Below are 144,179 nucleotides of genomic sequence, written 5' to 3' on the forward strand. Positions count from 1 at the left end.
GTCACTTAGGAGAGTGTCCAAGGTGACCAATGGGAGGTCAATAAAAGGAAGGAAACAAGGATTACCAAGATACGGCATTCCAACAAGGGTAGAGCTAGATGATAGAGGGAGGCACCTGGAGGCGTATCAAATTCAACTGCAGCCTCAGTTACTTACCAGCTCTATGACCCTGGATGAGACACAACTGTCTGCCTTGGTTTCCTTATCTGTAAAATGAGGATAATGTTAGCAGCTGCCTCCCAGCGCTGTGGTGAGGATCAAATAAGATAATGCATGTAAAGCACTTTGCAAACCTTAAAGTGCTGTGTAAATGCTAGCTGTTATTATTATTATTGTTAGTCAGGAAAATGTTCATACCCTTTCATTCTGCTTCCCCATTATTAACTTTTTTTGCAGGATGAAAAGACCTATTTTTACAAAAAATATTTATAGCAACACCATTTGTAAAGCAGAAAGCTAGAAACAAAATGTGCCCAACAATTGGGGGATGGATGAACAAACTGTGCCACTCGAATAAGAATGAGCCCTAAGAATCTGCAATCACAAAGAATTCTAAAATACATGGGAAGACCTGTACGAAGTGATTGAGCTGAGAGAGCAGCACCAGAAGAACAGTATATACACACCCATGACAACAATGTTGGTGAAGACAACATCAAACAGCAGCAAGCCTCGGAGGGACTCTAATGGCAACATAATGTTACATTGTAAAAGAAAAAGCCCAGCCTTCCTGTTTATAACCCGAGTGTGTGGTTAACCCAAGTGCAGATAGAACTGTCGGGATCACTTTTTTTTTTGTCTTCCTTAACTCTTTTCCAGGAATACATTTTTCTTTTTTGTTTCTTTTTTCCTCTTTGATAATGTTTTGTTGAAACAAAATTTATCAAAAAAGAAACTGGTCATAATGTTGCCCGGAAATAGCTTTAGCTTTTATAGAATAAAGCCTTATGCTCCTTTAACTTTAAAAAGCAGCTGAATGTAACATTTTATATGTTCCTTTAAGAAATAAATTAATTAAATTCCCCCTTTACTGAAGGACTTAATTTTTCTCTAGTCCTTTTCTGTCTCTGTCTTGATAATAACTGCTCCTATTATAATGAGACTTTAAAATTTGCAAAAGCTTTATGTTTGATTACCATCCCTACTTAGATCATGGAGATCTAAACATGGCTATTTGGAGTACAAATGGGCCGAAATTTTAAGTATGAGGAAAGCAGAGAGATACCTAACTGTTGTACACAACAACTGCAGAACTTCCCTTTCCCAAGCAATTTAGCAATTAATTAACCAAGCTTCCCCTTTATTCCTGGTAATCTGTGCAAATAGGGTGGTCTGTTGATTCTTCATGTCCAAATTACAAAGGGATAAAACAATGGGGAAGGAATTAAAGGCCTGAGGATAGCTAAAAGTGAACTGAATCGATAACTAAATAGCTGTTACCTGATCCAGATTAGGTTCTGTGCTGGAAGTAATGATTGAGCTTTGAACTTTATTATCCCACTCCTAGCTGTAAGTCATTGGCTCCTCTCAGTTGCACACTCAGCTGCCTACTTTTTCTACGCCTTTGGGCAAATCACTTTATTCCTCTAGACCTTAGTCTTCTCATCGGTAAAAAGAGAGTTGGACTACATGGGCTCTGAGGTCCCGTGCAGCTCCAGGTTTACAATTAATATGAGCTGATAACTGACACATGGCCTTCTAAAAATGCCACATAGCCTCTTCCGTTCCTTATAGTCACAATGTTTTATCATATTTAGAGTCATTAACGATAGGGCGCTTGTGCTTGTGCTTGGACCCCACTTCCAAAATCACATTTCTCCCTAGCTTCAAAACACTATCCTTGACAGTTTTCTCCCCAGCCCAAGGACATTATGCCTAGCAAGAACGCATGATTGGGCCCAGGAAGACAAACTACCTTTCCCCATCATAAGAACAGGCCGACCTCTGAACCAGGACTATCTTGCAACCACAGGATTATCATGTATTGTTTCAACAATCTTGCTAGCAGCTACTGTGGCCGTGTAAAACGACACCAACCCTCTCACAGAACTCTGCAAGCTCAGGCTCTGTGATCTGCTTTACTAAGGGGTTAACAATCTTACTTTAATCCAGCATACAAATATCATTCACTCAGTTCAGGGGAAAAAGCCAGCACCCTGAACTTCAGAGCAAATACAAATTACAAATATTAACAAATTACAATCAAACCTTGTCTGATTCAAATCCCAGTGCATAGTTACCAGAGTTTAACAAAGTCTGAACATCTGGGTTTACAAGCTGGAGGGCTCTTAACTACAGCTGCCCAGAGTCTCCACACCAGTGTACCACCAAGAGTGAGAGCCCTAAGCAGACAGCTCTGTCTTCCCTTTTTATGCACTCTTTAGACATCAACCAACATCATCTGACCGACCAGAACTTTAGCTCTTACTATTGGTCCTGGCTTAGCACCTCCCCCTAGGGCCCCAAGGGCTTCATGCCCACATAGGCTTAGCACCTAATAGCTAGGGGTTTGGGGCCTACTTGGGAGCGAAGATATAATAATCAGACCTCCCTTCATGGGCCCCACCTGGAGCCCCACCTTAGTTACCTAATTTAATCAAGGAGATAAAGGCCAAACTCTTCAAGGGCACTTGGTTGAATAAGTGCTAAGAGCCCATCCTGATCGCCAATACATGTATTGATTTCCAAAGTTTATCATATACAATCCAGAGGTCAAGCTATAGTTATCAATTCTCAAGAAACCTCTTCCCCTGGTTTCTAGTAGCGAATGAGGCCTGTGACCAAGGTTGCAAGTTATCACCTAATTAGCGTATCTGGCAGATAATGCATTACTTTTCCTATATCAGCTTTAGCATCATTCCTGTTAAGCTGCAAGTTCCTTAGGGAATGCAAGTTCCCTAACAAGCTCTGCACGCTATATTGGCTTTATAATAAACCTTTGCCACCTTGATTTAAAGAATGCTTGAGACCGTGAATTCATTACAGACAACCCTTTCCAGTACTTCAGTCCTTGGGGAGTTCCTGAATTCCCCCCCAAACCTCATCAATCAACACACTGGCAGTTTACTTAGATCCCCCCTAACTAGGTATTGTTACATCTATCACTGTGATGAAGGCTGACCACATCGCTCATTCACTCAGTTTGCATTGACCTTACAATGCAGTATATTAGGGAGAATATAAAGAGAAATAAGATGAAGCCTCTGCCTTCAGAAAGCTTATCACTTAACAGGCCTGATAAAACAGGTACATAAATATCTATGATATAAATATATGAGCATTTGAGAAATTAAAAGCATTTTTAAAACCTTAACATCCAACATCAACAAAATAATCGGCAGCATTTCTATAATGCCTTAAGGTTTGGAAAATGCTTTACAGATGTTATTCAACCCTCACTACAACCCTGAGAGGTGGGTGCTATTTTTAGCTTCATTTTATAAATGAGGAATCTTGAGGCAGACAGAGGTTAGGTGGCCTGCCCAGAATTTACTGTTAAATGCAGCTCCTTAGGTGGTGCTGTGAAAAGCTGGAGCTATCATTAAGACTTGAGTTCATATTCTGTCTCTAACTCTTATAACCTGCTTGCCTCAGTTTCCTCATCTGTAAAAATGAGGATAATATGGGCGCCTTATTATGTGTTATAAAGGGGGGGGCATTAGAGGACTGCGGCCTCCTTGGGCTGTAGTGAGGATCAAATTAATTAGATAACATTTGCCAAGTTCTTTGCAAAGCTAGTGCACTAGAGAAACGCCTGCTAGTATGACCACTAAATAAGGATGATGGGTTGGTTGGTTTAGCAGAACTGCCTTTTTTCTTTTTTTCCTTTCTTTTTTCTTCCTGCCTTGGGTTTTAGAACCCCTATTTCCTTTGAAGACATGGCTCAAGGGCCACTTTCCTTAAAAGTCCTTCCTGGCTCTATGAGTTATTATTGCTTCTTCCAAATCATTTTGATCTCATATTTACTTGTCTGTGAAATGTATCCCCTTGGTACAGAAGCCCTTAACTTCTTTTTGTATAGTGGATTTCTCTGGCATTCTGGTGAAGCCAATGGATTCCTTCTCAGAATCATGTTTCGTTACCTGAATTTAACATGGAAGAAAATGCTAAATTTCAGTTAGTGAAAAAATTTTTCCCCATCCAAGTTCACAGACCTCCTGAAATCTATCCATGGATCCCTTAGTCATCCTTGGACCTCAGGTTAAGAATCCCAGTCTTAGCTGAATATAAGCTCCTCTGTATCCTCAGTGCTTGGCACATAGTAGGTACTTAATAAATGCTTGTTGAGAAATACCTGAAAAGACTTACATGAAGTGATGCTGAGTGAAGTAAGCAGAACCAGGAGAACATTGTACACAGTAACAGAAATACTGTGCAATGACCAACTTTGAGAAACTTTGTTCTTCTCAGCAATACAACAAGCAAAGACAATTCCAAAAGACTCATAATGGAAAATGCGATCCACATCAGGGAAAGAACTATGGAGTCTGAATGCAGATTGAAGAATTCTATTTCCACTTTTTTGTGTTTTTTTTTCTTTCTTGTGGGTTTTCCCTTTTGTTCTGATTCTTGTGGAAATATGATCAATATGACTGAACATGTATAACCTATCAAATCTATATAACCCATATCTAACCTAAAACTTTATCAAATTTCTTCCTATCTGGGGGAGGGCGGGGAGGGAGAGAAATTTGAAACTCAACATCTTGTAAAAGTGAATGTTGAAAACTACCCTTACATGTAATTTGGAAAAAAAAATACTATTAAGTGGAATGAAAATAAATGCTTGTTGATTGACAGCTGACCTTGATGTAGTGTTTTATAGTTTATATACATTACTTTATTTTATCTAGCTTTCCTGGGAAACATGTATGTAGGATGTTTTAAGCACTTAAATGCTTATTAATTGATTTCAGAGGAAGAAGAGGCTGGATGCAAGAACACTGGTTAGATTATTCTGGTAGCTCATATTCCTGCAAGATAGGACCCCCTCCTCCGTTATTTTCATGTTGGCTCCTCCATTAGATTGGAGTCCCAGAGAGCAGGGACTGTCTCAGCTTTCTCTGCATCCACCTACAGCACTTAGCCTGTTGTCCAGCACAAAGTGGGAACTTAATAAATATCTGTTGACTGGTGGTAGTGAGAATGATAAGGAAGAGACAGATTCATGAAACATCCCAGAAAATGAATTGCCAGGAGTTAAACACTGATTCAAAGTCTGCAAGGAGGGATGAGGGTTCAGAGACAACTCCTTGGCTTCTAAGCACTTGCACATGACCAGGGAAATGACAATGCTACCAGTAGAACCAGGAACAGTAGGAAAAGGAGCAGTTTTTGGAGGCAAGATGATAAATTCAGTTTAAAATGAACTGAACTTCAAGTTTTACGGATGGCCACAGCCAGACCTCACCACTTAGTGGTCAGCCTATGGGGAAAGAAGCTCTCCATCCTTAGCTAGGATGGTCATAGGAAAGCAGTCTATCATCAAGCTTTTAAGATGGAGCCTGCCATATTTCTGTAAAGGATCTAGTTGCAGAGCTTCCCAGACTCTGGGGTTCTTTTTGCATTAAAGTAGGGCATTTAAGGATTTACCGGCAGTGGAAATGTCCAGCTGGACAGCTCAAGTATTGTACTTTTGAGTCAGTTGATAAGTATTTATCAAATGCCTACTTGGCCTCAACCTCTATGCTGATACAGAAAGACAAGACACCCTGCCCTCCAGGAGCTTACAATCTAATGGGGGAGACAATATGTGAACGAGTAACTGAGGGAGGACCCCAGCATTAAGAGGAGCTGGGAAAGGCTTCCTGGAGAAGGTGGGATTTTAGTTGGGACTTGAAGGAAGCCAGGAAAGCTAGGGGATGGAGAAGAGAAGAGAGAGCATTCCAGGAATGGGGAACAGGTAGAGAAAATGCCAGAAGCCAAGAGAAAGGAGCCTCTCACAGTCAGTGGGAAACTCTTTTTCTAACCTAAGACTCACAGAGGATCAAGCAAAGTCATTCCCAGGCCCTTTCCTCAGGGATCCCACTTAGCAAGAGATGGAAGGCTCTGGGTCAGGTGGAGTAGGAATGTCCTTTAGGTAGCTAGTTGAAAAAATGTGGTTCTGCAACAGAGGAGAAAGATTTAAGGCCTGGAAGCTAGATAATGCTGCCAACTCCTTCCTTTCTTTTTTAAACTAATGTACTCCACCGCTGCCCCCCCCCCCCAACCTCTCAATTAACTGTTCATGTACCACAATTTGTGGAGCCTTTCCCCAGTGACTGGGCATAGACACAGCCATTTTTTCAATTCTTTACTATCACAGAAAGGGTTACTATAAAGAGTCTGGTGTATATGGGGCTTTTCTTCTTATCAAGCCACTTCTTAGGGTACAAGCCAAAGTCAAAGGGTAGGGACATTTTATTAATTTTATTTGCAAAATTCTAAATTGCTTTCTAAAATAGTTACACTGATTCACAGCCCCACCAACAATGCCCTAGCATACCAATCTTTCTACAACCCAACCAAAATTGGACTCTTCCTTTCGTTATCTTTGCCAATTTGCCAGGTATGAGGTAAAAACTCAGGGTTATTTTGATGTGCATTTCTGTTATTACCATAATAAATGCTCATTGATTGATTGATTAACCACAGGATGTGGAACAGAAGAGCATTAGATTATTTAGTCCCAACTCCTCCTTTCTGGGTTGAGGCAGCAGAGTTTTGGATAGCGGACCTTGACTTGAAACCATGTTCATCTTTCGTCCAACACATGTTGGCTTATGTTACGTCAACAAAGTCAACAAGCACTGTAGAAAGTGCTTAGTATGTGTCAGGCACTGGGTTTAAGTGCTGGGAATACAGACACAAGCCGAATGACAATTCCTGCACTGAAAGAGCTTACTTCTAATGGCAAAAGTTTTTTTAAAACTAATAATAATAAAAGGTCAGATATCCTCTGACTGGAGGTCTGGTTCTTCATTCCATGGTGCTCTTTTAAAAGGTAGGGAAATAACAAAAGTGAGGACTGAAGAGGAGGAGGAAGAGAGGAGGGGAAGAGGGAGTTTAGGAGTAGTATGATCCAGGAGGGTATTTATTTTCTTTCTATATGGAAGACTTGACGGTATTTGTAGGCAGAGAGGAAAGAACCAGTGTAGACAAGGGGAGACTGAAGATTGTAACAAAGGAAGTTCAATTGAGACAGAGCCTGAGGAAGATGGTTGGCAATGGGATTAAGGGTACAGGCACAGTGAAGGAAAGGAAATATGTTCCCTCCCTTCCCCCTTCATGGCCAAGAAGAAGAAGACACAAAGAAGTTCTGAGATGAGGGTTCTAGAGTTAGATCAGGAAGAGCCCTGCAGTCACCTAGTGCTACTGTCTCATTGTACTGGTCAGGAAGCTGAGATGCTTAAGCAGTTTGTACAGGGAGAGTCAGCATTTGAACCGAGATCCTTCGCTCCCAGTCTGCTGCTGTGTGTCACTGCTCAGCCCTCTTAATAAATTAATAAACAAAGAAATAAAATTTATACATAATGCTTTGAAAGTATGCTATACTCACAGCAACTCTGGGAGGCAGGTGCTCTTGTTATGGATGTGGAAGTTGTGGCAGATAGAGGTCAAGTGCCTTGCGAGAATCACACAGCTAGGAAGTCTGAGACAGGATTTGAACTCTGGTCTTCCATCCTCCAGGTCCATTAGTCTACCACCTAACTGCCGATAAATGCTTGTGGGTTTTTTAAAAGTGTTTTATCAATGCCTTTAAAAAAATCACCGTAGTTTTCCGCAGTATTCCTCCTTCTCCCCCTCCCAGAGAGCCATCCTATATAACAGATAGTATTTTTTTACAGACCAAAAAAGAGGGAGACAAAAGAGAAAAAATCAGCCTAATTGACCAATACATGGAAAAAAGTCTGAAGTTAGGCATGCAATGCCTAAGGTTTGAGGTGGGAGTGTCTTTTCACCTCTATTTTCCAAGACATGCTCATTCTTTATATTACAACACTGATTTTTTTTTTTTAGTGGCTGGGATTTCCCTTTACATTGTTATGGTCCTTGTGTATAACACTTTCTTGATTCTGCTTCCCTTCATCTGCATTAGGTCATGTAGACCTTTCCCTGTTTCTCCATATTCATCAAATTCATCATTTCTTACAACACAGTTATGTTTCATTACTTTAACATCATGATTTGTTTAGCTATTCTCCTATCAATGGACATGCACTTTGTTTCCAAGTCTCTGCTGTCACAAAAAGTGTTGCTAAAAAAGATCAATAGTCTCCTTGGGTTATAAGCGTAAGGTCAAGGGGTATGGACATTTTATTCACTTTATTTGCAAAACTACAAACTGTTTTCCAAAATGGTTGTACCGATTCACAGCTCCACCGACAATGCAGTTCAAGTCTTTCCTCTGATACTTGTGCGTTGTGGCAAGTCCAGAAGTCAACAAATACTGTAGCAAGTACAGCGTTCTAAGTGTTAAGAATACAAATACAAACAGAATGGCAATCCCGGCCCTTGAGTAGCTTACATTTATTGGGGAAAGATGATAAAGGGAAATTCAAAGCTGACATAGAGGGTGGGGGTGACTGTACCTGCCTGGGGCCATGGCAGAGAAAGTCTGGTGAGTTAGCAGTGCAGCCTGGAAAGAAAAAGAGTCTGGATGACCTGGGCCTCCCCCTTAAAATGGAGATTCCAGTAGGACCCAGCCACCTGGAAGGAGAGGCTGCAGAGGGCAAGGGTGCTTCCAACAGGGCTAGAGGACACTTCCAGGTACAGGGATAGGGATATCACTTCTATGTACCTCTCTGGGATAACACCTTCCAAAGAATGGGCTGCTGACTAGCACTGGGAAAGGGAAGTAGCTGACTATCAGTGAAATCTCAGGTCTGGTCCCTGGCCTTCAATTCTCAGATGAAGAAACTAAAGCCCGGACAAGAGCAAGACTAGCCCGATGGTCACACAATTTGTAGATGGCCATTTTCTAGAAGAGCGAATCACGATAATGTCTGGATAGATCAATTCCTAAAAACACTGCCATCAGCAGCCGTGGGGGCTGCACCTGAGATGATCAGCATAAATTTATAATAGGCAAAATTATATCCCTTAGGTTGGAACTTCTCTTCAAGTTTCTTTAGATCCTTCCATTTGAATGAATAGAAAGAATGAATGAAAAGTATATTATCTATCTGCTGAGTAATGAGAATTATAAACTAAAAAATAGAGATAGTCTCTGCTCTCAAGGAACTTACACACTAATGTGTGGAAGTGATTCAGAGTGGGGGCGGGTGCCCAAGGAAGGGAGTTTTGGTCTGGAGTGTCACAAGGACGGTGAGCTGATCCGTAGGACATTCAATTGACATGTCTTTTCCAGATGTGATGACAGTGCTGGTTGGATTGTTCAAGCAAACCATAGAAAGGAGGCCAGTATTTCACAGTAGGCATCTGGCAGAATGGTATGTGTGGATGTCTAGATGAAACGTGATAGGAAAGTGAGGCCCTTTTTGTCCTTTTGGTTTATCTGAGTTGTATTTTATTCAGGTTACGATTGCATCTGTATCTATCCGAAAGCTATGGGGCAACTTCATCCCCACACCCACTACCACTGTCAAGTCAAATATCTCCCCCCTTAGGGTTCTGGGGTAATTTTCTAATGCCAAGATTTTGATCTTCCACCTGTGGACCTCCTTCTAAGAATATCAGTTGAGAATCAATCTAGTAAGGCAGCCTTACTATGGTGGTATAAAGGGCCAAACATCTGCCGCACACTCTCCCATAGGTACAGAGGAGTCTAGGGGAGAGTGGGTTCAAGCTTAGAGAGCCAGGAGGTAACTCACAGCTGGAAGTCCCTTCATGTTATTTACGGAGTGCTCTTTAAGCACGGTGAGTCTGTGGGATCTTTGTCCTTCACTCCCAGGCACACACTACCACCAGGTGACCCTGAAGTGACATTTAAGATGCTGATGGGAAGTGTCTAACATTCTTGGGACTCTTGGGTGCTGTAAGCACCTCCTCTGCTCAAAGTTCACGGAGGAGAAGGAAGGAACTTGGCTGAAACCAATGCCTCTTCTCCTCACATCCCCACTCCCGATGGCAGTTCCTCCTCAGTGGTATGCTGGGAAGCCACACATATTCCAATTTAGGATAGCCTCCCATTCCATGTATCTTGATCCATTCTTTTATACAGGATCCAGAGGGTGCAATTAAATCCCATAGCCAATTGCAACACAAGTTTTTCTGGTGTCATTCTACTTGAAGTGACTTTTAAAGACTTTTCAAACTTAGTCTAAGGACTCCTCACTGATGTAGTGAAGGCATTAAGCTAAAATGTGGTGGTGGTTTCAATCCCAACCTTACACGTCTACCCATGTATTTTAGGTTTTTTTCCAGTCTTAGTCTTGACTATTGTAGCTAATTTGGGGGTATTTTAGTACTTAAGCTGGAGGACTCTATCTTGTTAAGCTAGGTTTCCTTAGAGGGAAAAACATTCCTTACTCCTGAGGTATAAGGTATAAGACATCTTAACAAGAAAAGTCAAGACTGAACAAAGATTTTTTTTTTGTTGTTGTTATCTGTTCATGAGTCTATTTTTATAATATTTTTAGAATAATGAAAGTGAGACAACTTTCAATCTGCTGACTTAATACTTAAGACAAAGAGATGATGGAATTTAACATCTAAGTGGGAGATTAAAAGTCAAATACATTTTCTGTTTTCTATACATTTTCTACATTTCAAATTAATCAGTCTTCCTTTCTGAATGTCCCAGATCCTATCCACTATGGCCTGTAGATTTACCTTATCAGTAGACCTTCCCCTCCTCTGAAAACCTATAGCAAATGGTATATTGGCAAGAATTGTGGACGGAGAGTCAGGAAATTAGGTGGAGATCTAATTCTATCTGTTATTCACTAGTTATGCGACAAATCACCTCTTAAAGCCACTAATTCTACTTTTCTACTTTCTTTCTATCTTTAGTCATCTTTGCCAATTTTCTGGGTGTTTGGTAAAACTCTGGTGATGTTCTAATTTGCATGATCCTTATTAGTAATTTGGAAGTTTTTTTTCACATAAGCATTAATAATTTGCAATTCTTTTGAAAACTGTTTATATTCTTTAACAATTATTTATCTATTGTAAAATGCCTGTTTTGTTTTGGTTTGGTTTTCTTTGTATCATGGGTACCTGGACCCTTTGCAGAGGTATGTTTCCAAAATTATTTTTCCTGAATGAACAGCTTTCCACTGTATGTTCAAAAAGTTTGTAATTATGTATTACTGAAATTATCTATTTTCCCTCTTTATGATCAGCTTTATCCCTTGTTTGTGGCCAAGAACTCTTGCACCTAGCTATAGATCTAAAAGGAAATTTATCAAGTTCTCTTTTAATTTTAATGGCATGACTGTGGTATTCAGTAATATTCATTTTGAGCTTATCATGGTATATGGTATCAAATGCAGGTCTACACTTAAGTTTCTGCCAGATTCTTAACAGTTTGCCCAGGAGTTTGTCAAATAGGGAGTTCTTCCCCAAGGAATTTGCGCTCTTGGGTTTATCAAACACTCCGTTCTTTCTGATTCTTCTCTTGGTCTGTTGCACCAATCTGCTCTTTAATTCTTTTCAAGCCAATACCCGATACTTTAGCTGTGGTACTTTCTAATTACACCCAAAGTCTCCTGACACTTATGTGGTCAGCCGTCGGGTAAACCGTGCCCACCACAGAGGCCTTGGGGGGAGGGCCAGGCCTCTTTATTTGTCCTTCAAAGTCAACCCCTTCCCACCTTGGCCACCATCACATCATCCACCTGCGGCCATCCTTTCACCTCTTCTGCCCAATGCAAGTATCCCGAGGGTCTCGCCTTTCTGCGTCCGCCAACGAGCCCACTGAACGAATCAGACTCGAGTCTGCAGGACTCTGCCCTTCAAACAACGCAGGCCCCTCCGGGGCTTGGCCATTCTTCATTTTGCTCAAGATGGCGGGCCGTACACGTTCCAAGACCAGAAGGCTCTGTCTGCGCCTGCGTTCCCGGACGCCACCTGGCTCAGCCGCCTCCGCTCGCGTCCCAGCCCCGCCCCCACGAGCCGGGTGCCCTTGCGCTGGGCCCGCCCCTCCGGAGCCGACTCACTCCGCCCTCTCTCTGAGTACGCCTGGAACCGCACGTAGAACTCTTTCCCCCGGCGGCTTTCCCTCCCCCTCAAATCCTTCCGCCCTCGGTGAGCCGCGTCCTTGATCCTAACGAGCAAAAGGGATTAGCTCCTAAAACTTTACAGGTGATTCTTCCCTGGGGGTAACTACGACTTCCTTTCCTGCTTTCCACAAAGTTGAGCGCTTCTGTGGGGGGGAACTTCTTTACATAGTCCACGGTCCCCCGTTGGGAAAGAATAGGCCGCTGGCGGAAGGATCTTCTTGACTCCTCGCAGTCAGTCTGACGGGGGAGGGGGGGGTCGTACTGGAGTTGGGAAGGGAGGGGGCGGGAGGGACGCGAAAGGGGGGGTGGGGGAGCCAAGGAATTGTTTTCCCCTTCGCCACGCCTCTGAGTTCGCGACCAGTAGCAGGAGCCGACTCTCCCCGAGGCCCCGCCCATCCCCCTCGCGCAGGCCAATCAGCTGCGGCAGCGGCTGGAGGGGGCGGGCACGGGCTCTGTGCGTGTCTGGCTAGAGCGTTTGGACCGAGCCGAGGGGAGCTCACGGTCGGAGGCGCCGCCGTCCGCGGAGCAGGAGCGCCGACTTGAACGGCCCAACCTCGGGCGCTGGGAGTAGCCGGGAGTAACACGGCCCGCAGAGGCCGCCCAGGAGAGCGGGAGTGCGGGACGCCGGCCGGTAAATCCCCGGCGGGGCCCAGGCTTGGCCGGGACCGGGTGGGGCGGGAGGGGATTGCCTGGAAAGGGCGGGGTGCGAGGGCGGGGCGGTTGGGCCGCCTCCCCCGGGGCCGAAGGGCCGTCGCTACGGCCTGGCCGGAGCAGTTTTAAAGCCCGGCGCGGCCAGAGGGGGCCGCGTGCGTCGGGCGGCGCCCGGGGCGGGGGCGGTGGCGGCGCCGCCTCCCCTCCCCCCCGCCCCCCGTCCTCGCCCGCCCCTCCCAGCCCCGGCTCGGGCCCTCCCCTCCCCCGGGCGCCCGCCGCCCCCGCGCCCGCCGCCCGCTCCTCTAGTTTTTCTTTAAAGGGCGGCGGCGGCTGAGCCCGCGCCGAGCCCGCCCCCCGCACGCGCCCGCCAGCCGCCGACATGGTGCTCACGCTCGGAGAAAGTTGGCCGGTGCTGGTCGGGAAGCGGTTCCTGAGCGTGTCGGCCTCCAAGGAGTGCGGGGGCAGCGGCCACAGCTTCGAGGTAGAGCGCGTGGACGAGTGGCCCTGGGTATCGGGCACCATCCGGGCCGTGTCCCACATCGACGTGACCAAGAAGGACCTGAAGGTGAGCGGGGGCGCGGCCCGCCCGTCCGTCCAGAGCCGCGCCGCGGGAGTCTCCGCTGCGGACTCCCCGCCCCTTTAGGGGCGCTTAAGGACGGCTCTCGCCAGTATTTTGTGGGGTGGGGGGGTGAAGTGGTAAACTTCCGAGGCGTGTTCGCGATTAAGCGTGACTTTGGGGGGCGGAGTCTGCTCCGCTCCGGTGTTGGGGTGGGCGTTTGTCCATATATGGTGGGTCAGGGGTGGGGGCCTGACTGCATAGGTTGAGTCTATAGGTGGGTGTGGAATTTGCCCACACATGGTGGAGAAGGGGTGGAGCTGCCCGGTGGACAGAGCTGGGAATGGGCTTTGTAGTGCCCTACTTTGAGATCTACTGGCTAGGGCCCCGGGGAAAGGGGACCGGGAGGCCCAGGGGGTGGGCCAGAACCGAGCTGACCCTTTATCGGTTAGAACTCAACCAAGATGAGCGAATTCTGGCCTTCTGCAATGGAATTACTGGTGTGAAAGCATTCTCTGGAACACAGCGGAGTCGAAGCCATTGTACCAACAAAGAATCCTTTGTGCAAAAATAGCTTGCCATAAGTGCCCATTACCAGCTTTCCGAAGTGACAACTTGGGAAGAAGCTTCTTTCAAAAGGGGGGAGGATATTTTAACTTTCTCCTCACTTGGACATCTAAACCTAGTTTTAAAAATTGTTTTGAAGGTTGATTTGAAGCCGTACGAATGAAGTTTAAGCAGTGACAATGGAGATTTCAATTTGCTTTACGTGGTAGACTTAACTTTCTGTCATATGTTCGAGCCAGTATTATGCAAAGAAAAAGTCTTTGTATTTCTAGTGTCCATAGATTCCTAGGTGCAATATTAAGCATTTATTAAGTACCTACTTTGGGTAAGGCACTGTGCTATGCATTGGAAATAGGAAGCCAAAAATTAAAAGTTTATCTTGAAGAAGCCTATATTCTATGGGGGAAAACAGTCAACATATACTAAGTGCCTACTATTATAAACAAGGCACTGTGATAAATACTGAAGATACAAAGAGGGAAACATCCTTACAAGGAATTTATATTCAAATGAAATAGTTGTAAAATGTTTTGCAAACCTTAAAAGTATTCTATAAATGCTAGCCATTATTTCATGGGGTAGACCACAATTACATATATATGTATTTACAGCATAAATGTTAAGTTAGTAAATACAAAGTAGTTAAATATAAGGTTGTTCATTTGGGAGGGAAAAGACATTAGTGCTTGTGGGATCATAGGTTTCCCTAGGAAGATGCTGCTTGAGCTGCTTGTCTTGAAGAGGAGCCTATGAACTGGAGCGGGGTGGAATGTCCTTATGAATGACAAAGAAGTGGATTTGATTGAGTCCCCAAGTGCCAGAAGGAGGGTTCTGACCAGTGAGGTTGGGAAGGTAGGTTGGGGCTAGGTGAAAGGCTTTAAAAGGTAAATAGAGGACTCGATGCCTTATCCTAGAGGCCATAGGGAGCTAGTAGGGAAGTAACCTAGATGTGGCTGCAGTGGGAAGGGAGCTATGCTAGTTACACCAGTAGGAGGCTGTTGGCTAGAGGTGATGGGAGTTTGGTAGCTGAATTTCAGAAGGGGTCAGATAGATGGAAGAGATATTGTGAGTTTGGCTGACTGTATTATGTATGCTGATAGTCTAAATGTTGAAGTTAGAAGCGTAGGAAATTGGAAATATGCTGGTACCATTGACAGAAATAGTGAAGTTTAGAAGGGAGGGTTTTTGAGAAAAGATAATGAGTTTGGTTTTGAACACAATGAGTTTTAGGTTTCTCCAGGACCATCCAATTTGAGATGTCCTATAGGCAAGGACTAAACTTAGGGGGAACCAAGGAAAAAGAGTCTACAGTTAGGGGGTGTGATGTGGGATGAGTTACCAAAGAAGACACGGAAGCAGCAGCCAGACCGGGAGGATGGAGGAGAACCAGGAGAGAAAGGTGTCAGGAAACCCTAGTGAAGAAGAGCCGGTAGGAGGAGAGGGTTAACTGTCATTTGTGGTAAGGAGACTGGGGATTGAAGTTGACAGTTAAGAGGCTGTTGATTACTTTGGAGAGAGCAGCTTTGTTTGAGGTTTGAAGACATTACAAAGGATTGAGAAGTATGATAGAGGAATCAAAGGCAGCAAGTATAGACATCTTTTCCAAGGAGTTTAGTTGAGAGGAGAAGTAAAAAATAATAATACAGATTAATATTGTATTAAGTGACAGTTTGAGGGAATGGTAGTATCTAGAAGAGGTTTTATAAGAATGGGGAAGACTTGGGCCATATTTGGGGTTAGTAAGGAAGGATCCAGATTAGAAGAGGTACAAGATTTGAGAGGATGGATAGATGACTGAGGATGCATTTTATTGGAGAAATGGAATGGAATGGGATCTAGGGCACAAAGTGATTGAAGGGAGATCCCTTTGTTGGAGACTTGAGGAAAGGAGTAAGTGGGGAGATATGTGTAGGGCTTTTGAACTGAAGAGAATGGGAGAAGAGTTAGTTGTGATCAAATGTCCTCAGTAAAGTTTTCTCAGTAAAGTTAGAAGGTCCTCCATCTATGGGATCGGGGTGAGGAGGGGTGTTGGAGGCTTAAGGGGAAAAGAAAAGGTTTGTAATAATAGCCTTCATGGGGAGTGAGATAGGGAATCTATTTGAGTGGAATAAAAGGTTTACCTTGCTGCATATGTGTATATAATATGTAAAGCACTTGGTGGTGGAACCAGATATAGCCAGGAAGGGCTTCATGTGTGTAGGAGGTGGCATTTGAGCTGAACCTTGAAAAGAAGCTAGTGATTTCCAGAGGTAGCCGGGACAGCCAACAGAGAACAGCCTTTAGTGCCAAACTGAGGCGTTTGTATTGGCCCCTAAAGGTAATAGGGAGCCACTGGGAACCTTCTGATCTGGGTCCAAAAAGTCACCTGGGCTTTAGGAATGCCCTTTGGGCAGTTGGTTGGAGGATGGATTTTAGAGGCAAAGCCTGGAAGCAAGAGACCACATAGCTCTTGTCTTCAAAAGGGTTAGATTGTATCAATCACGTCTTGGACTGTACCTCATTTTATTTTCTTCTCTCTTTTTTTTTTTTATACCTATGCATCTGCCCCCTCCTAAAACCATCTTCTTTTTATTCTGGCACGGAAGGTAAGTTAGTTTAAGATCTCTTCCCGATGTTATAGTATTGAATGTAAACTGAGGTTAATAGTCCAACATATTTGCTATGTCCCATCTGCCTCTTGGGACAGACTTTGTTTAGAACATGGGCTCCGCACTGTCTTGATATTTAGCTGTGGGGTGGTTGTCTTTGAAATTAAGCAGTGGCCAATGTAAACCTTAGAGGGTTGCATCTGTTTGGATCAAATCCATTTGATCAGTTGATTAAACATTGGGAATATACTAAGTGTTGGGATCCTTTGAATGCCAGTTTAGCTGGAGAAGAGCAGTGGCTGATCTCTGGGCTTTAGGTCTTGTGTTTGGGTGAGTTCGGTTTACTGGAGGGGCCCTTCATTGGTTAAATGTAGTGACCAGAAGTGGGAGGAACATATAAGAAATAGAGTTAGAGTTGACTAGGTTAGTTTACCAGACTAATTTATTGGGTTGCATATGGTAACCACTTTTGATCTGTGTGTTTGGGCTAATTTTACACAATAAAAGTGTTTCAAAGTAACAGATACTCAGCAACCTTGTCAAGACCCACCTGTTACTCTGGGGGCTAGATGAGGATGGGGTTGGATTAGCATCAGCATCACAACTGAAAAAAATAACTGAATAGCTAGCATTTATCTAGAGCCTCAGGGCTTGCAAAAGGGCCTTACAGATTGATTCATTTGACTCTCAGAAGAACCCTGGCAGGTAGGTGCTATTGTTATCCTCATGTTACAAGTGAGGACACTGAGGCAGGTCGGTTATGCCCATGATCACCAAGCCGGTGCTAAGGTGAGATTTGACTCCAAACCCGTTCTTTGTTCACCACACCACCTAATGTTAAAGTACATTTTGAATCTTACCTCTCCAACCTCGTTTCCCATCCTAACAGAGGGCAAAGAACACTAGGTTTGGAGACAGGACCTTGCTTCAATTACTATTCTTGCTGCTTGCTAATATGACTGTGGGTAAGTCACTTGGATTTTTAAGCCCCAATTTACTCATTTGTGAATCGGGATAATTTGCAGGATTGCAGATACCCGAGGGATTAAAAGAAATTAGGCCGTTTAGCAATATTCCTGTATAAAGTTAGCTGTCAGGAACTAACTACATGGTGTACACGTGCCTCTGAAGAACTGGAAACGAATTATATTGCACTGAGGGCAGTGAAGAAGCGCATGATGGGTGTGACTGGGAAGTTAACCTAGCCATCAAGAAATATCTGTGTTAGTAGAACATTGACTGTGTTGGAAGAATGAGAGGTGAAGGGCTCAGGAGAAATTGAAGGCCCAAACCTGATGGTCGATGCCCTGAGGGGTGACTTTTGGGAGGACTTGGACCAGGGTCTCACAAAATGGGTTTTGTGTGATCTGTATGATCACACAAGGCAACTTCTCATTGATGAGATCATAGACTCAAGAGTTGGGAGGGATCTCAGAATCCATCTAGTCCAACTTTCTCATTTAACAGATGAAGAATTTGGTGCTGAAGAGTGATGTGACCTAACGGGGTCACAGGGCTAGTGTCAGTGGTGACATTGCACCAAGTTTAAAAACCTCAGCTCTCTCAGCCATATGTTGCTTTTGGAAAAACCATAGCTTTGACTATATGCATCTTTGTTAGCAAGGTGTTGTCTTTGCTTTTTAATATGCCATCCAGATTTTCCATAGCTTTTCTTCCAAGGAGCAAGTGTCTTTTAATTTTATTGCTTCAGGTGCTGTCCGCAGTGATTGTTGAACCCAAGAATATCAAATCTGACCTTGCTTCCATTTCTTCTCTGTTTGCCAGGAAGTGATGAGGCCAGTTGCCAAAAATCTGGTTTTTTTGGTTTTAAGCTTCAAGCCAACTTTTACTTCTCCTCTTTCACCTTCATCAGGAGGTTTTTAATTCTTCATTTTCTGCCATAAATGTATTGTCTGCCTCCTTGAGATTGTTGATATTTCTCCTGGCAACCTTAATTGTGGCTTTTGATTTGTCCAGCCTGGCATTTTGATTGGTGTACTGTGCACGTAAGTCCAACAAATAAGGGTACGGTGTACAGCCTTGTCCTCCTTTCCCAATCTTAATCCAATCAGTTGTTCCATGTTCAGTGCTAACTGTTGTTGTTTCTTGGCCGGCATATAGGTTTCTCAGGAGACAAGTAAGATGATCTGATAATTTCATCTCTTTGGGGACTTGCCACATTTTGTTGTGATCTACCCAGTCAGAGGCTTTAGTGTGATTAATCAACGAAGCAGAAGGTAATGTTTGCTTTCTCCATAGTCCAGGAAATGTTGGCAATTTGGTCTTTAGTTCCTCTGCCTCTTCAAAAACCAGCCTGCTCTTCTGGTAATTCTTGGTTCACATATTACCAATACCTAGCTTGTAGAATCTTAAGCATAACTTTGTTGGCATGTGAAATGAGTGCAGTGATTGTTCTTTGGGTTTGCCCTTGTGTAGGATGTTATAAAAATCAGTGAGAAATTGAGGCACAAACTCCAAGCATGATCATTTATTAGCAAGGCTAGCAATTGCCAATCAGTGAGATCCTGAGCCCATCAGTGGCCAGGTATGCATTAGAGCAGACAGAGTACTCTTTTATACAGTTGGTAAATTTGTAGAGTTGGGCTTACATTCAGCCTGATGACTCATGACAATGGAGAAAACAGTTAATTATCCTTCTCTGGAAGATACGGTGTTAAGCATCCAGTGACTTTCATGTTGGCCAGACGGACCCATCTTAAAACTCCAGGGATTCATCCCTCTCTTCCTCTTGCCCTAGCAAGAGTCCCCAATGGGGGATTTACTCTCATTAAGAAGTCAGACCTTCTAATGTTAAGTAGTCAAACTGTCCTTTAAACAAAACTAATTCCTCAGTCTCAATAATTAACACAGAATAAAGTGAGGTATCAGTTTTTCGTTTCACGAGGATTGGGACATAAACAGATCTTTTTTAATCCAGTGTTCACTGTGGAGTTTTCCAAATTTGCTGGCATATTGAGCGCAGCACTTTAACAGCATCATCTTTTAGGATTTTAAATAGCTCAGCTGGAATTCTGTCACCTCCACTAGGCTTATTGTTGGCAATACTTCCTAAGGCCCACTTCATTCTTTAGGATGTCTGGCTGTATATCAGTAACCACACCGTTATGGATATCAGTGATGTTAAGAACCAACTTGTATAATTCTTCTGCACATTCTGACTACCTCTTCTTAATCTCTTCTATTTCAGTTAAGTCCCTGCTATTTTTATCTTTTATCATGCCCATTTTTACATGAAACTTCCCTTTGGTATCTCAAGAGATCTCTTGTCTTTCACATTCTATTGTTTCCTTACTTCTTTGCATTGCTCCTTTAAGAACCTTGTCTCTCCTTGTGGGTCTCTGGATTCTGCATTCCCTTGGGTATCTTTCCCTTTCTCCTTTATCTTTTGCTTTTCTTTTTTTCCTTTATTTGTAAAGCCTCATCAGACAGCCAATTTACTTTCTTGATTTTTTTCCTTTGGAATGGTTTCTGTTGCTGCCTTCTGTACAATATTGCTAATCTTTATCCATAATTTTTCGGGCACTTAAATCTATTCATCACTTCCTTCGTATTCATGAGATGTTAAGGCATATCTATATGATCTGATGGTTTTCTCTACTTTCTTCAATTTAAGTCTGAATTTTGCAATAAGAAGTTCATGATCTGAGCCACAGTGAGTTCCAGGTCTTGTTTTAACTGAATGTATGGAGCTTTTGTCTACAAAGTATATAATGATTGTGATTTCAATATTGACCATCTGGTGATATCCATGTATAGAGTAACCTTTTGGGTTGCTGAAAAAGAATGTTTGCTATGACTAGTGAGTTATCTTGACAAAACTTTGTTAGTCTTTGCCATGCTTCATTTTTGTACTCCAAGGCCAAACTTGCCTGTTATTCCAATTATCTCTTGACTTCCTACTTTAGCATTCCGATCCCCTATGATGAATGTGATATCTTTTTTGGATGTTAGATATAGAAATTGTAGGTTTTCATAGAACTGATCAATTCTGGCCTCTTCAGCATCAGTGTTTGTAGCATAGACTTGTATTGCTGTGATGTGGAATGGTTTGCCTTGCATTTGAACTATTGTTTTTGAGATTATACCCCAGTACTGCTTTTCACACCCTTTTATTGACTTGAGGGCTACTCCATTTCTTCTAAGGGCTTTTTGCACACAGTAGTATCTGTAATGGCCATTACTCATTCCCTGTCCATTGCGGACACTCAAGATGTTGATATCTTTCCATCTCCTTTTTGACCACATCCAGCTTCCCTTGGTTCATAGATCTTACATTCCAGGTTCCAATGCAATATTGATCCTTGCAGCATCGTACTTTACTTTTTGTCACCAGGCACATCCACAGCCGAGCTTCTTTTGGGCTTCGGCCCAGTCACTTTTTCTGGAGCTACTTGTAGTTGTCCTCTGCTCTTGCCCAGTAGCATTTTGGACACTTTCCCGTCCTGAGGGACTCATCTTCTGGTGTCATGTCTTTAATCATTTTAATACCGTGCATGGGGTTTTCCTGGCAAAGACTTCCTGCGTGGTTTGCCATTTCCTTCTCCAGTGGATCACCTTTTGTCAGAACTCTTTACTATGACCTGTCCATCTTGGGTAACCTTATATAGTGCAGAGTTTCTTTGAGCTTCTCAAGCCCCTCCAGCATGACAAGGCATTGATCCAGGAGGGGCTGGGTACCATTGTTAGAGCCTGTGAAATTGCGTATCAGTTATGCTTGCTTCCTAAGTAACCTGCCATCTTTTAGTTCCCATTATGAGCTATTCTCATATGCCTTACACTGCTTTTCTTGAACAGTACTTTGGCAAGTTGCTCACAGCTACCGCTGCTGGAAGAATATTGATGTTAAATTTGGGGCTTTGCTTGAGGGAGAGGCTTGGGACCATTTAAAGCATCGTGATGTTTTCCAAAGGCCAGCCTAGACCTCCTCCTGTTTAGTTTTAGGCTCAACCCATTTTCCATCTTTATTGGGGGGGGGGGAAGGAAAGGGAGAGAGGTGTGTGTGTGTGTGTAGACATAGTTCTCTGTCTCTATATGCTGCTGGGGCAATGCTTATCATAATTTATGTAATAAACATTCTTTATCCATTTTTCTCCTTCATGAGCAACTAAGTCAAAGAGTTGTAAATGACTGTAGATCTTTAGGAAGCCATTTAATGTTCTTGGGCTTGATGCACCTACTAGCCAAAAGTCATCTACAAACAGGCTGGGCTGGTGGTGGGAGTCAGGAGGAAACTTGCTTTGACTTTGTGGCTCTGTGTGTCTGATAGACAAATGTATGTGTCTGAGTCTGGTTCATGAGCAGTTTCATCTTATTTTGCCTGTAACTAGGTCTCCATGCAGCTTCCTGGCTGTCCCCCACCCCCACCCCTTTCTAGTTCCTGTTTGTGTTATCTTCCCTCATTAGAATAGAAGTTCTTTGAGGGCTAAGACTATCTTGCTTATATTTATGTCCCCAGAGCTGGCACATAGGGAGCAATTTAATATATGAATTATCTAGTCATATATCTCCATATCTTGTTTTACCTCTTGATATTAATAATCAGAGGGTTGTCTGAACAATGCATTTTCAGCTACAGCTTTGCAGGCCTTTTGTATGATTTTGACATGTTCATGGGAGACAGCTTATTTGAGGAGAGCCTTTTGCTCTACCAAATCAAACGCTTATTTGTAGGAAGCAAGCACAGTGGGATCAGGTGTTCTCTAAGCCAGGCAAGCAAGTATTGTTGAATCAGATGTGGTTTGCTGTAGAATATTGTTGGAAAAAGCCTGCCTGTTCTTTTCTCTAAACATGATCAAAGATACCTCCTCCACGCTTGTATCAATTTCCTACAGTCTTTTCTAGGGACAGGCATGTCATCAATTTGCATATTTCCCCTCATCTTTGCATGGATGCATTCTGTGCAGCTTTTGTCCCTATCCTCCCATAACTTTAGTGGAAGCTTTCTTCCCTTTCTTGAATTTGTCGTGTGATCAGACCATCTTTTAATTTTTTTTAACCATCCATTGCCCTAACTTTATTTTAGACGCCTACTTTTTGAAGTCGTTTGTTCAATGCTGCTGCCTGTTCCCATCCACTACATGCCTCTTTATTGCTCTTTGAGTAACAATTGACATTTCTCCCTAGTTGGAGGTTGGTGGGTTCCATGTCCATTTCCTAACATTTGCCTGGCCATCCTTTATTTGGTGGGAAGTCTTTAATAAGATAATGTAATAGTAATATTTTAGATGCTGTATGTAATTTCTAGTCCAGTTCCTTCATTTTACAGGTGAAGCTACAGTCCAGAGAAATGTGACCTTGGGCAAATAATTTACAGTTAGAGGTAGAACCAAGTCTGGAATCCACATCTCCTGACTCCTGTTACAGTGTTCTTTCTATACCCCATTCTGGTAAATCTAAATTTGGCTAGATCCAAAGATAAATCCAAAGGCTTTTTTCACCTCTATCCTGACTCTGCTGAAGAGTGTTTAATTGTAGCTTTGTAATACTATTGTCATTTTGTGGTTTTTTCTTAGTAACTTAAAAAATTCTTCCTCTGAATTCTACAGGTATCCTAAAATTGTGTTGTGTATCTGTATCTATCACTTTAAGACAGAATTATTCTCACACTTCAAGGATAGGGACTGGACCTAGAATTTCATTGGTATAGGAAGCTTCTGCTGGTGGGCTGCCACTACTCTCTAGGGAGTTGCCTGGGCACAAAAAGGTTAACTGATTTGCCCCCAGGTCACATGGCCAGTGTGTCAGGGTCTGGACCAAGCTCCCAGGCCCCCTCTTCAGCCACTGTACCCAGCTGATTCTCTAGTTAGAAAAAGTATTATTCCCTCCTTTTACAGAGAATGAAACTGGTCCAGAAGGACTGAGTGCTCAAGCTCTTACATCTGGTTTCAAAGCCTAGGATTCTGCATCGTAAGCTTTTTTCCTTTGTATTTCTGAAGTCTTTGTCATAATGCTTATTTGTGACTTGATTTTTATCTACAGACATAGAAACTTCATTCCTTTCCCACCTGCCTGCAGGATACTTCTGCTGGGCAATCTTGGGATCAGATCTCTTTACTCCTAATTTAGACTGTCCTTGTCCACTTCCCCTTTTCTTTTAGTGGCACTTCTCAGGCTTGAGCTTTTGGCACGATTGTGTTGAGTCTCACATTTCCAACTTAGCTTACGTTTAATCAGTCTGAAGTCTGGTGTTTTTCCTTTTAGATGGGCCTTTTTTTTTTTTTTACCTTGATGCATTGCTCCAACCATATTTTGGCTCCAGATCATTAGTAGACTATCAGGGTTGGAAATTTCTTAGAGGCCATATTGTCCATCCCATTAATTAGCAAGCATTTATTTATGATGTACTTCTTGTATATAGTGCTAGGGGTACTGAGATGAAACTAGATAAGTCCTGCCCTGAAGAAGCTTACATTTTAACTAGGAAAAACAACATTCACACAAATAAGTCATTGAAGAATATGTACAATATAAAAACACTCTGATTTGGAGGCTCCTGGAAGGTGGGGGTGGAGATGGAATCAGGAAAAGTATTTAGGAGGAAAACATATTTTGCTGTCTTCTGCCTTACTTGAAAAACTTAGTGACAGGGAACATGACTTCCAAAGGCTAACTACTTTTGGGTATTTGGGATTGTGAGGAAGCTTTTATGACAAGCCCAAGCGTGTGTGCCTGGACACTCCGTACCCTTTGTTCAGCGTTTTGGGGGGCTGTGCAAGGCAATTGTAATTCATCTTCCTGCTGACAGCCCTTGGATGAATTTGAACTAGATGGTCACTAAGGTTCCTTCCAACTCTCAAATTCCCTGTTACCTGTGCTTGGCAAGTTTTCACACCCTCTCCTAAGTTTTTCTCCTAGATAAATGTCAGTCACTTTAACAAATCTGTGCTTAAGGCTTCTCATCATCCTTATCTTACTTATATCTTACTTACCATACTTATCTTGAATGATTAAAAAACTTTTTTTTAGTAAGATTTATGAAGCACCTCTGTGTACCAGGAGCTACTAAACACTGGGAATACAAAGGCAGAAGACCGTCCCTGCCTCAAGGTGCTCATGATCTCATGAGAGGGAGGAGGAAGGGTGAAATGAAGGTGTCCAACAAGGGAGCATGATAAGTCCTGTAGCCAGGTGGGAAAAGGCACCCTCCTTAAATGGAGCCTCTTGGAGGAGCTCTCTCTAATGTCTCCCCTGTCAGAGGGAGGAAGGGAGCCCAGGGTTAAGGGGTGCTGCTTATTGAATGGTTAATATGTGCCAATGCACTGGGTTAAACACTAAACAATACAAATACAAAGAAGCAAGCACCTCCCACCAAGATGCTCACATTTGAATAGGGGAAGACAATAATGTGTATGGAGGAGCTAGACTAGAAAAGTGTGCGTTTGGCTAGTTAGCAAGGTTCAGAGTGGGCCAAGAAGTGGTGTGGTGGCCTGCTTCTGGACAGCGTAAAGTGAAAGCTCTCATCCATCAAAACTTGGGGTCCCCAAAATGTAGTGCTTCCTCTGCTCCAGCTAGGGCAGACTATGGCAGGTCACCTTCCTGGACTCTGTGTCTGAGACAGCTCAAGATGGCATTAGCTTTTTTTGGCTGCCTCAACACATTGTGGTGACTAAATTGCCAAGTGCGCACAGATGACAGCCAAAGGCAATACAGATTTAGACTACAGACTTGCTTTTAAATTCTTGTGAAGGATGATGGATAATGTACAGTATTGTCTCATAAAACAGAGATGCATTAGAGGGTAAAAGCAGCTTTTTAAAAGTTTGGCAACATCTGACTAAGTAGAAGCAGCATCTCCAAGGTGACTAAGGATGAAAATGGAAGACCAGTAAGCAAAGAAAAATAGAAAAGATCTGTAAAGTATTATAACAAACTGTTTAACCATCAAGCACCAAACAGTGAAACTGTCACACTGGACACTAACATCACAGTCCTGGGTGGAAGAAACCATAGCAGCCAGATTGGACAGTTCTATGTAGAGGAAGGAGGGGACACAACTGTGAAACATGAAAAGCATTGAGGGATTGATATGCAAGATATCTTAAGGAGGGGAAGCTAGCAGAGGCTAGAAAATATCTTGGACTTTACTAATACTGAAAAAAAAACCAATGTAAGAAAACATCAGTAAGTAGTGATGTGTGCCAATTCTCCTCCACATATGAAAATATCAGAATAATCTATATATGGATTGAGCACATGCTTGATTCATATATCCAGGAAGGGCTTTGGTAATAAAGATTGAAAAGTGGACCACATCTTTAGTTTCACAGTTGACTGAAAGATACAGAGACTATAAGGTGTCATTTGTGTTTACTGTTGATTGTGGGGGAAAAAACATCTAATTTGTTATGATGAAATATACTGCCTTAAAGGCTTTTTTCTAAGGTATCTTCCCCAAATCATTCAAATTCCCTGAAATATGCAGCAGAAATAACCCTGTTAATGCCTGTTCATAAACATCAAGCAAGGCATCAAACACTGAGGGGTGTGCTCACATCAAACGCTTGAGGTGTGCGAAGGAGGGGGGCCAGTCAAGAGTTCAAGCAGAAAAATGACAAGGTCTGTCCACCCAATTCCTGTTTGTGGATAATAGTGGTACTTGTTGCATTAAGCTCCCCATCTACATAGAAAAGCACTAAGTTGTTGAAGAATGTCTGTTGACAAATTGTGATGTTCATTTGGGTGGTCAGCCTGTTAAGGTTGTCCATTTGTGCAAGTGGAGGTGAGGTGCGTGTATTGGGGGGCAAACAGAACAGATGGACAATGCTTACTTAGGTCCAAAATTGACTGAGAAAATAGGAAGAGGAGTCTGGATTGCCCTCAGGAAATTACAAATTTGGCTCTTTTAGTGATTAAGAAACAAAATATTAACATTTGTTGGTGTGTTACTGCATGGCAATGAAAACATAGAATAATGCAGTATTCTTTGGAGAATTAAAATTAAATGTCACATGGTGGGATATTGGGGAGATACGTGGTGGGTGTGAGCAGGGGGTGATTGTACACCAAGGGGGAGAGCATATATATTCTGCCCCTTTACTGTGGAGAATTCCCCAAAGCATTGTCTTGGACCATCTTCTCTTTCTGTTCTCTATCTTGGTGATCTCATCAGCTCTTACAGATTTATTTTTAATATCTGTGAAGATGATTCATCTATATATCCAGCCTTATTTCCTGAGTTTCAGGCCCATGTCACCAGCAGCCTACTGAACATTTCAAACTGGATGTGCCATAGGGACAACTACCAAACAATTCATTATTTCATCCTACCCCCAAACTTTACTCTTTGATGTTGAAGACATGAACCGTCCTTCGTTCCCAAAGGTTCGCCACCTCTGAGGCATCCTTGACTCATTTCTCCTACCCCACATAACCAGTTTGCTGAGTCTTATTGATTCTACCCCTACAATAAGTCTGAGATCTATTCCCTCTCTACTCACATTACCAACATTGAAGTTGAGGTCAGTTTTTGCCTTGTAAGCTTCCTAAGCTGCTCTGCTCAAGACTCTCCCCTTTTCAATCCATCTTCCATCAGCTGACAAAGTGAGTTTTTAAAAGCACAGACCTGGTCCTGTTGTTGAATTTTTTTTTAATTAAAATTTTTTCTCAATCACATGTAAATAAAAATTTTTAATATTTTAACATTCTTTTTAAAAATTTTGACTTCCAAATTCTCTCCCTCCCTGCCTTACCCCACCTTGAGAAGGCAAGTAATTTGATATAAATTATAAATGTGCAGTCATGCAGAACGTTTCCATATTAGCCATGTTTGCAAAAGAAAATGCATACCAAAAAAAATCCTCAAGAATGATAAAGTAAAAAAAAAAGTATGCTTCAATCTTCATTGAGAGGCCATCACTTCTTTCTCTGGAAGTGCATAGCATTTTTTCATCAGAAGTCCTTCAGAATTGTCTTGGATCATCAAATACTGAGAATAGCTGAGTCATTCACAGTTGATCATTGCACAGGAGTGCTGTTATTGTGTGCAATGTTCTCTTGGTTCTGCTCCTTTCACTTTGCTTCATTTCATGCAAGTTGTCCCAGGTTTTCCTGCTTGTCTTCTAACATAGTAATCTCTCACAGTCATCTACCACAACTTGTTCAACCATTCCCCAGTTGTTGGGCATCCCCTCAATTTCCAGTTCTTTGCCACCAGAAAACAGCTGCTATAAATATTTTTGTACATAGAGGTTCTTTTCCTTTTATTTCATTGGTGTATAGATCTAGTCGTGGTATCATTGGGTCAAAGGGTATGTATGCCCAGTTTTATAGCTCTGTGGGTATAGTTCCAAATCGCTCTCCAGAATGGTTGGATCAGTTTACAACTTTACCAACCATGTGTTAGTGTCCTCATTTTTCCACATCTCCTGCAACATTTGTCATTTTCCTTTTCTGTCATATTAGCTACTCTGATAGGAATTAGGTAGTACCTCAGTTGCTTAATTTGCATTTTTAATGAATAGTGATTTAGACTCAGCATTTTTTTAATATGACTATAGATAGCTTTGATTTCTTTGTCTGAAAACTGCCTCTTCGTATTCTTTGACCATTTATTAATTGGGGAATGAATTCTTTCTTGTAAAATTGACTCATTTGTCTAAACATTTGAGAAATGAGGCCTTTATTTGAGAAACTTGGTATGAAATTTTTTTCCAGTTTCCTGGTTTTCTTCTAATCTTGACCGCATTGGTTTTGTTTGTGCAAAAACAAAGTTTGACGTAATTAAAATTATCTACTTTGTATCCCATAATGCTCTCTATCTCTTTTTTGGTCATAAATTCTTCCCTTATCCATCCATCTGATCAGTAAAAAATGTCCATGCTTCCCTAATTTGCCTGTTATATCACCCTTTATGTAAAAATCAGGCACCCATTTTGACCATATCTCAAGTATACAGTATGAGATGTTTCTGCTAAACTGTCTTCCAGTTTTTTCAGCATTTTTTATCAAATAGTGATTTGTTGTTCCAAAATCTTGGATCTTTGGGTTACTATGATCAATGAATTTCAATGAGTTTTATCTTTGCGTCATATATACATATACATATACATATACATATATATGTATATGTATATATATATATGTGTATATATATATCTGTTGGGCAGTTCAAACCCTTCCAATCTGCTTTCCAACCTACCTTTCCAGGTTTATTGTACATTGTTCCCCTCATACATCCATTCCAGCCATCCTGACCTATTCAGGATCCGTCCATCTCCCATTTCAGTGCTTTCAAGTCCCTATATTTATTAAGCACCAGATATACTTGATGTTCTGCTCGGTGCTGGGGATATAAGGACAGATACGCAATCATCTCTGAAATTTAAGGTTACAGTCTAGCTGCAGGATGGGGGATGTGTATATAGAGAAGTACAAATAGAGAAGCTGTGGAATAGTTCAAAGACATGTAGACTAGGTATGGAGTGTCCTGTGTGAGGAGCAGTAAGCAGGCCTTTTAAAGTGGAACATAGGGTGTTGGGGGGGAATAAGACTCAAAAGCTAGGTTGGGATCCACTTCTGAAAGGCTCCAAATGCCAGAGTCGTTCACATTTCATCCTGGGGGTAATTGGAGTGTCTGGATTTTGGGGGGGTGGCATTGGAAAGCCTGTGTTTTAGGAAAATCACTGGCACCCGGGTGGAAGATAGACTGGAGTGGGGAGAGAATGGTGGCAGGAGGACCAGTTAGGAGGCTGCTGAGTAGTTTTGGTGAGAGAAGATGGGAGCCTAAAGAAGGGTGGGGCTGTACTAGTGAGTGGTCAGAAAGGATGATTGACGGGACATACTTTATGTATATGTGTTGTTTCTTTCAAAAGAATGTAAGCTCTGAAGGATCTGGTTAATTTTTGTCAGCATGTCTCATGTGCCTAACATAGTGCCTGGCACCTAGTAGATGTTTAAATTAGTGCTTGTTTGATTTGATTGGGGTATGTGCTCAGTAGTGGAATGCCTAGGTTCAGGTGTGTGGACAGTTTAGTCTTAGTGGCTTTCCTTCCAAATCTGGAATGGCTGAACCATTTCAGTTTCACCAGTAGTATTAATGTGCTTGTCTTCCCACAGCCCCTTTTTAATCATCATTTCTGTTTGTTGTTTTTTTTTATTATGATTTGCTTTTCTCCTTAGCATTTTCCCCATACCATTGTTGAGAACACAGCCTGTTTAACAGCTAGCTTAAGTCTTCCTTTCTTGTAGAATTGAAAGGTGACAATATCCCATTCCTTGCTGATGACTGTTCTAACTTTCTCCCTTGTCCCTTGGTAAAGAGGTCAGTTTTTGTACTATCCCACACACTACTGGGTTGACTTGGGTGGCCAAATAGTATCTACAGTGCTTAGGATTGTTTTTTAACTTTGAAATAAGGGGATCTGGTTAGGTGATTTTTTTAGGTCTTTCCCAGCTCTAAAATTCTCTATTTTTTGTCATTCTCCTAAACTAATGAGCAGAAGCCCATTAGAGACAATCCGTGGCGTCATAAAGAGCTGGAGCTGGAGTCAAGAAGACTTGGAATCATCCCCACCTCAGTTACTTACCGACCATGTGCTCCCAGCAACCCTTTAACCTTCCTGAGCCTCAGTTACTCGTCCAGAAAATGAGAGAATTGTCCTCTAATGTGCTTTCCAACTCTCCATCTGTAATCCTGTGATTTGTAGTCTCTCTGAGGTCCATAAATAAGTGCTTGGGAAATGTTTGATTTAGAAGTACCATGGTACATTTGGAGTTGGAAGGACTTGGCAGGTCGTTTCATCCAGTGCCTTCCTTCTTACCGAGGAGGAGCTTGTGGTACCGAGGCACAGTGACTTCCCCAAGTTACATGATAAATAGCTGCTATTTTGGAAATAATAACTGACATTTACATAGGGCTTTAGTTTTTATGAGGCTTTTTATTACCTGCATTTGGTTTGATCCTCACAGTAACCTCCTGTAAGGTAATAATAAATAGCTCACATGTTTTTCATCACTTTACTCATAACAAAACAACCCTCTTAGGTACAAGTATTTTGTTTAAAATTTTTTTTTAATCAATACCAATCTATTCCTTCCCCCTATATCCTCCCAGAGAGCCATCTCTTAAACAAAAAGTGAGAAAGCCAGTTTGGCAAAAGTAACCAATCGGTGGAGACAGAGGCAGCTTTCTATACCTCCCTTTATGCACGCAAGTCTTTAATTAGGCCCCTTACAGGAAGGTCAAGCCCCTATAGTTGATCTGCTTCAAACACTTGGGCCCTCCTGACTGTTTTCTTGCACTGTGGCTCACACTGAGGTTGGTGGTCCAAATACTATTGCACTTTTTCTAGATGAGGGAACTGAGACCCAAGGCAATTACCAAGGAGGCTCCTCACTCAGGGTAGGGCTTAGGCAGGGATTGTCCACAGTCACAGCTAGAAACTGGCAAAGAGAGGTCCAGAGCCAGTGCTTTCTGCATTCTCAGCTCACTGAAATTAAACAGGAGAAGATTCTGAAAACCATCAGCTGTTAAGAGTGTTAAGATTTGCAGGTTTGCTTCAGTGTTTGCCAAAACCTGCTGCTGCATGCCATGTGATTGTGCTATGCCTAAGGGAGGAAGAAAGGTGATTTTGGCCAGTAGCCTCAAGGAGTGTAGAAAGTCCTAGGAAATTCTTATGGCACACCTCACTTGGAGCCCTAAAGACCATACTTTTTTCATATGATTAACTGTGAAGTAAGCTGGAGTTATTTTTCCTGGTTTGAAGGTTTTGAAGACCAGAAATCCTGGTTTACTTTCCTTATTCTTACCGATCAGAGAGACATTCTGTGGTAGTAGGTAGTGGGGAAAGAACAGGGAAAAAGCGAGAAATACATATTTGAGGGTGTGGCATAGGGCCAGTAACTGTGGAGTCTTTCTCTCTGCTGTTGACTGGTTTGTGTTTTACTGTTTCAATTGAGTTTTCTCTTCCCCCTCTTTCCCTCTTTCCTAGGTATGTGTGGAATTTGATGGAGAATCATGGAAGAAGAGAAGATGGATCGAAGTATATAGTCTTCAAAGGAAGGCATTTTTAGTGGAACATAACCTGGTTTTGGCTGAGCGGAAGTCTGCTGAGATTGTGCAGTGGCCTGCAATAGTGAGTAAAAAGCCTTAGGAACCTTCCCGGTTGACATTTAACAAAAGATGTCATCATCGTGCTGGTTTTGGAGGGAAAAATAGATATTTGAAAACAGCTTAGCCTGCTGCCCTACTTGATTGCTGAGCGTGCCTTTATCTTGAGGAAGAAGTGAAAATAACTCAAGGTACATTTGATAATAAGTGAAATTCAGGGATCAGGTTCAAAATCAGGAAATATTTTGATTAGAATTTTCACTAACTTCTCTTCCTTTTCTGAAATAACTTATTTTAACTTTTATAGCTTCTTTAAAATCTAGGATTTAAGTCTGATAGTTCTTGAAATCTGGCAGATCTTCTTCATAGTATTCTATACCCTAAAACAGGGCTGTCCAAAATGCGACCCGGCTTACAAGCATAGAAATTTACATAAATGCTTTCGTAAAGGAAGCCGAGCTACCACAGAGCTCTCACTAAAATGGCAAATCAAAATAGATTGTCTATTGTTGGACAGCCCTGCTCTGAAATATGAAACTTATGCTGATTTATGGAGCCTGAAAATTTGGGTGGGCTTCTATGGCCCATCCTCGGGGGTATCATTGCTCTGTTTAGGTATTTGCCCAAGTGTGTGCTCTTGGACACCCCAGCTATACAAGTGTGTGGAGGAGGCATATAGAATACAGGGCCCCCTCTGAGCTTTGGAATGATGGCCTTTCTGGGGAGTTCTGTGACTCTGCCACAGTTGAAGTAAATGAAGGAAGTTCATGTGTGATTTCAGAGGGAGGAGGGAGAAGGTCGTAATAGATCATAAGTGTCAGAATTTGAAGGAATTTCAGAGGTCATCTTGTCCATAGCTGTCTTGTCTGTACTGTCTAGCTAGTAATCTCTGTATGATCTCTGAGTGGTTCAGAGATAACTTTGTAAAAAAGGTGAAATTTGTGCTAGGCCTTGAGGGATAAGTAGAATTTATAATTCTATTTATCTAATATTATTAGTGTGTGTAGGGGTTGCTCTGGAGAATAGTGAGCCAATACAATATACTACACAAGAAATTGTGTGCGTGTGCATGTGTGTGTAGTGTGAGAATTACTGCAGTCTTAGGAATTGGGTTCATATTAGAGGAAGTATTAGTGTTGAAAAGGGTAGGTTGAGGCCAGATTGTGGAGGACTGTGAAGGTGAGGTAAAGATTAGAAAGGCAGACTCAGCCGGAGCCAATGAAGGACTGGAGGGGAAGGGAAGGGCTACCAGAACAAGGAGAATGGACTGTTAGGCCAGCTCTCTGGGAGACAGAGGGAGCTCCATTTTGTTTGGGCCTTTTCCTCACCTACAGAATGAGGACTCACTAAATCTTGATAAAGGCTCCTCTCCTCCTAAGTCCTGCACATTTGATAGGAAGGTAGAATTAAAAAAGGACAAAAAAGTAAAAGGGGGAAGCAGCAAGTGGTTCTGTTTTAGAGGGTGGGAATTGGGTCTAGTAGGATGGGAGCTCCATGAGGATGGTGCTGGACTTGTTCATTGAGCTTTGCATTTCCTCCGGGGCCTCTCACAGTGTTGCGTCCAACTGTTTGACCTGAATAAAAAGAAACCAGGGATGAATGTTCAGTTAGTGTAACTTTGCTGGTGGGAGATAGTCAATAACTGCATATGGCACCATAGGAGGTTGGGGAAGCAGCCAGGCACCTGCCGTCTGTTGGAGAGACTGAAGTCAGTGGAAGGAATGAAATGAGATAGGAAGTGCTTCATTAGACTAGGGTGAGCTCTGCCTGATAAGGCAGAGAAAGGAGAAAGGGAGAGATCGTATTGGGGCAGCTTGTGTAGAGGCCCTGTGGGCCTGGGCATGATTGATCGTGGGGCCCTCCTAACTCCTTTCTGTGCCCCTTCTTGCTTTTCTGTTTTTGAAACTCCAGGCTCATTTCCAGTACAAATACATGTGGAAGCTTTAACCTGCCGTGGTTTTCTGACCTGGGCCAGTGAGTCCCTTTTGCTTTATTAACCTTTTGCCTCCTGCTCCTGGGGACTCACCACATTTGTGCCAGGCTTGGTGCTGGCATACTTACCAGCCTTAGCTGCACTGCAGCTTGGGACTCTCCAACTCCAGATCTGTGCCCCCAGCTTGCATCCTTGCTAACCCCCTCCTGGGTACTTGTCAGGTTGGGTTCTGCCTGTTTGAAGCTTTATGCTATCACGTAGGTCTGCCAATCCTTGTTAGTACCCAGATTCTAAAGCTATGTCTCCAGGGTAACTATCAGCTGGTTGTTAGTTGGTCACTGAATGAAGTAAGTGTCATAATTGAATCTGAGATATGAACAGTAGATTCAACTGTTCCTCAATATATTTTTAAATGATACTGACCTAAGTGAGTCTTGAAGAATATTTGGGAAATATTTTTAACTGGTGGCATGGGAAGCCCTTGGTAGAGAGAGGCTCTTGAATATTCATCCGTCCCACCCCTAGATCGCCATATATTTGCAGACCCCTTCCTTACCCAGAGCAGGCAAAAGGGAATTTGGAAAGCTGGTAAAAGGTAGAGGTGCCCCTACTTTTTTTTTTAAACGAATTAAGAGGTGAGATGATCCTCCAGACATACAAGGTGAGGGGTTGGAATAGGGTGCTCAGTGACAATTTGAAGTAATATCTAGGCAATCCACAGGAGGGAAATCGAAGAATTTATACGCTGTGTTCACTTGATATTTGGTTTAATTAATTGGAAGGACTTCTAAGTAGCAGTTTTTGGACCCAGCAAAGTTAGAAAGCCTCATTCCCCCCCCCCCCCCTTTAGTGACTGTGCCTCAATAATTTTGTTATTGAGTTCTCCTGGGCTCTCCAGGAATTGAAACAAAGATGGGCACCAGGGTTGGTGATCTAGTTTGCAACGTATGAAGTAGACATGGCAGAAAGGTATAGTATGTCAGCTAAAAGGGGCCTTGAGAAGCTTGTCTCTCCACATCCCCCCCAAAAAATCCTTTTGTTTCACACACAAGGAAGCTGAGGCATAGAGACGTTAGATGAGCGCCCAGGGCCATGTGATACAAGGAAGACACATCAGAGCTGGTATTTGAACCCAGGCTCTCTGGTGCCACATCTTCTTTGTCTTTTCATGAGTGAATGAGGACAGGATTGAAGTGGGTGCCCAAGAAAGAGACGGGGTGGGGAGTTTGGGGGGAGAGAAGTGAAGGTGATTAACCAGCTTCAGAAGATGGGAGGTAGGTAAGGAGGAAAAAGTAAGAGGTGTTTTAAAGGTGGTCAAAGAAAGGAGCAGTCACATCAGAGACCACCTGTTGGTGGGATGGCTGCTGCTGGTGGATGCGCAGAATAGCAGTAGAACCCAAAGATTGAATGGATGGCCAAGGGAGGTGGCTGATGCTTTCTATATCCACGGGCCTGTGGGTTTCATGATATCAGGCAGTGGAGGTGGAGGAGGAGGAGGAGCCAGATGCCACCCAGAAAGATGGCAGAACACTTACATTGGGGAGCTGGAAAGCTTGCCAAAAAAATGATTGTCATGTAAGTTGAAAATTTGAAGCACTTAGTTCATAGGTTTGTTTTAAATATACTGACTGGCATGGCACAGCCAAATGAAAATCTGATTGTTAGTGACCACTTACTTCATAGGTATTTGAATTTAATAAATTTTCTTACAAGAAGGAAAATATATTGTGCATTAGTTTTGCTTTAAAAAAAATTCTTCCTGTTTTCTGTGATTACGGGCACAGTAAAATATCATTCATTTTCTTATATGATTCTTTATATTATAAAGCTATACTTACGCTTCGAGCCTCCCCACATCTCTCCTAAGTAGATAGTTTAAGTGTTGTCACCCTCATTTTGCAAATGGGGAAACTAATTCAGAGAAATGGAGCCATTTGTCTAAGTTCACATGATTATAGAATGGTAGATCGAACTTGGGTCGTCTGTACTTTTTACCATCTTGTTATTGCTCATTAGTAAGTAGTGGCATCTTAAGGCACCTTTATATGATAATTTTGCTTAGCTCCCTTGAACCCCACCTTGGGTAATTAGTTTTATTTTCACTTCTCTAGACATGTCTATCGTTGATGTATATGTGAACATGAGGGCAAAAGAAATGGGATGAAAAGGAGGAAAACACGTTTTTAAAATCTGCATTTAACTTTATGAAACATTTCTTTATCATGTGATTTCCATTTCTTTATCATGTGATTGATTCTTTGCTCTTTCCTACATTTGCATAACTACTCAACGGATTTTCCATTAATTAGGGTCATAGATTCAGAGCTCTAAGAGATCTTGGCCCTGGTCTAGTCCAACTCCCCATTTTGCACTTGTGAAATTGAAGCCTAGAAAGAAGGCCTAACATTATACAGGTGGTCCAGAGCAGAGCCAGAATTCCAGCCCAGAGACCTGGAATGAGAAATCAGTTCACTCCATCAGGCCTTTCATTAGAACCTGTCCTGGGTCCTTTTTTGTCCTTTGGGAGAGAACTACACTCATGCGCTGGTTCCCTCTCCTTTAAAGAAATATTGTTGACTTTTAGGGTAGTCTTTTTCAGATGGATTTTCTTGGTTTTCTAGATACAATTGAAGGAAGTGGATAGGATATTTTTAGATTTTAGAAAAGAAGACTTTAGGAGAACATGATTGCAGTCTTCAAATATTTCAAGGGCTTTTCTGTACACCTGCTAGAAGGCAAGTTTTTTACTCTATGTAAGAATTTCTCTAACATTATGCCTAATTAAAAATAGAATGGACTGTCTTTTGATATGGGGTTTCTCAGTTGCTGGGAAATACACATTAGTATTGTCTGCATTGAGAATGGTCATTGTTTTAGAACCAGAAGGAGAGATTTTAGTCTTTCGTATTTTAAAGATACGAGGCCTAAGGAAATGAAGTGACTTGGTTATATGGTTGCACAACTTGTTAATGGTGAGAGAATGAACTCCTCCTGATCTCCCTCCCTCTCCTTTTGATTCCATTATAATATTAACAAATCAACACCATTCAATTCTAGCTTATTCTTGATTTTCTTTAGAATTTGACTTCATTGATTCTAGGTTCTTTTAACTAACCAGGTGTATCTCAAGACAATATCTTTCAATTTCATCTAGTATTGACTAGATTAAACTAGATTGACTAAATTAATAAACGTTGGTTAAGCCCCTAACATATTTCAGGCTCTATGGGGATACAAGAAGAGGTGAGAAAGTCTCTGCTCTCCAAGCTTACAGTCTTATACCCTTACAACATCTCTCAAACATAGGCCCTTCTTTCCTCTAATGCTGCCACCGCACCTCCTGCCTGGACTTCCTGCTTGCCTGAAGTCTCTGTCTATCCAAATCTGTCCTGTATTCAGCCACTAACTGATTTTGCTAAAATGCAGGAGTGTTTATTCCACCCTCTCCCACTCAGTAAACTCCAGTGGCTCCCTGTGGCCTCCAGGATCGAATACAAATTGCTCTGTTTGGAGCTCAGAGCCTTTCATAATCCAGCCCCTTCCTGTCTTACTAGTTTTTTTTATACCTTACTCTTGTACTCTTCAGTCCAGTGTCGCTGGCGTTCTAGCCGTTTGATGAACAAGACCCTTCTCTCTCCTTTGGGCATTTTCTCTAGTTGTTGCTCATGCCTGGAGAGCTGTCACTTCATTTTGTGCCTCCTTGGCTTAGTCTTGGCTAAAATCCCATTTTCTACAGGAAGTGTTTCCCAACCTCCCTTGACTCTGGTGCCTTTCCTCTTTCAAATATTCCCATTTTCTTGTCTGTAGCTCATTTGTGTACATATTTGTTTGTTGTCGCCCCCATTAGATTGTGAGCTCCTTGAGGGTAGGAACTACTTTTTATTGTTGTGGGTTTTATTTTTTTGTTTGTTGCCTCTTTTTGTATCCCCAGTGCTTAGCAGAATGCCTGGCACACTGTGGATGCGTAGTGTTTATTGACTGACTCTATCCTGAACTCTTCTCTCTGTCCCTTCCCAGTGACCTTCATCCCAGGTCTGTTCAGCTGGCCCTAGTCTTTTCTTAACTTCATTTCTAAATCATGAGCTGCCTGCCTATGAAACGTTTCAAACTGGATGTCCTGTAGCATCTCAGACTCAATGTGTATAAAGCAAAACTCACGCTTTTCCCTCTTCAACCACTTGTTTTCTGAACTTTCCTCTTAAGGCTGAGGGCTCTGCCATCCTTCTCGTCACCTGGGTCCTTCCACTTGGTATAATCCTCTACTCCCTACTCATACTCACCCATTGCTGGTGTATTGCCAGCTCTTGTTGGTGCTTTCTCCATCTCTCTCTCCTGTGTTCCTTTCTGTCCACTCATACAGTCACCACCCAACTTCATTCCCTCTTTGATTTGTTGCCTAGACTATTAAAAGAGGCTCCTAACTGTTCTCCCTTCTTTGAAACTCCACTCCATTTTCCACACCACTGACAAAGTAATTTTTCTAAAGTGCAGGTCTGATCAATTCTCTGCCCCTACTGAGTAAATTTGAGTGGTTTGTTTTTGCGTTAAGGATGAAATAAAAATAAACTCTTCTGTTTGCCATGTAAAAGTCTTCCCATCTTGCTCATCTCTGACTGTGAGTCCCAGTCACATTGGTCTATTGGCTCTTCTGTACACATAACACTTTACTTTTCTCTGTTCTTCTTTTCTGGCTCTTTCCCACACCTGGAATACCTTACCTCCTCATCTAGGAATCCCTGACTTCTCTCCAAGAGGCAGTTTAAAGTGCTACCACCTTTATGAAATCTTTCTAGGACCCCCTAGGTCCCCTCCCCAAGTACCTTGAATTTATTTTACATATTTTCCTCATATACTGCTGTGAGGTCCACATCCTCGTTATAATGGAAGCTTCTTAAAACTCTTTCACTTGAGTTTTTGTAGCCAGAGTACTTGAAACATTTGATTGATTGACTTACCAATAAAATTATCCAGAAGCAACTTGGTATAGTGGCGTTAGGAAACAACGAGTTCTGATTCAGGCTCTTCTAAGTAGTTGTGATACTTTTATAAAGATCAGTTTCTGTAATTATAAAATGGGAGGATAAAATTTTTTAATACAGTGGTTTAAAGTTTGCAGAGTGCCTTTTGTAGTAAGATTGAATAAGAACTGAAGGTTTATTAAAAAAAAACCACAACAAACTTTTCATACATTTTCTAAATTGAACTTCACAGCCACACTGTGGTGGTGTTATGCCCATTTTAGAGACTAAGAAAGCAGCATGGTGTAGTGGACAGAGAATCTGGTCTCGAGACAGAAAGCTAGGGGCAAGTCACTTAACCTCTCAGTGCGCTAGAGCAGTGGGGTCAAACTGTCAAACAGAAACAGATCCCTGCAGGCCGCATACTGACTTAGAAACACAAATTAACATTAGGTGGTGATGCCTTATTATTTTGTTAAACATTTCCCTATTACATTTTAATCTGGTCAAAGCAGGTGAGTTGGACATCTTTAAGACTGTTAAGTTGCAGAGAAAGTGCTGACCTGCATTGATAGAGGGAGAACCCTCATTTTAAAGCAAAGAAATCACAGGTCTGTTCCCCATCCCTTATTTTACAGAAGTGGAAATCAAGGATCAGCCTAAATAGCTTGTCCATTATCACAAAGCTAGGTGAGGTGGAATTTGGACCCCCTTTTCCTTTAACACTCTTTCCATCATACCTCACTGCTTTTTGGTTCCAAAAGTATGCCTTTTACTTACTGATCTTTAAACAGTTTTGTTCTGGTTTGGAATCCATGTGCACATAGGCACATTCGTTGTTTGTTATGTTTGGTTTCAAAGACATTTATTGCTTTCGCAGTAAATAAATTTGCAATAAATAAAGCTATATTCTGATTTTTTCTTAGTGGAGAAATTCCAGTTCTGCTTTTCAGAGTGCTGATATTATTTATACCGATGCCCAGATCAAGAAGTCCGTGTAAATTTTGCTTTGTATTTGTGTGGTTTCAGCTATACAAATCCCTATTGGACAAGGCTGGTTTGGGATCCATTACTTCTATTCGTTTTCTTGGAGAAGACAGCAGAGTATTCGTTTCTAAAGAACTTCTGAAACCTATACAGGTAAACTTCAAAATAGATCTGCTGTAAATGTATAACAGTTCTTAAAAAGTTGATCTTACAACACGGTTCTAGCAGTGGTTTATCATAATTAGCTTATGTAAGTCAGAGCCATCCGTAAGCTTTAAGGCTTGACAAGTCGAGCCTCTGCTTATGGGTTGTTCCCCTCTGCTGCTGCTGTTATTTTGGGAGAGAGCAGATGGCAGTTATGGGAGCTAGTTTCCCCCAGCTAGTAAAGACCACAGGCTCATTTACATAGAACCTCCCTTTCTCCTGATAAAATGGAGTATAAGGATGATTTTTTTGTCTTTTATTTCATGCTGCCATTTTGCATTTTTCCTATAAGATGGTCATTTTCATTTTTATTTGACTTTACCTACATGATATTACTGTGATTTGTCAGCCATTTACAAAGTTAAAGAGTTTATTCTCTGGTTTCTGGCAGTTCAGTCAATCTGAACGTCAGACTGCATTAACTATTTACTTTTGGAGTTTAAAGAACACCAACATAAATATCAAACATATGAAACCCACTCAAACTCATGAGCCTTTAACATGGCAGAAGCAGAGGAATCACAAAGGAACAGACACGATGCTTGTCTTTGGGCTTTGTCTATTTCCATGATAGTTGAAAAGGGGTTTGGGAGAGAGCTCGAGCAGGTCCCTGCTTTTACTCCACCATATTGACTCCACTATAGTGTATTCCACCTAGTCTTTCTCATATTACTTTGGCTTCCGGGCCAGTTGGGATGTTCACCCTCCCTGGTAGTACCCACCCCCACCTTTATTCCTGTTGTTTCCTTGAATAGAATTTTTCTTTCCCTCTTCTCAGCTTATTAGACAGCTTTCTGTCATCCTTCTAAGTTTCTAATGACCTTTTCTATTGAGACCTCCAAAAATACTTTTTTATTTGAAACTTAGTAATTATCAGTACTAGCATTCAAATAAAATAGATGGTCATTCATGATACCCTAAGTCCCAGATTACAGTTTTTAAAAAACAAATATATATTTAACAAAATCAGTCCATTTGCACCCCTACTCCCTCTTATTCTTTGGCGAACCTTTCTTCTTTTGGCTTTTCACATTTTGCTTGTACACCTCTTAGGTGCAGTTGTATTACTCATGTTATCCTCCTTCTAGATTAGAAGCTCCACAAATGGAGCAAGTATGTCTTATGCCTTCCTTTCACAATAGCACCTGTCCAATACTCAGTTGCTTAATTTAAAAAAACAATTTTTTTTGTAAGTTCAGGAAAAGATTGGTGAACATACAGTGTGCCACACATTGGTGTGGTTGATGGTACAAATATCTGAGCAGTCTTGTCCTATGCTTTGATATTGGTACCAAACCCGTCACCAGTTTAACACTGCCTTAGATTTGAATTGAACTTGACTAGGGGTGGGGAACTTGTGGCATTCAGGCCACGCTAGTTCTGTAAAATTTGGATTCAGGCAGAAGGCCTCACTCAAGGATCTAGAAGGCCACATGTGGCCTGAAGGCTGCAGCTTCCCCAACCCTGAACTAGACTTTGGGTATCATTTTCCATCATACTTGGTTTAATTATCTGTTGCTACCATGTTTTCCAGTCTCGGCCATTCTATGTTGTCAATAACTGTAGTCTGTCCTAGAACTGTTTCTCATCTTTTTGGCTTTTGGCAGTCCTAATTTAGCTTACTGTGGTGCGGCTAACTAAGGAATTTGATGTCATCTCTTCTGTTTGCTACTAATTTCTTTAGAATTTGTTTGCTTCATCATCTTGGTGCCAGCAAATACTGTTTCTATTAGTCTGCCCAAGAAACATGGAAATATCCATTGGACTCATTGCTTAGTTTGAAAATAGTTTTAGCTGTAGGAAGTAGGTATTAAAACTGTTTACTTCAGAGATCTCTATTTTGTCAGGATGTAAATGGTCTTCGACTTTCTCTGATGGATCATCAGAATATCAGTAAAGAATTTCAAGCCTTGATTGTGAAACATTTAGATGAAAGCCATTTATTACAAGGTATGTATATGTGTGATTTGGATGTTAGGAGGTATTAAGTCCAAGCTAATCTTTTGTGGTTTTGTGGTTGACCTCTCTCACCATGATAGACTTCACAAAAATTACATTGTAGACCACATCTTCTTTCTTCTTATGCTTCATTTGTCTAACATTATTTAGAAATTCCTTGCCTGCCCTTTTTTTTTCTTTTTGATTTAGTTTTAAAACCTCATTGCTAGGAAGGAAATTGAGAGCATCTGGAACTGTCACATTTATGTAGTTAGAAGATGAACACATAGCTAGTCTTGGCTGTATAGAAGCTAAATGACCCTCAAAATGCCAGTCTTGTGAAATTGATATGATGGTAAGAAGTTCGCTGTGCACAGTCACATATACCTCATTACAAAACATGACACTCTTGTTCTAGCAGTTTCATAATAAAAATAAGTTGACTGAGCCCAGTAAGATCCCTAGACTTGGTTTCCTCAGCAACTCAACCAGTCTGATTTGCTAATTTGAACAGTATAGCAGATGCATCAAAACAGTCAAATCAGATATGGCAAGGCTTTAGGATGTCTGTGGGAAAAGGGGATACAATAAAAATTCTATGCGATAATGACCACCTTCACCAGAACATACCTATTCATTCTATAGATCCTATATCTAGGGGGATTTGTGTTATATTTCATTCCATTTTCCTGTGCTTAAGGCCAGTCTATAATCTGGTAAACTAAAAATAATTTCTCGTATAATCTAGCTATTGCTAGATTAAGAATTATACTGGTTTTTGATTGTTTTTAAAAAAAGAATGAATGGGCTTTTAGCTTTTAGCTCATTCTCTCAGCCTGGCTGACCATGTGTTGTGATATTCTGAAGTACTGTAGTTTAAGAAATTATAAACTTCCAAGTTTTGTCTGTATTTAAAAGGAAGTTCACTGAAAAATATTTGGCTATTACTTAGGAAAATTATGAGATTGTTAACCAAGTTATTTGGAGTTACCTATAAGTATTTTTAGAACCAGCTAGTCATAAAAATTTTTATCAGCCGTGGAGGAAGCCAAGGAAAAGATTATGGTGAGAAATTGTATTTAATGGAATAAATAGGCAAACTTTAAGGTTCGGTTTTTCTTTTTCTCTTTTTAAGGTGACAAAAACTTAGTTGGTTCAGAAGTAAAAATTTATAGTTTGGATCCATCTACCCAGTGGTTTTCAGCAACTATTGTAAATGGCAATCCAACCTCAAAAACACTCGAAGTGCGCTGTGAAGAGGTAACTTTAAACTCCTAGAATTTATGAGGCAAAACTTTATTTGGGGCCTCCTTCCCATGCACTGAAAAAAGTGCAGAACCATCATGGTGGGAGGCAGGCTTCTATCCCAGGGCTTAGTATTCCTTTTCTCAGTCATTAAATATTTGAGGTCTCCTAGTGTGCTAGGGCCTGCTAGTGGCTTTAGGAATTCTCCTGGATCCACATTCTCAGCCCCTAGATCCATTCATTTGCCAGATCTTGTTTCTGCCTTGCCAGCACTTCTCTCTGCTCTGAGTCACCAGCCTCTTTTAGTCCCTCCTCACCTCTCTCTTGAACCTATTTTTAAAAAGAACCTCTGACTCGTGCCCAGCCACCAAAGTGGTTTCCCTAAAGCAAAGATGGGAGTGCAGTGCTCCTCTCCTTCGGGGGCTGTGGACAAATCCTGATCTAAGATTGAGCTGTGATTTAAAGTCCTTTGCAGCCTGACCTTTCCTTGCTTGTCCAGTCTCACGGCACTCCTCAGAATGAGTGAGTCTCTTGGTGTCCCTGCCTACCCGGCTCCCTGTCTGCATGTCCTCTCTCTGTTTTCTTGGAGACCCAGCCCAAATGTCACTTTCCACATAAAGCCTTTCCTGGCCCACTCCTCTTCTTATATGTGGCCTTCCTTCCCCCTGAGAGAGGGGGTTTCTTGGGTATGGCCTACTTCCTTTTTGTCTCTGTATCACTTGTGCTTAGCCAGCACCTGCCACCTTATTAATGCTCCTTGGTTCATGATTTGGGAGGCTAAGACTCCAGCTTGAGGATTTCAGTAATAGAGTTCCCTAACAATTGAGGGGTGCTGTCTTTGTGAGCCACAAGCTTTAGAATGGTTACTGACTGGTAGAGTTCCAATTTGTATTATGGCCTTTAAATTCCTCCACAATTGGCTTTTGCCCTAGTAGAGGTAAAAAATGTTAATAAAATTTCCCCCAAATAAAAGAACTTATTTAAACTTTCTGCTTATGTACTCTTATTATTCTTTGTTTAAAGATTCCAGCTCTAAAAATTGTTGATCCGGCACTGATTCATGTTGAAGTTGTACATGACAGTCTTGGGAATTGTGGTAAGAGTTAATTGCTTGGTTCTTCCCATGCGTGCCTTGCCTTTATTTGGATATTAGAAAAGAAAAAGAAGACTGACAGAAAAATTTTTAAATAATATTTCATTTTTCCCCCAATTACATTTTAAAAATTTGACATTTTTTTTTTAATTTTGCATTCCAAATTCTCTTCCCTCCCCTCTCCCTGAGATAGTAAGCAATCTGACAGAAAGTCTTGACTTTTTCAGGAAAAGCTAAAAGAGTAAGCGCAGTAAAACGAAAGTCCTCTGAGAACAAAGGCGGTCTTGTGTCAAAGCAGCCAAGATCTTGCTCTGAGGTAAGCCAGAATGTCTTTTTACTAAGATTTTAAAAATGGCAAGTGACTAGGCTAATTACCAGTGAGTACTTGAGGCCTTCCCTTTTGCCCTCTTCTTTTCTATACCATATTCCCTATCAGCAGGTGGTGATAAAACAAATTTCTATTTCTTTTTATGAAAAGGTATTTTTTGCTGGCAGCCCTCAATAGGCTTGATCTTCAGTATTTGGAGGTGTTTTCTACAAAGATTGATTGAGAGATATGTATTTGGGGTCCGATAGGAGCAAAGGTCCTTAGCTGGAAGGGACTAGTAAAAAGGAGATCTATTATTATATAACATCCCTATCTTCAAAAGTCTGCTACATTCAAGCTTTAATAGCTTAAAAGTACACTATGACTTTAGGGATACCCTGTATATTAAATCAGGGCTATCCAGAATATGGCCCGCGGGCTGCATGTGGCCCACAGTACAATTTTATGCAGCCCACCTGTGGGTTTTAATTTTCGCGAGTGAAAAAATAAAATCATTATTTGCATGGAATGCATATTAGATTTTTTTAATTCCATCACTAATAAATAATCTTGTTGATGTTAATTTTCTTTGTTTTTAAGCAGTATTATGGACGGAACATATCGCACGTAATTTTCAATCGATCTGTGGGATGCGTTCCGTCTGTACGATGCAGACTAGTCAGTATGCACCTACCTTTATACTGCTGTGTCCTTGCTTTGTTGTTTTGTGTTTGCTTTCGCTCTTCTCGCCTTCGCCTGTCGTTTTGATGACGCGCCTTGCCCCGCTTTCTGTTAGTGTACTGTATTTTTTATTCTGGAATCAGCCCTTGAATAATTATTTTATTTTAATGCAGCCCTATGATAACCTAAGGTTGGACAGCCCTGTATTAAATGGTTGGCCCTATGACAGTGTAAGGTCTGTATCTGAAGGCTCCCTCATTGAGTGTATTCTAAATAACTGTGGTGATCTTGAGCCATGAAATGTAATGAGAACAGTGGTCAAATCCAAGTGGAGCATCACTTTCACAAAATTACATTACAAATTGAGCCCTTGTACTAGGGCTCAAAAATTCTTTTTTCTGTTCAACTAGCTTTTTGTTTCAATTCTGCTCATTCTTTTTTTAAAACAAGAAATATTCTAATGCCAGGATTTTTAAAAAAAAGCTACCCAAATATATTTGTAGTAACTGTATAATGTGGATAATTGTTTTTAAAGTCATTATCAGAAGCACTTTAGTGCTCATGGTGCTTAGCTAGCTGGGTTTGATACAGAGTCCCACCCTGTAGGAACTTTGACCTACAATTAGCTACACTGATATGGCTCCTTGGGTAACAGCCAGGGTTTGAATGAAGGACAAGGAGCAGTGTCCCAGTCAGAGTCTGAAGGAAGGCCTCAGGAAATGGTTAGGTGTGGAAGCAGGGTGAGAGTCCCAGCTCAGACCTGAACATGAACCTAGGGGCATTTTTGAGGGTGGGGTACACACTGATATCACAAGTTAGAACCAGAAAGTAGAGGGGTATGGATAATCGAGTTAAAACAGTAAGATCAGTTTGGCTGTTCAAAATCAGACAGGACACCAGGAATCCAGGACCCTAGGCAGGAAGAGAGCTGACCGAGGCAGGAATTCTCATTTATTGGGGAAAGTTGGGGGTAAAATGATGGGAAGAACAGGAATTACTGACAACTGATAATGACACAAAAGGAAGATCATCAAGAACTGTCCAACAGTCTAAGCAATGAAGGGAAGGTTGATGCCTCATAATTATGGAATTTTCATATTAATACTTTTGTGTATTCTAATTTAGTGCTTAAAAGAACGCTATAAATGAAGTATATACCATTATTTGATAAGAAAACCAGGATCAGAAGAGGTTGTGACTTGAAAGCATTGACAGCCAGCTTCCTGGGAAGATAAACCAAGCATGTCCCAGGAGCTGAGTTCAGTCTGTTTCAGGCAGTAGACAGACAATTCATTGCATCAAGAGCAAGGACACTGATGTCATTAGGGGTCTTAGTGAGTATGGTTTTTGTGGGAATAAAAGGCATCACTGGTATAATCTGGTTGCATGTGTACGCATAGGGGAAGGAGTTGGTGGAAAGCAGTTTCGTTGAAGGTTAAGCTGAGTGAATATGATAGTGTTCTCAGTGTGGCATTTTTATTTTATTTTGATGTGTTAAGTTGCACAATGAGATTCTTTCCTGAAGGTAAGGTTGATACTGTGAACAGGGTGCCAGTTAGGGATGGCTGGCCCCAGTGTCTTTGGCAAAGGGAGATCATGAAGAAAGTGCCATTTGGTTCTCAGTCTATGGACTCTTCACTGAATCTTATCTATCAGTGAATGTAAATATAGATATCCACTTCTATTTGTGGTTAAGTGGATATGGATCTGAAAGCTGTAGAATGAAAATCAGCATGAGTGTGTCCTGCAGCATAAAGCAAGCCTCTGCCCCCCAGTTTACTCCGCTGTAAAACAAGGAGCTTAAACTAGAGGTCTGATATCACTAACTTAGGTCAGTGGCAGGCTTCGTGGTCCTGTCACAGTGGGAATGACGGATATTCGACCTAGGTTGAAATAGTGCAGATCTTTTCATTTTAAAGGTGTCAGAAGTGCATGTATGGTGAGTGTGCAGGTAAAAATCTGTCGTTTTCTGTGAAACAGATTTAGTTGAGAGTTGGCATGTTGAGAAGGGGACCAGGTGGGGAGGAATCATAGAGGTTAGTTTGATGGAGTTTGATTGGTTACAGTCCCATACTTGGTGTACTCTCGTGACACTTGTTGGAAGCGACTTATTCTAAGATTTCTTTTAGTGTTTGAGATGGGATGTTGAGGAATTCCAGCATCAACTATTTCCTGAAGGTCTCCTGCTAGACTAGATTATTCCTCAAATGGATTAAGTTTGCTTGGTCAGTGGGGAAAGACTGAGGAATGTGAGCCAACAGTTTCCCATTTTTAAAAGTGAGATCGTGTACTCCCTTACATTGTCTCTGTCTACTGGGAGGGCAGAACTATGGTCATGAATAGTATAGAACAGTGCCAAGAAAAAAATTCAGGTAAGAGACATTTACCCCTTGGCCAGTACTTAGGTTTTGTTAAGTGGATTCGGTGATTTGTCTACCTGTCCTTGTTGGTAAGTCTGGAAATGTGAATGGTTGTGTAGTTCACTTTCTGTTTCAGTGTGAACATCAATCAGTTTGGCCCACTCTGGTCTGTGTTAGCGGATGGGTGACAGTTTGCCTTTTCTGATCAGTTGACTCCTTGCTTAGAAAAGAGCTGAGCTCAGTGGGCATCAGTCTCTTAAGTTTACTAGGAAGAGATTATCCACAACTGTTTGTCAGCATTGACCACTGATAATAGTTAGCACTTTATAGAGAACAAGACTCAGTTTCGGTTTGCAGTTGATTTGCTAGAGGCTTGGGAACAGATGGATGGCAGTGTTGTACCACTGGATAGGGATCCAAGTGGTCATTGCCAGGTCTGACATAGAAAGAGGATCATCACCTAGGATGCTTAGGACAGGTGAGCCTTCTTGAACTAAGAAACATTTGAAGTGACCTGAGATCATCATTGGGTGGCTAGTCTAGGAATAATAAGTAGCATCCTAGGATCATTTGAATCTTAGAGTGTACATAATTTAGATCTGGTCCAGTGAATACTGTCTTTTATAGGTGAGCACCCTTGAGGCCAGAGGAGGTGAGTGACTCACTCCAGAAGCACACAACTAGCTAGTGACTGACCTAAGACTTGAATTCAGATCTTATGGTTCCCAATTCAGTATTCCTTCCCCTATAGGAGAATAATAGGTCATTAACTGAAGAGTGCTAAGAGATAAAACATGTAGCAGTGGTGAAAGCGGGGCTTCCTCCAAGATGTAAAAGGATTTGATGCCCTATTAATGTCACATGTGAACAAATGTTTTCAATTATGAACAAAGATTTGATGATTGCTTAAAAAAATCAGGTGTAAAAAACTTTACATAGTTCTAAGGTGTATTTACTAAGCAACTTCTAGGAGGCGTTTTTTCTTTGGACTGGAGTAGATGATACCAATCAAACATTTATTGTCTGCTTAGTCAACGTTTGGTCTTAAATTCAGAATTTTCTTTACTACTTTAAACTTTTGTTAACCTTATAGTTAGAAATAATGAGCCCCCTGAAGAATCTTGCAATTATTTCTTCTTTAAATTTATTCCATAACAAAAAAGACACAGTGAGTGGTGGGTTGGGGATAAAGAGCTAAGTAAAGGTGGTAGGAAGAGAGGTTTGTAAGATTTCTGGTCACTTAAGACAGGCGGAAGATGGAGCAGTCTGTGCTCTAGCCCAGGCTGTGTAGCTGGAGCTCAGGGTTCAGGGAATACTAGAAGTGTGAGTTCATTGCTAAGTATAGAATGCTTTTTCGAAGCTGAGTCTAGCCTACTTTTGGATTGGGCAGCTGTCACTATCCTTGTCGGCTCTAGACCATTGAGGACTAACATCTCTAACAGCCTACCCTGTCTTTTGTAAACCGGGGTTCTTTAAGGGCTGTGTCCGTTAACTCTTTGTGGATCCTGTTCTAAACAGTAACTTCTCTCTGCCTTCTGTTATTATCTAATTTTTGTATCGTAGGAGTTAACCAACACGTGATTGCTTTTTTCCAGTTGCCCAGAGGGAAATCATAATTCATCGTGATGTATGTTGTGGGAAGATTTAAATGTTGTAGCAGTCTAATAAAATGTTGAAAACTTCTGGGCGAAGAGGCTTGCTCTCAGATAATAGGACTTGATCAGTTCACAACCTTTGTAGGCTTTGACTACATCTGCTGCTTTGAGTTATATTGCAATTTCTGTTTCTAACAACTCCTGGTTGTTAGTGTTTTTACCCAAAGTTGGGGCTCATTTCTGGAAAAGCCACGCTAGCATGATTGTTTGGTGTTGGTATCTTTCAGGCATCTTCCAGTCCGGCTCCTGTGCAACCGGTTCCCACAACAGGCCTTCGGGAGGTGCTCCCTGCATGCTCTGCCACAACTCCAGCTAGTAAGAACCTCAGGCAAAGCACCCCTGAAGCGGCTAATTCTCCACCAGATGTTGGAGCAAAATCTCCTCAAGGGTAAGTTGGTTAAACATACGAGTTTGAGAAACAGTGGCTCCTGGTGCCGTGATCTTCTTTTTACTATGGAGACTCAGAGAGGATAATACACAATAAAATGGCCAATGTTCCTGAGATGAGGGAGACCAGAATAGCACTTGAGATGTGCTCATCTTTGGCTCTTTTCTAGCAGTTCCCTAGGTTGCCCTAGAACAACGTTCTCGGTTTGGGGAATTCAGTTTTAGGAGCAGTGCTTCCATTTATACCTTCTCTGTTCCTCTTCTGTATTTGTGTCCTTCAGAGATCATGCACAGAGTTTACCCGAAGGATTTTCTTCCTGTCTAAACATAAAGACAGAGATACCAAGAAAGTGCGCAGATCTGGAGGCACTTTGTCAGCAGCCCACTACAGCTGAAACAGGGGACTTAAAAAACCTAAATGAACCCAAAGGGAACTATACTCAATTGAAGATTCTGGACCGACTTCCTTTGCCCGGTACACAAAATTGTAACGAAAGTGAGAAGAAAAACACAGTTGAATCCGTAGTCAAATCTCCCGTGGATGTTCCTTTGGAGGACTTACCACCGCCCACCCAGCAGCCACAGGAGCCTTCCCAGGAAGGATTGGAGGAGACAGAGACTTCTGAATTACAGAAGCACGTGGATTGTAAACCTTCCACTTCAGATGTTTGTGCTGCCCCAGCCAACGAGCCTGCAGCCCAAGCACCTCTGAATAGCCTGCCTAACAGTGCTGAGGGCAAGAATCCTGAAAACTCTTCCTTTGTGTGCCCTTCCCTCTGGGGGACTTTGAAAGAGACTGCCCCCTGTGTGAGGCATGAAAATGACAGCTGGCATGCAGGAAGTGGCAGCAAAGTACAGAGTGGTGAGTCCTTATCCGCTTTTTGGGTGACTGATGTACCTTTTTAACTTTGACCTCTTGAGCTTCCTTAACTGAGCTGCAAGCTTTTTTAGGTCAGAGACTGTCTTCCTCATCCTGTTCATTTTTGTGTTTCCTCTACCTCACGCTCTCATGCCTTGGATATGGTAAACACCAGTAAAATATATATGGAACGCATTGCAGCATGCCATTCAGTTCAGCACATTGAGCACTGAACACTATGTTAGGATTATCAGAGTTGGGAGAGAACCGGAGGAAAGTATCCTCAAACAACAGAAAATCAGAACAACCTGGAGTAGTGAGAAAGAGTATCCTTTTTGGAGTCAGAGACCGTGGCTTCCCAGTCTAGCCCTTTCACTTCATACTGTGGGCTCTTGCATACTCTCTCTCCCCTTTGGGCTTTCAGAACACCATCATCTCCTGGTTGTTCTAAAACTTCCCAACCCTGTCTCCTTTGCTGGTTCATCAACCACAGCATGCCCCGAATTGTGTTTCCCAAGGCTTAGTCTTGGGCCTCTTACTCACAAGGCATGCCTGTTCTTAGGATAATGTTTTGGGGTTTTTTGCAAGGGCTTTAAATGGAATTTAATTTTCCTTTCCTCATCCAACTTTTTTTTTAATTAATTTTTTTTTTAGTTTACAACACTCAGTTCCGTAAGTTTCTGAGTTCCAAATTTTCTCCTCCTCTCCCTCCCCTTCCCCCCCAAGATGGCATGTAATCTGATATAGGTTCTACATATACCTTCACATTAAACTTATTTTCTCAGTAATCTAGTTGTAAAGAAGAGTTATAACCAATGAAATGAACCGTGAGAAAGATGTAACAAAACCAAAAATAAAAAGAGAGAGCAAATAGGTTGTTCCGTGGGCATTCAGATTCCATAATTCTTTCTCTGGATGTGGATAGCTTTTTCCATCATGTAAGCCTTGGAGCTGTCTTAGAACCTTGCGTTGCTGAGAGGAGCCAAGTCTATCAAACTTAGTCATCACAGAATCAATGTGTCTGTGTTTGTGTACAGTGTTCTTCTGGTTCTGCTCCTTTCACTCATCATCAGTTCATATAAGTCTCTCCAGGTTATAATGAAGTTTGTCTGCACTTCATTTGTTATAGCACAATAGTATTCCATTACATTCATATACACAACTTGTTTAGCCATTCCCCAATCGATGGGCATCCCCTTGATTTCCAATTCTTTGTCCCCACAAAAAGAGCTGCTATAAATATTTTTGTGCATACGGATTCTTTCCCCATTTGTATGATCTCTTTGGGATACAGCCCTAGAAGTGGTATTGCTGGGCCAAAGGGTATGTACATCTTTATAGCCCTTTGGGCATAGTTCCAAATTAGCATAATGTTTTAAGATACATAAAATTCAGTTGTATTGAAATGCAATTATGAAAATATTTAAAAAGCTATTTGCAGACCCTAGGTTTAGAACCATTGCCCTGTTCTCTCTATGAAGCATGACCTCATTAGCTCCCATGGGTGTAATTATCTGTATGCAGATGGTTCCTAGATCCTAGATATCTAGCTGTAGACTTCCCTCTTGCCCCTTGTATATTTCAAAGTGAATGTTCCAAAGACATCTCTAGCTCAGCATGTCTCCAAGTAAACTTCTTATCCCCGCCGCTGCTGCCAGCCTTCTTGGCTTCTGTGACATGGGAGTTACCCTCTTACGTGGACCCGTGTCTTCACTTCATGGTCTTCTCATCCAGCCCCCACTTTAGGGGAGACTTGTTGGGTTTAGTGGAAGACCAGGGGCCACAAATGTAGGAGGAGAGAGGGAGCACCAGCGTCTGATGCCCCAAAGGTGGAGGACTTGGCAGCGGATAGTTCTGATGAGAGAGCAGTTTCAGTGGCATGATGAACCTGGAAGACACATAGCTAGGGTTGGAGGAGAGTAGTGGAGGCAGTGGACATGGACAGCTTTTTCTAAGAGTTTAGCTGAGAGAGTGGGAAGAGTCAACACTACAAGCATTTATTAAGCACCTACTATGTACCAGGCACTGTGTTGAGTACTGAGGATCCAAAGAAAGGAGCTCACAGTCTAATGGGAGGAGGCAGAGCTCTGTGTACAAACAAGGGATAGGCAGGATAAATTGGAGGGAGAAGGCATTGAAGGATACCAGGAAAGACTTCTTTTAGAAGATAGGAGCTTCAGCTGAGCCTTGAAGCCAGGAGGAGGAGATGAGGAGGGAAGGGGCTCGGGGAGGAGAGACAGCCAGGGAGAATGCAGCCAGAGAAAGCCCAGGCATACTGGATTGCAGAGGGGAGTAAGTTGGAAGAAGACTAGAAAAGCAGGTGACAGCAGGCCAGCTTGAGGGGCTGCTGCCAGGTCTGATGAAGGGTTTTTGAGGATGGGGAGGTTTGATTATCTTTGGAGGCAGTAGGAAAGGCACCAAGAGGTAGGAGAGGTAGAAGATTGGAATGTGGGGAAGGGGGGAGTGGTTGAGGCTGTAGTCTGTTAAACTGAATGAGTTGGGATGAGTGATTCATCAGACTTGGTGTTGTCAGAAATGGAGGTGGGGCTGAGGGGGGTGGGTGAGAGTGGTAGATGATGGCAGAGATTTTGGAGAGACACGGAGAGAGATGGTGTTCAGATACAGAATGGAGGATTTTTAATCATCCTTGTGAGTAACAGTGAAATGTGGTGTGTGACTGGCTCTGGATAGGGCTGGGGTAGAGTCTCGAAGGATAGTCATTGGGTCTAAGGAGGTGGCATGTCAAATGTTCCCTTAGTACGAGGACAGGCATAGGGAGGAGAGGATGATGGGGAGCCTGCTGCTGATCTCCTTGACCAAAAGAGGAGAGTGACATGGGCCAACCACAGTTTGGACTGAGTGGCCTTCAGAGGAGCAGTTTTCTGAGGATCAGTCTTAGAAGTGAGCAATACATTGGGGAAGTGGAAAGCCGTTGGACTACCCACATGTGTGGGGGCGGGGGGTTGGGATCCCACTTGTAAAGTTGTTCTTCAAAACCATTTTGATATTAGCTTTGTGAAAAATCCTCCCATTCCAGTTTTTAGTAAATCGTGAGTGCACATGTTTTCTGAGGCCTTCTCGGCTGCATCAACTGATAAATCAAAATGATAAATTCTACTCTTCAGTTGTCCTTTCATGTCTAGGATATATCCTGTGGAGCCATGGCAAATACCTTTTAGCTGTATTACTTTACTTGCTAACTTGGAATTTTTGGATCCATTGGTCTATAATTTTTCAGGCTTTAATTCTAAGTTTTGAAACTCATTATGATGCTCTCTATAGCCTGCTAGTTTTCTCTATACTTCTGTATAGTCAGTCTGTGTAACAGGTTAACGGTCCCTTGAAGGTGGGGGAGTAGGGTGCAGGAATCTTCTTGAATCCTTCTGGTGAGGGGCAGTGGGGGGTGGGTGGGTGAGATACCATTAATGACCCGAACTGTCCTGAGCTTCCTCTCTTTGTTACCTGTTTCCTGGTTTTTTTGTTGTTGTGTTTTTTGTTTTTTGAGCTGTAAGTTGTGCGTCATAATCCCCTTTTCCTTTTTGTTGTGCACATCACAGTCTCCCTTTTCTCATTTCAGGTTTATATACATTTGAGTTCTTTTTAAAAACTAAATTTGCTAATGGTTTATCAGTTTTAATTGGTCTCTTAAAAGTACCTCTTTTAACTTTTAATTATTTCAGTTCTTGTTTTCTGACCTGTTAGTTTCATCTTTGCTTATAATTAGGCACTCACTCCCCCTTTCTCTTTTCTCTTTGAGTTATTTTGTTACTTTCCTAGATTAAATGTAGACTGAGTTAATTCACTTTACCTTAGATTATAGGCATTCCTTGCTTAGAAATTTGTTTCTGAAAATGACCAAGAATGCCTTATCTTCATCTTGATTTGTAATATTCATTGTAATTGTTTTCTTTTTTTCTGCTTTCTATAATTCAGATGTTTAATCATGTTTTTCTATTCCATGTGCCTCTAAATTCTTGGTTTTAATGTATTGTGGGCTGACAACATAGTATTTAAATTTAAAATTTACTTAAGTTTTTTAATATTTTGTATACTTGAAAAGAATAAATGTTCTTTTAAGTTTTCTGTATGTCTCTAAGTCTAGCTTGTTAATCAATTCAAGTCTTATGTAGCTTGCAGAGTTGTAAATTTTTCTCTTATCATTTAGTACTAGGTAGAAACTTAAAATAGAACTTTTCATTTTTATTATTTCATCATAATGTGCTTGAGCTATTAATGTATTCTGATTTGAATTCATGAGACTCAGGTTTTTATTATTTCAATCTCTGAGACTGTGAGATTCGTATTAGACCAGTTTTTCAATTGAAATATTTTTAAAGCTTTTTGTCTTAGCTTGCTTCCTGCTGCCAGCAAATAGTTGTATTCTGTTTCAATCAGTCTCCTGACTGTTACTGTGGGTGAATTCACTTCACAGTCAGTGTTTAAATTGGTAGGATTCCGTGTCTTCTATTATTTTCTTGAAAGGGAATGTACATTTATTTTTTTTTAAAATAAACTTTATTAAATAAACAATTCCTATACTTTATGCTTTTATATTTTAAATTTTTGACACTTTTCTTCACTCCTATCTCTCCCATCCCCAGTTAACTGGCCTGTTTTTTTCCACTTAATTACCACCCTTTATTTTTTAAAAACTGGCCTTTGAAATTATCATTTTATTGTTGTCTTTTGTCTCTCTTGGTTTATCTCTCCTCCCCCCCATCACATGTGGTGTTTTGTAGTTTTAATCATTTAACATTCTTGGCTGATTTCTAATCTCCAGGGACTTGGATCTCAGTGGTTATGTTAACAGATATTAAAGAGTTTTAAGTACAAAGTTCTTATCTCTTGGGATGGATTTTAAGATGAATGGCTTTTAAGTATAGATCTGAATGAATAGTTTTGCAGGGGGACAATCTGGAATCAGTAGTTAATCATGTTTTTGTATGTGTGTGTGTGTGTGTGTGTGTGTGTGTGTGTGTGTGTATGCACACACATATATTTCATCTTCTTGTCCTTTTTCTGCTTCAGTGGAGAATTGCTTTCTGGTGACTTGAAGGATTTTTTTCTTTCTCACTATAGTTTTAAAGTGTGATCACAGCTGACATAGCACTATAGGGCTTATATGCTATGCCAGGATACTGAATTGTAAATTTCTTATTTGATGTTCTTTGGCTTATTCTGTTTGCAGTGTGTGCTACGTGAGTCAGAGAGGTTTTCTTAATTTTTGAAATGGACAGATTATTTGCCTTTTCTCTGTGTTCTAAGACAGTGTTAATTCTAACATTCCATAGTTTAGCTGTGACTCTTGTATGTTACTGGAAGGCTTTTTTCCAGTTTAGTAAATTTCTAAACTTGTCCTTTCTTTTGGATTTCATTGGAGTCTGCTCTTCGTGGCTACATGAGGGTCAGCTGTTTTAAATCTTCCTGAAAATTTTTTTTAAGTTGTGTTCAGGTATTCTTTTAATTCTTATCTAGTTGGTCGTATCTTTTAAGACATCACGTTATTGCTTCAAATGTGCTTTTATTCATGAGATATTAGAAGTTTTCTTGAGTTTATTGTTTTTGTTGACATTTCTAAAATCTTATTTTTGATGGCTTAATTTTGCAGAGCAGTGTACCCTTGACTTCCTGTTTGACCTGGGGCTTTCATCTGGAAATTCAGAATAAGAATCTTTTCTTTTTTTATTAGCACTAGGTCAGATGTTTTATTCACATAATTTATATTTCGTCACATGTTGACAATTCACGTATTAAAAAACAGTACCACAAGCATTAATATGTAAACTCCCTGTTTTAAATAGCTCCAGTAAAGGTTGAAGAATTAAGAATCTTAATATTAAGTTTAGCTTGCCTTAAACCACTATAGATCGAGAGAAAATGATAACCTGATACTATCAGAGTAAAAGTTCTCTCTTGAGGCTGCCCTATTTTACCACATTAGCAGTATATGAGAATCCAGGAATCTCAGAGGGCTGTAAATGGAACTGGACATTCAGAAATAGATGGAAGAAAACACATTTGCCTTCTGCCCTCTGCAACTCCCCAGTCCTTGAAACTCAAGATGGCATGGATGTTCATTTCCCTAAACTTTCCACTTTCTTTAAAATATTCACTAAATTAACTCTTGACTGTGTGGAGCCCTAAGCTGCAGTGCCTGCTTGGCAGGACTTAGGAAAGTTTTCATCAGTTTACCTTGCTCCTAAACGAAGTTAGTGAAAGTGGCAGAGATCATCTTGTTGGAGTCCATCTCACTACTCCTTTGTCCCTCCCTTCTTCCTCAGCTCATCACAAATAAGTAGGCACCCAGAGTAGGGAAGTGATTTGCTCAGCCTAGTTTCTCTTGCTTCCTATTCCTCATATCTTTGTTCCTCATGTTATCTTGTTTGTTCTCCCAGTTAATCTACACCTTCTCTAGATAAAGTTCTGGAAACAAGGTCCTTCCCTCTGGGCTTTCCAGGTCTTGTGCCCTTTTGGACTCAAGACAAAAGGGTCACGCTTTTTGGGTCCTCAGTCAGAAATAGAACTAAACTATGTTGTAACATTTCTCGTTAATTCATTTCTAAATAGGCTTTTTCCTATATTTGGTCTGAACTATTCTGGATTTTTCTCCCTTTCTCTTTATTAAAGAAAAAAAATCGCAGTTCATCCTTTCTTCACAGTTTAAATCTATTGTTAAGACAATAGATTTTCCTCTTCAGAGGAAACCCACTAAATGCTTTAATGGTATGTTTTTTACCTGTGATCAGATGTGAACACCTCTAATATGTGAAGGAGGAGAGGCAAGGACCTAGAGTGAAGTTTTTAAAAAAAGAGCAATTTTGTGTTTCAAGCAACAGCGACATTGCATTGAGACATTTGTGTTGTGGTTAGTTTCTATCGGAATAATGTAGTAATTGAAAAGTGCTTTAGAAAATGGAGGTTCTTAATTTAAGTTTTTAGAGTTTGATCTGTAGTTTACAGATAGATTAGCCCTGCTCTCATAGGATTGTCATTTCTAGCATGAGAACCTTAGGTATAGTCCAGCTCCCTCATTTAACAGAAGAAGGGATGAAGGTTTGAGGGGGAAGTGACTTGCCTTAAGATGACCCTGGTGATAAGAGAGAGAGCCCAGTCAGAGCCTGTGTCCCAGTGTTCACTGCATGATGTCAGCCTTCTGTGACACCTGATCTTCTGACAGGCTGTTTTTGTCCTAGAAATGTCACCCTGAGACATCCTTCCCATCTTGAGCTGTGAAGCACTCAAAGCAGTACTCTAGTGCTCTGTATAAGCAGAATTGATTTTGAGATAGGATTGGATAGAGTGACGATTAATGGATTTGGCTCCATAAATGAATAGTGGGAAAATCAGAAAGAGGCAACGACATCATTTCAACAATTAGGCTCCCATGGATCATTAAAAAGATTCTGAAAGCTGGATTGATGCACGACATCTGAAACTTTGTTATAAGGAGTTGGCTGATGCGCTGAGCCATCTGTCTCAAGATAGTACTTAACTGAGTATGTCAATCACAGGTCCTCATTCTTTGTCTTTGTTTATATAGTCACCGCTCGGAAATCGGTGTTGATGGACCCAGCCAAGGTCAAGAAACTGCAGCAGAGTGGTGAGGCCTTTGTACAGGATGGTGCCTGTGCAGCTATTACTGCAAATCTGTCCAAGTGCCGTGAGTGCCGTCTGGATAGCTATCGAAAGGACAAGGACTCCCCTGTCTTTTGCAGATTTTTTCACTTCAGGAGGTGAGCCCTGTTGGGAAGTGGGCAGAGCAACCTGGTCTCTGTGGTACAAAGATTTTAATTCTCTCTTCCTTTTCATTCATGGAAGATACAATTCTAGAAAAGAAAACAAAAAACAGACTTTCAATTCAGCTTTTATCTGGGGAATTTAATATTTGGCTCCATCTTCTTTTTCTTCTTTCCATTTCTGTTTTTTAAATTAAATTTTAAATTGCTCTTGAGTGTAAAAAAAGAGGCTACCTTGTTTATTATTAACGGAAATTTTCTAAGGCTGCTTCCATATCTAAACTCCTATGGTTTCTGTGTGTGTGTGTGTGTGTGTGTGTGTGTGTGTGTGTGTGATATATGTATGTGTATATATTCTGTATATTTATAAGATGATCCTTTATCTCAGTGTATTTGACAAGCAGAATTCTTTTTACTAGTAATTTTTTCCATCATTAAAACACACAGTCATTCGTATCTGTGAAAAAGTGGCACTAGAGATTTGAGCTCATAAATTATTTCAGTTTAATGGGATAGCAAGCTTGGACAAAGATTGGTTACAATTTTCCTTTCTGAGAATCTGTATGGTAGTTCTTAATCGTTGTTAACTATTACACCACCTGGAAATTTTATCATGTAACACTAACAGGTGAGTGTAGGGACCTTAAATATTTCATTTTTCCTCTTCTAGGAGGAAAAGGTACGATCAGTTACCTTTTTAATAGCAGCCAAAGGAGCTGGCTGATGAGAGTAGAAGGCAGAATTCATCAGCATCAATTACCAAATGATCATCGTGCATATTTTTCCAAAATAACTATTTTGGCTGGTCAGAGTGAGGATTGTGCCTGCTCTCTTGAGCTTTCTTGTTTCCTTTTCATATCACAATCTCTCTGTCTCTCAGCCATCCTTTTTCCCTTCACTCACAAAGTATCATTCCTCTTACTTTTTAAGACCGGATCTTCTGTTTCCTTGATGTCACACCGTCTCACTTCCTCTGGGATCTTGTCTTGATTTATACCTTCTTCCTCTAGCACCATTAATAATCTGTTCCTCTATTATCAGCTCCTTTCTTCTCTACTTATAGATAGGTTTAGGTCTATGAGCATCAGAAGAATCTTAGCTTTACTCTGCTGCCTAGTCAGCCTCCTGTTTCTTTTTCCTTTCCGTAAGGGGAACTCAGCTTTTCTCTGTATCCCCTCAGATGTCATCCTCACCCAACTGTTATCTCTGACACTTTAGTTTGATGAAATTCTGTGTTCCTCTTGCTGAACATCTTGGAGGACTGCTGACAGAGGCAGCACATCTAGGACAAAGGCTGTCATCTTTTCTTCTCCCCAGTCAGACCAGTGCCTGTCTTAACTTATCTGTTTACTTCAGTGGTCCATCATCCAGATTCAGCTCATTGTGCTTCTCTTCTAGTCATCCCCCCAGAAACATGGACTGCTCCACCTTAGTGATTCATGTCTGCATGTCTTTCACATTCATTCATTTATTCTTTTTGCTTCTCTTCTCCCCAAACCTTCAAAACCTCTATCCATCCCACTTTACTGAGAAAACAAAGGAAAATGTGACTCTTCTCCTAGTCAAAGCCAGCCCCTCCATCTGGGCCTGAGGAAGTTGCCCTGTGGATCATCTCTCTCTTTCTCTGCTACCTATAAAGATTCTTAGGTACCCCCTTCCTTACAAATGAAACAGAACACCCATGTAGCCTGTCAATTCCCTCAGAATCCTAGGAAGAATCGTTTCCTCTCTCTGCTTCTTTACCACCCACTTGTAAGTTCTGCTCCTAGCACTTGGCTAAAATGGTTCTAAGGTCAGCAGCCTCTTTGACTCTTATGCTTTCCTGACCTCTGTCACTTGGATATTGCTGAGCTCTTGCCTCCTCTCCACTCCTCCTCTTCTCTGAATTCCCGCCTTGGTTGGGAAGCATCATCTGTCTCACTTTGCTTGTTACTATCTCCCATGGGTTCAAGGATCGTTTCTCTTCAGGTGACTCATTGTTTACCGTCTGTCGGATGGAGCTTGTGCTTAGTGTGTCTCGGGCCCCTGAAATTGAGCATGTCCAGTAGAGAGCCTCTCTCTTCCCTAACTCGGCCCAGACTGTTGAGTACTGCCCTTGGCCCGTGGTGCCTGCTCTCTGTGAGATGTTGCCCAAGGCCAGTCCTCTATCTTCTGCCTACACACAGGCCCAGGGGCTATTCTCATGCTGGAGCATGCTTTCTCCCCTTCCTCCTCCCTGAAATTGTCTCCTGCTCTCTTTTCACTTTGCTTCTCTCTTCTGTACATGCTGTTGGCCACCAGTAGAAGGTAAGCTCCCACAGGACAAGGATTGGTCATTTTCCGTGGGTACTTAGTAAATTGAGTGAATTGAGCTGCCCTCGACCTAATCAAGCATGACTTCTGACGCTCTGGTTTCCCTTCTCCCAGTCCTCCCTTTCACTTATTCCTGGAAATATCTGCCAGAGATAACCTTCGACCAGACTCATTTCTTGTGGGTATCATTCCTGTTCACAAACCTGCCGTGGCTCACCAGTGCCTCCGGCAGTGCGGTCAGACTCAGACAGAAAGGGGCCACCAGCCTGTGCAGAAAAAAGGCAATGTTATCTATATTATGTTGTATTTTTATTGGTTTTGTTAAGTATTTCCCAGTTCCATTTTAATCTGGTTTGGGAGTCTTGTGGGCCATATGGACTTTTGGACACCTGTGGCCTACAGGGTAGATAGTAAAAACAGTACCCCTCCAGCATTCACAGCACCGAACAGCATCCGCTGACATAAACACATTTTCTACCCCTTGAACTCATTTGAAACCTTACATTCTCATTGTTTGCTACGTTAGATATAGTTACGTGCTAATTGAGTAGGCATTGAATAAATCACATCAGAACCTTTGGGAATGGTAACATTTGTCTTTTACGCTTCATTCAAGGTTCTGCAGAGTAGAGGTGACTATCCCACAGTGTGACTATCACACTGTTAATGTAATGGGCGACCACTTCTAGGTGATCTGCAGATCTCCTTTTGCTTGTTTTCCACTTTCTTCTTTGATAATTTTATTTCTTTGCTAGCATCCTACTTGAAATCTGATTGTAAAAATCTAACAACTTTCCCTGAAAAATTATATGATTATGTCATTTTGTCATTTGATTTTATGTGAACTCCTTTGAACAATGGTTAAGATGCATAAAATAAAATGTAAAAGATCGCAAAGTAAACCAGTTATATAGAAACCATTATTGAAATATTTTTTAAAAACAAATTCTCAGTCAGTATCTAAGCTGCCAAAGAACTATAAACAGTTTATAGTTTGAAGGTTAGGAAACACTAAGAGATTGGAATGTGTTATAAAGAAGGGAGGCAGAAATGTGGACCAAGGTGGTGAACAATCTTGATATAACTGCTTTCAAGTATTTGATCCTGTGCTTAAATACTCATAAAAGGCTATGAACTTGCAAATTTTATTGTCTTTCCCCATAGGTTACAATTTAATAAACATGGTGTGTTGCGAGTAGAAGGCTTCTTGACTCCAAACAAGTATGATATGGAAGCCATTGGCCTGTGGTTGCCTTTGGCCAAAAATGTGGTGGGTACTGATTTGGATACTGCAAAATATATCCTCGCCAACATTGGAGACCACTTCTGTCAAATGGTGATATCCGAAAAGGAGGCGATGTCAACCATTGAGCCACACAGTAAGAGCATCTTTTAGGAAGTGGGGCATTTTGAGATGCCTCGAGCCCTCATTTTCACTATTTACTTTTTAATTACAATTTATCAGAGTTGTAAGGAGAAAATGTTTTTTTCATTGTATTTTCATTGCACCTTTTGCCCTGTGAGGTTCCAATGACTTACCAGCCAGCCGCATGTAGTTGCTTTGTTAGATACCAGCAAAAGACAGTAGTTTTGTTTTCCTGAGGAAAGGTTCTATTACTTAAAGAACAGAGGGCTGGGCAGAGTTCGAAATCTGAATAAGAATGCCATTTCTGCATCCCAAGAGCTTTGTGGATTCGGGCAAATCCCTGTCCCTGGCCTTTAGTTCCTGTTTCTGAAATGGGAACAAAGGGTGTCCTGCTCATCTCTTTTTGGGTTTACCGTAAAGATCAAGTGCATCCTGTATGTGAGAGTGTTTTATAAAATGGACAGCATTAGACCAGTATAAGTAGCTGATTTTATTCCTCAAATGCCCCAAAAGTAACAGGGAGAATATTTTTAATTTGGGGCAGCCAATGTCTGGTTTCTCTGGCTGCACAGAGATTCAGGCTGGGGCACGAACCCTCAGATTCCGATTTCAAGGGAAAGTCTTTTTTAAAAAATTATTTCTTTCTTTTTCACTTTGCTGTTTTTGATCCACATGGCTTTTATGAGTGGGAGTAGTAATATCAGATGAATAGGAAGGCTGACTCTAGAACTGCATGAGACGATTAGGGAGATTGAACTCATCGGAAAACCCAACAAGAATAGAAATAGCAGGCTGAGGCAAGCTCTCTGTTGTGGAGAACCTGAAGGAAGCAGCCTTGGATAGCTTGCTTTTATTAAATTAGTAGACCAAAATTGGACAGGAAGAATGGAAATAGCCTGACACATCAAGTGATGATTTTCAGTCATTTCGGTTGTGTTCAACTCTATGTGACCCCAATTGTCTTGGCAAAGATACTGGAGCGGTTTGTCATTTCAAATCTCCGGCTCATTTGACAGATGAGGACACTGAGGCAAACTGGGGTGACTTGCCTAGGGTTGCACAGCTAGTAAGTGTCTGAGTCTGGATTTGAAGTCATGAAGAGGGGTCTTCTTGACTCTAGGTCCAGCACTCTCTCTGTTGCACCACCCAGGGGCTCCCAACACAGCAAGAGTGTACTAGGATCTAAAAAGATCTTGACAGGCTAGAAGGATGAGCCAAAATCCAAAATGGAGACTAATGGGGTAATAGTAAAGTCCTATACTTGGATTTTTAAAGGAGGAGATATATATATATGTACATATACACACTCAAGGTTTTAGTGGATTCCACGCTCAATAACATGAGTAGTGTAACTTCTTGCACAATGCCTCGCACATTTGTTGTTAGTCATTTTAGTTGGGTCCAACTCTTTGTTACCCCAGATCTAGCATGTAGTAGGAGCTTAATAAATGGCTGACTAGCATGACATGATAATAGTTAGGCTTTATTTGAGGTCTTTGATTAGAATGGGAGCAGCTAGGTAGGATAGTAGATAGAATGCTGACCTTGGAATCAGGAGGACCTGAGTTCAAATGTGACCTCAGACACTTTATAGCTGTGCAACCCTAGACAAGTCACTTAACCTTGTTTGCCTCCATTTTCTCATCTGTTTAATGAACTGGAGAAGGAAATGGCCAACCGCTCCAGTATCTCTGCCAAGAAAACCCCATGTGAAGTCACAGAGAGTCAGACACACTAAATGACAAAACAACAACATTGATCAGAATGAGGTGGTCACAGTACCCCACCCCAGTCAGACATATCAGGAATACTGTGCTCAGCTCTTAGGAAGGACATTGACAGGTGAAGGCACACCCAGAGGAAAGTAAGCTGAAGAGAAGACCATCTCCTTGAGGGAAGGTTCTGTTCTCATTTCCATCCTTCCATCACTGGCACAGCCCTTGGCACCTGAAGTGGAAAAGGGTTTGGTTAGAGGGCAGAACATGGAGCAGAGAGGAAGATTGGCATTGGTATGTGCTCACAAAAAGTCACTGTTGGGTGACAGTGGGATGGACCGCCTGAAGATGGAGCCAGTTTGTCAGCATGAGAGTTCTTAAAATGTTAAATGACATAAGTGGAAAGTAGCAGAACTAGGATCTGAACCAGGGCTACTATCAAACCATGGGATTTTTCACTGCCTTATGCTGGAGATTTTCAGGGAAGATTGGCCATCAGTAATTCACCTTGGTAGAGGGGTTCACATGTATTTTGGATTATATACTCTCTGAGGTCTTGAGGGGCATGAATGGGAGTCACTTTGTGTTTAGCACCTACTGTATTTTGTCATTCGGTGAGCCTTTATTAAGTGCCTTCTATGTGCCAGGCACAGTCCTAAGTACCAAGGATACAAAGAAAGGCACAAACAGCCCTTGCCCTCAAGGTGTTCACAGTCTAACCAGTAAAACAACATGCAGACAACTGTGTGCAAATAGAATGTGAACCCAAGGTCCATTGGAGGTGATCTTAGAGTTAAGGGACCAGCATTTTGAACTTGTTTAGTATGAAACTGTAGGGAAGGTTATAACTTCAAAGAACAGGGATCACATCCTGAAATCCACTGACTTTTAATTGGGCTTTTTTAGCAGCTTGCTTGTTTACTCTCCTTTTTTTTCTTGCATCCTCAGTGTGCCTGCTGTGCCAGGAAATGTTCTTGTTGATGTCATTCTAATGATAAATGTGGAAACCTGCTTCATGTCAGGCAGTTACAGTACTTGTTTGAACGAACATTTCTAGGTGTCCTTTATCTTCCTCTTTTCATTAAGAAAATTACCTTTAGTCCCAACTGGAAATTTAAAGAAGTCTATAATAAGGCCAATACAGCGTCTTACCATGCACCAGTGTGGCTGTCTGGCTGCCTTCCTAGAGCCCTGAAAGTGAAGACGAGGGAGATTATGGTGGTGGAGACAGCCTCAAATAGAAACAGATCCTTGTATGCTGACATAGAAAACCACAAATGAACACTCTGTGTTGTGTTAAATTTTTGTTTATTTTGTTAAACATTTTCTAGTGACATTTGAGTCTAGTTTGTACTTATCGGGGGATTGAGCTGAGATGAAGGACATCCTTATCTCCTCTGGCTGTCCTATAGCTACATACCCTTACCTTGGGTTTTTTAGTAGGGATTCGAATTAATCACAAAATTTTGGAAGATAACCCTGCTCTTGTTTGCTGAGTCACTGTCTATAGCATCGATGATTAGATCACTGAACCTTAACTTAAAATACACGCAAAAGCACGCCCCTGACCCGCTCAATTAGTGTCATAGTTGAAATCCTGAATTTCCACAAGCATTGACAAAGCCACTACTAGGTGGGTACCAGTCACCGGGCACTTGGTTGATTGGAGGCTCGGGCTGAACAGATGGTAAGGGAGAGAAATCCTTGCTCTCATTACACTGTACTTGCAGGCAAGAATGGCCTGGTGGGTTCAAGTCTGTGTGATCCTGAGCTAGTCCCTTGACCTCTCTGTGCCTTAATTTATGAGAGAGTTGGACTTGATGACTTCTAGGATTTCTTTTAGCTCTAAATCTAGGTGTTGATAATCTCATAATATATGATAACATAAAGAAAACTGGATTATGATAAAAGAGTTGACATTAGGTGATGGCTGAGGGTCACTCATGTTCTAAAATTCTAAGATAGTCATAAAATTTTGGTTCTCATTCTGCCTCTGCAGGACTCTGAGCAAGGCACTTTTCCACATCTGTTACTCATTCATTGATTTATTGATTGGCTTGTTTTAGGAGAATTGGGGAATTTCTTGAGTTTTTCCATGAACAAAAGGAAACTGAGACCTAATGAAAAGATAGGGAGTCCCTTTCCCTTCTGCCATAGTTCCCCTCCCTATTTGTTATCTTAATTCTAATATTCTTTTACCTATTCTCAACCAATTTGGGAGTTTCAGAGGGAAGAATACAAGGCATCATTTTGAATTTTGATGAAATCGCCAGCCTAAATGGTATTAGAAAGGCATTAAAAATGTTAAGGTTTAACCTAAATGAGAAAATTAGTATTGCTATCAAATCTGACAATTTACACAGATGTTCTAAGAAAGTCAGTGTCCATTCTGGAAAACAAAAACAAAAAAAACTAGCTTTCTGTCTGGTGGGCTCTCTGAACCTAAGGAAGTCGTTTTCTCCCCTGTCAGGACAAGTTGCTTGGAAGCGTGCTGTTCGAGGCGTTCGAGAAATGTGTGATGTGTGTGACACTACAATCTTTAACTTGCACTGGGTATGCCCTCGCTGTGGGTTTGGGGTGTGTGTGGACTGCTTCAGGATGAAGAAAAAAAATGTCCAGCAAGGTAAGGAAGGGCTTGTTTTTTGAGTCTTATTCCCCTTTCAAACTTTAGAGGCTTCTAATTTTTCATTTCTACCTTCAATGTCTTTTGAGAACATTCACTGTCATTTGAGGAGAGGTTTTGAAATGGTGAACAATTGCAGGTTCAGACATGTTACTAAGTGTTTTTTTCTTGTAGGTAGTACATACAAGACGTTCTCCTGGCTGAAGTGTGTGAAGAGTCAAATCCACGAACCGGAAAACCTCATGCCCACACAGATCATTCCCGGGAAAGGTACTGCAGTGTACTCATTTTGGAAGGCCTGTTAAGGTTAATGAGTCGTTATAGTGGGTAATGATTGGCTTGAGTGGTTTTATTTTGTGATAAATCCATATAGTGCTTTATTGACCTGGCTCCAGTAGAACAAATGAGTTAGTCATGTCTTTGAAACAGACTCTAGGTCAGACATGTTTTGGCGCATCTTAACAGTGTTGGGTGTGTGTTTGTGAGAGTGTGTGTGTGAGAGTGTGTAACATACACGTATGTGTAGGAAGGATTCATTCAGCAAGATTAAAGATAGAAACACCAGCTTTGGCAGCGGAAGCCGCTGTGACATCATTGCTCATCTGCTTGTCTGACTTTCTGTGTAGCTCTGTATGATGTGGGAGATATTGTTCACTCTGTAAGAGCAAAGTGGGGAATAAAGGCGAACTGCCCTTGTTCGAATCGGCAAATCAAGCTCCTCTCAAAGCCAGCCCCGAAGGAGGACACAAGACAGGTACGGCTGCTGTCCCAGGCCTCCCCTCTGCTCACAGACATGTTGTGAAAGGAACTTGGCCAAAGAAGGGTCATGATGTTTCACGTAAAAAAAACTGCTACACACAGGACACAGGAGGGAAACAACCTTTCAAGCCAGAAGATTAGTTTTTCTAAATGTACTGCCTTGCTTTGGAGACTAGTTCTTTTTGAAGTAATGAAGTAAGGCAGTAGTGTGTGAATAAATGAAAAGGCATTTATTAAGCGCTTGCTGAGTACTGTGCTAAACACCAGGCATACAGAAAGCAAAATGTCTTCTGCCATAAAGGAGCTCATACTGAGTTGGGGAAAATAATCCAGAAAGGTCAGCTGCATGGGAGCTAGAAAGAACTGGACTTTGTGATCACCAGAAGGGTCCTTTGGGTATACCACTTGCTAGGATGACAGTCCTGGGGTTCCATTGGGCATAGAGGCAGGTAGATGGCAGTGCCTGGAAGGCTCTCAAACTGAAAAGAATAACATGGGTGACCAACCTCATCTAGGCGCTATTGAGCCCTCAGGAAGTCTAAATGTGTTCTGGAATTGGTGCTACCTACCCCCCCACCCCTGTCCCCGTGGCAGTGGCTCTTCCCACTGACTGTTCTGTCCTGAATGGGTTCTAGGACAGGTGGGGAAAGGGGGTGCCCCTGTGGGTGTGGGTTTTCCCACCATCTGGCTGTCTGCTATTCCTAGTTGATTTCAAAATAGTTCTGAGTTATTTGGGCAACTACTTGTTAGTTTTTGTGTGTGCTCCGGTGTGGATTAGGTGCTGTATTCCTAGCACTTATTACGGTGCCTTGCACATAGTAGGTGTTGAATGAATACTGTAGGGCTCTCTGTGCTTGCCTCTGTATTATTTAACGTTTTTATGAATGGCATGTTCATTACATTTTCAGACAACACTAATTAACACACATTTTAGCCAGAGTCAAGCCACAAAAGGCTCTTGGCAGACTGGAACATGGGGCCACATTGAGTAAGATGACACTAACAAGAGTAAATGTTATGCCTTTGCCTCCAAAAATCAGCCTCACCTGTGTGGCGGGGGCAAGGTGGCTAAACAACAGGCCCTCTCCAAAAGCTGGTGTCCTAGAACCTTTGTGGAAATCAATAGCATGACATGGGAGCCAAAAAAACTTGCTAGAGGGAGGGAGGCTAGCTTATGTTGAGAGGCAGTTTAATGTGTGTGTTTAGGGATGTGATAACTGTGATGTACTGTACTGTGTGAGACCACATCAGGAAGAGGGTGGTCAGTTCTAGGTCCTCCCTGGCAGAACTGTCCAGAGAAGGCATCAAGGGTGGGGTCCCGTATTAGGAATATTTAGCCTGGGCATCATTTTAATAAAGCCTATCACTTATGGAGCACTTGAACATTTGAAAGGTGCTTTCAAATATACCTTTGAGGCAGGTGCCACAGCTGAGGAGACAGAAGCCCAGGGAGGTTGCCACTTGTTTATAGTTTGCCAGCTGTGTTCAGTGTCAGATGCTGTATGAACCCAAGGCTTCTCCACACCTTGCCCAGTCCTGTCAGGTGAGGCACCTTCATAGGGCAGAGTTAGGAGGAATGAGTGGGAATTGCTTGCATAGATCTAGGTTTGATGTGAAGGAAAGCTTGATGACAATTCGCACTGTGCAAAAGGGCAGCATGCTTTTTCAGCAGATGATGGCGGGTTTCTTCAATTTAGAGCTCTCACAGCAAAGGCTGGGTCATCACTGTTTGGGAATGCGGTCCTGAGGTCCCTTCAGGTCTGCAATTCTGATGTTTACATTTCCTTTCTCACCATCTCTTCCCACGCTCCTTGGTTTTTCCTCACCCTCCTGACTTTATTTTGCCTCTAAATTATGGTAGTATAGGCAGTTATCAATTTTACAGACTGAACCAGACATTTGTCTATATGGCAGCTGTTTGCTATAGAAACAGGGCTTTAAAATGTAAATAGTGGGGGTGGAGGGAGCATTTTTACGGAGAGTGGAATTTACAGCACTATTTGATTAAATTAAAGATTTGGTTTGAAGTCCTATTTTTCCCCCATATTGATATTTTCTTGGAAGCTGAAATTAATTCCTCACTGCTTTTTGCTTATAATGTTAATGCTACATAGGTTTGCTCACTTTCCTCACATTAGCCAGCAACCACTGTAGGATAGCTTGTTGGATTAGTTTAAGGAGGTAGGGAGAAGAAAAACCTTATTTTTAAAGTTATTTTCAATTAATTTTTATATTTTTTTCTTAACAGAATTCTTTAGCTGGAGAAAAGCTTAATCTAGGAACAGCTCTCCAGCGAAATAACTGTGTGTTAGACTCAGCAAATGGGAGCTGCGACCCTGCTGCAAAGCCAAGCTGTGGCACCAAGCCTCTCTGTCCAGTTAGTTCTTCGCCTTTAAACTGGCTAGCTGACTTAACCAGTGGAAATGTTAACAAAGAAAATAAGGGTGAGTAGAATCCTATCTTCTCGGACTTGGAAAAGATGAGAAAATAACAGCGAGCTGAGACCTGGGTTCATGGTAAATTTAGTGTGTGGATTTATTGGCCAAGCACGCGACTACCCGGAGTACATACTCAAAGTACACTCTAATCAGGCAGTCCTGAACTGAGGGACTGCAATGCTCATAAAGGCAAAAACCACAATTACACAATTAGGGTTGCTAGCAGAAGCAATGATGTACAGAAGTAAAGATCAGCCATTGGTTGAATTCATCAGCTCAGAGCTAGTTTGGAAATATGGTGAGATTCAGGGGTGCAACCATCCTGTGATACAGGGTGGTCAGTTTCCTAGAATGGGTGGCCCTCTTAGGTCGTAATCAGCTTCCTATAACTGGGTGGAGGGTTCAGGGTGGAATTTCCCAGAAAGTAACCTCTACTTGATCAGCTGTGGTCTGGGTGGAGGGACCTAGCTTGGTCAGCAGAATAGTTGCACCATAACCCAGGGTGTGGGGCCACCTGGCAACTGGGGGGCTCCTCCCCAAAATAAACCCATACCTTACCCTAGCAACTGATCCTTGCACATAATGCTGATGTAGAGAATATACAGAATGCTGAATCATGAGGAGGGGCCGGGTCAGGGGAGTAGCCTTGGGCAATGCCCAGAATTATGCCTTAAGCAGTTTCAAGCCATTTCAGGGTGTAGGGCAGACAAAGACAAGAATATAAAGGGGATTAATGGTGGGCTTCAGTTTAGGTGTAACACCTTATTCTGCTGATAAATTTTGAAGTCCAGCAGACCAAGTACTTTGTGCCAGGCTCCTGTTTGTTTCATGCTGAACGTGTCCGTGGACAGTTCAGGCTGTTTTTGCCAGGTACCTGGAAATCTCTGTTGAAGGCTGAATAGACTTGTTGGAAGGGAAGTAGTTGTTTTCTGTGGAAGGGGGCACCGACTAATCCTCTTCTTGGTGGAGGCCCCTGGGGAAAACTACAGAGGTGGTGAAGTTGGCTGCAGGCCAGACAGATTTTTTCCCCTTCTTTCCACCTTTACTTATGCAAATCTCTCTAATTAACATTATGCTAATTGTCCTAAAATCTGTGGGGTGATTCTTGGTATTTTTTTTAAATTTGGTTTAAATCCTTGAGCTTTTATTTTACTAACCTCAAGTAAAATAGTTGAGGTTATTTTACTTTACCCTAGTATCTCTTTACCTCCCTGTTTAAAACATTAATTTAATATATTACGGTTAACTTTGTTTCCCTCCTTTGTTTAATCTGGAATAACTCCAGCCCTTCAGCCCTGTAAGCTATTCTCTGAGGGGCCTCAAAGTGTTACAGCTCTGATTTGGGAGCACAGGTGCAGCTGCTACTCAGCAATTTACACAATAGAGATTGGACTTTTCTACACACACGTTAGCTCACTGTGGTAAGTGAAGTCTCCAGGCACCGCTGTAAGGGGATTGGGCATGGAGTCAGAGCCTCACTCTCCTCCTTAGCTCTTCCCCTCCTTTCCCAACCCTACAGAAGGGAAAGACCATGAGCAATTGGACTATGAATTCACAGTGCTTGCCCAGTGTCTGGAGATATGGGAGAAATTATTTTTTGAGGAGGAAAAAAATTACTAAGGTACATTACCAGTTTGAGAATCTGAACTCTTTATTCTGTCATTCTGGTTTTTCCTCTGCTTTTGAGAAACAGAAATTAGTTTCAAAAGTGTGGGGGAAGATTTTTGGTTTTGGTTTTTAAAATGTATTTTGTTTGGGGCAGGGTTTTTATTTTGAGTATACTCAGCACTTTTTATTTCAGTCTCTTAAGGCTTTACATTACAAATTCTATTATTAGGAGATTGGTATGACTTTTTTATAGTTTACTCTCTAATTTAGGTTTTTCTCTTTGTTTTTAGAGAAACCACTCACAATGCCAACTTTAAAAAATGAAAACAAACCTCTCCAGTCTTTGCCCACCTTGACTAAACTTCCTACTGTTCTGCACACCTTTAACAGCACAATATTAACACCTGTCAGCAACAACAGCTCCGGTTTTCTCCGGAATCTGCTGAACTCTTCTGGAGGGAAGGTATGCCTAAGTTGGAGTCATAGCAGGAAGAAGTAAAACTCCAGAGCATGTAACAATGGCTATTGGCTGATTCTTACAGCTTCTACTGCGAGATCCTGAGCAAGGCAGATAGTCCATCCTCTGAACTGGTCTTATCATTTGAATTTGTATTATATGTTTCCATTGGACTAGAACCAATTATGACATTTTACATCATAAACTCGAATAACATGGATTTTAATACATGCAACTGCTTCCAGAAATTTGATGTTCACACTAGCTGTATACCTTTAGAGTGTGCAGCTGATGATACTAAGAGAGTCCCAGGTAATGGTTGGCCTTTGCAGACTAGTCTGTAGTTATCCCTTCCACATTGTCCTCGTGGAAAATCTTCATCAATTTTTTTTGGCCCTCCCTTTGTACTAGAGAAAAGACGTCTTCCGGGTTCACAGATTTCCATCTCTATTTTCTTGATTTTATTTAATACTAAGCATATATTTTATGCATTTCCTGAGTTTCTAAACTTTTTCTGTGTCATCTGCTGGCCTTTGTGTGTTATCTGCAGCTTTCACAAAACTCAAATTCCCATTTAGTTTCTTATGCTAACCTGCAGTATATCAGAACTGCGATGGGGAAAGTTGTGATGTGGAAGAGATAACTATAGTTATCTGGGCAGTGGCATCACAGTGAAATATATCTCCTCCTGTGACAGCTTTTCCCTCCCTCTGGGTCCTTATCGCTCTTTCCTAACCTTGTCCTCTAGCTTTTGATCTTAATGTCCATGCTAGACAGGTGCACTTGACTTAGAATACACCAGGCCTTTTTGGAGGCAGAGGGCTACGTATTTTTAATGCCCTTTTTTTTTTCTTGTAAGTTTAGACTGAAAGTGGCCTCAAGAACACACCAAAAATCTTGGATGACATCTTTGCTTCGTTGGTTCAAAATAAGACTTCAAGTGACATCCCTAAGAAACCTCAGGGATTGGTTATTAAGCCCAGCATTTTGGGATTTGATACTCCTCACTACTGGCTGTGTGACAACCGCTTGCTGTGTCTACAGGATCCTAACCACAAGAATAACTGGAATGTCTTCAGGGAGTGTTGGAAGCAGGGACAGGTAGGGAGACCTTCAGTCTCTTGCTTGACTGAATCCTCATCCCTGGAGCTATCCCTTAATAGCCCTGTTTCTCCTAAGAGGAGATCTTTGGTACCATTGATTTTTATATTACATGAAATATGTACAATTGATTGTAGGAGCATTCGTTTCTCTTTTTGTGTTAAGTGCTGGGATTTAGACTTTCAAGTGAACACTGTTTCCTTAGACTAATAACTTTGGGTGGTTTTATACTTAATCCAGCAAGATCATTTCACTGATGTATAAAGCATCCTTGGAATGCCTGTTTAAGAATTTACTCTTCTTGAGAGCCTTTGGTTGGCACTTTATTTAGAATATCATTAGTGATGACATCTTTTCTCCTAAAGGTTCAGTTTAATTTTAATAAGCAGCCAAAAGTCTTCCTGAGGCTAAGTGATTGGTTGACCAACTCTGTGCAACACCATTTTTAAAGGGTCCTGAGTGAGTTGGAAGTAAAACAGAATTTGACTTTTTATCTCCATTGGCTGACTTTTAAGAGTTGTATGCAAAGGCGGCACTGTTTGGACTATCCACATGTCCACTCTGAAAGAAAATATGGCTCTCATTTAAAATAGAAATTTTGCAGTGCTCAAAAAAGTAAGTTTGAAGACAAAAAACCAATTATTTGCATAGTGTTTACACAGTTGTTTATGCCTCAGTTCCACCTTACGTACATCTCTCTCAGTATCTTCTTCCCTACACCCAGTAGGCTCTCGATGAACGTTTATTGAAATAAATGGGAAAAAAATTTCTATTAAATGGAACTTCTTGTAGTTTTTTTTTCCTATTGATTTATAGAAAACTAAACACACTTAGGTTATTTTGAGGGAACTTACTTTTGAATTTCTGGTCAGAGTTGTAAACACCAAATTAATTGTACATAATAACTGAAGAGAATGCCTTAGAAAACAGGGTGATACATTTGAATTTCAGTAGTCTTCTTATATAAAATTTCTTTTGTGCTGGTTTGGATTAGTTTTTTTGATACAGTTGCATCATAAAAGTAGCTTTCTCATACTTGAAAGCAAATTTCATCATGATTAACTCTTTGTTCCTTTGCTCACGACTGGTAACTCTTGAGAAGATAACAAATAAAATGAATAGGATACGAAGTATTTTGGGGAGAGACTTAGAAGACCAAACATAGAAAGATAGTATCAGGCCAGTAGATGTGCCAGTTTATGGATTCCTATAAAGGAGAGAGAGAGATTCCAGTAGAGAAAAATGTTTGAAGAGAAGTTTATTGAACACCCTTTCTTTTCTCCTCATAGCCCGTGATGGTGTCTGGAGTGCATCACAGACTGAATGCAGAGCTGTGGAAACCTGACTCCTTCCGGAAGGAGTTTGGAGAGCAGGAAGTGGATCTAGTCAACTGTAGAACTAATGAGATCATCACAGGAGCCACAGTGGGAGATTTCTGGGATGGATTTGAAGATATCCCAAGTAGGTACCACAGGGTCTCTCTTGACCTGAAGGGAACTTAAGTCACACAAAAAGCAGCTGCCTTTGTGGCCTTAGATTGGGTGTTTTGTTGTTGTTGTTTCACTTCAACTCTTTGAGACCCCTTTTGGGGCACCTTGCTTGCTCTGCTGCTGTGAGGAGAGGAATTTTCAATACAATTGATGAATTTTAAAAAATAACCATGATTGCATTGTATTGGATTCTGCTTTGATAGTACTTAATTGATGTCAGGATGAAATACAAGTCTAAAGCACTAGCTGAGAAATAGCATCTCATTCAGTTAAAAATACAACATGTGCTTCACTTATTAAATTAGACAGGATTAGTAGCTTAAAGCAAGAAATTTGTAGGAGGAGCTGCCTAATTTGTTGTCAAAAGTAACCTATTTAAAGATAACAGACTATTAAAAGAAAGGCTCTTTATAAAATTGATATGGGGTCAGAGCATAAATGTACTGCTCTGTTTTTGTGGAGAACACAGCAGAATGTGAGGTCCCTGAGGACAGGGAATGTGTTAGGTCCCCCCCACCCCCATGTCCTTTGTATGTGGGCGTGTGCCTTGGCACATAGTAAGTAGGCAACAAATACCTGTTGACTGGATTATCTTGTGCCAGAGAGGGCTGATTCACACTCTGATCAAGAAAAATAGAATGACAAATTTATTTAAAATGACAAAGATAGAACTGTGAAAATTTGTATCAGTCAATTAATAAACATGTAGTTAATGCATCTGCCCTGCAAATGAAACAGAAGAAAGTGAAAGCCTTGTTTATTAAGAATCATTTGACCTATCCACTGAAGCCATTCTCATTTTAAAGATGAAGCTATTATAAAACAAATGGATAAGGATCTCATTTTCTGCAGATGAATATGAAACACTTGGTTTCATTCCATTTGAACAAGTATGGTTGTTTAAAATTGACTTGTTTTGTAATAGCTCCTTGAAACAAGTGTTTGAAGCTGGCATGGCAAAGGCTAAATAAAGTGTTCTCTGATTTACGAAAGTGATACAGACTTTCCTCCTGTTGATGGCATCTTATTCATGTGAAATGGAGCTGAGAAAGAATCCTGAGTAGTGCTATCAGTGGTGCCGGGGGACCCTGGACTAGTCTCTGAGAAGCACACCGGCTGTTTTTTCTGACATTAGCTGTTTCAGTGCACCCAGAAGAGTTGTTTCATTCTTGGGTGTCAGTGCTAATGACCTGGTGATTCCGTAGTGGGGCTTGATTTCAAGGAATAGCAGAATGAAGGGCAGAAAGGCTCCGAGTAGAAGAACCTGTTTGAATACAACTTCTTTAATTGCTAAAACTAGCAAGTGAAATACTTAGTAGTTTTGTCTAGAAAACTTTGAAGATAAAAACCTCCTTGTGATACAGTTTATTAGCGGTCACGTAACATGCTGTGTCCAGAATTTTATGTTCTAACATTAAAGTGTTAGAGGGAAAAGCAAGAATCAGGCAAAATCAATTTTTAAAAAATGTGTTTCTTAGAGCCTATGGCAGTCAGAAGGGGAAATTGTGGAAATAAGCTTGATGTTAATGAAATTCCAGAAGCTTAAAGAATATAGCAACAGCAAATTATTGCTTTCATTTCCTTTAAGGTCGCCTGAAAAATGATGATGAACCAATGGTACTGAAACTGAAGGACTGGCCTCCAGGAGAAGATTTCAGAGATATGATGCCTTCTCGGTATGATTATGGGTGCCAGCCACTAGCAGTTCTGTCAGTATATTTGGGATACCGAAATAATTTGTTGGAGGATAGGGAAGATACGTTGCTGAAAAATGTGAACTCAACAAGCATTTATAAATAAATGACTACTATGTGCCAGGCACTAAGCAGAAGTGCTGGGGAAACAAAAGACAAATACAGCCGCTTCCCTCAAGGAGCTTACAATCTAATGGAGGAGACAACATACCAAAAATTAAAAATAAATAAAATGGAGATAGTCTAAGAAGGAAGGTACTAGCAATAAGGGGGAATGGGACAGACTTCCTGCAGGTGATAGGGTTCTGAGGAAGCCAGAAGGGCATGGGGCGAGGGTGGGAGGAGGGAGGTGGGGACATGGAACAAACCGTGAAATTGCAGAGAGTGGGATGGGAGTGTGTTTGTGTGAGCAATAGCAGGCAGAAGCCAGGGTCACTGGACAGAAAGGTGGGAGTTACAGCTTGAAGGGATGCTAGGGTCTAATGAAAGGTTTTCTTTAAGGGCTGAGGAGACTGGTCATCTTTTGAGGTCATAGGGAAGGAGCTAGTAGATAGGGAGAGGTTATAGATTAGAGAGTTGGTGCTCAATTTGAGGTTTCAGGCTGCTTGAGAAACCAAGGAAGGAAGGAATGAAACCAAGGACAGCACATCTTGTCAGATACCAGCGAAGCAAGTCCTAGGTGATGTCAAAGATGGAGGAGATTAGGGCGAAGGGAGGGAAGGTCATATCGAATGGCCTCCCTTTTGTAAGTGAGATAGAGAACCAACTCGCAAGAACCAAAGGACTGCCCTTGCTGCCCTGAGGGCCCAGGGCAATTTGGCTAACATGAATTTGTAAAGTGGCCTGATAATAGCCTGGTGGCGTGAGTTGTTCAGTAGGACTTGAGGGGATGCAGAAGAGGTAGGAAGTGGGAATCGGGATGAGGTCTGACCAGAGCTGAGCAGTGATGGAACAAGAGATGGGAGTGAGGACACTGGTATGCACGTGGCTACCTCCAGCTTCAGGATTAGAGGGAGCCAAGAGGAGTCAGAGCAGGGTGTGGCCTGGGGAGTTACTGAGAGGGAGGGTGACTGCAGGTGTCAGAGGACTCTAGGGGTGAGGCGAAGTGAGAGATGGAATTGGTTGAAGGTCACAGCTTTTAATTTGTAAAACTGAACACTTCTAGACAGTAGTGAGATGCAGCATGTGATTGACTGGTAAAGAGTGACAGAAAAGATCCTGGCATGTAAGAAAGCCAAGCAATTGGGATGTTAGAGATAACTTTGTGAGGAAGTGTCTGAATATTAAAATCCTTCGGTAGAAAGGCAGGTGTTGGGGAGGAGAGGAAGAATGTGAGCCAATTGCTAAAGTCTCCTTCGGAAAGGAAGAAGGAAAAAGCTCCTCACAACTAACATGAGAAAGAAACACAATCACAATTCCAATGATCTGGAAATGCTGTAAATTAGTATTACTGTCACTAATCAGTCCCCTTCCTTGGTAGAGATTTGTTGGCATTTTCCCTTCCAGTCAGTTGAATCAGACGTGTAAGACATAATCACCCAGCTTTCATAGGAAATAAAACAAATACATTTGTTAATTTTTCAAGAAAATCAGTGTCTCATTTCAGAAATTCACAATTGTCTGATACTAGGTTTGAAGATTTAATGACAAACATCCCATTGCCCGAGTATACCAGGAGAGATGGCAAACTAAATTTGGCTTCCAGGTTACCGAATTACTTTGTTCGTCCAGATCTGGGTCCCAAGATGTATAATGCTTATGGTGAGTAACAATCTGATACTTTTCCATCACATTAGCTAAGTTTTAGTAATGTAGATTCTAAGTCAATAACTGACTTTAAAAAGACAATTCATGCCGCCTCTAAATTGTTTTTCTTTTCATTGCATTGTTCAGAATAGGGTTGTATGACCCCACTGGTCTTTGCAGAATTAAGGTAATTGTTTTACAAATTAAACCAAGCTCAGGTCTTTTGATCCTTTATTATCTTAGCCAGAAACAAACCAAAAAAACCTATGAATTACATTTAAGAGTTCCAAATGATTTAATGGCAGTTCTTTGCTAAGTACTAGTAAATAGTAGTGATACTCCATAAAAAAAAGACTTCCCATGCTACAGATTAAAAATACTCTTCTTGAATTGATCACAATTAAAAACAAAGGATTATGTGTTAAATGAATTTTCAGGATAATGTTACTCGGCTTCCATTCAATGAAAATTGCTTTGTTTTTCAGCTAAGGAAGGCAGTTAGGGTCGTTAACGGGCAGGCAAGGTTTGTGATTGACTTATTTTGTACAGAAGAACTCCTGCCTACAATGCTGCCAGTTTGGTGGCAGTAGGAAGCACCAGCAACCTCCTTGGGACACACCCCACCCCCTGCTTAAACCCAATTTGGGGCGCTAGGTACCAGGCAGCCCTGAGAGGGTCTGTTTGTTTTGGCTTTACCTCCATCTGGGTTCTGCTGCCTTGAAGGAGGAAGAGGTGAGGTCTCCAAGGGCATTGGGTAAAGTTCTTGGCCACTGTAGAATTGTAATCACACTGCTTGAAGGCATGAACAGTTACATTTTCTTTCTTTTGTGCCTTCAGGCCTAATGCCTTGTATAGCGGGGACTTGAATGAGTTGGATTTAGGGGCAAATTTGAATTAAATAAGCAAAAAATATTTGAAATTAATGTTAGAGGAGAGATTGCTGCCAGAAAATTAATTCACACTTCAGCAATGGAAACTCAATCTTACCATGTACACAAGGCATTGCCAAGCCTGGAGGAGACAGATAGTTATGCAACTCTTAGGTATAAACTTTGAGCTCACTGAATGTCATGTGACTGGGGGTAAGATTGGAGGAAGTAGTGTCTGTGTCTGAGGACTATTCTGGTTTTAATCTTTGGTTTTTAAGGGTTGGGGTCTAATGACCATCTAATTCAACCCATACCTGAAAGAAGGAAGGGGCCAACCAAGCTTTGATTCAACACCCCTCTCTCAGAGAAGCTCATCCTGTCAGACCTCTTCCATTTTTATAGTTGTAATTGTTAGGAAATTTGTCCTGATATCAAGTCTGCATTTGCTTTTTTGCATCTTCTGCCTGTTCTTCCTAATTCTGCCCTCTGGGGCTAAGCTGAACAAGTTTGGTATTTGTGTCAACTATTCATATACTTGTAGGTCAGCCACAATCATATCCCTTTACTCCCCCAACTCTTAATGAGGAATAGTTCCCATTCCTCACAGGCCTTTAAGTGCCGCTCCCTATACTGGTTACCATCCTCTGGACCTACTCACTGCCATTCCTAAAATAGGTAAGTGTCTAGAACTGAACCCAGGCTTCTAATGGTTTTGATCAAGATGAGAAATTCAACAGAACTGTCACCTTACCAATCCTAGATCTAGTACTCTTGTACTGATACATTATTGATTCAGTGAGCTGCAAATTAAAAAGCTGTTTGGTGGGAAAGGAGCGAGTGCACTTGGCCTGAACTTCCCCGCACCTGCCCATGGGAGCTGGAGCAGGAGCAGGCAGATTGTGTATAGGGAGATCAAGCAACAAACATGAATTGCTTACTTATATAGATTTTCTCCTGTTATACACACTCCTGTCCCCACAATAAAATATAAAAATGGTCCTGGTGAAACTATTCAGAAAATAAAAATGTACTCAGATGTAACTTTACATGGTCACGATGCAGTGGTTTTATTCATACAGAATTTGGTTTGCTCATGAGCTTATGTACTAATCATTAATACCTGACTGTTCAGAGAATACCCCTTAATTTTAACAATTAAAATTCAGTGCCTATAATAAGTTGTCATACCTTTATTACTACAAATAGCATTTATTAGATTAGCAACTGGCCAATCCTTTAAAACCTCAATCTGCTAGGAAGCTAAGGAGCCAAATTTTGGAAACTCCTGTAAGATAAACAGCCAGAGCTTGTGAGATCAGAGGTGATCGCCCTCTGCTGTTGGTATCTGGAAGATGCATCCAGGCACTGAGCCCATCCAGTGGGCTCAGAAAGAAGCCCAGGTCTGAGCCTTGTGGCCGCAGGGGAAAGGGAGAGAGTGCAGTCTTGTCCTGGCCTCTGCTGCCCAAATGCAGACCAAGGAGGAGGATATGTAAGAGCAGAGGCAGGAACATCAGCATCTTGGCCGAAGTAAGGAGTGTGGTGTGAAGGCTTCAGTTCCCTTCCAAAAGCTTTATCTCCCCAAAGTGGCTTCTTTGTGTCTTCTTTTTCTCTCTTCTCCTACTCTATCCTGGTTTTATAATCCCCCAAATCTTTTATATTTGTATCTGTCTTGGTTTCAGAAGAAGCCTGTGAGGGGCAGTGGTCAGAGCAAATACTTTTGCCCTTTTACAGATAAGGGAACAATGCCAGAAAGGTCCGTGGGAGGCAGCGCATAGTTAGGGTTGGAGCGCAGATCTCTGATCTCTTCTCACTGATGACCTTTCACTACTCACCCATAGTAGAAAACAAGCATTTTTTTCCCTTGAATTTGTTGAATGAAGCGACATGATAGCCTCCTACATCTTAACCTTGAAAGGCCAAGTGAGATGAAAATTGCTAGAAATTTCTAGAAAAATACAACTTGTGTGGGACTGAGTAGCTTTCAGGAGAACCAAGTTTGCCAGCTGCTCCTGTAAGGCAGGCACATCCCTAGAATCCAGCAGAGGGTGGAGTGTGTAAATATTTCACTGCATCTGTAGTTGGCTACGGGCTTAGAGCTGCTTGTTTCAGGAGTAACTTGGTGGGTCCCTATCCACCCAGTGTAGTAAAATGTCATTTAACAAAAATGTTGAGGTTGTGGGAGGCCAGTTAATTTGATTTACTTCTTCCTGGTAAGACTGTGTATCTGGCTGTTTTAAGTACCCTATCCCTAAGGAGCTTCATTTGTACTGGGTGAGGCACCATGGACATAAGTATGGATGAGATAGACCCAAGATAGATACACAGTATTAGGTAAAAGATATTCCCAGGGAAGAAAGCACTCAGAGCTCGGATGAGGAAAGGCATTCTGTACAAGCTCTAGCTCGAGGGATAGTGAGAGGCAGAGGTGAGGGGGGTAGTGCACTGATGGTACGGGGACAGACCATAAATGGGTGTAGAGTGTGAGTGTTGGTGCTTGGGCTGTACTGCTGTGTGTGTACACCAAGACGAGTAAGGAATGCAGAGCAGGATGGGGAAGGTTGCTTGGAACCAGGTGGTGAAAGGAGCAGGCCTTTGTGACCTCAGAAACGATAGGATGCTACAGAGTTCACTGAGGAAGGGAGGGATGTGGTCAAACCTGAATTTTAGGAAAATTACTACTGTTACTACTTTGGCAGCTGTGTGGAGCATAGACTGGAGATGGGGGAGATTTAACAGATGGATTTGTCCCTCCAGGAGAAAGGAGATGAGAGGCTGAATTAGGGTGTTGGCTATGGGACGTGGGTGGGGTAGGGGGCTGTGTGGCACTGCAGAAAGTCTGTGGGAAAAAGCCCAGCCAACCATCATCCATCTGGGGCCAGTTCTGTCATTCCCTCACCCCCCAAAATCACTTGAGTCCGGAGCCTAGGCTGCTGAACTGAGCATTGGTCAGCATGGGAGAAAGCCAAGACCCAGGGCAACCACCAGCCGAGGGACAGGAGTCAGAAAGTGAGCATTAGGAGAGAAAAGGCAGAAATCTACCAAAGATCTCAGGAGGAAGAAAAGTAAATTAATAAATACCACAAAACTAAGGAAGAGGATTTGAACAGCTGATGGACAGAGGACCTATGGATGTTGAGAAGAATGGAACCACGGTATGCTAATTTAAAATAAGAATTGTGAGAAGAGATAATGGGGAGAATAAAAACACTTGGATCTGTGGTGGAAAACCTCACCAGAGAAACAAATGGGAAAATAACTCACTGGGAATGGAAATGCACAGAAGTAAGGGACAATCTGGAAGAAAAGAAGCCAGAAGCAGTAGGGATGTTCTACTAGCCACCAGTATCAGTGGTATAGTTCTCTGACTAAATGGCTATTACCCAGCATTGTTATTCTAACACACAGTTTTAATTGTAGCGGTTAAAAAAAGTTTCTCTCGACAGGGTTAATCACACCAGAAGATAGGAATTCAGAGAAAGCTTGGAGTTCACTGTGATAATCGCTTAGGGAAGCTTGAGGCAAGGTCCTTGGCCTAAAGTGTGGGAAGCTGGAGAAAAGGAGGGAAGGGATTGTCTTTGGGAAGCGAAGAGGCCTTTATTAGGTTCCATAACATGTTGGCTTGGGCAGCACCCAAGTAGGAGTGAGAAGGAGAGTTGGGCAGTTCCTCTTGCTACAGTCTGGCAGGAATGAAACCTCTGGAAGATCTGAGCCAGGGGTGGGAGGGGAGACGCAGCAAGGACGTAGAGCCAGGGCCAGTGCTTCAGGATGTCCTGGTGTCCTCTGGACGTGTGAGGCATGTGGGAAGATGTGTGATAGGCTGTGGTCTGATGATCATTGAGGGTAGAACCCTTGTGGGTGATGATGGGAACCATTGCTCTGAGCTACTGGTGTCGAGCAGACAATCATGGCAAAGACCGAAGGAAATAAGCGTTTATTAAGCTCCTACTATGTGCTGGGCAGTGTGCTGAGTGCTCTTACAAATATCCCCTTTAGTCCTCACACCCACCTTGGGAGGTAGGTAGGTACTGTCATAAGCCCTATTTTGCCATTGAAGACACTGAGGCAAAGAGAGGTTAAATGACCTGTCCAGGTTCCCACATCTAGAAAGTGTCTTGAGCCTGGAATTGACTTCAGGTTGTCCAGGAGACAGGAACATGATTGTGGAGGGCACTCATTAAGTTAACAGGGATTCGAGTGAAGACAGTGAGCTAGTCCTAAATTCCTTGAGAAAATGTCATAGGTGCCAACAGAGAGCTGCTTAGACAGTCATTTTGAATGGAGTGAACCTCTCAAAAGATGCAGTTAATTAAAGCATGGCGGTGAGAAAGGGAAAGACTGGATCACATGACCCTGGAGGGCAAGGAGGAGCAGGAGCTTGGCTGAGTCTGTGCTGAGCCCTGGACATGGAGAGATGAGGAGAGCCAGGAGTTTTGTTCTCTGAATGTGCTGAATCCATCTCGGAGCAGGGGCTGACACAATCCTGGTCAGGGATGCTTTACTAGCTACCAGTATCAGTGGTATAGTTCTCTGACTAAATGGCTATTACCCAGCATTGTTATTCTAACACACAGTTTTAATTGTAGCGGTTAAAAAAAGTTTCTCTCGACAGGGTTAATCACACCAGAAGATAGGAAGTATGGAACAACAAATCTTCATTTAGATATATCTGATGCAGCTAATGTAATGGTCTATGTGGGCATCCCTACCGGACAGCTTGATCAGGAAGATGGTAAGATAATAGTATGTGAACATGTGTGCTGAAGCTTTTTGCTCCCGGAGTGCAGAATGTTCCTTTTTACATCTGTTTTTCATCTCTTCCCCCAACAGAAGTACTTAAAACTATCCAAGATGGAGACTGTGATGAACTCACAATAAAGCGATTTATTGAAGGAAAGGAGAAACCAGGAGCTCTTTGGCACATTTTTGCTGCTAAAGACACAGAGAAGATCCGATCCTTCCTTAAGAAGGTATTCCTTAATTGTCAGCATAAACATAAGGCCAGGTTTGCGATGGTTTTAGAAAAGCTGTTTGGCCTTCTCCCAGTTCCTGGTGGAAACAGGCACAGCACAGTCTCTGCTTGTGCAGTCACTGCATGGCGCCTCACATACTGACATAACTGTGGAAGGGGGAGCAGGGGAGAAAGCATGGAGAAGAAACTAGCCTATGGAACGTGTCACGGAAAAGGGGTTAGGATGTTCTGGTGCTTTCCCAAGGTGGCTGGAAAGGTTGGCCAATGGGGTTTCCTAAGATGTGTCAGTAAAGCCAGCTTCAGCTTAGGAAGTAAAACTCTTAAGAAGGATGAGGAGTGTTGGTCAGTATTTATCAGGTTACCATTTATCAAAACAATCATAGTCTGGAGAAGGGGTAAAGCTGCCTTTAGAACCAAGGAGTCCTGAGTCCTGTCTGTGATCCTGAGCAAGTGTCTCTACCTCTCAGTGTTCTAGATACAGGTCCAACCTGCCCAGGTCAAGCTATTTACTCACATGGCAGGGGAGGTCCCTCCATCTGTGAAATCACAGGTCCAGTTCCTATCCCCATTATTGTTATCATGTAATCAAGAATCCTCTCAGTGTTGGCCCTCCAAGTTCCATGGAGCACAGGTGCTATAGAAAAAGCATTGATGAGGCCCATTGTGATCTCTAGTTATTTCTATGAGATTTCACTGAGTCAGTTTATTAGGAACTGATGTTAGTATGAAATGATGGTAAAAAGCCATCAGACCTGTGGAAAGGAACCCCAAATGGTCATGTCATAGATCTTACACAGATTCCCTCTGTGTAGCCGGCCAACCAGGAAAGGTTTCTGTAGTGCATTTGGTCAGTCAGAGAGAGTAGGAATAGTGAATGGGTATGAGCAATGTCTTTGGGGGGGGGGGGGGGGCGGGGTTCAAAGCGAGTTTAATTCCTTGTCTTTTGTACTTGAATCATAAAAACTACTGCTGATGTCATCCAGTGGCATTTTCTTTTTTTTTTTCTTTTTAATTATAAGTTTATTTTTTAGTTTTAGTTTACAACACTCAGTTCCACAAGTTTTGGGGTTTTAAATTTTCTCTCCCCGCCCAGATGGCAAGTAATCCAACATAGGTTCTACATATACCTTCACATTGAACTTATTTGCATAGTAGTCCAGTTGTATAGAGGAATTATAACCAATGGAGTGAATCATGAGAAAGAAGAAACGAAACCAAAAAAGAAAGAAAAAAAAGAGCAAATGGTTTGCCTCCATCTGCATTCAGACTCCATAATTCTTTCTCTGGATGTGCATAGCTTTTTCCATCATGAGTCTTTTGGAGCTGTTTTTGATGAGAGGAGCCAAGTCTATCAAAGTTATCCTTATGGATACCGTGTGTCTGCAGTTATGTATAATGACCTCCTGGTTCTTGAGCAATGTCTTTTTGACAAACCAAATAATCTAAAAACACCTTTTAAGGGGGGCTTTGAATTTTTATTTTAATCACTGAAGCTACTTGCTAGAACCACCCCCCCCCCCCACCTCCACCCCCCGCACTGGCCTCGTGGAAACAAATCTGGTTGAGAATCGTTCACTGTGAGAGTCACAGCCTCCCATCATGTATTCACACCCAGCAGCTGTAATCCGAATCTTTAAAAGATGCCGTGCTTGGACCAAAATTAAACCATACTCATTTTGAAGGACAATTAGGAGAAACCATAGTGGAAAGAAGTCAGAAACTGTTTTGCTTTTTCAATAAAGCTTTTCTTGTCCTGTTAGAGCATTAAATTTTGGGTAAACCTTGTCCTAATCTCAACCCTATGCTAAGAAATTAAGTTTAAAGTAATACATTCTACAAAGGGCTCTCATTTTTGTTAGATACAGTCACAGGCTTTTAGGTATTGCCATTCAAGGACCAGGCAGGATAAGATGAATCCAGACCTATTTCCTTTTAATTTCTTAAACAAAATTAAGTGTGTAATTGGTATAAAGCACCACTAGGCAAGATCAATTTCCCTACATCCTAGGCCAATAAGACACTACAGTAAGGGAAGGCTCGACTTACTAACCATTACTTTTAAGGCAACATTAGTATCAGAACAGATGTTTGAATTTGGTGTTGGAGAATTTTGCCTTATGGTCAAGTATTCCTTTGTTGAAAGATACTCTGTATGCGTTGCAGGTCTCAGAAGAACAAGGTCAAGAAAACCCTGCTGATCATGACCCTATTCATGACCAAAGCTGGTATTTGGACCGCCCACTCAGAAAGCGTCTTCACCAAGAGTACGGAGTTCAGGGCTGGGCCATCGTGCAGTTTCTGGGGGATGTGGTCTTCATCCCAGCAGGTGCTCCACATCAGGCAAGAGCCATTATGCGTTTGTATCTGAGGTTTCTTTCTTGGCCTTTGACTTTGTGGGCTGACTTCTCTTGTTATTCCTTAGGTTCATAACTTATACAGCTGCATAAAAGTGGCCGAAGATTTTGTTTCTCCAGAGCACGTCAAACACTGCTTCTGGCTCACTCAGGAATTTCGCTATCTGTCTCAGACACACACTAACCATGAAGATAAGCTACAGGTAAATTTGTAAGATGGGGTATGCGTCAAAACATTTTTGAGATGACCGAAACAGTCATTTGGCGTCTACGGATATAACTTTGTTTTTCACTTAAGCTGAACTGTTAAGATACAACCACAAGTAGGCAGACCTTCTGGAACTCAGATGATAAAGTTAATTAAGACAAAGGTGATGGACAATTCTGGGGACTCCTGACCTTACTCATTCTCATAAACTGTTTTGTGGATTGGAAAGTTGAGTAAAGGGAGGTGTAGTACCTGAGGCTGACTAGTCTATTATCTCCTAGGATTTGAACCAGTAAGCCTGATTTCATTAATTCACAGAATCTTCCAAGTTGGAAGGTACCTTAGATGTCCTTCAGTCTAACCCGTGTGGGCATCTTTATCACATGGGGTCTTCCATCATCATAGGACGGAGAATCCTCTCACCTCCTAAGGCAGCACATTTCTGGGAAGTTACCTTTACATTGGGCCTCACTCTGCGCCTCTGTCCCTTCCATTCCCCCTTCTGCCCTTTGGGGTAGTTTCTGGGGTGGGCCCAGGGGTCACTGGGGGGGAAAGCAGCTAGCATAGCCTGACCCTACAGCATAACTGGTCCAAGGAGCTCCTAGGGAGGCAGCCATGTGCCAGGGTAGTGGATTGGTACCTTGGGCAGCTCCCAGGCTTGGGCAGTGGTCATGTGCCTAAGTGTGTGTGAGGCAGAGCTTGAACACAGGTCTTCCTCACTCCAAAGCCAGTTTGTATCTACTGTTTCCTTCTGTCTCATTATTTATTACTAATAATGACAAATAATTTCCAACCGGATGTCCATAGGAATCACATTCAGCTTTATCAGAAAGCTCACCTTCTTTCTCCAGACCTACTCTCTTTCCAGACTTCCCTCTTGTGGCCAAGGGGGACCCCAGATTTTGGGTCACTCGACATCTTCTTTAAAGCCTCACTTGCCCTCATCCCCATCACTGCACGCGCTGCCGCCGGCCCTCCACCCCCCCCACCCCCCCCCCCCCCGGTCATCCAGTAGTTGCCAAGTCTTGTCTTTTTGCATCCTTCCCCATCTCTCTACACCCAGGACTCTAGATCAGGATCTGGTCACTTTGTGGCTGGATTAGTGAGATGATATCCTCATTGGTCTTCCGGCCTTGCATGGCCACCTGTGACATTTTTGAAGCAAAGACCTGACCCCTCAGCAGACCCAAGCAGTTCCCATCAGATGTGGAGGGTCAGACAGACATGGCTGTTTAGAATTTAACCCTTCATAACCTTGCTCCAATCTGCCTGAGCTTATTTTTCTTCGTGCAGTTTGCGCTCTGGCCAAATTGGCCTTGCTCCTCCTCCAGCTCTATATCCCATGTCCCCTTCACCTCTGCTGTTTAGAATCCCAGCTTTCTTCGGGGCCCCCACCCCGTGTCACCTCCTCCTTGAGGCCCTGCCCAATCCTTCAGCTATTGCTCCCCCCAAATCTAGTACGGGGGCCTGGGGAGGACAAGAAATTGGCTCAGAGCAAGAGTCAGGTGAAAGGCTGGTGTAGTAAGGAAGCAGCCTCCAATTCTGGTCACCTTCCAGCTCCCAGCCACTGCCCAGCTGACCCTGGGCCAGGTTCCCAGTGGAGCTTGAGCTCTTGGGCCAGGCACTTTACCTTTAGTAGGTCTCAGTTTCCTTACTTGGACTGATGTCTAAGGTCCCTTCCAGCTCCCTCCTCTGAGGCCTTCCATCTGTCTGATAGTTGGTACGATCATCACTTCCAGCAGGAGGTGAGTAGAATGATTCACCTTCAGTCCTCTGGTGGACCCAGAAAGGGGGTTACTTGGAGTTGTAAAGTTTTTCAAAGTTTTTTTTTTTTTAAATAATGTTTTCATTGTACAAATTATTCTCTAACTAACTCTGCTTCAGTACCTAGAGATTTCCCTGTCTGTCTTTGTTCATTTCATCATCCTGAATAGGCTGGTGTGACCACCTTAGTTTACGATTTCAGTATGGGTCCTTTCTGTGCTCTTTGGGGGTTGGGCCTCATAGTGGTGTCACTGAGGGGAGTCATGGGCATGCATGCTGCAAAGTGCTCTCTAGAGCAGCTGCCCTGTCCACAGTGCCTAGGCTGGGCCATTTGTCTGGGCACCTGCCAAAGTGCCAGACCTCACAGTGGGACAGTCGCCACTCTCAAGAAGCTTCCATTCTACGAGGAGATAAAGAACTTGGCACAGAAGTGAAGCTGTGCAAAGAGAGGCTGGGGAGGGTCAGGAGAAATGGCTGGCAGGCCATTTGGAGCAGACTAGAGCATGGATGTGCAAGGAAGGGCAGTGTATGGGATCAGATGGGGAAGGGCTTTAAATGCCAAAAAGGCATTGGGATCCTGCAGCTTCTCAAGAAGGGGGTGAGGTGGGGGGAAGCACGGTCAGACCTGAGCTTTAGGGGCATCTGTTTGGGAGCTCCATGGACGATGGATTGGAAATGGGGCTCTGACTCCCCCAACTACAGCATAATCATGTCTTTGTGGCAGGGCTGGGCACAGGGAAACAGAGCAGGGACTTACTGGTGCACTCTGCTCATTTCCAGGTCTCTCATTTGATGGATATAAGCCATTTCTTTGTTTGACATCAAGACCCACGTCATTAGATGCTTTTTTGAAAACCAAGCTTTTAAGTCCTTAGTACTGTCATTTCACAAGTTGAAATAGACCTCAATTCCCCAGATCAACAAACTGGGGCTAAAAGTCCCAACCCCCTTGGGAACCAGGGAAAAGTACACATGGGGAAAGTAAGCAGAGCATTATACACAGGAGCCAGAGAACAAGGCGCTGCACTGCGAATGTGTAGTACAGCCCTCGGGTTCCCTGAGACCAAACACCTGCACAGTCAGACTGCTTGCCTTTGATTTATCTAGTTATAGTTGTGTTTGAGGGAAACCATTCCAGAAGAAGTGAGTTCATACAGAAAGAAGGTTTAGGTTTTGTTTTTTATCAGTTCTTGAAATACTAGTATAGGGATAAGATTAAACAATGTAGCTTCCTGTCACTCATCAGAAGGGGTGTGGGGGTGTGTGTTCATTCGTGTGTTCTCACAGCCACGGGCAGTGGAGGAGGATTACAGTGACATTATATTACATTACGGTTTTGAAGAACTGGCTGATGAATCCTGCCTGCATCACACAATTAGCCTTTTGATACACTGGCAAATCACTTAGCTTCTTAGGCCTTGGGTACCCCTTAGTCACCAAGCAAGCATTTGTTAAATGTTTACTAGATTCATCTTTAAAATGAGCATCCTATCTGCACCTACTTCATAAAATGGTTAATTAAAAAAATCAAATGTAGAGTGTTTAAATGTTTTCTATTGGTAGGAGGGGAGGAAACTCTTCTGGGCCCTTCACTAACTTGGGTGCCCAGAACTGACTGTCATTCCAGGAGTTCTGAGTGGAATACCACACCCCACAGCTAACTCACTCACTGAGCTTGCTGTCCATGAAACCCCAGGGCCTTTTCAGAACTCCTGTCTGTCCACACTCTATCTTACATTTAGGAAGCTGGGTTTTTGGGGGGGTTGTTGTTTTCCCCAAGCACAAGACTTAGTGAATTTCAAAACCACCAAGATCTTTTGGGATCCTGACTGTCCTTGACTTAGTTACTTCCAGCTTTTGTCTTGAGCTCCTTTAACCATTTAAATTCAGACTGGAGCCAACAAAGTGGATGACAATGTTATTTATCACAAGAAGTCCGATTTTAGAGTGCCTCTCTTAACTTGCTGTTTGTTGTTCAGGTGAAGAATGTGATCTACCATGCAGTTAAAGATGCAGTTGCAATATTAAAAGCCAACGAATCTGGCTACAGCAAACCTTAAATCCAGAGCCTAACTGGAACTGAACTACTGGCAGCTGTTGGGAGTTTGGAATTCACGTTACCTCATCCTCCTTTTTAAGTAGTGCCTGACTCGAGAAGGTACTTTGTCTAATGTACATTTCTAGTGTTTACAAACACTTGCTGTGTATATATAGTGACTATCCACTGATCCCTTGGCCTCCTGAAACTGGGACTTCTCACCTGCTACAGTTTTAAACCAAACATAAGAAGATTACCTCTTATTGAGCTCTGGAAACCACCCACAAACTAGGCCTGTCCGAGCCGACTGTCAAAATGGATTTGTAACTACTGTTGGGAGTCTTGGGGGGGAGGGAGGGGGAGCATATTTTGTTTTATGAATGTTTGGGGATTTTTCCCCTTAGAGTCCAGAGGAGGAGCCAAGAATACAGTTGCTGATGCCGTTCTTAATGCATTACCATAGGACTTGCATTAAGCAACAGTAAAAAAAAAATAAAATCTACTGTACAATTCATGGGATTAACCATCTTTAAACAAATGAAATCTAATTTAATTGAGGCTTTGCTAATTTCTAAGTGTTAAGCATTTTACATTAAACAATATTCATTTAATATTTCATGTTGTCTTCTCTGGGTGATAAAACTGTTACACCTTTGTCTAGTCAACTTTCTCTCCTGCTATCACATAAAGACTACACATTACTTAAGAGCACTTCCACATTGGACTTTGATGCTTAGGGAAAAAAATGACTGACAAACTGTTGTTGATTTTTATCAGATTCAGTCAGAGAGTGGCCATGAGTTTTAGGAGTTTAAGTCAATGTGGAATGTCTCAGTGGAAGAAATAAAGAAGTTACCCAAATCTGAATGGGAAAAGATCTTTAATCTCAGAACATAAACACATAGTTACATGATTAAACTCAGTCAAGTTTGAAAGTTACTGAATCAGAGGACTGTAGATTTAGAGCTGAAAAGACCTGAAGTTCACTGAATCCAACCTCTTCATTTTATACTAAGAACCTGAGGTCCAGACAGGTCATCCCAAAGAGGACACAGCTTTTAAGTGTGACCTTGGGCACACTAAGGTAGTATTCAAACCAATGTCTTCTTGACTCAGTGTCCAGCACTCTCTTCACTATACCATACTGCCTCTCAAAAGTCACTGATGAATTAATGCTGACAGACACTAAAACATGAACGAGGTCTGGCCTCTGTAGATCATAGATCTCATTATGTGTGTGGGAAGGCAGTTCCTTCCTTAAAGTTTTCCAGCTCTAGTGTGGTATTTGTGTCAGACTGAAGACCACATGGACTATGGAGCCAGGCCCAAGTTTGGCCTTCTGAGTGGGTAGTTAAGTAGGCAGGTAGAACGGAAGTAACACATCCTGACAACGAAGCTATTTCTAGACATGACTCAGTTGCTATGAGGGGCTCACTTACATGCTGCCCACAGCTTGACTTTAAAGATTGCTTTCTTCCCACTTAGATTTGGAAAACAAATTCTTCCTGTTAATGAGGGGAACTTGATAAAAACAAACACGAACGGGCTCGTTTCTCCTCACCAAAAGCCAGACTTTGGAGAAGAGGGTTATGACTGAGGCATCCTCGCCCAGTACTCAGAGGGCCTGACTTACATTACTACAAGAATCCTTTGGTTAAATGTCAGTTTAACTAAAATACAACTAACCTATGGGAGTTGCTTCTTAAAGCTCAGATGAGTAAAAGAACAACTCTAGAGGACATCTGGCAAGCCCCCCAACCCCCTACTTTACAACTGAGGAAACCAAGTCCTAAGGATGTGAAAGAACTTAAGGTCACACAGTAAGGAAGGGGTGAAGAGCTGAGGATGATGAAGGAATTCAAAGCACTTAATTCTGGGAATATGTTGCTAACAATATAGTAGAAACTGAATCCTACCTACTCAAACATAGAAATAAATAGCTTATGGGAAAAACAGGCAAGCCTTTTGTAGATGGAGAGAAACCACTTCAAAAATGTTATCCCGTCCCAGCTATTTGGGAGGGGGAGCCAGGCTGGATACCCAGGTGTGATGCTTATTACATACCACCCTAGCTCCCAAGAGTCCTCCTAAGAAAACTATTGTGGGGATCACAAGTATTTGTAGACAGTGAACAGACTTAGAAGGCATATTGTATAGTTCCAGCTGAAATTAACAACACAGATGAACATTTCTATCCAGAGCTAGCTACATTTTTAGAAGCTGCATGGCATACAAGATAAGAGGGCCCTGTGGCCCAGTGTAGAGCTTGATGTTTGGGGGGTAAAGCAGGGCTTATCTAAAGATCAATTCTTTCAAGCAATTTTTTCTACTAGACTGTAAAAAATCTGAGATTCTGTGCAAGTCTTTAGGAGAAGGCCACCAAAAAGAGGTAGGGGTGTGTGTCTGTGTTTTTATATAGCACATAAGGTATGGCAAGCACTTCATTTTATCCTTATGCCATTTTACAGACAAAGAAACTGTGCCCAAGGTCACACCTCTACTAAAGTGTCTGAGACCTGGGTTTTCTTGAGGCAGGTTCAGTGCTTCTCTGGGGCTCACCATAGCACCCCCTCAGTGCCGTACAGACATATACACGTAATATGGCTCAAGTCACTTTTGCAGAAGGGAAAGGTCCCTTTGGCCTAGGGAATCAGGGAGAAATAGATGAACAGGATTAAAAAGGAGATCGACAGCTCTGAACTGCTGAAGTGTGGCTCAAGCCAATGTTCTTTCACACTGAGATGACCCAGGTCAGAACTGTACCCATTGGCAGGGAGAGTTGTTGGGCCAGAGTGCTGTGCTGGCCACCCGACTCAGGAAAATTGTGGCATTGTGTTGGGGGTGGCTCCCGTGACTCAGTGAGGCTGACCAGGACCCAAGGGCCATCCACCTCCTGTCTCAGCTAGAATGGCCTTCAACAAGAAGCCTTTCCTGGTCCCCGTCTCTGTGCTGGTCCTTTCCCATGGAGATTTCCTGCAGCAGATCCTGCACATAGCTTGTTTGTATAATTGTCTGCATGCCGGTCTCCCTGCATTAGCATGTCAGCTCCCTAAAAGCAGGCCTGGTTTTGCCTTCCTTTGTATGACCAGTGAGTGCAGCCCTAGTAGCACTGGCTCTCAGGCAAGCCAGCCCTGGGGGAGGAGGACCAGGCTAAGTGAGGTTGTGGCTGGAATAAGAGCAGGAAGATCCTGAGCAATCTCAGATAGCCTTAAAGGCTAGCCCAGCCTCATTTGATAAGGAAACCAAGGCTCAAGCAGGAGAGAACCACACTGGTAGTAATGTCAGAAGCAGGACTGGAACCCAGAACGTCCTGGCTCCAAGTCCTACACTCTCCCTGTTATGCCTACATGGTCTCTTGGGAGGCAGCCTCCTATTAAAATCTCATTCATTACTGTAAACTTTCGTACCTCCAGTAATGGTGCCTGCACATCAACCAGGCACTTGGATAAAAAAACCAGTGATTAGCTAAGTCAGCAGATTTATTTTGGAGAGTGGGGCAGGAGAAAGGTGGGAAACTTTCCTCTTGGCCAGAGTACAAGGGGATTTCACCCTAATTCCAAGTAGCTCTAGGAAGACCAGAGGGAGTCTGACAGCCCTCAATTCTCACAAATGCCCAGGGAAGGGACCGGATGGCCAGAACGGTGCCTCCACTACTGAGGCTCCTAACTCTGGAAGGTTTACTGAGGCTTCAAACACAGGGCAGCACAGCACAGCCACCCCTAGGAGAAAAATGGAGCCTGACAAACCTGATTTCAGAGGCTACAAGGCTGGAGAAGGGACCCAAACACTGCCAAGATCCCCAACCCCCAGTTTTGCCTTGGCTTAGTCGCTACACAGTGTAAAACCACTTTGTGACAGAGTAAGGGAAGGGGCTTTTGGACCTGAGGGTCACAGTCAGCTGGTCAGCCAGCAGCTCCTCCAGTGATGTACAAAACTAGCTATGGGAAGGCAGCAGAGTTATTGCAGTTTTGCACAGGCAAGAATCCTGGGAAGCCTGGATTTTCCTTATATGTTTACAAACTAATAAAAAACCAAATCCCTCCTGTGATTGATTTCTAGCTGTATCTGAAGAACTCTGTTCATAGTAGGTATTCAGAACGGATGACTGCAGGTCACCTACCAGCTCATGAGCTCATAAGTAAGCACTGACTAGCAGCAAGTGGCATTCTCTCCCTCTTCTGCTGGAGACTGTGGGCAGGCAGGGAGAGTGTGCAGAGCGGAAGACAAGCCGCCTATCCCAGACAATAAAAGCAGATCGAGCAGTGAGTTCTAGTGAGACAGCAAAGCTGAGCTGCATGCTGCCCTACCTCTGGCCCCCCCACCCCGGGTGCCAGGAGAGGAAAGCTCCATCCAGCTGACCATCAGGCACAAGCAGCAGTGTGTTCCAGGCTGCTGGGCTTCATTAGCAGTGGCAAGGGAAACCTCCCAAGAGCCAAACCCTTAGCCAAGTGTGCTCACAAGGCCGTCACTTCTAGGGTAAACCAAGCTTGGTGGCTTTGAGCATAGAACAGAAGAAATAGTGGAGCCAGGCTTAAAGCAGAAATTTATTAAAATCCATTTATAGTGTTTATCAGAAAAATGTACAGAATACTTAACATTCAGGCAGCAGAATACTTAAAAGTGCTTTGTGGGAAGACTCTACTTGCTTCAAGGAATTTTTCTCCACTCTAAACACTTTTATATCTGGAAATTTTACACTAACATGACAACAATCATCTCAGGTTAATTATCCCCTCTTCCACACCTGTGACAACCCCATCCCCTCTGTAGGGAGTTCAACAGAAATCAGTAGAAAGAACCCTCTGTAATGGCCTAACATGCCAAAAGTGTTTCAAGAAGATACATGAAAAGTTCCTAGTCGGGGTGTCCACCAGGTGGCCAAACAAAGCCACTTGCTGCTGGCAGGGTGGGCGTACCCACCTAGCTTCGGAGGGTTGCTAATCGGGACTGCATGGCTTCAAGATCATCCTCCTCCTCTTCTTCCTCCACCTCGGCAGCAGCTGTCGCCCCTAAAGGCTCAGGCTCTGGAAGAGCATCTGTAACTTTGCTGGGTGCTTTGCCTAAGGCCCCTGGAAAGGAAAAAGATTGTTAAGAAAAGGGGGAAAAACCCATGGCTTGGGCACCAAAATCGATCGAAGATGGTAGAAATGTGTGGTAGCCAGTAGGCTGTGCAAGAGGGGAAAGGAAACAAGGCAGAAAAGTATCCACATGTCCTTACCTGCTGTGATCTCAAAGAGAATTTTATCAATCTCCATTTCTGCGGCTTCCTCCATTTCTTCCTGATCGTCCATGCTTTCAAAAGTATCTTCTAACATCTCCTCTATGATCCCCGCCTAAACACCAAAGCAAGCACATTCCTGACCTTTTTTGTCAAAGTTCTACCCCCCAGCTCAGGTCAAGGTCCTGGCACTCAGAGTGTAGAAAGCTGTGCTCAAACTCAAAGTGTATCTTACTGGCTGGGTCATTCAGAGCCATGCAACCACTTAACCTCTGGGGGGGTCTCAGTCTCTTCACATATAGAATGAGATCTAACATTCCACGTTGGCCTATGGCATACCACAGAGGAGCCAAAGGAGAAGTCATGTCCCACTGACACTGAATTTCATCTTCACATGCCAGAAATCCAAGATTCCCATGTCCATCCTGACAAGCCCTTTATAATCCTAACTTAGCTTTTGTATAGCTCCTTAAGATTTGCAAAGCACTGTTTTCTCATTTGATCCTCACAAACCTAGGAAGTAGGTGCCATTATCTCCATTTTACAGATAAAAAAACTGAGGCTGAAAGAGCATAAGTGACTTGCCCAGGGCCACACAGCTAAAAAGCAAGGCAGGATTCAAACTAGGCTGGAAGAATGAGCAAACAGAAAAATGAATCCTGCCATAAAAAGCTATTAAGGTGAGTGACAAAGGTGTTTCAAGATACCAACAGAGAAGAACCCAATGACTCCAAAATATCTAGAATCAAAGCCTCAAAGAAAAGAGTATAGGTTGGGCACAATTTCAATTAGAATTTATAGAAGACATGAGGACCTTTAAAATGTTTTTATAAACAAAATCAGAATATCAGAGGAAAAAAATTGGAAAAGAAAGGAAAACTATAGAAGAAAGAATTGGAAAAGGAATTAACAGCTTGGCACACAAAATCTTATCCAAGCAACAAACTCCTTGAAAATTAGAATAGACTAAAGAAAAGCCAATGACTCCCCAAGAGAAAAGATGAAATATTCAAAGTTAAGACTGAAAAAAAAAAAGGAAGAAGAAGAAAATGTAAGGTTACCTCCTAGCAAAAACAAATAACCTGAAAAACAGATTAAGGAGAAAAAATTTAAAAATCATTGGACTGCTTAAATGCTCAGGGAAAAAAAATAAGCCTGGATATCAGTTATCTTAAAAGTGGGTGTATATGCCCAGTCTGGTCCTTACTGCCTGGAAACTGGATTAGAATCCTCTATGTGCCAGACACCGTACCAAGCAAAAATGCAAGAGCCCTCAAGGAGCTCAGTCTAACAAGGGAGACAACAAACAAGTGACTGTACAAATATGAGGGCTACAAGACCTGCTGGGCAGAAGTAGCAGAGGGAAGGAACTGGTAGCATTAAAGGGCTATGGGTAAAGGTGGGATTTTGGCTAAACCTTAAAGGAAGCCCAGATCAAATAGAGCCAGAGGGCAAGTGGAAATAAAAGGGATCTACCAGTCACCTCCTAAAATGAAAACTCCCTACAACATTATAGCCCAAAGCTGGAGCTTGTAGATCATACTAAAAACACTTCAAGCAGCCAAAATGCAAGAATTCAAGGACCAAGGAACCACAGTTAAAATCACCGCCATCATAAAGGAACACAGAGCCTGGATACAATATTCCAGAAGGCAAAGGATCAGCAAAACAGTATAATCTTTCAAAGCAAAAAATGAATTTTTCATTAGATAGAGGTCTTTCGAGCATTCCTGATGAAAAGACCAGAGCTATATAGAAGCTTTGAAGTTCAAACACAGAAGTGAAGAGAAACAATAAAAAGGTAAACATAACGGAACAATGATAAGGAACCAAACAAGGATAAGCTGCTTTCAAATACAGGGAGATGACCCGTGTCCGCTGGAAATCTGGTCATCAACAGAGATCATAGAGGGAGTCTAGTTAGACAAGGCCTGTTAGGTCTTGATGATCTCAGGAGATGAGAAGGAGAAGGGAAGAGGAAAGAAAGTGGAGAAAGAAAGGTTACAGAAAATGATCTCACGTAATCCATGTGTCCAAGTAGATGTCTGTCCAAACAAGGAAGAAGGGTTAGAAGGAGCAGAAGACATCTGAACCTCACCTCCCTCTCATCTGCACTAGTCAGTGGAGGAAATAAAACACACAAATATACACACACACAAGAGCAGATTAAGGGAGGAATTAGCCCTGAGGAAAACAAATTCTAACTAAAGATGTACAAAAATCTTTACAGCTCTTTTTGAGTGGCAAAGAATGGAAATCTGAGGGGTGGGGGAAGTTATCCATGTGATGGCATAGATTGTAAGAAATGATGAAGATGATGCCACCCTTCTTGATTTCTCTCTCTGTGGCCCTCCCATGACTCTATCCCAGGCCCCTCTCTTCTCCTTTGTCCTGGTGACCTCACCAGCTCTCATGGAGGGAATGGCCATGTCTATGCTGACTGCCTTCAGACACTGGACAGCGGATGTTCAACAGACACCTTAGACTCAACATGTCCAAAACATAACTCTTCCTCTTCCACAGTTCCCTGCCCAGTCCCAGGCTCCAGACCCAGGGCTCATCCTTGACTCCTCGTCTCCAACCCCTCCCATATCCAAGGCCTGCTGACATCATGTCCGACACATCTGATCTTCCCTCCTTTGGCCCTGCCACCCCTCACCTCACGTCTGGGCTATCGCAGCAGCTGCTGGGAGTCTCCCTGTCCACATCTCTCTCCACTCCAGTCCATCATCCATTCTGCCACTGTCCTAAAGTGCTGGTCCGATGTCACTGCCCCCACCCCGATAATAAACTCCAGCGGTCCCTCTTCATCACCAGGACCAAATACAAGTCGTCTTTGTGATTGGAGACCTTCCCAGCTGAGCTTCTCCCCTTGCCAGGCCCCACCATATAATCTTTACTCCAGTGACCTCCTTGCTGTTCCTCTGATGAGACCCTCCCACCTGCAAAATCTGGGCATGGTCTCTGGCTGTCTCCTGCCTCCCTTTAAGCCCACCTAAAATCCCAACCGCCAGAAGCCTTCCCCAACCTCAATTCTAGGACCTTCCTTAATTATTTCCAGTTTATCCTATGTATAGCTTGTGTGGACATAACTGTCTTTTGCCTTCTTTTTGTCCCCAGCACTTGGCACAGTGGCTGGCACGCAGTACTCACTGATTTGTTGATGACTGCATAAAGGTTATATAATACTGGGATGTTCTTTGAACATATGATATTCTTACACTTACTTGTAATGTCTGATCCTGGAGTTTTTTCTTCTGAATTTCATTTCTGACTTGTTCAACTTTTTTCCCTGATATAAGGTCAAACAGTCTATTTCTTCTTCTGTTGATCTAGATATATTTATTTCCTTTAAGTTAATGGTTTTGTTAGCATATTTTGCCACCAAAATAAGTTTCTAGTAATTTCCTTTATTATCTCTTCAATTGTTCCAAGTTCTCCTGTCATTTTTGACACAACCAATTTGGTTTCCCCCTCTTTTTTCAACAATCATATGTATTTTTAAAGTATTTTTTCCTCCCAAAAAATCAGTTCCTAGTTTTATGAATTCATGAAATTGCTTTCAATTTTTTAAATCTCTCAAATAATTTTCAGAATTTCTCCTTTGTTGCTCACTTTTTTTAAGCTAAGTATCTAATCCATTGATTGGTTATTTCTTTTGTTGATGACAGTTCTAAAATTTCCCCTGAGAACTGATTTAGCTGCATCCCATAAGTTTTGGCATGTTGATTCATTAATGTAATTTTCATTGATGAAGATTTAAAATTGATCTTCTAATTTGTTCTTTGACCTACCAGTTCCTGAGAAGTAAGTTATTTAGTCTTCAAATTTTAATTATTTACTCTAAGGCCCTTTAGTGAGCACCCTTTTTTACTGCACTCCAATCAGTAAATGGTAGGTTAATATTTCTGCTTTTTAAATATTTTTTGATGAGGTCCTCATGCCCCAACACAGGGTCAATTTTTGTAAGGGTGCCAATTATGACTTAGGGGGATGTAAATTCCTTCCTATTCCCATTTATTAATCACCTCAGACCTATCATCTCTGATTCTTCTAAAATTCTATTCAAGTCCTTAACTTCTTTCTTATATTTGTCTTAAGTTTCAAAGGAGAAAAATGTATTTTCAACATGTCTGAACAGAATCATTTTAAAGAATAGCCTTAGAATGATTTTCTCATACTTTACAGAATTTAAGACCACATATTTATATTTTAACACAAACTTCAGCCCCTGGCCCTTCAACTGATCTAGGACTTGGTGCTTTCCCCACAGCCATCATGAGGTAACCAAAAAGGAAAAGGAGAAAACGGAAGGAGAAGGTGAGAGCTACAGTGGTGCACTAGAGGGGACAGGAATTGGAAGTCTTGGGACCTGGGTTCAAATTCTGGCTCTTCTACTTAACTGCCCACATGACTTTGGGCAAATCCTCTCCCCAGCCTGGGCCTCAGCCTCTTCATGTATAAAATGAAGGAAGGGCTGGACTAGAGATCAGTGTTTCTCAAAAGGTACTTTGTGGCACACTACTTTCCCTACGTGTGTTTCAAAACTCCCCAAATCCTTGGAACTTCCACAGTCCCAAGCTTCAGCGTGTGGACTCTTCTCCCCAGCATGGTGTTAGGTGGCCACTAGAGCGGCCAACAAGAAAAGAAAGTCAGGAAGGTAAGGTAAGAGATGCCATCACTCTTCACAAGAAACACCGTACCAGGAGAAAAACAAGTTTGAGAACCACAAGGCTCAAAGGTCTCAAAGGTTTCATTTAGGTCTAAATGTATGACCCTGTGAATCAAGCTTCACCTTTCCATAAAATATAGGCCTAGATATTTTCTGGCGCTATTCCCATATTGAAGTATGTATCTCCAGGACTGGCCATGGAATTTCTCTCAAGATCTTCCTGCGGTCTACAATGCAGAGGGTCACCATATGATTCTGTAACCAAGCATCTCACCTTCATCATCTCTTTGGATAGGTCCCTCATGGTCGCCTGGATCTCTGGGATCTTCACCAGGCTTTGCATGGCTCTCATCACTTCTGTACTCTTCTGCAAGGAGCCAGCCACTCGAAGGACAGCTGGAAGGGGAAAGGGTTTCACCATGAGTGCCACAGTACACCTTGCCAACGACACAGTAAAGCCAATAATACAGGCACAACCAACCCTTAAGCACACTAATGGAAAGTCAAAGCCACTTCCACGTGTCTGGAGTAAGTCTGAGCCCTGAGTGGCCTGGATCAGAATTCCCTGCTTGCCATTCCAAGGACAATGGGAAGAGGGGTGCCTGGTTTTCCCCCTGTGGCTGCTGTTCCTGTGTGACAGCATCACTCCTAGGGAACAGCTTCCTTCCTTTTTGCATTAACTGAGAAGAAGCAGCGAGTCAGTCAAGTAGGAGGAAAACCAGGAGAGAGTAGTGTCATGAAAACCTAGAAGACATGTCACAGGCTGCAGAGAGGTTGAGGAGAAGGAAGACTGAGAAAAAGGCCATTGGATTTGGCAATTATGAGATTGTCAGTAACTCTGGAGAGGGCAGTTCCAGCTGAATGATAATGCTGGAAACCAGAGTGCAGGGTTTGGAAGCCAGTGAGAAGAAACGAAATGAAAAGCGGTTGTTGGCAATGATGACATGTGATGGCGTCTATGACAGTAAAAAAGCGAGCTGGAAGAGGGATGGGTTTGGGATGAAAGACTGATCTGTGCCGATGACCACAACCATCTGGGTGAGACTCACTCCATCCTCTCCCAAAGGAGGGGGCAAGACTTTAACAAGCCACTACCCAGAATGTGGCCAGACCTTCAGAGGCCTGGCCAAAGCCCCGTGGGGATGCAGGAAAGTCTGAGTGTGCTGGACGGTGGCTGAAGGTGCTCCAGGTGACCAGGGAGCTGAAATCTAAGTGCCAAGGGAGGTATGCCCAACTCAGAAAGACACTGGGAAAGGGGAGAAAGGTGGTGGAATGGGGGGTTCAGTGGGTCCAGAAGAGGGTGTTAGTGACAAGCCCCATTACTGGCCATACCAAGAGGGTGGGATTCAACTAGATTTCCATCCTCAGGCTGATCAATCAAACACTCCTTAGGGTCAAGCCACGCCTGCAAGGCAAAGGTCACCATTTTGTAGACTACTGCCTTAAAGTATACTCAATTTCTTCCCAAAAAAGGATAGAGAAGCAAAATCTCTCTATAGCCACTAAATTTAAAAATAAAAAGAACTATAGATTGTTATTATGACATAAGATATTGCTATTAATTAAAAGTTTCTATTGAATAAAGAAGGGGAAATAGAGTAATAAATCAAATCATAAATATAAAATTATTAGTAAGAACAAGAAAAAAGGAAAAGAAAACATGGAGGAAGACATCTAGGTAAATACAGAACAATCTATTTATTAATTACACAGTGCTAGCAGATTTTAAGTAAGCCTATTGATAGAAGCAAGAGAAGGAATATTTGGTAAAAGAGGAGAAAAGAAAAAGTAACAAAAGACACACAGAAATAAAGATCTACCATTAAACGTAAAAGAATATCATTTCATAGTTATTTAGCCAAGATGGGAGAAACTGATCCTTAAAAATGTGTACTTCAAAACATCGACAGCCTGTGACTGAATTGGTGTGGGCGCTGCTCCCACCATTGCCTATCACAGCCTCTGGCTTAGACTCAATAAAGAGACTTCAAGAGTTCCTGTGGCAAAAAACCTATCATCATTCTACAATGGATTGTCACAAATGACAAGTACCAGGATATATCCGAATTAAATCAAATACTAGAAAATTTCAATTAACAGAATCAAGTTAACTTTTCTATAGTGCTTTTATAAGGTTTGTGAAATACTTTACAAATGTTATCTCATTTGATGTTCACAACAACCCTGCAAGGTCGGTGCTGTTATCCCCATTTTATAGATGAGGGCACTGAGGCAAATAAAGGTTAAGTGACTTGCCCAAGGTCACACAGCTAGCAAGTATCTGAGGCTGGATTTGAATTTGGGTCTTCCTGCCTCCAGGGCCAGCCCTTTTTATCCCACTGTGCCATCTAGAAACCTGTTGGTTTTCTCCCCTCCAAAACATTCACTTTTTCTTAAAAGTTTCTACTATCCTAGAGAAAACCATACCACAGTTCAGAGAGAACATCCTGGTGCTTTTCACGGATTACCACAAGGAAGTGGACGGGCCTGCAGCCAGTGCACTTCAAGGAGACCAAGGCTACTAAACCCCATAATTAAGAAAGGAAAGAGACACTGAAGGGAGAACTGGGGACATGTGATTTACCAGCAATGAGACCAAATGCTAGGACTGAAATAGGGAAGGCAAGTGCCGAGTGGCAGGGGAAAAAGAATAATAAATCACTGCCACTGAATACATGAGCAAGGAAAGGGAAAAACAGACTGAGTATTTAACCAGAGGACTGCAGTGGAAAGGCAACAAAATGTCTCAAACTTGACATAAGATTCAAACAATAAAAAAGAAAAGAAACCAATCACAAACAGAAAACTGAGTAGCTGACATCATGACTGTGGCGCATGTTTCCACAGAACTTCACAGCTCATAGAATGTTCTCCTCCTAAGTGCTGACCTGGCAGGGGAGACCTTCAAGACAGCTTGAGTGATTTGTACAAAAGCACCCAAGGAACAAGTGGCAGAGACAAGATTCAAACACAGGACCAAGACTCTGCTCTAAGACCAACATGTCTCACATAGGTTGTTGGCACATAAAAAGGGAACAAAACAGAGAGACCTCTTGACCAGTCTGACCAGAATCGAATGGGAGCAAAGAAAAAGAATCAATGATTTGCAGTGCTAAAGAACAACAGAAAAGAAACGGTTAGAAAATGAGACTGAAAATTTCTTCAGAAATCTCATTTGCTAAAAATTGGTAAATTAGCTATAAAAGAATTAAATAGACTGAGAGAAACGGAAGAAATCAAGAGAATCAAATAAACTCTGTACAAACAACCCTCAGGAGTCAGAGGATTAAACTGTCTTAAGCTCATTAAGAATTAATAATTCCAAGTGTCTTTGAAAGTTTTTAAAGTATTTTTAAGGGGGGGCGGAGCCAAGATGGTGGCTGGAGAGCAGGGACCAGCTTGAGCTCCCTGCCGAGTCCCTCCAAAAACCTATAAAAAGTGGCTCTGAAACAATTCTAGAATGGCAGAACCCACAAAACAGCAGAGGGAAGCAGGGCTCCAGCCCAGGACACCCTGGATGGTCTATGGGTGAGGTCTATCCCACACAGAGCTGGGAGCTGGGAACGGAGTGCAGCAGAGCCCAGCCTGAGCAGTGTGGACCGGCCAGACCAGGAGCCGGGCGGAGGGGGCCCTAGCGCCCTGAATCAGTGAGTTGCGGCAGTTACCAGACTTCTCAACCCATAAACACCAAAGACTGCGGAGAAGGTTAGTGGGAAAAGCTGCTGGAGTGGAAGGAGTTTGCCGTTCGGCTTCCAGCCCCAGGGGCAGCAGAGGTGGGACAGCTACAGCTGCTGCTGCTTCTGGCCCCAGGCCCGCCGGGTGGGAGGAATTAAGTGGCAGCTCAGAGCAGGAGTGCACAGCCTGCTGAAGATCTAAGCCCAGTCCAGGTTGGCGGTTCTTGGGGAAGGAGTAGTGCTGGTGTGACAGAGCTGGCACCTCCCCCCCAAACGTGGAACATAGAACTCGTTAGTCTACAAGCAGTCATAACCCACTGAAAAACTCAAGGGTCAAGTTAGTTGGTTGGGAATATGGCCAGGCAGCGAAAACACACCCTGATTCAGTCTCAGACTTTGCATTCTTTCTTTGCTGACAAAGAAGACCAAACCATACAGCCTAGAGAAGACAACAAAGTCATAGAGCCTACAACAAAAGCCTCCAAGAAAAACATGAACTGGTCCCAGGCCATGGAAGAGCTCAAAAAGGATTTGGAAAAGCAAGTTAGAGAAGTAGAGGAAAAATTGGGAAGAGAAATGAGAAGGATGCGAGAAAACCATGTCAATGACTTGCTAAAGGAGACCCAAAAAAATACTGAAAAATACACTGAAGAAAACAACACCTTAAAAAATAGATTAACTTAAATGGTAAAAGAGCTCCAAAAAGCCAATGAGGAGAAGAATGCCTTGAAAGGCAGAATTAGCCAAATGGAAAAGGAGGTCCAAAAGACCACTGAAGAAAATACTACTTTAAAAATTAGATTGGAACACGTGGAAGCTAGTGACTTGATGAGAAATCAAGATATTATAAAACAGAACCAAAGGAATGAAAAAATGGAAGACAATGTCAAATATCTCATTGGAAAAACCACTGACCTGGAAAATAGATCCAGGAGAGAGAATTTAAAAATTATCGGACTACCTGAAAACCATGATCAAAAAAAGAGCCTAGATATCATCTTTCAAGAAATTATCAAGGAGAACTGCCCTGATATTCTAGAGCCACAGGGCAAAATAGAAATTGAAAGAATCCATCGATCGCCTCCTCAAATAGATCCCAAAAAGAAATCTCCTAGGAATATTGTCACCAAATTACAGAGCTCCCAGATCAAGGAGAAAATACTATAAGCAGCCAGAAAGAAACAATTTGAGTATTGTGGAAACCCAATCAGAATAACCCAAGATCTGGCAGCTTCTACATTAAGAGATCGAAGGGCTTGGAATACGATATTCCGGAGGTCAACGGAGCTAGGATTAAAACCTAGAATCACCTACCCAGCAAAACTGAGTATCATGCTCCAAGGCAAAATATGGATTTTCAATAAAATAGAGGACTTTCAAGCTTTCTCAGTGAAAAGACCAGAACTGAATAAAAAATGTGACTTTCAAACACAAGAATCAAGAGAAGCATGAAAAGGTAATCAAGAAACGGAAATTGCAAGGGACTTACTAAAGTTGAACTGTTTTGTCTACATTCCTACATGGAAAGATGATGTGTATGATTCATGAGACCTCAGTATTAGGGTAGCTGAAGGGAATATGGATATATATATATATATATGCTTATGTATATATATAAGTGAATGTGTATGTATGTATATATCTATGTGTGTGTGTGTGTGTGTGTGTGTGTGTATGAAAGAGAGAGAGAGCAGACACGGTGAGTTGAAGATGAAGGGAAGATATCTAAAAGAAATAAAATCAAATTAAGGTATGAGAGAGCAACATACTGAGAGAGGGAGATAGGGAGAGATAGAATGGGGTGGATTATCTTGCATAAAGGTGGCAAGAGGAAGCAGTTCTGTGGGAGGAGGGGAGAGGGCAGGTGAGGGGGGAATGAGTGAACCTTGCTCTCATCAGATTTGGCCTGAGGAGGGAATACCATACATACTCAATTGGGTATCTTACCCCACAGGAAAGAGGAGGGAGGAAGATAAAAAAATAAAAGGGGGGGGATGATGGAGGGGAGGGATGATGGAGGGGAGGGCAGATGGGGGTGGAGGTAGTCAAAAACAAACACTTTGGAAAGGGGACAGGGTCAAGGGAGAAAATGCAATAAAGCGGGATGGGTTGGGAAGGAGCAAAATATAGTTAGTCTTTCACAACATGAGTATTGTGGAAGGGTTATGCATAATGATACACATGTGGCCTATGTTGAATTGCTTGACTTCTCAGGGAGGGTGGGTGAGAAGGGAAGAGGGGAGAGAATTTGGAACTCAAAGTTTTAAAAACAGATGTTCAAAAACAAAAAAAGAAAAAAGTTTTTTGCATGCAACTAGAAAATAAGATACACAAGCAATGGGGTGTAGAAATTTATCTTGCCCTACAAGAAAGGAAGGGAAAAGGGGATGAGAGGGGAGGGGGGTGAGAGAGGGGAGGGCTGACTGGGGAACAGGGCAACCAGAATATATGCCATCTTGGAGTGGGGGGGGAGGGTAGAAATGGGGAGAAAATTTGTAATTCAAACTATTGTGAAAATCAATGCTGAAAACTAAATATGTTAAATAAATTTAAATTAAAAAAAAATCCCCTCCAAAAGAAAGTATTTTTAAGACAAAAAATATCCCTGCACATTTTGAAAGAAATATACAGATGATAAATATTGATTCTAAATTAAAATTCTCATACAAAAGAAAATTACTGCCCAGTATTCCTAATGAATATGGATGCTAAAAAACAAAACATCAAAACACAAAAAACTTTCAGGTTATATTAATTTATACAAAAATAAATTCAATTAGGGAGCAGGTAAATTTAATTTGGGAATCTATACACAATGCTTTCAATGATCAGATGGCAGCATAAGTGATCCAGTGGATAGAGTGCCAGGTTCTTCTTGAGTTCAAATTCAGCCTCAGGCACTCACTAGCTGTGTAAGCCTGGACAAGTCACTTCACCCTGTTTGCCCCGGTTTCCTCATCTGTCAAATGAGCTGGAGAAGGAAATGGCAAACCACTCCAGTGTCTTTGCCAGGAAAACCCCAAAAGGGGTTACAAAGAGTTGGACACGACTGCAATGACTAAATTCAATAACCAGAAGCTTTTATATATTACAACAGCCATTTCTGAATATCAGTGAGGACAGAAGCCTCAGCAACAACTGTGGAAGTGTGCAAAATGCACTTGACCTGTTAAACCTCTGAGCTTCACATTATCAAGGAAATCAGGGGTCCGGTCCCTATTCTTATCTATCTATAAGTACTTGTTTCGCCACTTAAAGTATAAGCTCCTGGAGAACAGGGAGTGTTTCATTCTTTGTCATTGGATCATGAGTGCTTTACTCAGTGCCCAACACACAGTAGGTGCTTAGTAAATCCTTACTGATTGACTGTTAGGCAGATGACTCCTTGCTCTAGATAACTAGCCCAAGTGTCACTCCTGATAACTGATGTTCTGAACTGGCTATTCCAGGAGCATCTCAAACACGTTAGCTTTCTCCTCCAATCCACCCTCTTCTGAACTTGCCTTTTTCTGCTAAGGGCAGCAGCATGCCATCCTTGCAGTCACCCAGGTACACAGCCTCAGAGTCAGCCAAGAAGCTGCCCAACCTTGTCAGTTACAGTCTCAAACCATTCTTGGCGTCTAACCCTTCCCTCCCTTCACATGGCCACTATGCCCTCTCTACTGTAATGGACACTAATCACTAGACCACTGGAATCATCTCCAAATTAGCCTAAAAAACAACAAATTAAAAATCCCAATTAAATACCAAAAGAGAAATTCTGAAAACCAAAGGAGAGATTCATAGTGTAGAAAAATCTTTAAACCAATAAACAAAACTAGGAGCTGGTTTTACGAAAAAGCAACATAATATTGGGGAATGGAGAACAAGTTACAGTATAAGATTGTGATGGAATACTATTGTGCTGTAAGAAATGACAAAGGGGGTGGTTTCAGAAAAGCATGGGAAGACATATGAACTGATGCAAAGTGAAGTGAGCAAAACCAAGAGAACAATTTACCAAGTAACATCAATACTGTAAAGATAATCAACTGGGAAAGACTTAGTAACTCTCATCAAGACAATGATCCACCATAATTCCAAAGGAATCAAGATGAAAAATGCTAGCCACTTCCAGATAGAGAGCTGATGAAGTCACAGTGCAGATCCTTTCCTTTTTGGGGGGAGTTGGGGGGCGGGGGGAGGGGGGAAGAAGAACATGCCTAAAGTAGAAATATGTTTTGCATGACTTCATATGTGGAATAAGTATTGTATTTCTTGCCTTCTCAATGGATGGGGGAGGAGGTGAAGGGAGGGAGAGAATTTGGAATTCAAAATAAAATTTTAAAACAAAAAGTAAGTTCCACTATTCTACCTAACTCTTGCTTTATTCACGACAGTGATCTGAAAGTTTAGCTTAACATATACTTAAAGAAAAAAAAAGTGCATGAAGAATGCCTATCATTCAGATTATGGTATGCAATTAGATGGGACAACCTATTCATTCATCAGGATAAATATCTTGGATAAATGTTGCAAATGATGAAGGAGTTGGACCCAAACTAAACTAGAGAAAGAGAGCAAACTGTACTGCCTTTAAGAAATTATAAAGTTCCTTTAATGACCCCGACCTTCTTCATGAAAGAGAGGTCCATTTTTTTACTACTAAGAATGCCAGTATTTCTTTAAATGACTGGAGTCATGGAACAACAGTACAATCCCTGAAGAATTAAATATGAGGACTACTCAAGAGGACAATGGCAAGGTATATACTGGACAGGAACACACTGCAACACATCACAAACAAAAAACTAAGGAGAATCTGAGTAAACGTGTCATCAGAAGATGATCAAAAAAGACGACAGACTGGGATCCATGTGATATGAAGAGAACCTGAGACAGGTTTCCAGTACTTTGGCTGGGCCCCCTATGACAGACAAGAGTCACACAAGAGGGCAGGAAGATTGTGATCTGCATTGACCAAGACGACACAGACACTGATAAGCTCAGAGATCTAGCTGAGTATTTGAGAGTTAAAATTCCATAAATCTAGTTTTCAGACAAACTTTTTTGTCCATGTCACTCATGCCATATACTTACAAGGTTGATTTTCTGAACCCAAATTCAAGAGTTTATATTAAGTCTTAGTGAATTCTATCTTACTAGATTCCGGGCAATGCTCTAGCCTTTAAGGATCCCACTCTGGAATGCAATGTTTTAGCTTTGCCTCTTAGCTTTATATCATTTGAAAATTATCCAAGTGTGACTTAGAACAGGGCTGTCCATCCTTAGGTTTTTATTGAAACAACAGACAATATACTTTGATTTGCTTTTTAGTAAGAACTCCGCAGTAGCTTGGCTTCATTTACTAAAGCATTTATGTATTTCTATGCTTGTAGGTGGGCTGCATTTTGGACAGTCCTGACTTAGGAGACCAGAGTCCAAATCCTGCCTCAGATACTCAGGTAAAAATGAGATATGTATACAGCACTTTGCAAACCTTAAAGTGCTATATAAATGCTAGCTAATATTATTATTACTTACTAGCTGTGTCATCAGGGACAAATCATTTAATCACTCAGTGCCTCAGTTTCCTCATCTGTAAAAGAGAGAACACAGGTTTGGTCTCTTGGCAAGCCAAGCAATGAAGAAAAAGAAGGAAAGGTCCTATCAGAACATCTGACTCAAATACTCTTGTCGATGCATCAGAAGAATACCAGAAGCCCAAGTTTGGGTTTCCTTATCCAGGCTTTCACTTTAATGTCTTCTTTAATGTAATTCAGTCAAACTAAAAAACCTATAGATACAGTTATTTGTGTCCCCATCCACTCTGCTGTTAGCTCACTTAAACCACTAAGGAAGCACTAACATAATGAGCATGTCTACAAACCCATCAATGAGTTTGAAACAAAGGGAAAATAGTCTAAAACCAAAAAGTAAACAAATACTAAACAAGGGATTCTCCCATTTGGAACCAAAAAACAAATACATACATACACACACAACCAAAACAGATATTCTAGAGGCAATATAAGTTTAGAATGCTTGGCTACAAAAATCAGCCATCTGGACTAAAGTGGTCAAAGACATATTCACAAACTTTTTCCATTACCAGTGTTCTCAAAACAACCTTGCCAACTCTGGATAATAAAGGCAGAGATGCTGAATGCCAGTACATTTGTTTTTTACTAATATTGTACTGTTTACCTTTTGATATCAGTATTGAATAAAAAGAATAAAATATACAACGTACTAAAGCAATTTTCATTATTTCAATGGATCTGTGATCTCACTGATGTGCGGATACCTCTATTTCTTGACTTTGCCTGGTCCACTTATGAAAAATTCAGGTAGCTCACTGGTTATTTCTTGTTACCACTCTGTTTCCAGTCATCTCTCTCCCTCTCTCCCTCTGACAATATGCTTAACATTGCTTCTCCTATGTAATTCTACATTAGTAATCTGCTGTAGCCCACTCATGTCCATGATGAGCCTCTCCGTTGCCTACTGGGTGATCCAAGAAAGACTTTAACCTTTGGAGAATGTGGTGTTCTGCAACTTGAAGCAATTCAACATTACTAGAAGAAAGCTGTTGTTAAAAAGATGTGCCATCGTTTCTGGGAAAAATTTAAGAGTCATTCAAGCCAATGCAAGTTTCGCCAGGGGCAAACCAACCTGCTTTCCTCTGTCTACTGGGCTCAATTCATTGTCCATCAATAGTCAGCAGATACACATATGATGGATTAGTACTACAGTCTGTCCATCCAACTGTATATCATAGTTTGTACAATAGCTATTCTTCATCCGCTTGGTTTTTCCTGTGTGGATAGTTGGACCAAACTCCATTGAGTGGTTATGGATCTTATTTAGGAGACTCCACGATGTCCTAGGGCTTAATGTAATTAATACAATGTCATCTACGAAAAGAAGCATATGAACGACCTTACTGTCTAGAAAGAATTTCTCTTCCATTTGGACTCTGTACTAGATAACCTCCATGACAGTAGCCAACACTTTAGAAAGTGAATCTCAACCTCCCTATTTAGTGTCTCAATAAGCAGTGTGTTATCACATCTTTACCTATTTATGAGCAACTCCTTGTGAAAGAGAGCCTCTAAGGGCACTGTTTTCCTCTAGTAAATCAAATATTTCTTATAGTCAGTACACAATAAAGTATGAACATGAATTTTACACTTTTCAGTCACTTATGGAAATATAAGGTTGTGGCCCGTGGTAGAATCTCTCTCATAAAAGTCTACCTATTCTCTCCTAATTCCCTCAAAAAGAACATGTTTGCACAATTAGGTCTATACCCCAAAGAGATAAAAGTAAAAGGAAAAAAAATATGTATAAAATAGCAGCTCTTTTTGTGGTGGCAAAAAATAAGAAGCTGAAAGGATGCTCATCAGCTGGGGAATGACTGAAGAAGCTGTGGTATATGAATGCAATGGAATACTATTGTGCTGTAAGAAATGATGAAGGGGATGGTTTCAGAAAAACCTGGAAAGACTTACATGAACTGATGCAAAGTGAAGTGAGCAGAACTAGGCCAATATACACAGTAAAAGCAATGTTATAAAGATGAATGCCAGTAAAAGACTTAGTAATTCTAATCAATAACAATAATCAATACCACAATTCCAAAGGACTCATGATGAAAAAATGTTATCCACCTTCAGAGAGAACTGAGACTCAAAGTGCAGATTCAAGATTTTTTTAATGTTTCTTCCTTTGTTTTTGAGAACATGGTTAATGATAAAATGTTTTGTGTGACTTCATATGTGTAATGAAAACTGAAAAATATTTTTTAAGAAAACATAACAAGGACATGTTTGATGTGCATGTAAATCATTCATTTAGCAACTTTGTAAAGAATGGAAAGTAGAAACATGGATAAGTTGTAATTGTTATTATCTTGGTCATCTTTTCAGTAATAATGAAGTCTAAGATTTTTTCTTAAAACGTGGTATCTTCCTCTCTTTTGAGTATCTTCAGAACAGATCTTTCAATATTCTCAAAACTGCTGTCTCACCTAGCACAGGCTCCTTTTGCTCCAAGCTCATCAAATCCAGCTACTCTTTCCATCTCTGTCTTTTTTAGTGCATTTCTATTACCTAAATGTAGCACTCCAAGGACTAGAATGTCAGAATCTAAAGGTGGTGGCTCCACTTAGACTGATGAAGAAAAGTTGGCCATGGACATCTTTATAAATCTTTTCTATTTTTCATCTGCTTGTTGTCTGTCTTTATAACTATAGGGCTTCAAATTTACTTGCTGTCAATTTCAAAATAACAAAAAAAGAAGAAACTTGAAACATTCTGAATCTTCCTTCTGTTAACTTTCAAAGTGCCTTATGTATCATGACTGTACAAAAGGTGTGTAATTCCCTAGGAAAGACCTAAAGACAAAAATCAGGAATTAGTATTAATACCATTTCCTTTACTATAGCACCAAACATTTTATACTTTCTGTATTAAAGTGCAAAAGACCAATTTACAAATGTAACTGCTGAAATTTTTTTTAGTTATCTTAAATACGAAGTTATTCAGTTTTTAAAAAATGAAGTGAATGATTTTCCTGTTGCCTTATCTCATTATATTCAGGGTTTAAATCCATTTATTTCTTCAATTCTCCAATATTACTTCTTCAATGCTGGGGCTCCTATAGCTGCCTAGACCTTGGGCGAGTCTCTTCTGTATAATAAGGCAGCTGCTAAGGCTTCTTCCACCTCTCAAAGGATCATCACAGGAAAAGAGATTGAGAAGGACCTCAGAGGTCATCAAATCCAAACCCTCTGCAGGCTGGCTTCTGACCTCATCATTCAATGGGAACTGCTCTCTCTAAAGCTACCAGTGGTCTCAATTGCCAAACCTAATGGTTCTACAGCTCATCTTTCTTGACATCTCTGAAGCCTCTGGCACTCAATAAACCCTCTTCTCCTGAATCCTCTTTTCTTTCTAGGTCTTTATAACATGGCTTTTTTCTGGTTCTCAGATTACCTATCTAATCCCAGGTCATGCCCATTCACCACGGGTGCTCCCTCAGGGTCTTCCCTGGCTCTCCCTCTTCTCCCTCTAGAGATCTCACTTGGTAATTACATCCATTCTTTTTATTTTATTTTATTTTTTTTGCGGAGGGGAAGGCAGGGCAATTGGGGTTAAGTGATTTGCCCAAGGTCACACAGCTCGTAAGTATGTCAAGTGTCTGGGGCCGGATTTGAATTCAGGTACTCCTGACTCCAGGGCCGGTGGTCCACTCCCTGCACCACCTAGCTGCCCTTAATTACATCCATTCTTACTAGTTCAGCTATCATCTCTGCAGGTGATTCCCAGATCCGTTTATCTAGCCTCTTATCTTTCTGCTGACCTCCAGTTTCCATCTGCCTACTGGACATCTCAAACTCATTATCATTCCCTATTCCCAACTTCCCTATTACTGTTTTTAAATTAAATATTATTTTTTCAATTATCAAACTTTTTTTCTGCCTCCTACCCCCTCCCCCCGCACTGTACTGGGAAAAGAAAAAGAAAACACATGCAAACAAATCAGGCAAATCAAGTTTCATCTCGGCCATGTTAAAAAATGTGTCTTGTTCTACATATTCAGTTCACCTTTCTGCCAGGAGACTTCCCCATTACTGCCATCCTTTCACTAACTCAGGTTCACAACCTAAACATCCTCAGCTCCTCACTCAAACCACACCCCACCCCAACCTCCCATCCAATCTGTGGCAGAGTCTCCACTCCAACAGCTGCAACCCAGGGCAGGTCCTCAGCATCTAAGCCATAGATAGATTACTGCAACACCCTTGTGGTGGCCTCCCTGGCCTCCAGGTTCTCCCCAATTCCCCAGTGGGGCCCTTGTGGGGTCTCAGTTTTTTTATCTGCAAAAGGAGAGGGACGAGCTAGATGCCCTCCGAGTACAGGCCTGCCCAAGAGTTGAAAGCTTACTCTACCAAAGCTAATCTTCTGACCATGGGCCAATTTCAGCCATCTGGTAATAAAGTGAAGCTGAGTCAGACCCCTGAAGAGCGGATCACCAGATGCCCAATCTCCCTTCCAGCCTGGTGCTCCAGAGGGAACAGACTAATAATATTCTTCATCAGCACAAGATCCTTGAGGACAGGTGCCCCAGTCAAATAGTATTACATCCCCATCCTGTGTCTAGCAAATTACCACTTCCCCCTCCCCTAATTCTTGTAATTCAGAGTAACTGGATGCCAAGGTGAAAAAACACCTTCATGCTCTTTTACCTGGGGTAGCTGAGTGGAGCTGCACTGCAAAGTGGAGTCTGGAGTCAGGAAGATCTGAGTTCAAATGCTGCCTCAAACACTTACTCACTGAGTACCCACACCCTGGGCAAGTCAGTTTCCTCACCTGCAAAATGAGCTAGAAAAGGAAATGACAAACCACTCCAGTCTCTCTGCCAAGATAATCCCAAATGGGGTCACAAAGAGTCAGACAGACCTGAAACGACTGAAAAACAAACAACTCCCTCTTAGCCCATGATTCCTAGGTCCCCTACTATGCTCCACCCTTAAGCCCTCTGAAAGTTTCACTCTACTGCTAGCAGCCTTGCCTTTTCCTCTCCTATACTTTCTATGCTGTACTCACAGAAATCTGGTTCAGAGGAGTTTGAAATCCGCCACAGACACTCACTAGCTGTGTGACCTCAGTTTCCTCACCTATAAAGTGGGGATAATAATAACAGCACTTGTCTCACAGGGTCACTGTAAGGATCACATGAGCTAACATATACAAGGTGCCACATGAATGTTAGTATTATTATTATACCTCGTTACAATCTCTCTGTCACTCAACGAGCATCTCCTAAGTGCCGGGAACACAAACACAAGTAACACTCTGACGGGGAGAACAGCACACAGGACGCCACAAAGGGAGCTGGGGAGAAGGTCCCCAGGGCGGGGGATTAAGGAGAACTTCAAATGAGTTCAGCCTTATGGGGAAATGAAGTGTGGCTGGCCCAGGGAGCTTCCTTTCACCCTGCATGAGAGGGAGGGCCCTTCTCAGGGGAGCTCCAGGATGAAGACAATCCTGGGAAGCGATGGAGAAGCCCAAAGGAGCGCAGCCTGAGCGGCCTCTGCTCCCTGGGGTCCAATCTACAAAATCTCAGAAGGAGCCTGGTGGCTGCATCCGCCAGCCCACAGGTCATCCTCCAGGAGCCCAAGGCCTGGCTCACAGTCTTCCTTCCTTCTCTAAGCCCTGCCCTCATATTCAGGGACTTCATATCCATACAGACAGACCCCACTCCACAGATGCCTTGGCCTGCTAGGTCAGCAGCTTCAGCTCCCAGGACATACATCTGCACTCCACCTCAGCCACAGAAAATCAACCAAGACATGTTTATGAAATGCTCACTATGTGATCCAGGGATGGGGAACCTACAGCCTCAAGGCCACATGGCCCTCCAAGTCTTCAAGTGTGGTCCTCTGGCAGAACCCAAACTTCAGAACAAATCCCCTTAATGAAAGGATTTGTTCTGTAAAACCTGACTCAACCATCAACTGGGGAATGACTGAACAAGTTGTGGCATATGAATGTGATGGAATACTACTGTACTATAAGAAATGAGGAGCAGGCAGATTTCAGAAAAACCTGGAAAGACTTACATGAACTGATACAAAGTGAAATGAGCAGAACCAGGAGAACACTGTACACAGTAACAGCCACAGTGTGTGATGACTAACTTTGATAGACTTCACTCTCAGAAATGCAAGGTTCTAAGACAGTTCCAAAAGATTCACGATGGAAAATGCCATCCACATCCAGAGAAGGAACTCTGGAGTCTGAATGCAGATGGAAGGAAATTAATTGCTCTCCTTTTCTTCTGTTGTTTTATTTTTTCTTCTTCCTTGTGGTTCTTCCCATTGATTCTAATTCTTCTTTATATCATCACTAATGCGAAAACATGTTTAATATGAATGTATAAGTAGAGCCTGTATCAGACCGCATGCTGTCTTGGGGAAGGGGAAGGAAATTGAAAACTCAAAATCTTATGGAAGTGAATATTGAAAAGTAAAAACAAATTAATTATAAAAAAAATAAAATAAAATTTGAACTCAGTCAAAAGGTGCACCAAATGTGGCCTCGAGGCTGCAGGTTCTCCATCCCTATAACTAGACAATGTGATAAGATATACAGTCTCTGCCTTCAAGATTACAATACATTCAGCTGGGGAAATAGAATATAATCCATGTTCACAGAAAGGCAAATGTAAAATTTTGATAGGATTATGCCATATTCTTAATGTGCATCTCACTAATCTTACATTTTTATATTAATTTCAGATTTTCATTTTCACTCCTACAATCAATCACCTAAAGGCAACAGCTCAGTGGTGGACCAAGTCCTGGGCCTGGAGTCAAGAAGCCCTCAGTTCAAATCCAGTCACAGACATTGATCAGATGTGTGACCCTGGTCAAGTCACTTCACCTCTGTCTGCCTCAATTTCCCACCACCTACTTCATAGAGTTGATGCTTGGATCAAATGTGCCTAGCATATAGTAGGTGCTTAATAATGCTTATTCCATTCCTTTTTCTGTTAATTCATCCTCATGTTTATCTTCTGTACATTGCCATCTAAAATCTAGGTTGGCTGATGAGCTTCCTGTGCAGCCACATCACTCTCTTAGACAAATCCCATTTTCCCTCTTCAGTGGACTCGTTTCCCTTTTCACATTAAGAATTTCCTTCTTGAGCATCTCCCAACCCTCCTGGGCAGACTTCTCCTGAAGTATTTCGGTTGAGGGGATTCTTCTGGCCTTTTCTCTGACCCTTTGAACTCTGCTTCCCCAAAATCTAAGATGACTGCCATTCTAGAAGCAGATTCTCTCCTTCTCTGTGAAAAACTCTTAGGATGGAGGGATCCTGTTTCTCCAAGAGTCCCATCATTTCCAACCCGCTAACCAATTCCTCCTTGTTAATGAGATGCAGATGTAGAACAGAATTCATCCTCATTGGTCCCACCACATTTTGAAGGATAAAACCATTAAGTCAAGACATTATTAGTTTTTGGGCCTACAGGCACTATATAAATGCTTATCCTCTTTCTTTCACCTTCCCCTTCCCCTCCTTTGGCAGAAGGAGAGTTCTAGTCATTAGCAAGTCTACTGAGGAAACAGAAGTTATACTGACAAGCTGAAAGGAAAGGGACATAGGAAATTTGAGGGCACGATGATCCAGAAGGAGTACACCCCAGTGAGGTGGTTAAGGCTACATAAAGCCAATGGTTATATGCCATGTGGTATGTAGGACAGAGAGTGAGAGAGTACAAAAAACAGGTATTTTGCCTATTTCCAAATTTTGTCTCATGTTGGCTTCCATCTCATGAAATGTAAGAGAAACTTTCTTTCTCCTTCTTTCCTCTCTCAGGGCCCCCCAGAATCGGTCTGTTACTACTATAATGCAGTTAAATCAAAGGTTGAATGAGCTTCCGAGGGCTAGTCTGAGACTCACTGTAACCTAGAACAATGCTCCTAATAGTTAAATACATTTGGAGTTCTAAACAACGAAGTTAGAGATGAACTTTTGAAATGCAAACCATTTATAAATATCAGGTTGGCAAAAATGACCAAAAAAAGGCAAATGACAACTGTTGCAGGTGAAACAAGCACATTAACACACTGTTAGCTATCACGGTAAACTGTTAAAGCCATCTCGAAAAACAATTTAGAACTATTTCCAAAAAGTCACTTAACTGTGACTTTGAACCACTGATGCCTCTACTAAGCTGATACCCCAAAAAGATCAAAAAAGCGGAAAAAGATCCATATACACAAAATGATTTATAGCAGCTCTTTTTGTAGCAGCAAAGAACAGGAATCTAAGGGGGTGCCCAACAACTGCGGAATGGCTGAGAAAATTATGATCTATGTCATAACGTATTATTGAGGGCCAAGAAATGGCAAAAGCAATGGGTTCAGAGAGTCCTGAAAGACCCCCATGGGCTAATACAGAATTAAATGGGCAGACCAGAAAAACAATTTATATAATAATGATACCACTTTGAAAGACTGAAGAACAATGACCAACCACAATTCCAGAGACTGATTATGAAGCCTGCTAACCCACTTCCTGACAGAGACTAGATGGAATCAAGATGCATCATGAGAGACACAGTTTTACATGTGATGATGTCTGTTTTGTTTTGCTTGATTATGTATAGCTGGTACAAGGCTTTTCTTTTTTTTTCTTCTTTTAAGTTGGGGGGGTAGCATGGAGAGAAATAAATTCTTGTTAATTGAAAAATAAAAATAACTAGGAATGCTCATACTTCAAAAACATTAACAAAAATTAAAACGAAAGCCTCCCATAGCACCCTCAACCAAGAGAGAAAAGAAGTAAAAGCCGCTGCTGAGAATTCCAGCAGGAGTCCCAGGGGCCCTGCCCTCAATGAGAATGGCTTAGTCCAAAGCTGTAGTTCTTACCCAGTTGGTTCTTCATGCCCATGAGGACAGAATTCATATGTGCTTTGGAAGCATACAGCTTGCTCACAGCCTTCCTCGATCTAATCATCTCCTTGGCTAGAATGACACAGGCTTCCTTTTGGCCTTTCTTGGCAGCATCCTTCACAGATCGCTTCACTTTTTCTTCTTCTCTCTGGATATCTGAATTTTGAACAAGACAAAAACACCAAAATCAGAGGCTGACCGTAGAGGATACTGCTGACACTGAAATCCATCATTTCTTATTGTGGTTTTTATTTTCAGAATCAATACATAAATATACAGAAAAGTATAAATGAAATATAGTCCAAATCATGACATAAAAGGTATGGTTTTTTTCCTAATCCTATTATCAGACTTTTGACAATTTTCAGCCTTTGTGTATCGTACACCAATGGTTTTGATACCAATTCCAAAGAATATAAAAACTATGAAAATCCCCCAACTACTATAACCACTGTATGCTGCACGGGAAGACAGCGCAAGGTCAGTAACTGTGAATCTCAATGCTTTATAGCGACACTTTATATATTTCTCCATTTCAACCTATGTATAATCCTAAGCTGTTAGAGCTTCAAGGGACCTTAGCAATCATATATTCCCAGACTTTTAGGGTTTTAAGGGATCTCAGCAGCCACCTGCTTCAAATTGCAGTCAAAATGAATCTCTGCTATAACACAGCAGACAAGTCTTGGAGAGCTCCAAAGCAGAAGGCCTCTTACTGTACTGGCTACACCCTCCAAATGCTCTTGAGCTTGATCAATGTCCTTCTTACACTGTGGCACCCAGAACTAATCTCAACCCTCCAAATATACTCTGACCAATGCACAAGTCATCTGGTCTAACCCCGTAATTCTGCAGATGAGGAAATGGAGATTCAGAAGTCAAGTGACTTGGCTAAGGTCACAAGACTATAAATGGCAGAATCAAGTCTTCTGACTTCAAGTTCAGTGACCTTTCTAGAAAAAACATCTGGTAATATCTGAGCACCAGGAAGAGTTTATGTGAGGGCCTACATCTACTTTAATTTCTAGCATTTATTAGCACTTTCAGGTTTACAAAGCACTTTATATGTTATCTCATTTGATCCTCACTTCAGGACCTCATTTGAAGTAGGTGCTGCTTTTATCACCCTCTTTTTACAGATTAGGAAACTGAGGCAAATAGTAGTTAAGTGACTTGCCCAGGTTCACATAGCCAGTAACTGTACCTAAGGCAGGATTCGAATCAATTCTTCCAGACTCCAAGGACTACACTCTACCCACTACACCAGCTTGCTGTCCTATCCTCAGACCAAGAATGTGGTAGCAAAGCCGCAGGGAGAGCTTAGAAACCTTGAGTTCAGGGCCCTATCTATGCATCTATGCTCCTTAATGAAGGAGGCAGCATTTAAAATGGGCTTTACTGAATGACTGCATAAAGTTCTGCTTTACGAAAACAGTACAATCAAGACAAAAAGAAAAATAAATGATTAAAAAAGTATCTGTGCAGAGAGCAAGGAATAGTTTACCTATCAGATTTACGGAAAAGAAAAGAATTCCTGACCCAACAAGAGATAGAGAGCATTACAAAATACAAAATGGATAATTTTGGTTATGTTAAATTGAAATGTTTTGGTACAAAAAAAGCCAATGCAACAAAGATTAGGAGGGAGGCAGAAAAGTGGGAGAAAATCTTTACAACTAGTGTCACTGATAAAGGCCTCATTTCCAAAATATACAGGGAACTGAACCAAATATATAGGAGTACAAGTCATTCCCCAATTGAGAAGTGGTCAAAGGATATGAAGAGTTTTCAGAGGAAGAAATTAAAGATATCTATAGACATATGAAAAAATGCTCGAAATCACTACTGATTAGAGAAACGCAAATCAAAACAACTCTTAGATACCATCTCTCTCCTGTTAGATTGGCTAAAATAACAAAACAGGAAAAAGATAAATGCTGGAGAGGATGTGGGAAAATTGGAACATTGTTACATTGCTGGTGGAGTTGTGAACTGATCCAGCCATTCTGCAGAGCAATTTGGAACTATGCCCAAAGGGCTATAAAAATGTTCATACCCTTTGACCCAGCAATACCACTCCTAGGGTTGTATCCCAAAGAGATCACACAAATGGGAAAAGGACCCATATGTACAAAAATATTTATAGCGGCTCTTTTTGTAGTAGCTGAGAATTGGAAATCAAAGGGATGCCCATCAATTGGGGAATGGCTGAACAAGTTGTGGTATATGAAGGTGATGGAATACTACTGTGCCATAAGAAATGGGGATGATACGGACTTCATAACAACCTGGAAGAACTTACACGACATAATGCTGAGTGAGTGGAGCAGAGCCAGGAGAACATTATACACAACCACAGATATATGGATTCTGTGATGACTAACCCTGACAGACTTTGCTCTTCTCAGCAACACAATATGCAGACACAGCTCCAAAGGACTCACGATGGAGAGTGCTATCTACATCCAGAGAAAGAACTATGAAGTATGAATGCAGATCGAGGCACACTTCATGCTCGCCTTTTTTCTCCCCCCTTTTTTTTCTCTCTTTTGTATTTGTTGTTGGGTTGTGTTTTTTTTTTCCCTTTGGTTCTGTTTCTTCCTTCTCATGATTCATTCCATTGGTCATAATTCTTCTCCACAACTTGACTAGTGTGTAAATTAATTCAATGCCAAGTTATACATGGAAGTTATATGGGATTCCATGCCGTCTTGGGGGGGAGGGGGGAAGAAAATCTGGAACTCAAAATTATGTAGAACCGTGTGTTGCAAACTAAAAATAAAAAAAAAAGTTTCCTAAAAAAAAAAATTATCTGTGCAAATATAATAAAAACTTAATAACTAAAATTTACCTGGGCAATACCCAAGCATTTACTGGATAAATGGCTAAAAGGATAAAGTGAATTTTACACTAATGGATTAAATAACTTGAGAAAATAATCAACCTCATTAGACATCGGAAATGAAAATTTTTTAAAACAACTCTAACATAGTACACATCATAGCACTCAAACTGGCAAAAATAATTAAGTGGTAAAACTCAATTATAGCGAAAATGTGGAGAAAAACATATATCCAAACGTTGAAGAAACAAATGTAAGTTGATTAAGAATATTTCTGAAGGACAATCAAATAACACAAGTCATACAAGTCATAAAAATGACCATACCCATCACTGACCTAATCCTTGCATTACTGGGAATACACCAAGTATTTTAAAGTTTTATAAAGAAAAAAAAAGATATCCATTTGAACATATATTAAAGAGCAACATTTGTCACGGCAGAGAACTGGGAAAAAAACCATGAATAAGTCATAGTTGGTGAATGGCTGAAATAACTATGGTATGTCATTGTAACATAATAAACCACCATCAAAAATGCTAAATGAGGGATATCGAGGCATTTAGAAAGATACATGAAATAATGAGAAATAAAGTATAAGAGAAAAACAGTATATACAATGACTCCAACTATACCCTAGTTAATTTAAGGAGGAACAGGGGTGTGGAAGGGTAAGAGAGACTGTGCTTGTCTGGCTCAGGGAAACTCCTCAACAACTGTAAACAAAACACAAAGAATGTGATGCACTGATGTTGAGTTAGGAGTATCTATCTTCTTGATAGAGGAGAGATGATCCCTTGGTACATAGGCGGTATTTATACAGTATCTGACAACATACCACATCTCTCTCTTGCCAACTATGTGTACATACAAAGAAAGAAAATAAGTTGTTAAATTATTTTTCTTTTTTTGTTGGTTTTTTTTTGTTTTTTGGAGGCATTTGGGGTTAAGTGACCTGGCCAGGGTCACACAACTAGTAAATGTGTGAGGCTAGATTTGCCTCCTGACTCCAGGGCCGGTGCTCTATCCATTGCACCACCTAGATGCCCCTGTCAAATTATTTTTCTTGTGTACTTTGAAGAGATCTGGCTATTCATGGAGAAAATATAACATGGGAAGGCTGCAGCTGAGGCACGCAATGTAGTGGAAGAAACACCATCCTTTTAGGCAGATATTTGTTACTATCTACCGGTGTATTTTTATGAGATGCTGTATATTTTCTTCTGGGGTTTTTTTTTTGGGGGGGGGCATCCTTTTTGCTTTAATATTTCTTGCTGTCTCATGGAGCCATTAATTTCTGTTTGGTCCATTCAAATTTTCAGGCAATCTATTACTTAGATCAGGCTTTCTACTTCTTGAGCTAAGTTGCTAATTCTCCTTCCAAGTCTTTCCTTAGAGTTCTCATTTCAGTTATATTATTTTTAATATTTTTAATATTAACATATAATAATATAATATTATTTTCTTTTTAAACTCTTGCTTCATTTCTTCCAGGAATTTTCTAGTTAACCCAGTCTCCAAGGCTTTGTTTGTAGACCTTTCAGAGTTATTCTCTTCTTTTGGGCTTGTGCCTTGGGCATCTGCTACTTATTATGACTGATACGTCTTTTCTTCTTTGTTTAGATAGTTGTTTAGGTGGTAAAGAATTTATTAACCACTTTCTATGTGCCAGGCATTGTGCTGGGGATACAAATACAATAGAACAAGATGGTCCCTACTTTTGAGGAGGACAGCTAGATGGAACACTGGATGCACCGGGGCCTGGAGTCAGGAAGACTCATCTCCCTGAGTTCAAATTCGATCTCACACACTTACTAGCTATGTGACCTTAGGCAAGTCACTTCACCCTGTTTGCCTCAGTTTCCTCATCTGTAATAAGCTGGAGGAGATGGCAAACCACTCTAGTATCTTTGCCAAGAAAGCCCCAAGTGGGGTCACAGAGAGTTGGACACGACTGAACAACAATAACGCTTGAATAGCTTTCCTGGAAAGGTGGGAGGAAAGGGAGGGAAGAAAGGGGTGACAGGGAAATAATGGAGAAGGGGAACAAGGGGGAAGAGGGGTGCCAGAGCAGAATCAGGTTAAGGCTGGCACTGAGGATGCACACAGCCTGCACCAAGAGCTGAGCTGGGGTCCCTGACAAAAGATAGGGCCTTGAGTAAGTCTGAACTCCAAGGGCGGGTAAAACTGCTTGCGAGGAGTGTGAGGAGGGGGTGCAGTCCAGAGAGGGAGAAGAGCGGGCAGTGTTTACAGGACTCCTTCTTCCAACCTTACTTTACAGAGTCCAAAAGTTTGCAACACTCTGGTCAGAGCCACCTTGGAGATCCTAAGATTCACAGCTGGATCCCAACCTAGCTTTCCACCCTTGCTGTACATCAGTCCCTTCCCACCCACTTCAATCCTGTCAAGCTGGACTTCTCACCTTCCTCATACATGCCAATTCAGCTCCAGTCTCCATGCTTTTGCCTTGGCCGTGCCCCATGCAAGTACCCTCCTTTCCAAACCACCTTTTGTTTGTTCTGGATCTAGTCTAGTTATTTATGTACGTACTGTCTCCCCCACTCAAACGTGAGCTCACTTGTTTCATTCTACACATCTATATCTCTGGCATCACCCCAACAGAACTTCTTACTGTGTACTGGCTCTCTCCTGAACTCCTCCAACAAGGCCCATGAGTGGAGCTGGACTAGACGCTTTCCTGGCTTCTTTGGTCCTGTAGGAGTCTGTGCCCTGCCAGCACAGCTTAGGAGAATCTAGGGTCATACTTATCACAAAATAAAAACTGATATCATTCCTTTATAGTCACAGGTTAGTCTGTCTTGATCCACTTTCTTTTTCTCCCTCGTCATCCCTTCCTTGGCTTCATTTAGCTCTATTTCCTAGTTCCCGCCCCAATGCCCGTGAATTTGAGACAATAACAAAACAGAAGGATGACCAACAAACGGCTTTGTTAGTCTGGAGCCAAGATCCATGGAGCGCAACTAAGGCTAGAAAGCCTGATTTCGGCTGATCTGTAGGGCTGGTCTAATACAAGTGTCCTAAGTGGAGATGACAGCCTGAGCGCCATCAGCACAAAACCCTGCAGCCGGGATCACCACAATTCCAGGCCTGCCTGTGCGTCTTCTCTGCCTTACACAACAAAACATACTTCTATTCTCTATGGGAGCCTGGCCAATCCAGCTGTTTTGGAAAGTACTGCTCCTATAGCTTGAAACCTGTTGTTAGGCTTTCCTGCTACAATCACAGCTTCCAAGAGTCACAAAGGAAAACTGTTCTCACTGCTTTTTAAGGGCTAATTGTGCAGCAACAAGTCCAGGAGCTGGGAAAATCAAGCAGATCACAGGCTAGCAACAGTAGATGGGGAAGGCAGTAAGCACGTATACAGCACCTACTGTGTGCTGGGTGCTTTACCAGTATTTGCTCATGTGATCCTCCCAACAATGCTGGGAGGTGGGGGGGTGCTGTGACAAGTGAGGAGGCTTCCTAGGATAGGAAGGGAATGAAGAGTGGGAGAAAGGAGTGAGGTTTTTCCTAGAAGGAGGATCAGTGTGACCACCCCATTGCTCAAAAGCCTTCAGGCTCTTCCCTCTGGTGTCGAGCATCAGCCCCTCCAGTCTAACTTCCCATTAGTCGCTCTCAGACACTCGACATTCTAGCCAACTTTCTGGCTCTCAAACTCAACACGCTCCTAATGTCTGAAATACTTAGATAGTGACATGGTTACGTTCATTTTGGGCATATGGGATGTTTACCTTCTGTCTCTATTCAAGTGAATATGTTAAAGAAATACTGACGCAGAATTTCTTCCCTTTAATAATCAATTATGGTACGGATTAGGGACTTCTGCTTACAAATAATATTATTTTTATTCAATCTCCTTTTCAATCTCTACTATTATACGCTGCTTTAAGATCTATGGAAAAAACTTTCCTCAAACCAGCTGTGTGAGCAATGTGACAGGAAAGGAAACTGAGGTATCACAGAGATTACTGTAGGAATATTGTTGAAGGACCAGAGAGATGTCATCACTGACACCACCTCATTTACCATATGACACCTCAGCAGCAGCACCAGGTACAGTGCTATTTTTGTATATGGATGAGAATTCAGCATTTGACTATTCTGTTCAAGTAGCTCTGACTTGATAGTACAGTAAACCTTCTATTTTCATGTCACAGCCAAGGATACATACAATGTTCTAATTAATCAATAGATTTAAAGGTGATTAAGCTTTTTGTAAATTGTATTAGAAAATTATCTCTTGTCAGGCTTTTAATAGGTGGCTTCAAAAACACTTCCCACAAGGATCCTGTATAAACAGCATTCTTTGACAAAGGACACTCCTGATCCAAGGCACATTTCCAGCTCCTGTCCACATCCATTCACTGTACCCACTTTTCTAAGGGGACACACGGGAATACCTTGCCTGAATCATTCAAGCCATTTCTTATCCACGCTGTTTACTACCATGAGTATGGTAACATCAGCTTCACAAGCACAGGACAGGGGAGGCCTGAAAGCACTTTGTCTTGTTTTTTTTTAGCCAACTATAAGCTCAGTAATTGAGCAGTATAATGTGGCAGTCAAAATAGTCAATACCCCCTTGGGCTCTGTAAGAAGCATCAGCTCCAGGAAGGAGGCGAGAGTCCCTCCCAACCCGACGCTGCCAGGCCAGACCTCTGGAGAACTGTATCCAGGACTGGGCACGACGGTTTAAGAAGGACAATGATCTGGAGGATGTTTTGCCTAGAGAAGAGAAGATGCAGGGCAAATGTGATATCTGTCTTCAGGGCTGTCCTGTGGTGGAGGGATTAGGCTTGTTTTGTTTAGCTCCTACTGGCAACACCTGCGGCAATGGGGGAAAAGAATCAGAGAGTTTCCTCATGATGAGAGCTGAGCAGAAGCAGATGTGGCTGCCTCAGGAGGGGTCTCGTGGGATGGCCTTGAGGCTTGTCAGGTGAAGGGGAGGGGTTCCATCTCTAAAAATCTGTGAGGCTGTCAATGCCACTCTTCAAGTCACCTCAATAGCTTATATATCCACCATTGACAACATAATATATTCCAATTATAACCAAGCTACCTATGATAAATAATTTAGGTGTAAATAACTGTCTGGCATTCTTATTTATTCATGCATATAAAATTTTTCATCTAAATTCTACAAAAAGCTTCCTTCTTTACAAAGTAAGCTTTCTTCCCTCTTTATCTATTAGAAAAAATTCAAAGCTTCTCTGAATTTATTTCTTCATTTTTCTAATATCCATCATAAAATAAACAAGAAAAGCTAACAAAACACCTCTCCAAGTATGCTAGCAAGAAATTTTTGTGATGTTGTTATTATTATACCAAAATAAAGTGCATGAATCAGGGTAAAGAACAAGTAAAAGGGCAAGATCATTTACCTCTTATCTGCCTGTCAACTACTCTCATTTCTTTTCTGATCTTCAACGACCATTCATTGACCTAAAGGGGGAAAAAAACTACCATGAGATGCTAACACTAGGCAATTCATTAATTTTAGAAAATTGAATATGAACATTAAATTATTTTGCATGAAGATGACCCTATGGGGGGCACACACGTAAGACCATTTTCAAAGTAAAGGCTTTAATAACAAACTAAAGTCCTTTTCCTGGTACCCTCTTTTCTATTCACCTGATAGGCACAAACCCCAAAATGGATTAAAGGGATTTAACAAAGAGACATAATACTTTGACTCAATCCTGGAAAACTGCTTCTTCTTACCACAAAAGTCTTTCAAATAATCTTGGACTCAGCACTAGAGTGGCAGAAGTGGGATTCAAACACTAAAGCAGGAAGTCACTGTAAGAAAATCCCCAATTTTAGGATGGTTCTTTATTCACTAATATTAAAAAAGAGATGCAGATCAGAAGGGCTCTGAAACCCTGCCACATTCCACAAACTAACCAACATGACAAAAGAATGGAAACGTCTTTGTTGGACAGTGACACTGGCACACTCGGGCTCCCTCCCCGCCCTGCCCAGAGCTGGGGATGGGGCCCTCCTAACCGCTGTTCCAGGACAGCCCAGCCAGGCTTCACTGTACTCCATTCTCTGCACAGGCTCCTAGCCACCAACCTGAGGGCCTATGATCCAAACAACTCTAGTATGGGTCGGAACGGGACATGTCCTGGGACTCGCCTGTGGCCCACACATCACCCACAGTGCCCCTCCTTTTATGGCTCAAGGCATGGAAGGAGACATACATTTTTGGACAAGCAAAATATCTTTGTTTTCCTTGACTGGGTTTGTCCACCACTCCCCTATTTGTGTAGATAGAAACTCCTTAAGTGCAGAACAGCCTTGCCCCTCCTTTTTCATTTGTCTTCCCAGCTCACTGTTGTTGTTTAGTTGTGTCCAATTCTTCATGACCCCATTTGTGATTTCCTTGACGGAGATGATGGAGTATTCACGTAAATAAGGTGGATTCTAGTTATTCTTCAGTTTCAGTTTCCCAGGATTCATAGCCATAACAATCTCAGTTTCCCAGGCTCATGGTTCAAACATCTCCACCACGCTTATGCAGCATTATATAATGATGAATAATACAAACATGTGTGCTGAAACTGTAAACATTCACTGCGACTGCGCAGTGAGATACAGGGATGAAGTGATGTAAACTGGCGAGGCTATAGCCAGCAATATGCCTTCTTTGCCTGAGGCCCTATAAAGCAGGTGGGCAGTGGGCTGTGAGTTGGGGAACCTTTATGGTTGAATGCACAAGCTGCAATGCTGTGTGTGCCTTCATCGGCCCCCATCAAGACTTGGGGAAAATCCGTGTTTGCCTCAACTGACACTCACTGAGGCTTGAGGGGATTTAGGGGAGTGCGCAACTTGTGCCTGTCTCCATCGGCCCCATTGAGACACAGGGATAGCTGCCCCCCATGCCCTTCTCACGGCCCCTGTGTGAAGGGTGATTTGGGAATGCTGTAGGAGTTGTGATCATTATCAGCACCCTTGTGAGAGACTAAACTAGAATAAAGTAAGATTGTTAACCCTTTGAAGCTTTCCTGTCTGAACAGATCAAGAGTGAACTTGAGCTAGTAGCCATCCTATGTGCTGTGTTTATCTCTCTTACAGTTTGTCATTTCCTTCTCCAGCTGATTTTACAGATGAAGAAACTGAGGCAAATAAGGTTAAGTGACTTGCCCTGGGTTACACAGCTAGTAAATGTCTAAGGCTGGATTTGAACTCAGGTCTTCCTGACTCCAGGCCAAGGACTCTAACCACTATGCCACCTAGCTGCCCATATACCCAGAGCCGTAGACGGAAAAGGTTAAATTCTTTCCCATTCATTCATTCTGGAAAGCAATTTGGAGATATGCTAAGAAAATGGCTAAAACGTCCCAACCCTATGAATGAAGAAGACAGAAAGGAGTCTGCATTCCAAAGTATTCACAGCAGCACTTTTTGTGCTAGCAAAGAAATGGAAACAAAGCAGATACTTATCCACTGCAGAATTACACAACAAATTATGGCACATGTATTAAAGGAATACGATTGTGCTACAAGAAACAATAAATGTGAAGAACTGAGAGAAGCAGGGGAAGACTTCTACAAACTAATGAAGAGGGAGGTAAGCAAAGGCAGAAAAATCACATATACAAAAAGAACACTACGATGAAAGATAAGAAAATGCCCCACCAGCCCCTTCCTCCTTTGTGGAGCTGGGAGACAATGGGCACAGAACACTGCATGTGTGGCCCATGGTTTGGCTGATTTTGCCAGCCTCACTTTCCTTTCTTGTTTATTTTTGGTTACAAGAGACAGCTCCCTTGGGCATGAGAAAAGGAAAGGATTTATTGAGAAGGAGATGCAGAAATTAAAAAGACTGTACGAATTTTACATTCATTTTTAATGATTCTTAGTTCAAATGTCATTGAAGGCATTCAGATGAGAGACTGCATGACTATGTACACCAGCAGCAAACTTGGCTGTAACCTGCTGCAAGTGCTTGGCTAGGGAGAGAGCCCTCCTTACTGTCACATCTGACTGGTCCTTCCTAGTTCAGACCTACATCCAACCGCTCCCTCACATGCCTCTTCTCCCAGCCAGCCAGATCACTTATCAGTAAACTCAGGGCTCCTTAGTTTCTCTGAAACTGTCCTGGCCTGTGCTGCCTCCTGACTCTTGCACACATGGCCCTCATGCCTGGATCCCTGCCAATGCAAGGCCTTCCTAAGATGTCTTCCCGAAGTCCCACCAAGTCTATTAAGTCTTGCCTCCTCTCTCCTCAAATATGAGTGATCTGTTTGGTCCTCTCCTATACATGCGTAACCTGGAGTGTGGTGTGCACCCACTAGAACCCTTCCTCGAGGGAAGGCAGAGGCTGTCTCTCTTTATCCCCGTGCACACTACAGCGCACTGCAGAGAGGCCCTTAATAGATGTTCACTGAATTCTACAACTTCCTGCCTTAAAAATTTTCAATGGCTCCCAACTGAACAACTTCCAAATTCAGGACACTCAAGGCCTTCCAAATTCTGACCCCAGCTCTATTGTCATCCTTCCCTCTAAGCCCCCAGAACTGCTCCACATAAGCCATTTACAGCCAAGCAAAAGCACAATGGCATCTACCCCAAATTCCCTCCTTTTTCCCATTCAAACTATTCCTTCCACTTTTCAAAGCCTGCCGATAGCTGTCTAGACACAGACATGGTAACTCAAGAGATTCTCGACCATTCTCATTCCTCATACCTCTTGGCTTTTGCGTAAACTTCCTATACCCCTGATTCAACAGAAAAGTAAAGAAATTCTCAAGTTTATTATTAACAAGAATAACTAGCAAGTGTATAGCACTCTAAGGTTTGTAAAATGCTTTCTGTGTGCCACCTGATTCTCACAACTACCCTCTGTGGTAGGTGCCAGTGTTTTTACCTTGCCCAGGCTCACATGGCTGGTAAAATGGGATTATTCTAACTCCGCTCTTTCCGCTTCAAGTACAGGGCTCTATCCATAGCGGCCACCACAGGGAGGCCTGGTTGAAAACTTAGGTCTTAACTATTCTGCAGCTTAAATATGACCTCCTCCCAGTATCTGACCTGACCCCTTCTTTGAACTCCTACAACACTGCCTTCCATCAGACTTATTCACAGGCATCAATTCTCTCCCCTAACTCTCCATCTGTTGTATTCTTCCCACACTTTAAAGCCTAACTCAAAGTCACCTCTTCCAGGAAGCTTTCCTTGACTGCACCAATAAATGTTTTTTTCTTTCCTGAAACTTTACACATTGCTTTGTTTGCACCTCTCAAGTCTTTCTGGCTATAGAGTGTGTCCCTAAAGTCTTAGTACCGTTTTAAGTTGTACCATCTGGGTGTGTGCCCATCAAGCCCACATCCCTTCTAATAGCCTGCCAGATCCACAAGGGCAGGAATGGAGCCTTGTCTCAACGCCATTCTGTTTTTGGTACCTCAGCAGCATGCTTTCCTCAGGGTAGGCTTTCAGTGTCTCCTGAAGTGAACTGAATTATCGAGCCCCTGAAGAACAGAGCCTCGCCTTGCTCACCTCCTGTTCTCTTTTAAGAGCCCAGGTCCGTCTTTGCCCATGATAAAGTCACCCATCCGGCGAAGGAAAGAACAAGTAGCTTGGACAGGGTTGGTTTTAAGAGCTCCTTCTTTGTTCAGACAGTCACCAAACAGCTTCTCAATCTTAATCTGGTTTCCCAAAGAGATTTTCCTGCTGGCAAAAGAAGGTATAGCGGGGGAGCAGCTAGGTGGTGCAGTAAGTAGAGCATTGGCCCTGAAGTCAGGAGGACCTGAGTTCAAATCTGGCCTCAGATACTTGACACACTGTGTGACCTTGGGCAAGTCACGTAACCCCAATTGCCTGGCCTTCGCCCCTCCAAAAAAAAAAAAGGCCAGAGAACTAACCCACATTTTTTGTAGCACTTTACATTCAGTAACCCAAGAGCTCTGGTGCCTGAGGACCTGCATTCCAATCTGCCCTCCAACACTTCCTGGCTGCTGCCAGGTCACTTTTAGCTCTGGATCCAGGACTCTCTGCTTCTCACAACCCATGAGACAAGTCCTGCAGAGATTATTGTCACAGACAAGGAAACCGGAGCAGGGAGAGGTTCTATGACTCAGCCAAGGTCACACATCTTGCAGATGTGGAGGACAGAAGTGGGGGGGAAGAAAGAGGACTGGGCAATTGTTACATTAGCTTTAACAGCACCTCCTATCCACCTCATTAGATCCTTACACCAACCTTGTGAGGCAGGGCAGCTTAGCACCACCCCCGACCCAGAGTTAAGGTTCAGAATCTGTTGAACTGAACTGAGACGTTCTTATGCCCATCTGTCGATGAGGAAACTGAGGCTCAGAACTATTCAAATAACCCAGAGTCCCAAGGCAGCTAGGTGGCAGTCTCTGGAGTCAGGAAGACAGGAGTTCAAGTCTTCCCTCAAACAGTTGCCGGCTGTGTAGTCCTGGGCAAGTCACTTCACTGAGGCTCAGTTTCCTCGCCTGTAACATGGGGGCAGGTCACCCATGGGCCCGGATTATAGTGAGTATCAAAGGAGAGACCGTATATGTGGCGAGCTCAGCCCATCAGCCCCTCTCCTCCCAGCCTTGGCCCCGCCCCCTGCTCAGACCCTGTCCCCAACCACCCAGGCCCCTCCCCTAAAGCCCGGCCCCTCCACTCAGGGACCACCAGTCCCCAAAGGGACCGCCCCTCAACTCCAAGTCTCCGCCCCCTCCCTTAAGGCCCCTCCCCTCCCTGCTCAGGAACTGCCCCTCAGCTCCCAGGCCCCGCCCCCGCCCTTCCCCCACTTTCCAGGCCTCTGGGCCACCCCCCCTTCCGTTCCAGGCCCTGCACCTCCCCCCTCGGGTCGCTCCAGGGCGACGAGGCAGGGGGGAGGTTGGGCCGCAACTCCCGGGGAGCCCGGACCCGGGGAGCCCAGGGCCAGCGGCGCGAGGCGGGGAGGCGGCCTCGCTCCGCCCGGGGCAGTCCGGGAGCGCTCCCTGAGAGGCTGAGGACGCACCCCTCCGCCCCCGCCGCCACCTCCCCCCATCTCCGGCCGCAGTGGCCCGGGCCGCTCCGGAGGCGGGGGAGGAGGGTCCAACAGCCGGGGCCGCTCTTACCAGCTCCTTGGGAGGCTTCTCTTGCGTCTTTCCGAAGAGCCCCATTGCGAACTCTGCTATCCCGGCCCCTTCCGCCTTCTTGTCACCGGGCGCCGCAGCCGCCTGGGCGGGGCCCCCGGGACAGGGCCGAGGAGCCGGGTCCAGAAGAAGGAAGCGGCTGCGGCCGCAGCGACGGTGACGGCAAGGGCTAGGCGCAGGCGCGCGGCGCAGGCGCACGGGGCAGTATGTGGCCAAGGGGCGGAGTCATACCAGGGCTTTCCGGCTGCACCCGAGATGATTCTGCGCCTGCGCGGGCGCGGTGCGTCGCGGGGCTGCGAGATTGAGCAAAGTGGCTGGCCAGCCGTGAAGGAATCTGGCAGAAAATAGGGTTAGAGTGTCAGCTTACACTCCAGACAGCCGTGCTGGAGCCGGCTCTCACCGGCTGCAGCTGTAGTTCAGTCTTGAGTGTGAATATTACTCTTTTGATTTACTGTGTCATTGATTATCCAGAAAGTGATGGAGAGAATATCAGTTCCATAGATGGCACAGGGCTTACCAAATACAACTGCAAAAAAGGTAACACTGTCTGAATGTGATCCTAATAGCCAACATTTGTATAGCACACTATTTTGCTCTCATAATCACCTGAAGAAATAGGTGCTATTGTTACTCCAGCCTGTAAAATGGAAATGATGATAGCATCTATTTCCCAGGGGTCTTTTGGGACTCAAATGACATAATACTTGTAAATTGCTTAGTACAGTATCTGGAATATAGAAGGCATTTACATCTTTCCTTCCCTTCCTTCCTCCTTTTCTTCCTTCTTTCCTTCCTATTAGAGAGCAAGAACTCCAACAGTTAAGACAGGGAGGGGTTAAGATTGCAGACCTGTGCTAGGTAAGGTCTCTCTTTCCTTTGGCTCCTAGACCTGTCCCATGCCCTCTTCTAATGAAAAAAGGGACACCAGGAAGCATAAGGATGCTGTGAATCACAATTCTTATGAAAAATGAGATCAATCAATTCAGTCTCCAGAATTCTTTTTAAAGTATACAATCAGAAATGTATACTAGTCACATCCAGGTGAAGTAAGGCAAATGTGGAGATAAGGTCCCTAGTTTCTCCTATTTTTCTCTCAGCATTCCAGCTACCATAGTTAACACCTATGATTTTAAAATACATACACACACACACATGCACATACACATACACATACAGTCATACATCTCTCCACTTGTCCACTTAAAGGTTACCTCTCTTGGTTTCTGTCACGGGCTTCCGAAGCCTCGTGACTACGCTCGGGGTTCCCCCCAAGCCCCAGGCCTCTGCCTAAGCAAAGGGCCTGATCTCGCGGACAATGTACGAGGCGGGAGCCGAACAAGATGGTGAATGACTCCGTTTATTATTTCAGCAAGCAGCACATTTATACCTTTAGTGACGTAGGTACATTCTTTGGTTACGTGGATGAAAGACAGGTAAAGCTAATACACCTGGGACCTAGGACCGCCCTGACTCCGCCTACTCTCCTCCCACACTACCCAAAGCTCCCTGCGGGCAGGCAGTCCAGGCAAAGACCGGAAACTCCACGTGGTCCAAGTTCCACATGCTCTGCCAGAGAGCCGGAAGTTCCACGTGGTCAGGCAGGTCCGACCTGGAATCTCTAGGGAGGCAACAAAGGCGGGACCCCTCCTCCTGGCTCCACCCACATCCCAAAGCCCTGAGTCTATCTCAGCAGGCCCCTGGGCCTGGAGGTCCGAGGAGGACAGGGCTTGGCTCTAACTCTGCCCGTAACACTTATGTATCTACCACTCCTCCCCTCCCCCTTCAATACCCTTCAAGGAAAAATTAGTCTAATTTGAATGGAGTCAGGGATTAGAATATTGCTACTGTTACAGATATCTTATGGGCAGATGCCAGGCCCATGTGTTACACTGCTTATCTTGGTGGGTTGGTAGACATCTCTGCCCTATATATGGGATATATTTGCATAATGCTCCATATGGAACCTGAGTTGACAAGGGGCTCCAGAGTCAGGTGGGGCCCTTGTTTGTTATCATTAACCAACCTTCGAGCATCACTCTAGCTCATAGACATATGACACTCAGAGGGCATTGCCTTGTGACATCCAGAATCTTGCACAGTATCAGGCAGATAGCACTTATTTAATGTTTGCCAAATTAAATTGTATGTATTGATAATTGCTCTCATTTTCTTAGTGCTTTCCGGTTTGCAAAACATTTTTCTCATGATCCAATGAGATACGTAGTATAACAGCTTTCCCACAAGGCTTAGGCTGGACACAAAGACCCTGGGGGTTGTTGCATTTTTTTTCCCAGCTTGGGAAGAAAGGAAGTTAATGAAGATCAGAACTGTAGGACAGTGTTGGACTAACCCCTCACCAATATGGGCAGTATAACCCATGGGCATAGCATCTGTTCTAGCAGTGGGTGCAATATCCTAAACCCTGACTCCATGCAAATCGTGCCTTGACTCCACAGAGGGAAAGAAGAAAGAACAAGGGGAAAAGAAGGTGAAGGTAGTCAAGAGGGAGGTGGTTGGTCTTTCCCTTCCTCCATCTCCCCAGTGGAGCAGCATCATGACTCTGGCAGCTGCTGGTAGTAGCAAATCTGTAGTTTCCTTCTTAAAGCCCAAGTTCCAACAGAAACCTGTTACGGGCAGAGTTAGAGCCAAGCCCTGTCCTCCTCGGACCTCCAGGCCCAGGGGCCTGCTGAGATAGACTCAGGGCTTTGGGATGTGGGTGGAGCCAGGAGGAGGGGTCCCGCCTTTGTTGCCTCCCTAGAGATTCCAGGTCGGACCTGCCTGACCACGTGGAACTTCCGGCTCTCTGGCAGAGCATGTGGAACTTGGACCACGTGGAGTTTCCGGTCTTTGCCTGGACTGCCTGCCCGCAGGGAGCTTTGGGTAGTGTGGGAGGAGAGTAGGCGGAGTCAGGGCGGTCCTAGGTCCCAGGTGTATTAGCTTTACCTGTCTTTCATCCACGTAACCAAAGAATGTACCTACGTCACTAAAGGTATAAATGTGCTGCTTGCTGAAATAATAAACGGAGTCATTCACCATCTTGTTCGGCTCCCGCCCCGTACATTGTCCGCGAGATCAGGCCCTTTGCTTAGGCAGAGGCCTGGGGCTTGGGGGGAACCCCGAGCGTAGTCACGAGGCTTCGGAAGCCCGTGACACATAAGTATGAAGCCTCAGATAAATGGGCTGCTGTCATTCATGTTTTTGATTACTTGATTATAAATCACCCATTTAAGAAGCATTTACTGAGAAATGGTAGGGGAAATGAGCAGGGTGATCTGATCACCTATACTGCATGCAAAAAGCTCCAAAACTCACTAATACAACACTATTTTCATTATAAATTCCAAATGAATATGTTCCTTGAGGACAGAAACTGTTGTTTCTGTTGTTGTCTTCCATTTCTTCATATTCCCAGTACTTAGTGTAATGCCTGGCACGTAATAAATCTTATATTTAATGAAATTTAAGAACTTAATATATTCTTGATATATTTTATTTACATATTTATATAATATCTAATATAATTTAATAAATGCCTGACTGAATTTTTTTTAAAGGAGGGGGTATTAAAACCATCCTCAAAACTTAATTGGCTCAGGGGACTAAAGATTCAAGCTGTTGATTTGAATTCCTGGTCACCAGAGTACAAAATGCCCACAAGGATCTCCAGGAGTCCTCCAGTGCTTGTCTGGTGGAAAATGTATGGGCATCTCAGGGGAAGGAGCATTACTTAGCTGAATCAACTTGAGATGTCCACAATGCGTGTTCTTGCTGCTTATCAATGCTGTATGGGACAGGATTTTTAAATAATAGGAGAGACATCTTTAGGAGAAACAAAGTAAATTTATTTTACAAACCTTACAAGATTTGGGCACACCTCCATAATGGAGGAGGCGAGGTAAAAGGGAACCTGCCTTAATTTATACTCTTAATGAAAAGATTCCCACCCATCTCTATCCCTTCTCACCATTGGCTAGGAGGTGGGCTTACAGTCTAGGTGGGAAAACTAGACAGAGGACCAAGGTTGATCTGGTCCATTCAGGTTTTCCCTATCAGAACTCAACTGCTGGGGTGGCTGGGGTGGCGTCTGAAAGTCTAGCAGAAGAAATGGGGTGGGGGAAGGAGAGACCCTTCCTGGAGCAGAGAACAAATAGCTCACAGGAAGTTCATTATCTTCTAACATCTGAGAGAGAGGGGGGGAAGAGCATGTCCACAGCTCCAGGCCCTGACCTTCCAGAATCACAAGGCCAAATCCCAAACCTCTCCTACTCCCTTAGACATACCCTGTGAAGTTTTCCCAATTATCCATCCCATTCAATGGGTATCCTTTTCTTGCTAAGGCCAAGTAAATCTTTTTGTTGCTGTCATTGTTAACTGTTGAACAACCTGGGAGTATCTCATTTTGTTCAGATATCAAACTACAAGCAGAGTGGCCCAAGTCAAAGCCTAGTATACTCCCTCTCTCTCTCTCAGGGCTGACTCACTTATTCCAAACTGTCTTCAAATTAGCTGGTCTAGGGGGTTTTTTGGTTTGTTTTTCCTGAGAGGGACCAACCATGACTGTTGTCACTTGGCTACTGCTCTAACACTCTCAGGGTCTCAGTGCTAATCCTATTGTGTGGAGGGATATAACTCTACTAGTCAACACAGTAGCTCATAAACCCATGATTCCCATTTACACAAAATAAGTCTCAATGACACCATTAACTTTTTTAAAGACTGGATCTCCCTATCTTGCCAGGCTATAAATCAGAGGCTACTCACAGGTCTAATCCTGCCTTGATTGGCATGGCAGCCTTGACCTGCTCCATTTACGACCTGAGCTGGGCCTGCCCCTCCACCACTCCCAGGAGACTCACTATCAATGCAGGACTTAACATGGACACCTGATTGGCTTAGTCCACTGAAGCTCAGAACTACAAAGTTCAAGAGATCCATCAACCTCATCCTCTCTGGTATCAGAGATTAGAGGCACGCACCACAATATCCAAGTCACTATTAACTCTTCTTCTCTTTTTTTAAAAATAAGTTTTTATTGATATTTTCTGTTTCTTCCATCACCATGGTATCCCATGTATCCCTTCTGGAGAGCCAGCCCATATGAGGAAAAAGAAATTAGCATAACTGACTAATACACTGAGATAGAGACAGAGAGAGAGAGACACACGAATACAGAGAGAACAAACTTTTGAATGGCTGTAGCTCCAAGAGCTTCAGACATGTGGAGAAGTAAACACTCCAACACACCCTTGATCCCCAGCCCCCACAAAGGATAAATTTCTCCAGTAAGGTCATTCTCTTCTTGATCTATGATGAGATTTCTCCAGTAAGGTCATTCTCTTCTTTGTCTATGGTGAGATTTTATTTGTCCTGAGTGGAAGAGCTCATTTGCTCTTCTGTATTCTATCATTTAATCTGTATAACTTCCACAATTTCCGTCCACTGTTTGCTTGGATAAATGTGTTCTCCTTTGCAACTAGCATTTGGTGGGAGGGAACTAAGTTGGCTGAGAGTAAGCTAACCATTGGGTTTCCCTTGAGAGTGACCAGGAAAAATGGCTTTATTCTAACTCCATTAATGGACATCATAACCTCCACACAAATGTGTGAAGTGTTTTAATGTGTATATGTGTATCTATCTATGTCGATACACAAATAAATAGATATATAAATATCTCTCTCTTCATTCTGTCTCTGTCTATCTGTATATTACCAGCCTTTGGTATGCAGCATTTACCAATTCGAATGGCTCTTTGACTACAAGTAGGAGAGGGTATGCCCCAGAGACATTGGGGAAAATATTTGTGCCTTTGTCCTTGTTATGTCTTTAAAGTAAAAATTCCTTTGTGGAAGAAAGAAAAGTTAACTCCTTCAGGGCAGGGATTGTTTTTGCTTTTGCAGCTAGGTGGTGAAGCAAATAGAGTCCGGACAATAACTTCAAGCCCAAGACCATTTTGAAAGATTTTAGGGGTTGGTCCCAAGAGTTAGGCTTTATCCCTTTTACTATGTGACTTTACTTATTTCTAGTTGGAGAATGTGGCGGTTAGGCAACCCATTCAATACAGGGCTGAGAAAGCTGGGAAGACTTGAGTTTGAAACTTGCCTTGGGTATTTATTGGCTGGGTGACCCTGGGCAAGTCACTTAATCCCTCAGTGTCTGTTTCCCCACTACAGGAATAATTATGGCACTTTTTATAAGGATGAAATGAGTGAACGTATGTAAAGTTCTTTGCAAACCTTAAAGTGCTGTATAAATGCTAACTAGATTCTCATTCTTATTTTGTGTTTGTACTTCCAGTACTTGCTTAATAAATGCTTTTTCATTCACTTCTGTCTTTGTGTTAGAACATGGCAATGTCATTTTGGTCCTCTTCAAGAGAAGGACGACAGCCAAACCAAAGGTACTAGAAGGGTAATGCTAGGTAATTCCACCTGTAAGGCTAATGCAGATAGAAACTAGCCTTTCAGCCCTGGGTGCAGGGAGAGAAGGTGAATGATTTCCTAAAAGTTGCCGGGGTCTTCTGTATTTCTTTAATAAAGGGATACTGGGCTGCCTATGAGCAGGGATCTTGGTAAGACCCTGGTCACAACTCAGTGAACTAGTCTAGCCAAGGAGCGAGGAGATTCTGATCTGCAGTGGCGACCATATAAACCAAGGGAAGGTGCAAAGGATAGAAAGGTAGAATTATTTCGTCTTGACAACTGATTGTTTGAGGGAGAGGGAGTGAAGGAGAGGGGAAAGAGTCAAGAGTGACTCCAAGGCCGTGGGTCTAGATGACTGGAAAGATAATAGTGCTTACCACAGCAATGGGAAGTTTGGAAGAGAGAAAGGTTTAGGGGGAGAAATGAGCCGAGTTCTGTCTCGGACATATTGAGTTTGAGTTGACTATGGGAAGGGGAAGCATTTTATTAAACACCTATGATGTGCCAGGCATTGTGCTGAACAAGTTTAGAAATTTTATCTCATTTGATCCTCACAACAGCCTTGTGAGTTGGGTACTATTATTAGCCCCATTTTACAGTTGAGGAAACTGAGGTAGATAATTGACTTGCCCAGAGTCACACAGCTAATAAATGTTTGAGGCTGGATTTGAACTCAGGTCTTTCTGACTCTAGGCCCAGCACTTAATTTCTAAGTTATATCAAGGTGGAAGTGTCCAATAGGCAGTTGGTGATATGGGATAGGAAAAAGCACAGGAGAAAGATTTGGGCTGGATATACAGATCTGAGAGTCAGCAGTGTAGAAATGAGAATTAAGCCCATGAGAGCCGATGAGAGTAAAGAGAGAAGAGAGGGCCTATGTCTGTAGACTGTGGGAGAGATTGAAGGTGAGACAGAGTATGATGGACAGGTAAATTCCCAGAGAAGGTACAATAGGATTTGGACCAAAGGCACAGTAGAAGGGTTGCTTTTGGCGAAAAGGGACTAGAACAAAGAAAAATATGGTGGAAGATGTAGAGGGATTTTGGTGTGGAGTAGGGGAGAAGAGGGAGCTCATACTGTAAACCAGCTTACCCCCCTCAAACCAGCTTGAGCCCCCCATCACCAATCAGAAAAGGCACCCTGGTTGGCATAGCAGACACACTTTGCTTTGCTCTCTGAGGGAACCCAAGCTCTCCTTCTGGGTTTTGCTGACTGGGAACATTCTTCTGCCAAGGACCTAGCCCACTGGACACTTCCCTTATCTTACTGTTTCGTGACTCTCCATTGTTAGCCATGATCTTGAGTGATGGTATCCCTCTTCCCTGTTGTTTATGAGCACTGATATGTTATGTTATGTCGTGTCATATCACATTTATGATAGAAGAAACACAGACATCCTGGAAACTATAATTTCAATTGCCACTCTGGCACTTTTCTTATTGCTTTTATGAACCTATACTTTTAAGAAATTCCTTTCTCATATTATGGTTAACACATATGGAGACTGTAATTTTGGCTGACAGGCATCCTGAGTCAGGAAGGAAAGGGGGAAAGTGCTTCCTTATATAATCTCCCTTAACTAGCCTTTCTTTGAGGTAATTTTCTAATGAACTCCCATGTATGGACCCATATACATCTCCAGCTTTGAGAGAAATAAACATGCTCATGCAACCTAATTCTGTTTGTTCTTTTTATCAAACCTCTGGCTAACAGTGAACCCTATTCTGTTTGTTCTTTTGAACAAATCTCTGGTTAATGGGGAACCTGATTCTGTTTGTTTCTTTAGACCAAACCTCTGGCATAGGTTGACAGTACCTTTAATTTTCTTATTAAAGTGGGAAGTGAGGGTCCTCTACTGAAGGAGATGGTGACTTTAGGAGCATGTGGAATTAGAAGCTTTGGAAGAACTACTTCAGAGAGTGTGATAAAAAGTCACCAAGACTGCAGAAGTTTCTCTAATAAAGATCTCAGTTCTAAGGCATATGAGGGATTGAATTTAAGTTTATAAGCATAAGAGCCATTCTCCATTTCATACATAGTCAAAGGATATTGACAGTTCTCAAAGGAAGACATGTACAAACGATCAGCAACCATATGAAAAAATGCTCCAAACACCTAAAGAAATGCAAATTAAAATAGCTCTGAGGTTCTACCTATCAGATTGGCAAAGATGACAGAAAAGAAAAAATGATAACCTCAAATGGAGGAGACAACAAATATAGGTTTCAGCTGTAAGTAGATCGAAAAGTCCTTAGGGAGCAGCAGCAAAGCAAATACCAATATTTCTTCTTTACTGTCATTTCCACTGGTAAGTCATAACAGTTGCTGATTCTAAACCATTTGACAGTGCCAAGGACTTTGGTGGCAAGAACTTTCTTTTCTGGGTCTTCAGTCGATATGGTGGTAGTGCCGGAAGGAGCACTTGCCAGGCTGGATCTCCATAGAGGTTGCCTCCAAGGATGATGGCTATGGGCACTGAGCTGGAAGTATTACCATTCCTAAGGCTCCTGGGTTCAGCATCCCAGGCTGTCTATTTTGGATCTTAGGGGATCTGACATTCAGGCCAAGGTGATGATAGTGGTCTGACTTGCTTGGCAGACCTTGCTGCCTCCTATCTTTCCCTTAGGATGCCTTGTTGTGGACATTGTGCCATAAGAAATAATAAAAGGGATGGTTTCAGAAAAAACTTAGGAAGACTTACATGAACTGATGCAGAGTGCAGTAAGTAGAACCAGGAAAATGATTTATACAATAATAACAACATTGTAAACTTTGAAAAACTTAAGCACTCTGATTGCTGCAATGACCGAATGTGACTCCAGAGGACTCATGATGAAGGAGTCCTGGCAGAAGGACTATGGACTCAAGGGGCAGAATAAGGGATACCTCTTTAGACATGGACAGCGTGGGAATTTGTTTTGCTAAGCTAGGCATATTTGTTACAAAGTTTATTATTATTTTTTTAATTGTGGGATCTGCGGGAGGTAGAATAAAGACTTATTAATTGAAAAATAAAATTTTAAGAAGTCAATACAAGAAGATTAAAAGGAATGTTGTTGAACAATGAAAGCCCAGTTGAGATTAGATAGCATGAATCTGTAGCAGACTGCCTTCTGCAGAGTTAACTGGCTCAGAAATAGGAACAGAGAAGCAGAACAGTAAAGGTAAGCCACAGCTGAGGGTTGGTACAGTGTGAAGGAAGGAAGGACAAGAGAACATGGGTATCAGGAGGGGTAGGCAATGCATTGTTGAACTGGAGTCAGGACTGCAAAGGAAGGAAACTGAGGCCAGAGCAAAATTGTCCTATTGGGAGAACAAGGAGAAATGAAGGGACTGGAGTTCATAGTGAGGACAAAGAATAGGTTTAGGAGAAACAAGGCAGGGGAGAGATGGAAGGAGAGGAAATGATAAATAGAAGAGAATTCCAGAGCTCAAGATCACAGAAGAGGAAGTTACAAATGAGTGAAATCTAAGGTAGGTGGCCGAGGCAGAGTGGAGATGAAGGTCATGGAAGTTAAAGAAGCTCCTGAACTTGGAGGGTGAGGTATTCAAAAACATTTCAGAAAAGGACAGTAACATTAGTAATAAAGTCCCCAAGTATAAGAGCAGGGGTTCAAATAGTGCAAGTGGCCAGGTGGTGCAACGGATGGAGCTCTGCACTTGGAGTCAGGAAGAGCTGAGCTCAAATCCAGCCTCCGATACTTACTACCTGTGTCACCCTGGGCAAGTCACTTAACCTCTGCCAGCCTCAGTTTCTTCATCTGTAAAATAGAGACATTAATAATAGCACCTATCTCCCAAGGTTGTTGTGAGGATTAAATGAGAAAATATTTGTAAAGTGCTTTACATAAATGCTAGTTACCATTTGCACTATTATGACCCAAGGACCAAATTCATCGAGATCATAAATCAATCTGGATGAGGGGAGGTGACAGCAACAAGGATCTGAACTGTTAAGCTTTATTTTAATGACACTGCCTGGGTGTAACTATATTATTTTCTTACCAGAATATGAATTTTTATTGAGGATATCTAATTTTAGATTTCAAGATCATTGAAATAAGTAGCTTTTTTAATCTTTCCCAAAAAATCACCAGTCAAATGTCATCTTCAGAAGACAGTTTGGTGATGGATGTTCTTCTTCGGGGGCCTTCAAGGTAAAACTTTCTTCACATGATGTCTCTTTCTCATGGTTACTTGGCATCACTGCTTCCTCTCTTCCAGATCCACCCCACTGAGTCACTTCCAGAAAAATTAAGTGGCGATGATGAAGGCTCCAGGCCAGAGCAGAGATGACTTTGTTCGTTGATCTTCCTAATCAGTATCAGTCAAAGGGATACAGTGGTCAAGGGGGATCATGCTGATCATAGCAGAAATACAGTATAGACAGATTCCAAATGAACCAGGGATTCTCTATCAATGACAGGGTTCCCAGGTGTTCCTGTTGACGCTGTCTCAAGGCCCACATTTCCTTGGTGAAATCAGAAACCATTAAAAATATCCCTTCAGCCTTGCCATCCAAATGGGAGAGTCGATAAAGAACAAACTTTAGAGTCAAGAAGATCTGGAGTCAAGTCTCACCTCTGCATCTTCTGGCTGCAAGACCCTAGGCAAGTCACTCAACCAGCCTTTCCATGCCCCTGTGATCCTGTGCATTCGGAGAGAGAGGTTCCATGGCCCTTTCCATTCAGTGGCCTTTTCTTTGTCTTCATTCTTCTTGACCTTTCTGCAGCCTTTGACACTGTTTGATCACTCTCTCTTCCTTGATACTCCCTCCTCTCTAGGTTTTCAGGACGCCAATCTCTCCGGTTCTCTGACTGCTCCTTCTCTGTCTCCTTTGCTGGATCCTCATCCAGAGCACACCCTTTGACTGTAGGGGTCCCTCGGGGTTCTATCCTGGATTCTCTTCTCTTTTCCCTCTATACTGCTTCCCTTGGTGATCTTATTGGCTCCCGTGGATGTAATGCTAATGATTCTCAAATCTACCTTTCCTGTCCTAACCTCTCTGCTGACCTCCAATCTCACATCTTCCAACTACCTCTTAGACATCTCAAACTGGGTGTCCAGTGGACATCTTTAACTCAGTATGTCCAAAACAGAACTCATCTTTCCCCCTAAACCCTCCCCCTTCCTACGTTCCCTGTGATTGTCAAGGGCAGCACCCTCCCAGTCCCTCAGGCTCTCCACCTAGGAGACCTCCTGGACCCTTCCTTCTCTCTCGCCCTGCTTCCATGTTTTGACTGTTTTTGTATCCCTGGTGCTCAGCACAGTGCCTGACACATAGTAGGCTCTTTATAAATGTTGATTGATTGCTTGCTTAGTTACTGATTTTACTGATTGCCCCAGTAGCTCTTCTGAACAGCCCTGTGACTCCACAGACCAAAAGTACCTTCCCTAGCCACTGATCCCCTATATGTATTGTTTCTCCCATTAGATTGTAAGCACCCTGTGGGCAAGGATTGTTTCATTTTTTTTTCTTTCTGTCCCCAGCATCTAGCACATAATAGGAAATGATAATAATTTTTGATTATTTATTTATTTTTTCATTTTTAACATTCACTTCCATAAGTTTTCAATTTCCTCCCCCTCAGTCCCCACTCCCTCCCCAAAACTGCCTGCTGTCTGATATAGGCTCTACATATACATTCATATTGGGGAAGCTAGGTGGCACAGTGAGAAGAGCACCGGCCCTGGAGTCAGGAGTTCAAATATGACCTCAGACACTTGTTACATTTACTAGCTGTGTGACTTTGGGCAAGTGTAATATCAATTAGGTTGGGGCTTTCTTACTGTTTTAAAATGATTAATTAAGTGTCTTTGAGTCTTACTAGGTGCTAAGCCCCAGGCCCAAATCCCTATTAGGTGCTAAACCTATGTGGGTGTGAACTGGTAACTAAGGTGGGGCCCCAGGTGGGGCTAACTAAGGGAGGCCTGATTAGATCTTTGCTCCTAAGTTTGCCCCGACCCCTAATTACTAGGTGCTAAGCCTATGTGGGTGTGATGCTCCCAGGGTCCTAAGGGGAGGTGCTAACTTCAGAGCCAATCATAGCAGCCCAAGTTCTGGTCATTCAGATGACGTTTGATGATGTCTGAAACTGTATAAAAAAGGGAAGCCGGAGCCATTTGCTTGGGGCTCTCGCTCTTGGTGGCGTGCTGATGTGGAGACTTTGGACAGCTGTAGCTGAGGGCCCTCCAGCACATAAACCAGGATGCTGGGACTTTCTCAAACTCTGGTAACTATGTATTGGGATTTGAAACAGGCAAGGTCTGTCTGTTGGTGTTTGTAATTTGTTTGTATTTTTCTCTGAAGTTCAGGGTGCTGGCTTTTTCCCCTGAAATAAATGAATGATGTCTGTAT

The 144,179-nt window shown here is 42.3% G+C and overlaps 2 protein-coding genes across 2 annotated transcripts; one reads left to right on the forward strand and one right to left on the reverse strand.

Annotated features, from left to right (window-relative positions):
- Window positions 1–13,136: 13,136 nt before the first annotated feature.
- KDM3A (lysine demethylase 3A) lies at window positions 13,137–90,040 on the forward strand. Its single transcript, XM_036750525.1, has 25 exons — window positions 13,137–13,380; window positions 31,475–31,618; window positions 39,514–39,624; window positions 41,523–41,625; window positions 42,749–42,873; window positions 43,882–43,954; window positions 44,179–44,267; window positions 49,182–49,342; window positions 49,623–50,203; window positions 57,741–57,933; window positions 61,393–61,607; window positions 65,780–65,932; window positions 66,107–66,202; window positions 66,559–66,686; window positions 68,940–69,135; window positions 71,028–71,200; window positions 72,059–72,295; window positions 73,585–73,756; window positions 75,374–75,461; window positions 77,110–77,240; window positions 82,704–82,823; window positions 82,922–83,061; window positions 85,227–85,403; window positions 85,486–85,620; window positions 89,369–90,040. Exons 1-25 carry the CDS (start codon window positions 13,195–13,197, stop codon window positions 89,447–89,449), a joined length of 4,008 nt encoding a protein of 1,335 aa, XP_036606420.1. The 5' UTR covers window positions 13,137–13,194; the 3' UTR covers window positions 89,450–90,040.
- Window positions 90,041–93,958: 3,918 nt separating this feature from the next.
- On the reverse strand, window positions 93,959–131,571 carry CHMP3 (charged multivesicular body protein 3). The gene is made up of 6 exons (XM_036749488.1): window positions 131,385–131,571; window positions 125,685–125,745; window positions 117,417–117,596; window positions 99,592–99,713; window positions 94,646–94,760; window positions 93,959–94,496 (listed from the first exon to the last, which is right to left on the reverse strand). The coding sequence occupies exons 1-6, from the start codon at window positions 131,427–131,429 to the stop codon at window positions 94,348–94,350; spliced, it is 672 nt and encodes a 223-aa protein (XP_036605383.1). The 5' UTR covers window positions 131,430–131,571; the 3' UTR covers window positions 93,959–94,347.
- Between the last annotated feature and the right edge of the window lie 12,608 nt (window positions 131,572–144,179).

The sequence above is a fragment of the Trichosurus vulpecula genome, chromosome 3 (genome assembly GCF_011100635.1).
Source record: "Trichosurus vulpecula isolate mTriVul1 chromosome 3, mTriVul1.pri, whole genome shotgun sequence".
NCBI lineage: Eukaryota > Metazoa > Chordata > Mammalia > Diprotodontia > Phalangeridae > Trichosurus > Trichosurus vulpecula.

Bases quoted from the DNA above. Each gene is read 5' to 3' on its own strand.
- KDM3A (XM_036750525.1), top strand. From the start codon at position 13,195: ATGGTGCTCACGCTCGGAGAAAGTTGGCCGGTGCTGGTCGGGAAGCGG. The intron at 66,203-66,558 runs GTACTGCAGTGT...CTTTCTGTGTAG, and splicing joins ACAGATCATTCCCGGGAAAG to CTCTGTATGATGTGGGAGAT. The intron at 85,404-85,485 runs GCAAGAGCCATT...GTTATTCCTTAG, and splicing joins CAGCAGGTGCTCCACATCAG to GTTCATAACTTATACAGCTG.
- CHMP3 (XM_036749488.1), bottom strand. From the start codon at position 131,429: ATGGGGCTCTTCGGAAAGACGCAAGAGAAGCCTCCCAAGGAGCTG. The intron at 99,714-117,416 runs GTAAGAACTACA...TTCCCCTTCCAG, and splicing joins GGGCATGAAGAACCAACTGG to CTGTCCTTCGAGTGGCTGGC. The intron at 94,761-99,591 runs GTGAGATGCTTG...TTTGGTGTTTAG, and splicing joins TATCCAAAGAGATGATGAAG to GCGGGGATCATAGAGGAGAT.